The 129,969-nt window shown below is 45.0% G+C and overlaps 18 protein-coding genes, 2 long non-coding RNA genes and 4 other non-coding genes across 26 annotated transcripts; 18 read left to right on the plus strand and 6 right to left on the minus strand.

Annotated features, from left to right (window-relative positions):
* Positions 1–1,179: 1,179 nt before the first annotated feature.
* LOC112888369 (ATP-dependent Clp protease proteolytic subunit-related protein 2, chloroplastic) lies at positions 1,180–4,354 on the minus strand. The gene is made up of 9 exons (XM_025954573.1): positions 4,214–4,354; positions 4,078–4,124; positions 3,914–3,986; positions 3,004–3,124; positions 2,770–2,907; positions 2,384–2,500; positions 2,222–2,290; positions 2,040–2,135; positions 1,180–1,704 (listed from the first exon to the last, which is right to left on the minus strand). Exons 1-9 carry the CDS (start codon positions 4,291–4,293, stop codon positions 1,555–1,557), a joined length of 891 nt encoding a protein of 296 aa, XP_025810358.1. The 5' UTR covers positions 4,294–4,354; the 3' UTR covers positions 1,180–1,554.
* A 3,991-nt stretch (positions 4,355–8,345) lies between these two features.
* On the plus strand, positions 8,346–12,984 carry LOC112888422 (enolase 1). The gene is made up of 17 exons (XM_025954634.1): positions 8,346–8,509; positions 8,643–8,706; positions 9,749–9,813; positions 10,168–10,215; positions 10,313–10,399; positions 10,500–10,580; positions 10,660–10,761; positions 10,838–10,918; positions 11,010–11,084; positions 11,342–11,404; positions 11,484–11,564; positions 11,672–11,866; positions 11,949–11,999; positions 12,102–12,190; positions 12,268–12,319; positions 12,408–12,464; positions 12,603–12,984. The coding sequence occupies exons 1-17, from the start codon at positions 8,441–8,443 to the stop codon at positions 12,681–12,683; spliced, it is 1,341 nt and encodes a 446-aa protein (XP_025810419.1). The 5' UTR covers positions 8,346–8,440; the 3' UTR covers positions 12,684–12,984.
* On the plus strand, positions 8,358–20,431 carry LOC112888421 (enolase 1-like). 2 transcript variants are annotated; one of them, XM_025954632.1, is made up of 18 exons: positions 8,358–8,408; positions 15,488–15,588; positions 15,722–15,785; positions 17,180–17,244; positions 17,586–17,633; positions 17,723–17,809; positions 17,903–17,983; positions 18,064–18,165; positions 18,240–18,320; positions 18,401–18,475; positions 18,778–18,840; positions 18,913–18,993; positions 19,109–19,303; positions 19,386–19,436; positions 19,546–19,634; positions 19,721–19,772; positions 19,861–19,917; positions 20,034–20,431. In XM_025954632.1, exons 2-18 carry the CDS (start codon positions 15,520–15,522, stop codon positions 20,112–20,114), a joined length of 1,341 nt encoding a protein of 446 aa, XP_025810417.1. In that variant the 5' UTR covers positions 8,358–8,408; positions 15,488–15,519; the 3' UTR covers positions 20,115–20,431. The 2 variants fall into 2 exon arrangements, with proteins under 2 accessions (XP_025810417.1, XP_025810416.1); XM_025954631.1 differs by lacking the exons at positions 8,358–8,408; positions 15,488–15,588; positions 15,722–15,785 and adding an exon at positions 15,972–16,467.
* Positions 20,432–20,734: 303 nt separating this feature from the next.
* LOC112888434 (protein cornichon homolog 4) lies at positions 20,735–24,081 on the minus strand. Its single transcript, XM_025954645.1, has 4 exons — positions 23,769–24,081; positions 23,067–23,248; positions 21,311–21,433; positions 20,735–21,214 (listed from the first exon to the last, which is right to left on the minus strand). The coding sequence occupies exons 1-4, from the start codon at positions 24,063–24,065 to the stop codon at positions 21,178–21,180; spliced, it is 639 nt and encodes a 212-aa protein (XP_025810430.1). The 5' UTR covers positions 24,066–24,081; the 3' UTR covers positions 20,735–21,177.
* A 3,595-nt stretch (positions 24,082–27,676) lies between these two features.
* On the plus strand, positions 27,677–30,277 carry LOC112888546. Its single transcript, XM_025954771.1, has 4 exons — positions 27,677–29,130; positions 29,407–29,456; positions 29,552–29,595; positions 30,110–30,277. Exons 1-3 carry the CDS (start codon positions 27,777–27,779, stop codon positions 29,573–29,575), a joined length of 1,428 nt encoding a protein of 475 aa, XP_025810556.1. The 5' UTR covers positions 27,677–27,776; the 3' UTR covers positions 29,576–29,595; positions 30,110–30,277.
* Positions 30,278–30,479: 202 nt separating this feature from the next.
* On the minus strand, positions 30,480–31,463 carry LOC112888549 (uncharacterized protein At4g22758-like). Its single transcript, XM_025954775.1, has 2 exons — positions 30,888–31,463; positions 30,480–30,768 (listed from the first exon to the last, which is right to left on the minus strand). Exons 1-2 carry the CDS (start codon positions 31,246–31,248, stop codon positions 30,680–30,682), a joined length of 450 nt encoding a protein of 149 aa, XP_025810560.1. The 5' UTR covers positions 31,249–31,463; the 3' UTR covers positions 30,480–30,679.
* A 1,187-nt stretch (positions 31,464–32,650) lies between these two features.
* LOC112888547 (BUD13 homolog) lies at positions 32,651–36,893 on the plus strand. The gene is made up of 8 exons (XM_025954772.1): positions 32,651–33,169; positions 33,278–34,247; positions 34,334–34,398; positions 34,505–34,560; positions 35,076–35,179; positions 35,297–35,369; positions 35,468–35,648; positions 36,506–36,893. The coding sequence occupies exons 1-8, from the start codon at positions 32,929–32,931 to the stop codon at positions 36,589–36,591; spliced, it is 1,776 nt and encodes a 591-aa protein (XP_025810557.1). The 5' UTR covers positions 32,651–32,928; the 3' UTR covers positions 36,592–36,893.
* A 239-nt stretch (positions 36,894–37,132) lies between these two features.
* Positions 37,133–40,123, plus strand: LOC112888548 (hypersensitive-induced response protein 4). The gene is made up of 5 exons (XM_025954773.1): positions 37,133–37,507; positions 38,224–38,344; positions 38,426–38,517; positions 39,189–39,285; positions 39,504–40,123. Exons 1-5 carry the CDS (start codon positions 37,313–37,315, stop codon positions 39,863–39,865), a joined length of 867 nt encoding a protein of 288 aa, XP_025810558.1. The 5' UTR covers positions 37,133–37,312; the 3' UTR covers positions 39,866–40,123.
* Positions 40,124–41,443: 1,320 nt separating this feature from the next.
* Positions 41,444–47,647, plus strand: LOC112890644. Its single transcript, XM_025957496.1, has 6 exons — positions 41,444–41,569; positions 41,755–42,289; positions 42,564–42,778; positions 47,253–47,380; positions 47,475–47,512; positions 47,617–47,647. The coding sequence occupies exons 2-6, from the start codon at positions 42,114–42,116 to the stop codon at positions 47,645–47,647; spliced, it is 588 nt and encodes a 195-aa protein (XP_025813281.1). The 5' UTR covers positions 41,444–41,569; positions 41,755–42,113.
* A 1,213-nt stretch (positions 47,648–48,860) lies between these two features.
* On the plus strand, positions 48,861–55,735 carry LOC112890645 (probable protein transport Sec1b). Its single transcript, XM_025957497.1, has 21 exons — positions 48,861–48,980; positions 49,048–49,106; positions 49,422–49,503; positions 49,679–49,757; positions 49,875–49,925; positions 50,032–50,128; positions 50,224–50,256; positions 50,681–50,809; positions 51,234–51,419; positions 51,532–51,615; positions 51,695–51,790; positions 51,875–51,945; positions 52,438–52,532; positions 53,148–53,275; positions 53,371–53,466; positions 54,359–54,478; positions 54,586–54,663; positions 55,001–55,200; positions 55,323–55,416; positions 55,496–55,585; positions 55,700–55,735. Exons 1-21 carry the CDS (start codon positions 48,917–48,919, stop codon positions 55,733–55,735), a joined length of 1,968 nt encoding a protein of 655 aa, XP_025813282.1. The 5' UTR covers positions 48,861–48,916.
* Positions 55,736–61,504: 5,769 nt separating this feature from the next.
* Positions 61,505–65,717, plus strand: LOC112890189 (putative transferase At4g12130, mitochondrial). Its single transcript, XM_025957068.1, has 5 exons — positions 61,505–62,398; positions 63,758–64,011; positions 64,125–64,223; positions 64,895–65,053; positions 65,136–65,717. The coding sequence occupies exons 1-5, from the start codon at positions 61,923–61,925 to the stop codon at positions 65,378–65,380; spliced, it is 1,233 nt and encodes a 410-aa protein (XP_025812853.1). The 5' UTR covers positions 61,505–61,922; the 3' UTR covers positions 65,381–65,717.
* Positions 65,718–69,707: 3,990 nt separating this feature from the next.
* On the minus strand, positions 69,708–73,776 carry LOC112889584 (LRR receptor kinase BAK1-like). Its single transcript, XM_025956301.1, has 4 exons — positions 73,316–73,776; positions 71,694–71,954; positions 70,727–71,599; positions 69,708–70,633 (listed from the first exon to the last, which is right to left on the minus strand). The coding sequence occupies exons 1-4, from the start codon at positions 73,749–73,751 to the stop codon at positions 70,167–70,169; spliced, it is 2,037 nt and encodes a 678-aa protein (XP_025812086.1). The 5' UTR covers positions 73,752–73,776; the 3' UTR covers positions 69,708–70,166.
* A 2,396-nt stretch (positions 73,777–76,172) lies between these two features.
* Positions 76,173–77,573, minus strand: LOC112888500. Of its 2 annotated transcripts, none has more exons than XR_003227827.1 (4): positions 77,435–77,573; positions 77,280–77,348; positions 77,135–77,207; positions 76,173–76,384 (listed from the first exon to the last, which is right to left on the minus strand). It is a non-coding gene; the product is annotated as an uncharacterized LOC112888500 (long non-coding RNA). The 2 variants fall into 2 exon arrangements; XR_003227828.1 differs by having other exon boundaries at positions 77,275–77,348.
* Positions 77,574–78,581: 1,008 nt separating this feature from the next.
* LOC112890646 lies at positions 78,582–81,575 on the plus strand. Its single transcript, XM_025957498.1, has 7 exons — positions 78,582–78,942; positions 79,171–79,323; positions 80,039–80,219; positions 80,278–80,455; positions 81,075–81,205; positions 81,308–81,346; positions 81,451–81,575. The coding sequence occupies exons 1-7, from the start codon at positions 78,917–78,919 to the stop codon at positions 81,508–81,510; spliced, it is 768 nt and encodes a 255-aa protein (XP_025813283.1). The 5' UTR covers positions 78,582–78,916; the 3' UTR covers positions 81,511–81,575.
* Positions 81,576–85,197: 3,622 nt separating this feature from the next.
* LOC112888855 (translation initiation factor IF-2-like) lies at positions 85,198–88,574 on the plus strand. The gene is made up of 7 exons (XM_025955217.1): positions 85,198–85,924; positions 86,007–86,154; positions 86,372–86,461; positions 87,251–87,305; positions 87,386–87,508; positions 88,017–88,073; positions 88,174–88,574. Exons 1-7 carry the CDS (start codon positions 85,215–85,217, stop codon positions 88,302–88,304), a joined length of 1,314 nt encoding a protein of 437 aa, XP_025811002.1. The 5' UTR covers positions 85,198–85,214; the 3' UTR covers positions 88,305–88,574.
* Positions 88,575–89,773: 1,199 nt separating this feature from the next.
* LOC112888853 (transketolase, chloroplastic-like) lies at positions 89,774–93,072 on the plus strand. Its single transcript, XM_025955215.1, has 7 exons — positions 89,774–90,430; positions 90,606–90,696; positions 90,774–90,879; positions 90,965–91,247; positions 91,336–91,484; positions 91,568–91,721; positions 91,807–93,072. The coding sequence occupies exons 1-7, from the start codon at positions 89,888–89,890 to the stop codon at positions 92,761–92,763; spliced, it is 2,283 nt and encodes a 760-aa protein (XP_025811000.1). The 5' UTR covers positions 89,774–89,887; the 3' UTR covers positions 92,764–93,072.
* A 500-nt stretch (positions 93,073–93,572) lies between these two features.
* Positions 93,573–95,810, plus strand: LOC112888856 (40S ribosomal protein S20). Its single transcript, XM_025955219.1, has 3 exons — positions 93,573–93,800; positions 93,920–94,033; positions 95,358–95,810. The coding sequence occupies exons 1-3, from the start codon at positions 93,671–93,673 to the stop codon at positions 95,498–95,500; spliced, it is 387 nt and encodes a 128-aa protein (XP_025811004.1). The 5' UTR covers positions 93,573–93,670; the 3' UTR covers positions 95,501–95,810.
* Positions 94,172–94,259, plus strand: LOC112891275. Its single transcript, XR_003228496.1, has one exon. It is a non-coding gene; the product is annotated as a small nucleolar RNA SNORD36 (small nucleolar RNA).
* LOC112891276 lies at positions 94,400–94,484 on the plus strand. Its single transcript, XR_003228497.1, has one exon. It is a non-coding gene; the product is annotated as a small nucleolar RNA SNORD36 (small nucleolar RNA).
* On the plus strand, positions 94,774–94,850 carry LOC112891272. The gene has a single exon (XR_003228494.1). It is a non-coding gene; the product is annotated as a small nucleolar RNA SNORD36 (small nucleolar RNA).
* On the plus strand, positions 95,139–95,214 carry LOC112891274. The gene has a single exon (XR_003228495.1). It is a non-coding gene; the product is annotated as a small nucleolar RNA SNORD36 (small nucleolar RNA).
* Positions 95,811–96,181: 371 nt separating the features above from the next.
* LOC112888854 (3-phosphoshikimate 1-carboxyvinyltransferase 2-like) lies at positions 96,182–100,794 on the minus strand. Its single transcript, XM_025955216.1, has 8 exons — positions 100,207–100,794; positions 99,506–99,750; positions 99,266–99,419; positions 98,758–98,972; positions 97,369–97,486; positions 96,930–97,140; positions 96,739–96,800; positions 96,182–96,629 (listed from the first exon to the last, which is right to left on the minus strand). The coding sequence occupies exons 1-8, from the start codon at positions 100,507–100,509 to the stop codon at positions 96,411–96,413; spliced, it is 1,527 nt and encodes a 508-aa protein (XP_025811001.1). The 5' UTR covers positions 100,510–100,794; the 3' UTR covers positions 96,182–96,410.
* A 3,136-nt stretch (positions 100,795–103,930) lies between these two features.
* On the plus strand, positions 103,931–107,429 carry LOC112888851 (transketolase, chloroplastic). The gene is made up of 7 exons (XM_025955214.1): positions 103,931–104,498; positions 104,935–105,025; positions 105,119–105,224; positions 105,312–105,594; positions 105,677–105,825; positions 105,922–106,075; positions 106,158–107,429. Exons 1-7 carry the CDS (start codon positions 104,007–104,009, stop codon positions 107,112–107,114), a joined length of 2,232 nt encoding a protein of 743 aa, XP_025810999.1. The 5' UTR covers positions 103,931–104,006; the 3' UTR covers positions 107,115–107,429.
* Positions 107,430–122,719: 15,290 nt separating this feature from the next.
* On the plus strand, positions 122,720–123,693 carry LOC112890022. Its single transcript, XR_003228238.1, has 3 exons — positions 122,720–123,196; positions 123,297–123,328; positions 123,456–123,693. It is a non-coding gene; the product is annotated as an uncharacterized LOC112890022 (long non-coding RNA).
* Positions 123,694–129,969: the final 6,276 nt, after the last annotated feature.

The following is a 129,969-nucleotide window of genomic DNA, read 5'->3' on the forward strand; positions in this document are numbered from 1 at the left end:
GAGCCATCACTTTGCACTGCATGCATCCATCTCTCTCTCTCTCTCTCAGAATCTCTCTCAGAGAGAGAGAGAGAGAGAGGGGAGCTGTCTGCATGCAGGTAGTGCAGGCAGGAGTGGCTCAAGGCTGGTTCTTTCTTGCTTGTGTCTGTCTGCATATGATATGAATCATATGAGAGAGAGAGGGAGAGCATCAGTGCATGCATGCCCTGCAGGCCTCTTCTCTCAACCACTCTGATGAATGATGATGTTGACCGTCGCTGGAGCCCGCCTCCAAATGGCCTTTTTCTTTTCATGAAGTGTGCAAAGGTAAACCATGCATGCCTTGTTTATTGGCTAAACCTAAACTAAAAGCCCCCCTCCCTCTCTCCTGGGTTGCTTTCTTGAAGTTGGTGTGGCGAAAAGGCCCTACCTGGCTAACAAACTGTGCGCTTATCCGCTCCTGCGCTCCGGCCGGTCGGCTGCGCAGGCAGATCATCAGATGCGGACACGCACGGCCTCTGCGATTCAGCCGGGATCGAAGGCCAAGGGTTTTGTTTCTGTAAACCAAATCACACTTCTTTTGGGAATGGGACCCCAGGCCAGCAGCAGCTAGCTGCTCGTTACTTGCATGCAGGAACTGATGGTGCTGGATCGATGATTCCATCATCCCAATTCGAGTTCCAGTTCCAGTGCTCTACTGGAATGAGTTCGTGCGGTGATGCCGGAAACAGGGAGGCGGTGGGATGCCACTGTACCAATTTGGTGAGCGATGACCACGGCCAGGAGATGGAGTCGCTCATGTCTGTTGGACTGTCAATTCTTGAGTTGTTGCACACTCTCATCTGCAGTTTCGTCAACAGTATGTGGCATCGATCATATCTGTGCAACTTTGTCAAAACACAAGAGGAGTGGTGAGTGCATTTGGACTTGCAGGTAACATTCTTCGCCTACCAATCGGCATCCTTCTCGGGGCATCAGCTTCTTCTCTGAACTGAAGAAACATTCTGCACGTTCATGCACAGTTTGTAAGGTGGCCGGTCACCACCATTGAAAGCTACCTCTTCTCCCAGCAGTCGGTCACATTGACATGAAGATACAGCAAACATGGGCACCTGGTCTCATTATTGAAAGCTAACACACACAGCCTGGAAAAGGGCACTGCTTGTAACTGTATTCCCAATCCAAAACATGGGCACCTGATGGTACAGAAAAGTAGCGCACGATGCGCCTAGAGGCTAGTGCCCAGTAGTCTTTTTCTTTGCTCTGCAGCTCACTAAAAGATGATACAGGGAGTTAGCAAAAGCATACTAGGTACTGGCGAGCTGCAGATTCAGTGTAAGCTTTGTGGAAAATTTGGACAGTACATTTCTCTCCAAATAGAAGGTTCTCGCGAAAAAGTAGAGCGCATGCTGCGTCCATACATATAATGAAATGGAAGAATAGCTGCTACGTTCCACTTCAGCCAGCATGCCTGCTTATCTTGCTAACTAGTAAATCCTAGAGTTCCGTAAATTGAAGTTCGGGGTAGTGCAATCCAACACAGTACATAGATCTGATACAATAGCATAGCATATATTAGCCAAGTCCCAGATTTCGCATGTCCTTCCTTTGAGCAGTGGACCCCTCTTTCTTGATCCGAGAAGGCCTGACAATTCGGTCAATAACCCCGTATTCGAGAGCCCCTTCAGCGTCAAAGCGTTTCACCCTAGACAAGTCCTCATGAATCTGCAAAGGAGTAAATACTTGAGATGAATGGGACCCTTAGGACCGAAATTGCTGATACAATCGTATCAGACCACAAGTGAAAAGATTGTAAAATAAAATCATCTATGGGATATTCTCAAAAGAATCAGAATATGGTACAGTAGCATGTAACATAATATGGCATTATGAATCAGATTTTGGACTTCATTATGCAATACAAAAAAAACAGAGCAATGCAAACCATAATGCACCACCAACTTGTACATAACGCGACAAAAAACTTGTTTAAGCACACATAATTGAAAGGAGATAAATCAGAATTTAGAAAGAAGGTTCATGCAATCAGAACTCCTTGCCTTTTCGACCGAGTGACCTGTGTGCTCCGCGAGCTTGCCATACAGATAGTTCTTGATACGAATAAGCTCATTTGCTTCATTTTCAATATCATCAGCCTGAAGAGAAATATATAATAAATAATAGACTCTAAGATGCAGGCATCCAATATTAAACCAATTGGTCTTCTGTTAAGATCATAAACCTGGCCTCGAGCAGCTCCAGCAGGTGACTGAAGTGAAATCCGGCATAGGGGCATACCAGTACGTGAACCCTGGACAACACAGGAAGAACAGATATATGTATTATACTTGAGCATATTCAAGACCATAGGCTCCAAAAAGAAACCAATATTAATTAGTAATACCTTTTCACCAGCTGCAAGAATAAATCCTGCCAAGTTGAATGCAAATCCCAAGCAGTGTGTACCAATTGGACTCTTTAGGCTTAGCATGGTATCATAGAGTGCCATACACGGAGTAAGCTGCAAAACCAGGGATGAGTTCAGATTAGAATGTAGCATGAGTTGGTTTGAGGTAACCTCATTTTCATGGACTCTTTGATCAATTATTTTTAATACTTGAAACATAAAAGACCATGTACTTAGATTTTTTTTTCAAATTCTTGATGCTTGTGCTGCTTCCAAGTCACAGATTTATGGCCCCCAATTTTTTCTCCCAAAAAGAATAACAATAGTAACATAAAAGTAGACAACCCAACATAAGTCCAAGCATGATGTTGTAAGGTTCTTACATCTCCTCCTGGTCCATTAATGTATAGAAGAATCTTTTTTGTATTATCAATGCTGTCAAGGTACAGCATGCTTGCCAACACTTGGTTGCTGAATTCTTCATCTATATTGTCCCCAATGAAGATAATCCTTTCACGATACTGCACATGGAAAATTCAATTGTTATCCATGCACAGTGGGCAAACAGAATTACATCAGCTCAAGGGAGCATGTAACTAGGTGCTGTGAAGTATTACCAAAGCATTCCATATGTCAAGCCATTGCCAGGTTCCTTCACCAGGGGTTCTGTAAGGCACACGTGGAGTACCTATAGGCATCATCGAAATGCGGGCTCTGGTAGCCTTCTTGTTTGACAACCTATCAAAGGCAAATTAGTACACTCAAATGTCAACTGTGTCCAACAAACAACGCCAGAGTCATTCTGTTTTTCTTCAGCTACCTCAAGTGCCAACAAATATATCGGGTATCGCTTCTTATTAGAACAGTAAGATGGGGAAAAAATCCTTTGTTCTTTAACAGATGGATATCTCATCTTAAGTTGTAGATCTTCTGAATATCCATCGCTCAAATGAGACTTGAGAGGTCAGCCATGTCTACAGACTATGGTTACTTAATGTGATCGAAAGCACTGCTTGCAGACTAACATAGGTACTTGCATTTCCATGTAAACTGCCACAGCCAACAATGCACTGTTTTTCTTCAGCTACCTCTAGCACTAACAAATCTATGAGCATCACTGCTTATTAGAACAGCGAGATGAGGAGAATTTCTTTGGTCCTTATAACAGAAGGAATAGCTCATCCTAAGTTGTAGATCTTTTGAATATCCATCGGTCAAATGAGACTTCAAAGGTCAGCCATGTCTACGGACTAATGGTTACTTAATGTGATCAAAAGCACTGCTTGTATACTAATATAGGTACTTGTATTTCCATGTAAATTGCCACAGCCAACAATGCACTATGACCAGAATTACAGCTAACCGAAATGGAGCAACAACAAACTTGCCAATATGATAGTAACAGTACAACATCCTAATACCCTATCACGGCGTAAAATCTAATTTCTCAGAAACCTGGGCGACTGGGCGCGTGTCCCCAGCAAAGACGGATCACGTGTCAACGCATACGGATCGGTGCACACTCACCCGAGAGAGATCCTCCGGTTGACGGCGGTGTAGAACCCCGCGCTGACATTTGGGCACGACGACTCCGACGAACCTGCTCAGCATCCTCAACCGGAAAACCAAAAATCAAACACGGAAGATAAATCCAGCACAAATTCCAGCAAGTTTCGTCAGCTCCCGCTCACCTAGCTTGGTCTGCGCCCTGAGCCCGACGAAAACCCTGGTGCCCACGCTGCAAGAGGGGGGGGGGGGGGGGAACTGAGAAGTCAGTGGGGAAGAGTTTAGGGTTTGAGGGTCGCGGGACGGGACGAGACGGCCAACCTGAGAGAGGATGTCTGGTTAGCGGCGGCGCGGGCGTGGAAGCAGGAGGAGTTGGCCGGCGCCGCCGGTGACAGCGCCATTGAAGCGGGCGGCCGAGTGGTCGGGGGGAAAGGAAGTAGAACCCGGGGGGGAGTGTGTGACCGAGTGGATAACGGGGGACGAAGAGGCGTGCGCCTCGTGCATCAAGATTCGTGCATCACGCGATCCACGTTGATGGTTGGACGGATGAGATGAACTTGGGCTCATGACGGCGGCGAGCGGTGGCGGAGGTGCTGGCGCCGCCCGCCGTCGATCAGAGATGCCAGATGCGTAGATTCCCCGTCTTTGGTGAAAGCTCTCATATCAAACGAGTTTGATCGCTCTTCAGAGATTGAGAAGCACGCATTGAACTTGGAAAGTCCTTTGGTGCAACCGATGTTTGTTTTTGTCCATGTTCATGTAACTCTTATGCTCATGAATTATTAGCACACTCGATTCGTCCGCTGCTCCCATGCGTCAAGGTACTATCAGACTTGTTTTTATTCCTGATGGAGTATTTATTTTGCTTGGGTTGCCCTCAAGTTCTGTTATTTAAATGCAAGCATACCAGTGTAGCTCAGTGCTTCAGTTGCAATCACACCTGAAGTTCAGAATTTACTGTTCAAAAAAAAACTGCAAGTTGTGTTGCTGCATGTGATCCGTGGAACAATTCTGCGGTTGTGGGTACAGAAGAGTTGTGTGATCAAGTTTTATTTTTTTGCATAAAAATTAAAATACTTGTGTCAGAGTGCACCTATCTTTTAGGTCAAAAATTTTAATCCAAAAGCCAATATGGTAGATTGTACCTATGAAGTACAATCTTTCCGCAACATAACTTCTTACCGCATTTCTAGCATTTACCTAGAAAATAGTTTCAATCAAAATTGATTTCTAACATTTTAGCTAGAAAAATAGCTTCTATCTAAAAATAATCCTAATATCCCAATCCATCACCCAAGCAATCAAATCATCCCCATTCCAGTTTAGACAGCCATGTTATTAGATCTGGAGCAAGATGATCAAGAAATTTTAAATAGATTTGATCTATAGCAATATGTGTGGAGAATATTTTCTACGCACATTTATTTTTAGCAAGAATCGGCCTGACAAAGAATCAACAGAGAACAAGAAAAAAAAATCAACACCAAGTCACAAACAATCTGACAACAAACACAATCTGGAAATTGGAGCTTAGAATTTGAGGTGATGACTTAGAGCTCAGAATCGGACTGACAAAGAGGCAACACTTTTTGTCCATGATGCCTATGAGTCCATACGAGGCAACACTTTTTGTCCATGATGCCTATGAGTCCATGCTCGTATAGTTTCTATGCAACCAAAGAAAGAGAACATTTGGCCGCAGCAATACCCACCAGCCGCTGCCAGAATATACTGCTGTATTGCTGCTGGACGCAGGTTCGGGAGGAAGAGTTCGCCATCGCCTTTCTTGTGGCCCTGTCAGATCGGAGCAGGAGAGGCACTCCTCTTACCGGTGTGGGGTCCGACGAGAGCTGGTGTATCGCCTGGTGGTGACGCGTGTGGAGGTCCGCAACCATGGGCGACCCGTTTCGTTGACGCCAAACTTGCAGCTGCTGTCACGTCGCCACTGTTATGGTTGGATCTGGGGGCGGGGCTGTGCCTGTGTCGCCCTCGAGGCGAGCTCCAGCCACCCACTACTTGCCGTCGTCCACGCATGACCCGCCAGGGGAGCTCCACTGCGCCTGAACTGACGTGCAGCTCGCGGCGACAGCGCGTGTCTTGAGAGAGGGAGACTCGAGAGCCGGAGAGCGAGATTCAGGTGCGCTCATGACTCAAGAGAAAGAGGAGAGGGGAAAGCTGCCGGCGCGGGCTCCAGTGGACATATGGGCAGTAGCCAGCAGCTAGCGAGCGGCTGCCCGGCTGCTGTGAGTTCGGCGTTGCTGTGAACGCTCACGCTGTTAGCCTCTGCAAATGAATCCCCACCACTAAAAGGATTCATAGGAGGGATAAGCATCTGTTGAGCATATGCCCACGTGGGCACAGAGTCCACTTGCATTTTTGCCTCCCGGTGCGAGAATTTCAAGTCAGGCTTATAGTCATGGCTAGGTCTGGTTTCCGGGCTCGAGCTTGGATGCTGAATGTAGAGGGGTGTAAATTGGTGATCTTAGATGCACCTTCAACCATTTTTAATTCAAATATTTGTACTATATTTTTAAAATAGAATCTCAATTTGAAAAACTAGCACAAATATTTGAACTAAAAAAGGTTAGAGGTGCACCTAGCGTCACTAGTTTACACCCGGACCAGTAGGCCTTACATTCGCAGATTCGCACGAAGCACTAAAGCGCTTCGATTATTGCTCACCCCTTAAAAAACTTCCATTATTGTTCCATGAAAAGGTCCATGCCTTGTGAGAGTGCCATCTTGCATCATCATCATCATTTTAATCATGGTGCTTATAAAACTGCGAAGGCGAAGCCGAATTCGTCAAGTTGTCATGACTAAAACATTCAATTTTAAATGGTGGGCAGACTGGTAGTATTGGGCCACAAAACGAGCAGTGCTGCATGGGAGATTGGGAAAAAAAAAACAAGGGGAATTCCAGCGCGGAGATGCCTACGGAAAATGACCTGTGGTCAAGCAACGGTAACGGGAAAGGATCCTTAGCAAGGTGCCCAAAGGATTTTTGTCATATATGTGCCAGTTGATAATAATTTTCCCAACCATATTTGTGGACGAAAATTTACAAATTTTTGATGTCCCCAACTCGGAGTTCTTGTCGTATGTCGTTAATGGCTGATTTCCGGATCCAGTCTAGTGTCATGGGCCAAATGAGAGATGCCCATGAAAAATGACATACATGGCTGAATTCCGGATCCAGTCTAACGTCATGGGCCAAATGAGAGAGGCCCACGGAAAATGACCTGTGGTCAAGCAACTGTAACGGAAAAAGATCGTTCACAAGGTGCCCAAAGGATTTTTGTCATATATGTGCTAGCTGATAATAATTTTCCCAACCATATTTGTGGACAGCAATTTACGAGTTTTTGACGACCCCAACTCGAGTTCTTGTTGTACGTCGTTCATGGCTGAATTCCCAGATCTAGTCCAATGTCATGGGCCAAAATGGGATGGGTGCCAGGAGAAGTTGGTAATGGAGTCACAATCCATCAAACGCAGAAGAGGGGTGCATCTTTGTTCGAAAAAATTAATCATGCTCATAACTTCAGAATGATCTTGTAGACCTGTACGCATAAACCTTTTTCCCCCATGAAGCCGTCGATGGTGCCAAGGTGTCTGATTGTTTTCTAGGCAAAGGCAAAGGCAAAGGTGTCTGTGGCTTTGTGCATATGACAAAGATTAAAAAATCATCAAGCTCCTAGGTGAGCTCTTACTTTCTTGGACAGAGTTGCACGCTTGATTGGACCGGAATTTTTCTTTAGAACAAGTAACTTTCTTTAGAACCAGGTGGTCACCAAGGCGACGGTGCAAAATGCCACTTGTCCTTGTCCTTTTCCCGTGGGTACCTAACACGAACCTCTTTGATCGTCCTCTTGCGCCGTTAGTTAAACTTGGGAGCGCTTTTTCAAACAAGAAAAATTAGGAATTAAGGACCAGTTAAATCTACAATACTCAATGCATATGAACATATGATGATTTTGCATCAAGATGGTGGTACCACATATTATAGAAAAGGAGCACTTTTATTAGGAAAAAATATATCCGCATCCGACTTCGAATCTCTACCATGTAGGTGCATTTATATACATAATAGTACAGGAAATATTTTTGTTAACACGGATAGTAGAGTAACTTTTTCTCCTCTCAGCTTTACCCCAGGATTTAAGAAGGCTATCAGCAAGGAAAAACAATCATTATACGATAGTTCTAGTATGTTCTTAAGTACCAATTGAACTTGCACCATGGAACAAGAGATCGAATATGGTTCGATGCCGCTAAGCCCCCGTGGCCCCGTGGAAACCAATGGCGCGGGGAGCTTCACCTCCTCCAAGCAAATCCATTTGCGGACGCCGACGAGCGGGCCCCACCCGCTCACCTGGTCGAGACCTGGCGCCGCCAGATGCCCCCACCCCATCCCACCGCTGCCCTCTTCTACAAATGCCGCGCCCCCGACTCGAGTGGCGAGACAAAGCACGAACAGATCTAGACACAGCGAGAGGTCATTTTCCTTTTTGAGATAAGGAGGTAGCTTCGTCGCGGCTGGAGGAGATGGCGGTTACGATCGCGTCCGTGAAGGCGAGGCAGATCTTCGACAGCCGCGGCAACCCCACCGTCGAGGTACGTGGCGAAATCGATCGAGGGGGAAAGGGGGTTGTTCTGTGTCCGTTCTGCACGTCGCTGTGCGTGTGGTGATGTACTGAAGGTTTTTCGTCTGAATCTGGATCGATTTTGCTGTGACGGACGCGTGCAGGTGGACGTGGGCCTCAGCGACGGGAGTTTCGCCAGGGCGGCCGTGCCCAGTGGCGCATCCACTGGTATGTTTGTACGCGCGCGCGCGTGTCTTATCCACCCTGCATGAGACGAGATTTTTCAAGCGCTCTGTTCGTGCCCCGATGCTTGCATCGCTTGATCTGGCGTACGTGTCAAGGAATTTGAACGATGAATACGTGTCAAGGAATTTGAACGATGAAATTAGTCGATGCTCTGGTTGTGTGACGCCAATATTGTGCGTTTTGATTGGTTGCTTCAATCCTGTTGGTGTGTAGTCATTCGTCAGGTTCAATTGGCTAGGTATGGAGTTGTGCTTTTTTTTTAGCTACTAGATTGATTGGTACGTTCTAATCTCAAGTGTTGAGTTTGTTCTCCTCCACAATGGTCCGCTGTTGGGTGCCTATTTGGAACGATAGTATTTTTTACTATAGGAATTGAAAAAACTTCATATAGGATTTTTGTGTTCAGGCTTTGTAGAAACAACTTTGTTTCAAAGCAAAGCATAAAGTGTATAGGGAACATGTCAGCAGAGTCGTCTTCCATCATGACAGGGTGAACTGGTCTCCAAATTGCTTACCACGTGGATCTGTAAATGATACAGAAAGCAGCTTTGCCTTTCAACTTGTGTACTGGAATTTTAACAATACTGTAATTTTTTCAGATATTCAGTTATACTTCTCTGAACCTTACTTAAACTATCGAGTACAAGCATGGTTTTGTTTTCAAATGATGCAGAAAGGATGCAGTGAAGCTATTGAGACCTTTGCTGAAGTATTCTTGTCTTAAGAATCATGAAACAGACACATTAGTGATACCATGCCATGTTTGATCATTTGTTCATTTTGACATGTTAGCGAAAGGAAAATATTTTTCGTCCTAGATTTGGTGCAATGGTAATTCTAAATGTGCCTTTTCATTTTAAATGACCTTTATGCAGTATTCCAGATTGTGGTCTATGGCTCTACTCAAGCCACATTTTCTTTTCACCTTTTGGGAGTGCTGTCTGCTGTTGACTCAAATTCTACATGCCTTCTTTGAAATCTATATGCAGAATTTTAGCATTTTTTTTTGGAAAATTGACTTCAGGAATATATGAGGCGTTGGAGTTGAGGGATGGAGGATCTGACTATCTTGGCAAGGGTGTTCTTAAGGTTAGTTATAACCAACCATTTTTCCATTCAGTTTTGAGGGTTTATTCTAGCTGTATATGCCATGCACCATAGTCATTCATGAGTCCGATGGTCCTGGTTTAAGAAACTTTATATAACAGAAACTAACATGTGTATCCATCTTGTATTTGCGATAAAATTGATTCATGAAACCTATTTGAAGTCTATGCTTTCAGTACATAAGGAATAACTAAGCAGAATAAGTGTTAGTAGGTAGCTTGTGGCTTAAAATTTCTTCCCATAGTTAACCTGTATTATTGGTTGCAACCATTCTGTTTTTGATGGGTTGTTTTCTCTGTTAACATTGGATTAATAAGTCGTATTGCCTTTTGCTAGGCTGTGAACAATGTAAATAGCATCATTGGACCAGCAATTATTGGAAAGGTATGCATCTCAATTGTTAAGTAAGAATATTATATGATTTCATCGATGTAACACCCAAAACACATGATAGCTAGCTTACTGGTGAATTATGCTTCAGGACCCCACTGAGCAGGTTGACATTGACAACTTCATGGTCCAGCAGCTTGATGGAACCTCCAACGAATGGGGCTGGTGTAAACAAAAGGTATCATGGATTTGATACTTATGTTCCTAAATCCTAAACTTGGCTTGCATCTTGCACTGTTCGTACTGATTTCATCTGATGATGTCTTGCATATACAAAGCTTGGAGCAAATGCTATTCTCGCGGTGTCACTGGCAGTGTGCAAAGCTGGAGCTATGGTGAAGAAGATTCCTCTTTACCAGGTCAAATGTCACCACTCACCACCATGATTTATTATTATGTTAAATTTAGAGGGTGTACTGAAAGTTTACTTATTTGCAGCACATTGCAAACCTTGCTGGAAACAAAACTGTGGTGCTGCCTGTACCTGCTTTTAATGTGATCAATGGAGGATCACATGCTGGAAACAAGCTTGCCATGCAGGTAACATTGCTTGAGAAATGTGATTTTCTAAATACATGCTTCAACTATATTTTCTGAACGTTTAACTGTTGTACAGGAGTTCATGATCCTCCCAACTGGTGCCTCCTCATTCAAGGAGGCCATGAAGATGGGAGTTGAGGTGTATCACAACCTGAAGGTGAGCAACTTATGCATCTACTGACGTATAGTAAGTCTGGACCCTTGGAGTAGTATTCATAAACTCATAACGCTAATGCTCCTGTTTGCAGAGCATAATCAAGAAGAAGTATGGTCAAGACGCTACAAATGTTGGGGATGAAGGTGGCTTTGCACCTAACATTCAGGTAAATGCCTATATGCTTTTCTCCATGGCTGTCATAGGAAAGCACAACAATTAATACATATATTAACGCTTTAGAAATCTAGTGTATTTGAGCTGACCAGAAAGTAGAAAAGTCCATAATTCAAGATGGGGCAACGTTGAGGTTTTATGCAAGGAGGTTTCCTGTGATTTTTATATGTTTACACTAGGGTAATTACAAAATAATCATCAGCATCCATTCATCTAACGTCCAATTTCTATATCAACCAATGTATGCAGGAAAACAAAGAGGGCCTTGAACTGTTGAAGGCAGCTATAGAAAAGGCTGGCTACACTGGAAAGGTGCCTCCTCTCTTCTCTACTTACCTCATAATTCGACCTCTGTGTATCGTTGATTCAACCTATGACCTATCTATGGCAGGTGGTCATTGGAATGGATGTTGCTGCTTCTGAATTCTTCAGTGAGAAGGATAAGACTTATGATCTTAATTTCAAGGAGGAAGTAAGAATTGCAACTTCTTATTATGCTTTTATTTACTTCTGATTGCTGCTCTTTATGTTATCTATAGGCCTATGATAATATTTACATTAATTAACTGTCTTGGCCAGAACAACGATGGTTCAAACAAAATCTCAGGTGACAGCCTGAAAGATCTGTACAAATCCTTTGTTTCTGAGTACCCTATTGTGTCCATCGAAGACCCGTTTGATCAGGATGACTGGTCCACCTATGCCAAACTCACTGATGAGATTGGACAGCAAGTGCAGATTGTAGGAGATGATCTTCTTGTTACTAATCCCACCGTAAGTAACATTTTAGTGGGTTGATTTTTTTACTAATCCTTGCAACATACAAGTTTAAACATTACCTGCTTGACCTGTACAGAGGGTTGCCAAGGCCATCAGTGAGAAGACCTGCAATGCTCTTCTGCTGAAGGTAGAGAATCATTGCTCTTTGCTATTACACATCTTTTGCTGGGTATTGATTTTCCAGTATTGTTAGTGACTACTAACTAATGCAATAACTAAACGTTGACAGGTGAATCAAATCGGGTCTGTGACTGAGAGTATTGAGGCTGTTAGAATGTCCAAGCGTGCTGGATGGGGAGTGATGGCAAGCCACAGGAGGTAGGCGTTGCTGCATTTTGAAAGCTTAGTAGTCCCGTTTGATCTGTTTCACTTAACTATTTCATCTCTTTGTTCAGTGGTGAGACAGAGGATACCTTCATTGCTGACCTCTCGGTTGGCCTAGCTACGGTACTGCTGTCAACTAGCCTCGTAACATACGCATCAGATACTTCTGAATATCTTCACTCGTAACATCCTCTCCATGTATTGGTTTCAGGGTCAAATTAAGACAGGAGCCCCCTGCCGTTCTGAGCGCCTGGCCAAATACAACCAGGTAAGCACTTGCACACGCTTTCTTGGAAGTTCCTCTTAGTTACTGAAACTACGCAATTCATTTCCAAACCTGGTCATGTTTGCGGTTCTAAGTCTGTATTCTGAACAAACATCGGCATTGCCTGTTTCTCGATTGCAGCTGCTCAGGATCGAGGAAGAGCTTGGTGCTGCGGCTGTCTATGCCGGAGCAAAGTTCAGGGCACCAGTGGAGCCCTACTAGACCCTGCCTTCTTAGAACCTGAAGATGAGCATGTGTTCTGGTGGTGCGACTTGTTCGCTGCAGCATTTTAATACAAGTCTGTATCATTACAATAAGAGTATGTCCTCGTGTACCATGAGAGCTTGCTGTGTCATGTGCTTATGCCATATCACCAATGGCTGGACAAATCATACTAGTGGTGATTTTGTCGTGGAATTTTATATGGCTACGGTCTAACTTTTTCTGGTGGTTTTGATGAGTGACGATCTGCACTCGTAAAGTTTTTGCCCAAACGAAACTCTGAACAGTTTGGGTTGTGTCACCAAGTTGTATTTTGCTTTTTGCCGGATGTGAGCTTCTATACTCCGAAACCATTTCAGAATGGAATGTGATGCCGCCTCGCGCGGCCATGGCTTCAGCTTGTATTCACTGTTGGCGCACGAAAATCCAAATCTACGGTCGCTCGCTGGTTTCCATCTCAGCGAACGCTTCGACACGTCCCGAGCCCTGCTAGCGCGTGATGGTCTGACGGACGACGGGTCCACGTGCCGCGCACGTCGCACCCACCCCGCACCGCGGCAGCACGGACTTGGTTTTTTTCTTTTGTTTTTTATTTTTCTTTTTCCATTCAATTAGTTTTTTTGTCATAGTAACATTTTAACATTTGTACACATGTGGATCCTTTATGTGCATAATCTATATACATAAGTTGTCTAATAAAATTCTAGTCCAAGTTATAACAAAAGCTATATGTATAATTTATATCCGTCATAAAAATTGTGCTACAAAATTATTATGTAACAAGTTAGGAGGACGAAGTTATACGTATAAATCGGATGCTGTTTAGAAGTTGTATGTATAAGTTACACGTATAAGTTATATATCTTGAAAGTTATGCTAAAATCATAGTCCGTAAAAAAAATGTTAGCATCAAGGTATAAGTTATCATATTCTAAAAATAGAAAATGCGGGAATAAAAAATTTCCAAAAATAAAAAGTTCGATGTCATCGGAATCGCGCACGCCATCCAACCGCGGCAAGTTGACTACCAAATCAAGTCTAGAACCAGCTCCAAATCTAGAACACGCAAACGAGCTTCCAAAAAGACGACTGGACTAGGGATGACCATTGACATCAGGGACCGTTACCGTGGGAAGGCTACACAAAAATGAACCATCAAACAACTATAATTTATGCACAAATCTGGGGAACTTGCACTACTCCTTTGCCCCGTGAGAGCTGATGCCCAATCCAATTCAACAAATAGGAGTGCCGCGGCTCATGACACACACATGACGCGTGCCATGACAGCAGGAAGCTTCACCAGGCTGAACAAACTGCTCGGCACGGCATGCCGATCTTACTGTTGGAGGCACGATACACATGACGCATGCCAATCTTATAAAACTGCAAAGGCAAATTCGAATTCGTTATCAACTTATCACGACTAAACTACCGTTTCAAAAAATTTTAAATATGGTGGCATTATTGGCGTAACAAAAACAGGGCTGCCTTCGGAACCGGGAAAAAAAAACAAGGGGATCGGAATTCCAGTGCTGAGATACCCATAGACAGCGACTCCTCATCAACGACAATAGAAAAGGAAAGGTAGAAAGCCCAAAAGCATTTTGACATATATGTGCCTCTTGATAGTGATTTTTCTAGCCACATGCGGCTAGCATTTTTGAAAAAGTTTTGACAACCCCAACTCGAGTTCCTGTCGTACGTCTGTTCGCTGAATTCCAATGTCGCGGGCCAAATGGAACGAGTAACAAGAGAAACTAGAAAGGAAGTCGCCAGCCGTACCCACATAATATACACAAGAGTTGTGTATCTTTATTCGGAAATGATTAATCAAGCTGGGAACTCCATGATAATCTTGTGTGCATAAGCAATCTTTTCACTATAAAGTCATTGAAGGTGTCAGGTGTGTCTGGTTTCTAGACAAAGGTAGAGGTGTCGGTGGCTTTGTACAGCTGAGGAAGATTAAAGAAGTTTTCGTGCTCCTGGGTGAGCTGTTACTTTCCTCGACAGATTTGCACATTTGATTGGATTATAAATTTTATATGAAAGGAGTATATTTTTCTATAATGCACTAAAGCCAGATGGTGACCAAGGTGACGGATACAAAGTGCCACTTGGCCTACTCCTTTTCCCTTGCCTATCTAACACATGCCTTTCGATCATCCTTTCGTGCCATTAGTTTGCAATGCAATTTAAACTGCTTACAAGTTTAAAAAAATCTTAAGAATTAGGAATCTACAGTTAAATCTACAATATTCAATGCATATGAACATATGGTGATTACACGAAAAAGAAAACATATGATGATCGGCAACACGATGGTGCGTACCACACAAAATAATCATCAATATCGATATTATAAATGAGCATTTTTCTCAAATAAAAGTATATTTGCTTCATCAAGACTCTAATCGAATCATTAAAGGAGACGATGCGCTTTAGTGGTGTACCTTTTTCCCTCTCAAAAGGAAACAAAATAATTACAATAGTAAGTTCTTAATTTTTAACTTCAACACACCACCGTACTTGCACCGTGGAACAAGAAATCGAATATGCTTTCGATGCGCCAGCCCCCGTGGAAACCAATGGCGCCTCCGTGGAAACCTATGGCGCGGGGAGCTTCCCCTCCTCCAAGCAAATCCATGTGCGGACGCCGACGAGCGGGCCCCACCCGCCCCCATCCCACCGCTGCCCTCTTCTTCTTCTACAAATTGCCCGCCCGGCCGCCGCCCCCGACTAGAGTGGCGAGACAAAGCACGAGCAGATCTTTGAGAGCGCGAGAGGGCCATTTCCTTTTTGAGATAAGGAGGTAGCTTCGTCGCGGCGGGAGGAGATGGCGGTGACGATCGCGTCCGTGAAGGCGAGGCAGATCTTCGACAGCCGCGGCAACCCCACCGTCGAGGTACATGGCGAAGTCGATCGAGGGGGAAAGGGGCTTGTTCCGTGTCGGTTCTGCGCGTCGCTGTTCGTGTGGTGATGTGGTGGAGGTTTTCCGTCGGGGTCTGGACTGATTTCGCTGTCACCGATGCGTGCAGGTGGACGTGGTCCTCAGCGACGGCAGCTTCGCGAGGGGGGCCGTGCCCAGCGGCGCATCCACTGGTACGTGCACCCTGCATGGCACGAGATTTTTCGAGTGCTCAATCTCTTTGGCGCTGCGATGCTTGTAGATTACTTGATCTGGGGGTGTCATGGAATTTCGTGGTGAAATTATTCGATGCTGAACTTGCGGAGTCTGAACCCCTCCGCGTCGCTCCCAGCGACGGGAGGGGCCACCACCGCCCCGACCCAGAGCTCTCCGGCCGCCGCCGCCGCCGCCGCCGCCACCAGGTGCTGCGGCGGCGCTGAAGCCAGTCCCTGCCGCAGACCCTCTCTTGTCCCCTCCTCCTACCCCTTTTTACTCCCCCATTAAAGCTTTGCGCAGCTTCTGAACTCCGGCGACAAGCACCCGTGCGTGATGGCATTTGAGCTCGTCCCAACTCTCCCCGTCTAGATCCGACCTCCATGCTATCCTCTGCGCGCTGGAATCTGTCCGGGACGAGGAGAGGCGAGCAGATCAGGATCTGCATCTCAGCCAAGGCGTCGCGGCCTCCTCACTCGGGTCTCGCGGATCCGATGGCCAGTTGGGCGGCTTTGGGCATTGCGGGGCTGACACTTGCCCCAGGCCACGAGCCCGGGGACGTCGGACGGGCCGAGGCTGTCTACCTTTGGTTGTTGATATTCGTCAGGTTAAATTGGCTAGCGCTGGAGGTGTGCGTGGTTGTTTCGTTGCTAAATTTGATTGGTATGTTCTAATCGTAAGTGTTATTGAGTCTGTTCTACGCTGCTATGACCATCTGCTGGGAGTGTATTTGTAACGCTAGTATTTTTACTATAGAAATTGAAATACTTCCTGTAACATTTCTGTCTTCAGGCTTTAATAAAAAGCAACTTCCTTACAAAGTAGAGCCTAAAATTGTTTAGAAAGCATGCCAGCAGAATCATCACTGTCATGGCATGGTGAATGAAACAAAGACAGCTGCACCTTTTGAACACTACTAGAATGTTTTCCACATAATGTCATCTATTTATCCATTGATCTTAATTCAGCTATACCTTTCTGAGCCTTACTTCAATCCTCAAGAATAAGCATGATTTTGTATTCAAATAGTACAGAAATAATGCAGTGCCATTGAGACCATGGTTGAAGACTGAAGAGTACTTGTCTTATGGACCAAGAAACAGATTTATGTGTGATACCGTGCCATGTTTTATCATTCTGACATGCTAGCAATAGAGAAAAGCAAAGGATTTTTCATACTAGATAACTATTTTAATTCTAAATGTGTCATTTGATTCGAAATGACTTTTTGCAGTATGTCAGATTTTGCTCTAGCCACCCTTTTTTCACTTTTTGAAGAAGAGTGGCTTCCGGTGTTGATTCGAGTTCCACATGCCTTCTTTGACATCTATATGCAGAATTTTGACATTATTTATTTTTGGAAAATTTACCTCAGGAATATATGAGGCCTTGGAGTTGAGGGATGGAGGATCTGATTATCTTGGCAAGGGTGTTCTTAAGGTTAGTTGACCTGCAAATTTTTCCATTCAGTGAGTGTATTGTGTTATCTGTATATCTCATGTACCATGGTCATTCATGGATATGATGGTCCTTGTTTAAGAAACTTTTGATAGTAGAAACCAACATGTATATCCACATTGTATTTGCAATAAAATTGATTAGTGAAGCCCATTTGAAGTACTTTCAGTACAAGAGTAATCAGTTCAGTAAGTGTTACTTGGTAGCTTGTGAGTTAAAGTTTGTTTCCACAGTTGACCTGTATCAGTGGTAGCAACCATTGTTTTTTATGGGTTGTTTTCTCTGTTCAAATTGGACTAATAAATCGAATTGTCTTTTGCTAGGCTGTGGATAATGTGAATAGCATTATTGGGCCAGCAATTATTGGAAAGGTATGCATCTCAGTTCTCAAGTCAGATGATTTCATTAATGCGATGCACAAAACACATGATAGCTAGCTTACCGGTGAATTATGCTTCAGGACCCCACGGAGCAGGTTGACATTGACAACTTCATGGTCCAGCAGCTTGACGGAACCTCCAACGAATGGGGCTGGTGTAAACAAAAGGTATCATGGAGTTGATACTTATGTTCCTAAACTAAACTTGCATCTTGCACTGTTTGTACTGATTTCCTTTGATGTTGCTTTGAATCTACAAAGCTTGGAGCAAATGCTATTCTTGCCGTGTCACTAGCTGTGTGTAAAGCTGGGGCCATGGTGAAGAAGATTCCTCTTTACCAGGTCTGTCAATGTTACGACCATGATTTATATTATGTTTGTATGCACAAGTTAGAGGATTCTGAAAGTCTACATATTGGCAGCACATTGCAAATCTTGCTGGAAACAAAACTCTGGTGCTGCCTGTACCTGCTTTTAATGTGATTAATGGAGGATCGCATGCTGGAAACAAGCTTGCCATGCAGGTAGCTTAGCTTGAGCAATGTGATTTTCTGAATACATGCTTCAACTGTACTCTCTGAACATTTAACTGAAACAGGAGTTCATGATCCTCCCAACCGGTGCCTCCTCATTCAAGGAGGCCATGAAGATGGGAGTTGAGGTGTATCACAACCTGAAGGTGAGCAACTTATGCATTTTCTGATGTATCGTAGTTTGTACCCTTGGAGTGTGTAGTCAGAGTGTAGCTTCTGTACGCAGAGCATAATCAAGAAGAAGTATGGTCAAGATGCCACAAACGTTGGGGATGAAGGTGGCTTTGCACCTAACATTCAGGTAATGTCCATACGCCTTTCCCTGTTAGTACCATAGGCAGGCACAACATAGTACTTGTATTAATATTTTAGAAATCTTGTGTATTTAAGCCGACCATAAAATAGAACAGGCCATTATTTAAAATATGGCAAAATTGGGTTTTTGTGCAAGGACAATGGCAATAGGCTAATTGCTTTATGTTTCCTTTTCACAATAGGAACACTGTAATGTTTATATATTTACTCCAGGGTAATTAAAAAATTAATCATTAGCTAATACAAAATTAATTCCAAACCAATTGCTATACCAACCAATATATGCAGGAAAACAAAGAGGGCCTTGAACTGTTGAAGGCAGCTATAGAAAAGGCTGGCTACACTGGAAAGGTACTTCCTCTCTTCTCTACTTTGCTCACAATTCAACCTTTGTGTATTGTTAATCCAACTTATCTATGGCAGGTGGTCATTGGAATGGATGTTGCTGCTTCCGAATTCTTTAGTGACAAGGATAAGACGTATGATCTTAATTTCAAGGAGGATGTAAGAACTGCAACCTATTATGCTTTTATTTACTCAGAGCTATTCTTTATGTTATTGTACAGGCCTATGATAATAAATGACTATTTATATTAATGTATATTAATTTTGTGGCCAGAACAACGACGGTTCAAACAAAATTTCAGGTGACAGCCTGAAAGATCTGTACAAGTCCTTCGTTTCTGAGTACCCTATTGTCTCCATCGAAGACCCGTTTGATCAGGATGACTGGTCCACCTATGCCAAACTCACTGATGAGATTGGACAACAAGTGCAGATTGTAGGAGATGATCTTCTTGTTACTAATCCCACTGTGAGTAACACTTTAGTGCATCGATTTTCATACTAAACCTTGCAACATACAATTTTAAACATTATCTGCTTGACTTGAACAGAGGGTTGCCAAGGCCATCAATGAGAAGACCTGCAATGCTCTTCTGTTGAAGGTAGAATCATTGCTATATCTCTTGCAAATCTTTTCCTGGGCATCACGTTTTGTTGCCTATATTTTAGTGACATCGACTAATGTGGTAATTCCATCACTAACGGTGACAGGTGAATCAAATCGGCTCGGTGACCGAGAGTATTGAGGCTGTTAGAATGTCCAAGCGTGCTGGATGGGGAGTGATGGCAAGCCACAGGAGGTAGGCATTGCAGTGCTTTGTGCACTTTTGAAAGCTTAGTAGTCCCGTTTGATCTGTTTCACTTAACTATTGATCTCTTTGTTCAGTGGTGAGACAGAGGACACCTTCATTGCTGACCTCTCGGTTGGTCTGGCTACGGTACTGCTGTCAACTAGCCTAGTAACATACACATCAAATACTTCTGGATATCTTCATTCGTAACATTCTCTCCATGTATTGGTTTCAGGGTCAAATCAAGACAGGAGCCCCCTGCCGTTCTGAGCGTCTGGCCAAATACAACCAGGTGAGCACTTGCATACGGTTCTTGGAAGTTCCTCTTTGTCACTGAAATTACGTGATGCATTTCCAAACGTGGTCATGTTTGAACAAACATCGGCATTGCCTGTTTCTCGATTGCAGCTGCTCAGGATTGAGGAAGAGCTTGGTGCTGCGGCTGTGTATGCCGGAGCAAAGTTCAGGGCACCAGTGGAGCCCTACTAAACCCTGCCTTCTTAGAACCTGAAGATGAGCATGTGTTCTGGTGGTGCTACTAGTTCGCTGCAGCATTTTAGTGCGAGTCTGTATCATTACAATAAAGAGTAGGTTCTTGTGTACCATGAGAGCTTGCTGTGTCATTTGCTTATGCCAATGTCACCAATGGCTGGACGTAGTGGTGATTTTGTAGTGGAATTTTATATGGCTACCGTCTATCTGGAGGTTTGATGGCTGACGATCTCCCGTAATATTATTGTCCTAACTGAATTCTGAACATTTTGGGTTGACAATTGTCATCAAGATGGTTTTGGCTTTTTGCCGGATGTGAGCTTCTATGCTCCAAGACCTTACGCCAATCTTAATTTCATGCTACATTAGTAAAATTATTAACTTGCGAGGTTATTATGAAGAGAGAGAATGAGGTTATTGTCAAGTTTTCAATTTTAAAAACGATGCAATAAAACTGTGTAATGAGATTCGCCTCGCTCAGCTCAATAATGCCGTCGCCACGGATTCGGCGTATTCAGGCACGCCATGGAACAGCAGCAAGTCGACTGCCAAATCTCCAAGTCTAAACCAGCTCCAAATCTAGAATCAGCAAATGCGCTTCCAATAGACGACTAGACTAGGGATGGCAATGACATCAAATACCGATACCGAGGGATGGCTAAACAAAAATGAACCATCAAACATGAATACATGATGGCAGCCTTGTAGGGCTCCGCAAGACCGCAATTAGAAGAAAAAAAAAGACAACTCAAACTTATGCACAAATCTGTGGAACTTGCAGTACTCCTTTGCCCCGTGACAGCTGATGCACAATCCAACACAAATAGCGGGAGTGGCTCATGATACACATGACGCATGCTATGACAGCAGGAGCTTCACTAGGTTGAACAAACAGCTAGGCATGGCACGCCAATCTTACTGTTTGAGGCATGTTCTCTATTTGCCTCACTGAACCAGAAATGGGTAGCAGATATTCAGCCTGCCATGGGCATTCTTGTGCGGTGTTACCTAACTAAAGATTGCAAGACCGGAATGAGCTACCATATCAATTTTTTTCAGCCTATTCGTCCTCCTCCGACAATACACTCCAGATCATCCTGCAGAAAAACACACAAGTGGCAGTTAGTTTCTCATTTGCTAGCTGCAGACCTGCAGTAACTGTCAAGCAATAGAGTTAGCCGTAACATCCTTACCAGAACAAGGATAGGAATAGCAGAACGATGAGACTAACTATCTTAAAAAGACGGCGCTTCTTCTCACGACCAAGTTGATTAAATATTTCCGTCACATCTACTAAATGTTGCCGCCGCTGGTACCTGCAAAGGCCATAAACATATAAATTTATTCATTGCAAATGCTGAAAGGAAACTAGATTGTTGCTTGCTTCAAGTAGTTTAATAATAGGTTGATAATTACTGTATTAACAACCAGAAAAGTTTTTGAAAACTAGACAGGTTAGCAACCATACACAGCAAGGAGAAATTACAGCGACTATATCAAATGCTAATAATCATTGACATGGTACTCTCGCTTTTGTCGCAGTTGCTTTTTTCCCCACCTTTTCTGAGCCTTGGGGGAATGAAAAAGGAATCTTCTAGGCTTAACAAGTCTACCAAGGTAAGGTATAACCCAAAACAACCAGAAGCAGAAAGGTATCCAGCCAATTCCTAGTTATACTGCTAACTGATAAGGTTTAGCTTTAAACAGCAGCAATAGAAACCAATGGCATCAGTTTTGGAAAAAAATTCATCTCAGGTCTTTCACTCTTCTTTCTTTCTTCAACACTGAAACAACCAAAAAGACTAGGAATGTTTTGACCAATGTTTTAATGACACAATTAGAAGCCGTGTAACTACTCAAATGTTTAAAGTCCTGTGACAGCTACTTGCGGACATTCGCTGACAACATGTATACAACAGTGCAATAATTATCACTATCTATGTTCGGTTTTAAGCATAAGGTGATTTGGTTGAATAAAATTAGAAGTTAGCTGCATAAGTACATTCAAGTAACAACCAAGCTCATACAGCACATGTTAGCATAGACAGTGAAGGATGTAGGGGTGCAGACTGTGGCCTTAGGTTGGCTGCAAAAGAAATATTATTTTGTTCTCAGATGAGGTACTCTATTTTTTAGTTAGAATACAAATTATGCTTTTCTGCATGCTTACAGAGCATGATGCTTTTGCAAATATTCATGAATCATGATCCAATCCCATCGTGTGATATTTATAAGATGTTCATCGTAGGCATTTTAGATGTTCCTATACAAAATAAGATATATGGAATTGCCAACATCACAACCTCGTGTGTGCAATTTAAAGAAAACACAAATGTTGACAGTTCACTATATCACTCACTAAGCACAGCCATTGTAAGTTTAACAAAAACAGCATACAGGAGGCAAAGCACCTAACCAAAGAGAATAATTTATTAACTATGTAAAAAGGTCCCTACACTCATTAATTTTTTATGTTTCCTCCTCAGTGTTAATTGCTGATAAGATGCTGAATATGCATAAATTCAAGCCAGTTAGTGTGCATATATGAGTAGCAATTGGATTAGAAAACTATCAGCTACATACCCCCTGAATCATGTAATCATCTTCAGTATGTCGTGTGTAAAGTGCCGAGCATAGAGCTAGAAGAAGAAGACACCAGCCTATAACATATGATTGTTTCAAGCCAGGAATTTGTGACCCAATAGCACGAAAGCAGCTAAATCAGTTCTAAGCACCCATTTCCTCATTTTTCTTTTGGTTCTCTATGAGTATCCAGCACGGCAGATTTTCAAACTTGTGATTGTCTGTTTACTCTATCCATATTCGGTTGATAATTCAGGAACAATGTCTAATCAACACACTGCTAACCTCATGATTTTCACATTAGTTAAAGCCTGCAGGACCATATTAGTTGTTTCAAAAGTTAGTTATGAGACAAGCAGCACTTACAGAGTATAGTTGTAGTACACCATTGGGACAGAAAGCAAGAACATCGCCCAATGCCCGGATAAGAGGAACAATACGCTCAGAAGTGCTTGCAATACGAATTCTGGCATAATCACCTTATTTATCCGAGAGGATGAATCAAACGGGTTGATATAGTCAAACTCTAAATCTGCCAAGCACATCAGCTGCAAAGGAAAAAGTAAGAACAAAATTATCAAGAATTTCAGTGTCAGTATGCTTGTCAGTAAAAACACGAGGGAAAAAACATCCAAATTCCTCCAAAAGACAACATCTGCTAGGCTAGAAAGTCTATTAAGTGTGAGCCTTGTGTAGATTCCTATCAAAGGCCACAAACTGGCAATGTAAACTATACAAAACCAAAATATATACAATGCATCGGAGATCTCGAGGCTCGACACATATATCGCACATCAACCACCAACCAGGCAACCAGTTGGAACCATCACTAGAATCTAACATCGCGACCAAATCCTGATTGCTACTCTGCCAGCCAAATTGACAACTCAAAACCAAACATTCGGATTAGCTACTCGGTCCGACCCCTAAACCACTGAAAGTCCGACTGAAACGACATGCAAATCCGCAACGACGGCCGCCTCAATTTCGCGGGGGATCGGCCAGCGAAAGATCCTACGGGTGCCCGGGCACGGATACGGATTCGGGGCGCGGGGGAGCGGCGCTGACCTGGTAGATGACGAGCACGATGAGCGCGACGACGAGGAAGAACGCGGTGAGCCACACGAACACCATCTCCGCCTTCCCCCCTAACCGACCTGGCCCTCCAGGCGGCGCGGATGCCTCGCTCTCTCGCTTTGGGGAGGCGTCCGCGGAGCCCTGGCCGAGCACGGTGGCGCCGCTGCGGCCGCCGGAGAGGTGGAGGTGGTCGGGGTGCAGGCGGGGCGGTGAGCTGGAACGCGTGGGTGGGAGGCGAGCGGGTCGGTCGGTCAGATGCTCAGATGCGTACTTCGCGAGGGGTTGCATTGCAAACCTGCAAACAGTTCGCATTGACGGCACGTGACCGTGAACTGTAAAGAGACAGAGGATGCAATAATACAAGGGTAGTTTAGTCATAATTCTCTTTCAAAAGAAATTTAGTCCTAACAATCCCTTTGTTAGGAGCTGAACCGATCCGGCGCCACAAAGTAGACAAGGATGATGAACTTGGGAAATCGCGGGGGCAATTGATATGAGCATGGCTAGTCTGCCTTTCATGCTAAATTAGATCGTTTTGATAAATATAGATAAATTGTTTGGAAGACTCCCTCCAACACTGGCTTCGGCACTCCAGCGTCCTGTAGCGCAGAGCCGGAGGAGCCAAGGAAAAGCAGCTCCGACATCTTCTTCTACTATATAGGCAAATGTAGCGGGGAGCCAAAGCCCTTTCTTTATTACTACAGGGGTGTAAATAATAGCATGGGCCGGAGCTGCTCGCACGGAGCCGTGCCAAAGACTTCCTTATCTAGATGTCTAACAAAATCTATATATCTAGATTTGTTAAAATGATATACAATTTGGAACGGATTGAGTATTAAACAGCAGTATTAATCAATAATGTGATACATGTGCTCGTTGTAATAAAAGAATCAATATATTTTTTAAAAAAAAGAAAAATCATGCTTTGCTAATTCCACGGGGGATCGACTATTCCAGCATTTCAAAAATGGTCTTAGTCCAAGTCACACCAGCAACAATTTCAATCTCGCTAAGGAATGGAACGACAACAGCACGCTCTCGGTAGGCATCCCGCTCGATGAATCCAAATTCATTCCATATGGATGGTCAGGAACAAATTTGCAGAGTCAGTTAACATAAGTTAATCTATGAGAAAAACTATAAGTATCAAACAATTACATTCCGCTACATGGTATCATCATTGTACAAGCACAGTATGGCAATGTTTAATAATATAATATAATAATATTGTATGAATAGTAATCGAAGAGATCTCCTCCTTACAATATCATATAATTAGATCGAGAATTTGAAGCTCGGATAAATAACATCAACCCTCAAACAGGAGAGGGGAGGGCTGAAAATTGAGAAGAGCACCCATAAAAAATAAGCTTTGATACGGCAGATATCAGCAACAGATGTAATATACCGTGCTCCACCGCTCTTAGTGCTCCGCCAACGCCTCTTCACTGCCCTTAAAGAAAATACATAAACAAAAAACCACCATCATAATATTTAGAACTGCAAAAGATATGGTGTACATGTTATCATGATCAATATTCATACCTTAAAAAATAACCTTAGTCTGGCCACAAAAGCTTCCTCCTGCACAATAAAGGTAACAACTATAGTAAAAAAAAAGCAACAAAAATGGTAAAGAGTTATCATGAACAAAAGAAGGAACTAAAGGGTGTTTGGTTTGGAGAGATTTATTATAAACCCCACTAATAAGTTTCTAATAAGACTCTTTTTATCCAAACATGAAGCGTTATAGGTCAGACTTACATCCATAAGCCCCATAAGCACGTAAGCCCCTCCAATGGATGCTTATGGGGCTTATTTTCTTTGGACCCCACCAAAACATCCCCTCTTTCCTCTCACTACCCTTGTCTCCCTCAACTACAGGTGCATTAATGAGATGTAGAAAAGTCATTACCAACAACAAGAGGCTTTTTATAAGCCTCTACAACCAAACACCAATTTGGACTCATAATAAGCCCCTCCAAATCAAACATCCCATTAGGCAGCTTTTAGATATACAGTAGTACGTAGGATTCATCTAGTTGCATTGCAGGCCTTGTACGTGTACTATATACAGTATCAGTTCTATCTCAAACCTTGTTCATTCTTCAATTAAATCCAACCTTGAAGATGTTTTGAATGCTATGTAATAACCAACCAAGATCATGGCCTTAAGTCCAAACCCATTTTAATAGTATGACCAAAGCTAGCAAACGAGTGATGGTCTCAGCACAGAAGCGTGTGCAGCAGTGTGCATGTTTCTCGATCTACTGTGGTAGGAAAGGAAATATTATCAATTTATAAAGATTGAACAAGCAAACAGACGTTATTGGTAATATACAAATAGCAAAACGTAGTGTTAATGTCAAAACTCTAGAGTGCTTAAATACCTGGCGTGCTCGGAACATCCATCCTCGCTGAATGGCGTACCATAACCGTTAGGAAAGACAAAGTATAGTCTATCAGCGAGCCGCCCAAAACAAACCCAACCAAAACGACACAATGCTTGTAGTTCCAACTACGATCATATATTTCGTTGGGCTCTAGTCTGGCAAAATATCTGTCCACTCTGATAGCGCCCACCACAGGCCTCCCTCGGCGTGCACACCCTGTGACTCAGAGAGTTCCAGCCCATCATGAAGCCTCCGATTCTCTGAATCCAGAGGAATTGGACCTGAAAATAGACAGCAATTGAGGTATGGCAAACACAAGTTACGGATATCATTGAGTAATGGTATTAGATAAAACTATCACCGGTCTAAAAAAAGCATTAGCAAGGGATAGTCCATATAATATGTTACATAATGTCACAATGTCAATGGTAGACAGGAAAAAGGTAAAAGGCCATTTGCAATGCAAATAGTACTGTGTGATATGAAGAAAATTACAGCAGCTTGAAGGAAGAACCTAGAACTCAAACATATGCTCTGGAAACAATGCAATTACCCCTTAGGGAGGCATTTGACATCTAGGAATAGTTCAAAGTCTTAGACTGATTGATAGAAAAGAAGTTGTAGGTGGCCTTTTGACTGGCCCCTAGTCCCTAGAGAGTTGCGAACAATCTTTTTTGGTCTTTCTTTCAATCATGTATGGTATTCAAGGAACATATATAACACATCAATCGCATACTAATTTTGTGTTGGGTTGTTTACTTTATCAACTGAAAATGACTTGATTGACCGATGTTTATTTAATTTAATTCATCCAACTCCAAAATACTGCGGTATTAATGTTGGAATATAACAGCTTAGTAATAAGAAGCTACTGATCTGATGAAAATGTGAATATTTACAAAATTTGTATTAACTAAAACTATTAAACCTAAAAAGATGAAACATATGAACTTGAATCAGTGTGTATCATGCATCCTTCACAATAGAAACCTTGGTCCCCCATAAAAACAAATCTAGACTCAGCAGTCACAAGTAGATCAACTTTGGATGTGAACCTTCTAAAATTTAGTCTTACTACTCCCACTAAGTGTTACAAGAAAAAAATGTTAATAGTCATAAAATGCATGTTTTATTTTTACAGTCATCAGCCATGGCATATTTATGATGTTCTATCCGAAGTTGCAATAACTGGACATGTTAATAGTGGAACCTGAAACCTAAAAGAAATGTCCAATAGTATAGGTGCAGGCATCAAATGGACATGCCAACTAAGACTTGCAATAAAACTGAAAGGTCACTAGATAAAATTTGTCTTTCTTCAAAATGTCTTTATTGGTGTCAACATAGCACTTGCAACAATTACTAACACCTCAGTTTTGCATTTAGGAAATTTAAGCGTGTGCACCTACCAACTTTTCGTAATCAGCAATGAAACTGCTTGCTGAAAACCTGATATCGGTGGTCCTAGGAGGATTCTCTTGTGCTGCTTTCTTCAGTTTCTCCATGTCAGCTGCTGCACACACCGACTGAAATACACAAGTCGAAGAAACTAGGCCCGAAAAATTCGGCCCACACATAAAACGCCAGCAAGGCCCACAAAAGAAAGATGGTTTGCAGCCGCCTAGGGGTTTGTGGATCGGAATCGAAGACGAAGTCGAACAGGGAGGGAGAGGGGAGTCGGAGAGCCGGCGAGCGGAGCGATCCAATGGCAACGCCGTCCGTCCCGACGTTCATTCGGGAGCCGAAATTCTTGGTTGCCCCCGAGCTTCCCGAGATGGGGCCCCGATACCCGGAGTGGATCCTCCTCTCGACGCGCGCCTACATCTCCGACCGCGTCAACGCGGCGACCGTCGCTTGCAGCAACACCAGCGACGGCCACCCTATCCAGGTCTCTCTCTTCGCTGCTACCCCGCCCGCAGTATCCCACCTCTGCGTCCACTGCCCCGGCAGAGAGACCCACCAATTTAGCGACAACCCCGGGGTCATCTTCTCCCGGGACGATCTGATACTGCTCAATGTCTCCTTTGCCTGCGGCGACATGACCGACTTCTTCGTTTACAAGGCTGGCCCCAAGACCCCCTCGCTCGTCCGGATCGCAATTCCAGATCTCAGCATCTCAAGCTTCCTCAACACCGGGATCGTGTGCTGCGGCGCCGACCACTTCGCGGTGGCTGCTCTCATAGCAGACTACATGACTGACATGTTCGAGTTGTCCGTCTTCAATTCCAAGACTCGGGTGTGGGAGACCAGGCTGCTGCCGCTGGAGCCGTCGGAATCGCTTTGCCATCCTGCTGAGCTTAGCTTCTTCCCAAGCAAGGTGATCCCGCTGGAAGGTTCCCTCTTGGGATGGGTCGACCTGTGGAACGGTATCCTGCTGTGCGATATTCTTTCGGATAACCCCAAGCTCCACTACGTCCCAATGCCTAAGCCGATGCCAGGCAATGTGGCTCTTAAAGGAGAGGGCGAGCCAAAATGTTATAGAGATGTCATTGGCTGTGGGGACCTGATCAAGGTAGTTGAGGTGGACTACGAATATAATGGCACTGAAGTCGCCGATATCAACAGCTACGTACCTGAAGAATGGACACTTGTCACACTAACTCGAAGGCTTGATTCGAGGGAGTGGAAAAGAGGCCATGAGGTGAACATTGGGGATATAACAGTCTCTCAAGACTTTTATGGGCATACAGATGTGTTGCCTCGGTTCTGTGAGAATGGAACCCCATCCTTGAAGAAAATGCCACTCGGCTTCCCAACTTTGTGTGAATGGAACAACATGGTGTACTTTATGTGCAAGGTTAGCCTCATGGACTACAATGGTTGGGTGGTTGCTGTTGACATGAACTCAAACAAGTTGCAAGCAGTATCCAGTTTTTGTGGAGCGACCTTGCCTGGGTTCTCGACAGCATACTATCCAAGCTCGTTTACAAAGTATCTCAACAACAGCGGCGCGCGCCCAGGTATATATTGCTTCCAATTTGAATGATAATGATGGTTCACTTGCTTTCGCATTTTTGGAGTTTGGATGTATCATATAAGTGGGGTTAAATTTACCATAAATATGTTCATCATGTTAAGTTCGAATCATGTGCAAGGTGTGTTCAATTCGTACCACACGGAATGACAACTATCTGTTGAACAATGACCATAAAGTTTTTTTCTCTATCCTGTTAATTTGATATGTAACTGTACCTAAATAAGAACAAGCTTAAGTTTGCTTTTTTTTTTTCCTTCAGAAATTGAGCTAAATGCCCAAACCTCTGATGGTCTAGCAAGCACCGATACGGTATGTGTTCTCACTACAGAAAAGCCTTTCATTTTTCGCCTTTACATGTGGACTCTTTTGTTTGCACGTTATTACAATCATTCTTTTCCATACAGGAGGACTCCTCCGTCGATGATTAGACATTTCTGGATATCCCAAGGTACTTATTGCTTATACCATTCTAACTAGGGCATATGATGTTTTATCCATGTTTATTTTCCATGCCCGGCCCGTAGTGCTATGTAGTTCCTGCTTAGTTCCTGCAAAAAGGGCTGCATGCTTACAATGCAGAACAAAATGATGAAAGCTATAGTTTTGATAGTTCAAATACAAAATAGAAACAACTATTTCACAATGTAAATATATTGTCGTAATCTCTCAAGAAAAAGAAAGAAACAATGCTGTTGTGGACAATAGGGCAGCTTCCACTGTCCTTACAAAAGAGTCTTCAGTTCTTTGTCTTTTTGGTGTCTCTGTTCTTACTTTTCGCTGTTTTTCTCTTCCTGGCTGTGGGTCCTTGAATGTATTAAGTATTTCTATTTGGTGCTTAGTATGCTAGTTCTGATAGTTAAACTATTTCAGCATGTTCCTTTTTATTTTAGTTTTTCAATGACACTGTCTATTTTCCGTTTTTGATCATACCTTATACCTTCTGTTCACTTTTCTCTTTGCAGCCTAGCCTCGTAAGGGGGGAAGTGAAGAAACTTTCGTATGGCATGCTCTGATGGATGGATTGTGGCTTCAGTGGGACTTGGCCCCCTGTCTAAAAAGAAGTGAATGTGCATCTTTATTATAGCGAACGCTTTCCTTTGCATAAATATTTGCATGCTTGTTTTGTTTTACTAGCTGGTATTTTCATGTGAATCCATGATGGCGTTGTGAAAACTCGAGAGATCATTATCAGTTACGCGGCGCGTCGTACCGGCGACCTTGACTAGTAGGCGTAGCGAACCGCAGGTATCCGACCGCGCCGCCGATTAACTGGCCGTGGCCGCCGGCCATGCCATGACCGGCGCGTCTCGCATAGCAGGCGTCAGGTAAACAGAGGCCAGGAAGAAGAAGCAGCAGCTTGGGCGGGATCCACATGGGAACATAATCACATACCCACCCATTCTCTACAAATTTGAACTTTGAAAAGGAAAATCAAGGTGCCTCGCTCGATGTGGTTCAGGTTAACTTAACCTCTGCTGCTAGCTACTGTAACTTGCAATCTGCTACGGCGATGTGATGCTTGGTCGATCAAATCAAGCCCACGCAGCGGCTGGGGATCTCCGGGCGCAGAGGAAGAAGTTGCGAGACCCCAGATCCACGACCTTCTCCTCGGGACTCAAACCTGACAAAATCCCAAAGATCGATCAATGTTAGAATGCGAAGATTACTGATTCTGAATTCAGAACAAAGTTCTTCAGGGGAAAAAAAATCATATGACTAAGCTCGAGTTCGCGCACTCACTCTCGAGGGAGTACTTGGAGAAATGCAGCTCGAAGCCGTCGGCCGGGTCGCCGCCGCCCGCCGCGCCCCCGGGCTGGAGCGGCGGCCGGTGGCCCTCGCGCGCGTAGGCCGCGACGGCGGCGCGCACGAGGTCGGCCACGGTGGCGTCGGCGCCCAGCACGAGGTGCACGGGCCACAGGCTCCGGTCCACCGTCACGTTCACCAGCAGCCGCGTCAGCCGCCTGTCCGCCGCCGCCAGGCGTCGCGGCGCGGTGCGCTCCAGCAGGCGCGGGCAGTGCGGGTGATCCGCCGGCTCCCCGCCGCCGCCGCCTCGGTGCGCCGTCGGCGGCGCCAGCGCCTGCGTCGAGCCGCTCGCCGGCATGCCGGGCCGCTGGTCCTTCTAACCGTTGGTTGGAGACGGGAACGCGAGATCGATCTAGACGAACTGAGCGCGAACGTGCAGGTGCGGTGGTCCTGGTGCTGGTGGTGACTGGTGATGGTGGGCGCGGGAGGATATAGGAGGAGAAGATGCATGGCCGGGCCGGCACGGGGGAGATAGTTGGGTTGGCGCGGCTGATGGTTGGTTACGGTCGCCGTCTCGCCGGGTGACGCGGCTCCCGTATCCCGTCCACGTGGGCCGGCCGCCGGCGATCGGATACTCCCGTGTTCGTGGCCAATTGAGCCATGGATTCTACCACCACCACTACATGCCTCTGATGGCCTCATCGTGGCTTGGGGCGAGCCACGTGGCCGGCTCATTAACCAGCTCATCATCAGTAAAATTATTTTTTTTGGGAAGCAAAGACAATAAACTACTACATGTAATAATTCACGGTCGCTGATAGGTGGCTGCAAAATTGAAGAGCTGTTGCCATCGCAAAGGAGCCTGGACTCGGCGTCCGCGCGCGTGGAAGCTTCACGTGAGGGGAGGACGCGAATGCGACGCGCGACGGCGCGGCGCGGCGCGGGGTCGCCGGCCCGGGCCTGCCACGACGCTCGCCTAGCAGCGGTAGGCTCGTGTCCGCGTCACCGAGCGAGAGTTGGTTACCCGGGGGAGGCGCTGCCTGCCCGCCTACGGCGACGAGCTTGGCTGTCCGAGGAGGAGACGAGACGCCTGAACGAACTGATGAACCGGTCGCGTCGCGCTCGCGGCCGCGCCGAACGGGGCTACATGTCCACTTCCGCCTGCTCGGCGTGGCGGCGGTCCTGAGTTCTGATCGGATCAGGCGGGCGCAACGGAGTGGAGGCCGTCGCTTTTCGTTTCTCCCTCCGGCGGGCGGCGGGGTCGGGAGCATCCCGACTCCTCTCGAACCTGCCGTGGACTGACCCTGGGGGGTGTCGCGCCGCGGCCGAGGTCCAGACTCCAGAGCGGGGGAGGACGGCGAGGCTTCTTTCGCCCAGGAGCCGGGTCCGGGTCGCAGTTTGGCACAGAACGAGCACGGGAGGACACCCTGACACCACGCGCGGCCCACGTGCTGGCGCGCCGTGGCGACGTCGTGCACGGCAGCTGCTGTGCTGCTAGTCCTTGGCAAGTCCACGGTGACGCGCTCGACTGGATCTCGACAGCTCTCGACCTCAGAAAAAATTCTCATTTTAATCCAGAAAAAAGCCGAAATTTATACGGAAATGATTTGTGATGGGCCGAAAACCTGAAACCTACATCATCATCCTGGGTGGTGGTCGACTTGTGGTATACAAAGCCCATCACGGTCCGGCCCGTATATTCTTTTCCCTCTCAGCCGTCGATCGACCTTCTTCCCTTTCCATGTTAACGAAGCCGGCCCGGCCCAGGAGACGAGTCCACGCGCTCCCTCCGCCTCGAGAGCCTCTCGCATCTCTCCGACCCCGTCAGGCACCGCCGCACCGGTCGTCGCCGGCGCGAGGGACTTGCGCGGTGTGTCGCGCACGGCTGCTGCGGCAGGTGGGCGGAGCAGGATAGCGCCGGCCGCTCGGCTAACCAGCCACCACTTCGGGTAGGCAGCTGATTCACTCCCGTCTATTGGCTTTGCTTTCGGGGATTGGGGATCCGGCACCGCATCACCGGAAAGGGGGGCTGCCAACCATGGCGGCGAGGCATCCGCCGCCGTCGTCCGCCTCCGCTCCCGCTGGGGGGCTCTCCATGAAGGAGTACCTCAAGAGGTACCAGTCGAGCCCGGGCGCCGACGGGGACCAGAAGAAGGCGAAGAAGAAGACGAAGAAGAAGCCCAAGCCCGCAGCCGGTGGAGGCGGGGTGCTCATCGTCGACGAGGACCCCGTGTGGCAGAAGCCCGTGCAGGTGGAGGACGACGAGCCCGCGTCGTCAGGTAGGCTGCTCTTCCTGAGCCCCGAAACCCTAAATCGTAGTGCTAGTTCCGGTCTTCTGGATGGATTGGTGAGGGATCGTGAATTTGGGGTTGGGTTCGTTGTTGCAGGTGAAGACAAGCCCCTGGTGGATGAGGACATCGAGGTCAAGCGGATGCGCCGCCTGGAGGCAATACGCGCGGCGCGGCCGTACAACGCCATTGCTGAGGACGGCAGCGGGTGGGTCGCTGTGGCCGCCCCGGAGGAGCAGGCTGGTGGTTCGACCCGCCTCCGCAGGAACGACACGCCGTCGCCGGAGCGAGGAGGTGCTGGGAGCAAGGACATTTCTCCTCCGCGGCGGAGGCAGCGGCGTGACACACCCTCACCTAAGCCTGGCGATGCTGCTGGGAAGGACATGTCGCCACCGAGGCAGAGGCGGAGGCGCCAGGACACGCCATCCCCAAAGGGCAACGGTGCAGCTGATCAGGATGACATGTCACCACCACGGAAGTCTATGAGGCAACAAGACCCCTCGCCACTGAGGAGACGTGCTCGTAATGACTCTGAGGAGCCCCAGGACCTCGAACTGCCAAGGAGGCATGTGAAACATGATTCTGAGGAGCCTCGGGATATCTCACCACCACGAAGGCGTAGGCATGACTCAGAGGAGCCCCAGGACATGCCGCCACCACGGAGGCGAATGAGGCATGATTCTGAGGAGCCCCGGGACATGCCGCCACCACGAAGGCGTAGGCATGATTCAGAGGAGCCGCAAGACCTCTCTGTACCACGTCGAAGAGCACAGCATGACTTAGAGGAGCCCAAAGACATGTCCCCTCCTCGGCGACGGAGACGGCATGATTCAGAAGAGCCCAAAGACATGGCACCACAGAGGAGGAAGCACCAGGACTCTACAAAGGTGGATGATCTGTCGCCTCCAAGAAGGAGAAATATGGGGCAGAGTCCAGAAGATGGGGACATTTCACCACCAAGGAAGGGTAAGAAGGAAGGAGCCCAAAAACAGGCGAGGAAAGCTGGACTGATGACAGCAGAGGAAGTTAAAGAGGACATCAGAAAGATTAAGGAGGATGAGATGCTCAAGTGAGTGATGACTACACATCTATGAATAGAGATGTTTGCCCATTGATTGAAACTTGTTATATATTTATTTGCTGTTTTGTTATTAGGTTCGCAGCGCAGGATCCCTCATTGGTTGGGAAAGGTGCAAAGGCTGTATTCCGAGATAAGGAAGGTACGGCATATGCAGTATGCACAGCTTGTTCTGGTTATTTTGTTGTCTGTTTACCCATATAACCGTACTATGTTCTTGCGCTAACATTGTTTGTGATGTTTTCCAGGGAAACGGATAAGTGAAGAAGAGATGCGCAAGTCAAAGGAATCTGAAAAGCCGAAGGTAGATAGATATTCTTCTTGAACCTCTATTTTCTAGTCATCTGTGTCTGTATCTTCTGAAATATTCTGTGATGCATGGAATTTCCCATGTGGTTCTACCATAAGTATATAGATTAGGGAGCACAATTTTCCACATTTATCTGTCTTGAGTCTTGATATTGTGGTAAATTAGGACATATTTCTTGCATTTTGTTTTTTAAAAAAGTGAAACCTGTCATGAAACTTATCTTTCCTTCCACCAGTACCATAAAGAGCAATTGTTTCTAAGCACCGATTTTAAGCTGTTCATATGAGAGAGAATGTACAGTAGGATATCGAGTTACCTACTAAACAATATATTTGTGCAGCTTCCCCCACCTAGTACCTATAAATGTTACAGTCAGAACAGACTTGAAGCTTATTGCTGGCATTATGATAAATTTGTCCTCTCCCATACTAGTTGTAACTATGTCTAATCAAAAGCAAGTTCCTTGTTTTAGCTTTTAAAATGACCAATGTTGTACTCATCATGGGCAGGAAATACATATAGAATGGGGTAAAGGATTGGCACAGAAGCGAGAAGCTGAGGCTAGATTTAAAGAGCTTGAAGCTGAGAAGAGTAAACCATTTGCTCGAACAAGGTACTTGACAGATGTTGCCTATCTGTGTTTTTTTCCCTCATTTCTTTGTTTAATTAGGTGTGTATCTGTCTGAACTTCCCTTGCATGTATTTGACGGTTTGCTGATTCTCCTTGTAGGGATGACCCTGAGCTTGACTCTATGCTAAAAAACAGAATCCGATGGGGTGATCCTATGGCTCACCTTGTCAAGGTAACTGCGATTTGATTGGAGTGGCTTGGTCGAACCTGTTGAACACCATTTGTCTATTTCTTCTGGACAATTGCTGATATTGTGCTAATTTATTGCAGCGGAAAGATCCAGAATTTCTCCTTGAAGACTTTGGAGACGATGAAAAGATGAAAGAATCTGGTTTCATAGTTCCCCAAAATATACCTAGTTACAGTTGGCTGAAACGTGGAGTAGATCCCCCTCCAAATCGTTATGGCATAAAGCCTGGGCGTCACTGGGATGGTGTGGATCGCAGTAATGGTATGTACCTTACAATTTGACTACCAATTTTAGCTTATAACCTCATGTCCTCATGCAGCATGCAAGTAGCAAAAGGTTTACCTAAGTTTGAATTTGTGATATCAATACCTTCCTGCTTAGAGTCATCTATCACATATGCAGGCTGGTATCAGTGTATCACTAATCAGAGCACAACCATAGTCTGGGCTGCTTCACTTCACTTTTCTGTTGAGCCTTTCTTAATGTTCCTTTTAAGAGATTGTAGCAAATTAGTCAATTTACAAGAGCATAGCAATAGCTGAAACTTCATCATTTTAACCTGCCCAACTAGTCATATGTGCTAGGTGTCTGTTACCTCACACAATTAATATGTTTGTTCATTTGCATATCTTGTGGGTTTATTTATCAGCAAACTTTCTTGTATGATCGCATCCATGAGTTTTGTTGACCTTGGCAGAACATGGCAATATGTCCATCAACTAACTACATGCCCATATAAGAAACATGTGGTTTTGAGCTTTAACACAAAATCTGTGAAATTCTGTACGAGCGCTAATGTCAATGAAGTTATTAACTTGAGAGCTCTTTTCTGTCATTGAGAGAATATTAAATTTCAAACAAGATATGTTTGCCTGCATGGGTTGTTTAAACTGGGTTTGGTTGTTAACGAATAGATGAACATGTTTGGAGAGGAGAGGACCTCTGAAAATATTTGCTTTCTGTTTTTCCGTTGTATGCTAATCTTCACGTTCAATAGGCCACAGCTTAGTTTGGGGATTTGCACAGCATATCTTGTGTGTATTTTAAAATTGCTGACCTTCGGGCTAATTTGGCATGCACCTGGCACAAGTTCTAAATTTATTCCCATTTCTTTCCAGGATTTGAGAAGGACATGTTCAAGCTAAAGAACGAGAAGCAAGCAATGGAGCAAGAGGCCTATCTTTGGTCTGTATCAGATATGTGAGCCCATCTGCTGTTCCAGGACTACTTGTGGTCTAAAAGGAAGAACCGAAGGCTACTCTTCAAACGATTTTTTACAGAAAAATGACAGCACTGGTGGATGCTGTACAGCTGGAGTAGCTCTAATATTTTGCTGATAGCTCAATGAGGCAGCATTTTTTATACCTGTATTTGTTGAAACTTGTTACTCATACCTTTTTGTTGCCCTTCACATTTTGTAATATAGACGACCGTGCTGCAAAGACGCGGTTTTTGGACAAGTACAAAAGATGAGATTTCACTGCTACTTTCTGCTTTCGATGTGAATAGTTTGTCTTGGCAGTTGTCTCTGTTTTGAATCTTGGAAGATTTGGAGTCTCTGAGTCCGCATTTGTCTTATCAATATGGAACCAGGAAACCGCAGGGTCATTACCCAGTTCGTCACGCTAAGTCCGTGACATCGATCAAGATCAATATTCTGTTCCCTTTTGGTTTTTGATCGGAAACGTCCTGCCGTTTTGACCGAACCGCTGTCCACAAGTCCGGTCGCGATTTTTATTTATCGACGCGGCAGTCAGATCGCGCCGCGTAATCGCATATAGCCCAAGCAAACCTTCGTTCGAGTTGGAGACTCGCAAGCGGAGAACAGAGGGGACACGCAGGCAAGGGCGGTGCCGCCAGCGCGAGATCGAGGGATTCCCCCGCCGACGCGACGCCGTTAGAGGGCGGCGCCGAGGGAACTCGAGATGGTGAGCGCGTTCTTCGTGTTCTGCGGGTGCGTGGACCAGGCGAGCGTGGCGGTGGTGGAGAGGTGGGGGCGCTTCTTCCGCCTCGCCGAGCCGGGCCTCCACTTCTTCAACCCCTTCGCCGGGGAGTGCGTCGCGGGGTCCCTCACCACCCGCGTGCAGTCCCTCGACGTCCGCGTCGAGACCAAGACCAAGGTTTGCCGGTTCTTCCCCCCGTCTGTTCTGTTCTAGGCTGTGTAGCTCCCCTCCCCAATCCTGATCACGCGCCGTGTTGCTAGATAGATTTGGTCTTGGTCCCGTCTGTTCCAGTCCGATTACCTGTGTTAGACCTGTTGAAATTGATCAAGCGCGGCGCGGGGGGTTCAGTCCTGGAATTCACCTGTGCTCGGCGAAGAATTTGCCCAGCTGTGTCCGGTTCCCATCAGTACTTGTGCTAGATTGTCGGTTTAGTTTTTGGGATCGTATGAAATTGCATCATGCTGTGGACTGGGGGTATCCTTTTGGTTGCAGAACTCCAGGTCCAGGATACGGTTATGCTTTACCGTGCAAAGGGAATTGGAATCACTTTACATGGTCTGTGGAGTAGTGGTAGCCTGTTCTCCCTGTAGATTAGTGGGGGACTCTGGGATATTGGAAGAACATCATTGATGACATTATCCGACAAGTGAAATTTGAGTTTCTGTGTAGTAAAATTTGTGAGCTGTGGAGTAACTGATCCGGAAGCTGCAGTTGTTCTGCAGTGACACGGATTCAACCCACTCCTTTTTCGTGCTAGATTTGGAAGTGTGGCTGTAACAACAATAAATCACATATGCCAACCATGTGTCAGGTAGTTGAAGTGAAATACTAAATAGTTTTCTATGGTACTTGTTTCTTGTTGAAATAATTGGTGGCATGCTTTTCCTTTGCAGGATAATGTCTTCGTCCAGCTGATTTGCACAATTCAATATCGTGTTGTCAAGGAAAACGCTGACGATGCATTCTATGAGTTGCAGAATCCCCAACAGCAAATTCAGGCCTACGTCTTTGATGGTGAATTATTAATACTGACCTAGTTATTTTGTACCGTTTCTCAGTATAAGCTCACGCTTTTATTTTTTCTTGATAAAATAGTTGTTCGGGCCATAGTTCCAAGAATGAATTTGGATGATCTTTTCGAGCAAAAGAATGATGTGGCAAAAGCTGTTCTGGAGGAGCTTGAAAAGGTAATTTAAAGGCCAGTTTTTACCGGTAGTCTGTGATTGCCTCAAAATTATTGATTCACACATACTAGTGCAGTGACACATCTGACCTTGTTTTTGTTTCACCTGTTGCATGTATTGCTCATTCATGGTGCATAGTTTCATGTATTCAGTACATTCTGCTTATACTCTGCTTTTAATTAGCAATCTGTTCTCTGACCACCCTATCATAGTCTTTATCAGTTTGCCCCTTTGTATTCTCACAGTTTGCTTTGGTTCAGTACATCCTAATCATGCTATTTTGTTGCCTCTGGCCCACTTTATTTTCAGTATGGGTTTAACATGTCTATTAAAAGGAATGCCATCCCGATTTGAAACATATAAGCGTCGGATAGGTCCGTAATACAATTTGATGGAATTTGGTCGTGTGACAAGCACTGCATTGATATTTAGATAAGTGACATGCTTAATGATTTTGAACACTATGCTTGTTTCTGATAAAATCGGAACCTTATTTGGTTGATATTCACCCCATATTTTATTGGATTTGTACTGTTTAGTTTCTCCCAAAACCTTGTTTCCTCTGCATCATTTAATGTTAAGTATTTGAGGTTAACCAATGTTCTACCTTTTTCTTGGACGCAGTGTCTATTCTGTCGTTCTTCACATATAAATAAATTCTTGTTGCTGTTCAGGTGATGGGAGATTATGGTTACAGCATTGAGCACATTCTCATGGTTGATATCATTCCTGATGCTGCTGTGCGCAAAGCAATGAATGAGATAAATGCAGGTATTGTGCCGTTTTTCTACATGCAGAACTGCTTCCAGGTTATACAGCTTGTGAAATGTTAACTGAACTCTGTTTATGAAGTTAAAACATAATGTTGCTTTTGTATGCTATCCTTTTATAGACATGCTTCCTTTTAGTTTTCATCTAATGTCTGGCTTTAAGTAGCATTTTCAACCATTTGCATATGTGCTCAGTTAACTGATTAACTCCTATTGCAGCCCAAAGGCTTCAGCTGGCAAGCGTCTACAAAGGAGAAGCAGAGAAGATTCTGTTGGTGAAGAAGGCGGAGGCAGAAGCAGAGGCAAAATATCTCTCTGGTGTCGGCATTGCCAAGCAGCGGCAAGCTATAACTGACGGCCTCAGGGAGAACATCCTGAACTTCTCGCACTCGGTGTCGGGCACCAGCGCCAAGGAAGTCATGGACCTGATCATGGTCACGCAGTACTTTGACACCATCAAGGAGCTCGGGGAAGGCTCGAAGAACACCACGGTGTTTATCCCCCATGGCCCGGGCCACGTGAGGGACATCAGCGAGCAGATCCGGGACGGCATGATGCAGGCCTCGAGCAGCAACGTGTAGACCACTTGTTCACGTGGGCACACACGGCTCTGGAGACGCCTCAGCTCGGGATGAGCCTCGAGCTAATCTGTTTATAGTATTAGGTTATTAGTGGTAAATAACGAGTGCTAGGACTTTCGGCTTGGCATCTGGAGTTGTATGCGGTCCTAAAACTAGCATGAGATAATGTACGGGCCGTACGCGTTTTTGCATGCTCTTTTAGCTACAAGTTATACAGTGATCTGCCCTTTTAGATAATGTAAAGCGCTTGAGTTGATACGTGGGTGTGCATTTTTGTCTGTGCAGAATACAAGTGAACTGGAGCATTATGATGGTTGCAAAATCTCTCTCCTGTAATCTTGCATGTTTGTTGCTGGCAAAGGCACAGAAGAGACTTTCAAGATTTTGTCGTGCCACTGGATGGCCTGTTTGTCTCGCTGCAGCAGATTGCTGGCTGTGCTCACCAGTAGCAGAGCTGGGACCAGATTACGCAAAAAGTGCAAAACGCTGCAGATGCAAGAGGAGGCATCTTCTTCTCGTATGGGGTTGTTCCATTCTCATCACAGAACCGAGGCAACACATCTGTACGCCCATAAAAGTCTTGAGAGGCTGTTACATCCCCAATGTCGAGCTCATGGCCTCTTTCCCACTCGCTCAAATCAAGCCTCCGAGTCAGTGTGACAAGTGTCCATTCTTCGGGTATGTATGTAGCTGCTGGGTATCGGTGACTACAGTGGCACTATATTTGTAGTCCACCTCGACTACCTTGATCAGGTCTCCACAGCCAGTGACATTTCTACAACATGTTGGCTCGCCCCCCTCGTCTTCAAGACCCTCATTGCCTAGCATCGGCGTAGGCATTGGGATATGTACTGGAGCTTGGGGTTCTCGGAGAGAACATCGCACAGCAGGATGCCCCTCCACAGATCGACCCATCCCAGGAGAAGACAACCCCGGGGTTGTCGCTGAACTGGTGGCTCTCTCTGCCGGGGCAGTGGACGCAGAGGTGGGAGACGGCGGCTGGGGTGGCGGCGAAGAGGGAGACCTGGACGAGGTGGCCGTCGCTGGTGTGGCTGCGAGCGGCGGTCGCCGCGTTGACGCGGTCGGAGATGTAGGCGCTCCTCGCGAGGAAGATCCACTCCGGGCAGCGGGGCCCCGTCTCGGGGAGCTCGGGGGCAACGAAGGATGCCGCGTCCCCCATGGCCGTGATTCGGGATGGACGGCGTTGCAATTGATGAGATCTGGGTCTCGTGCTGGCCTCTGTCTACCTGACGCCTCCTGGCTGGTGGCTCGCGCGCGAGTACGAGGCGCCGCGGCCGGCGGCTTCCGCCACGATGGCGACCGCCGTCGTCGCGCACCGGCGCGTCGTCTGCCTCGAGGTTTGACTTGAGTCGTGGCAGCCCTTTTCCCCTATTGGGCTGGCAGGTACCAAATGGCCGGCCCATAAGCAGCGCGGCGTGGACGGGGCTGGGCTGGACAACGAGACCCAGTCGCACACCAAACGATCCAAGCGCGACACGAGAAGGATCCGTGCGGTCCAGCCCAAATTAAAACTTTCGGCCTCGAGGTTTCCAGGGCTGCGCGACGCTAGTCGATTCACGCGCGTTTCCCGGCCACCGGCGGCGAGATCAAGCAAGCATCTTCTCTTCTCATCAGCAAAGAAGAGGATCCAGTGCGAGGATCATTGCGAGAGAAATTCACCAGTTTCTAATCATCAATGTCAGTGTGAGTGCCTGGCCTCCCTACCTAATGTCTTTTCAGCAGCACGAGGATCAGAGGTCCGGCCGGAATCGCCGCCATGCATTGATGCAGATTTCTTTTGAGGAGGTTCATGCAGATTTCTGGAACGCGGATCTCGTAAGGCCCTCTGCAGTCTATACCGATCGATTATTTCCCCCATCTTCATCCAGGTTGACGAACTTGCGGCCGCTGTTGCCGACTCTGCATCCGCGCTGACTCTGCAAGAGGCGGACGCTCCATCCTCGTCGGGGCAGGAGGAGGAGTTGCTCCCATCATCGGAAATCACTTCCAGTCCAGGGACACTGCCGCCGCATAGCACCACCGATGGATCCTCGAGCTCCTTCCCATCCAGCGAGGAGGAGCTTGCGGCAGGTGCTGCCGGGTCTACATCGTCTGAACAATTGAGCGCTGCCAGTCCAAGTAGTGTGCTGCGTTTGCATGCCACGGCTGAGGAGTCTTCAACATCGGCTTCATTTGTCGGGCCTTCCATTCTGTTGTCTACACCTCGAATTGGTACCAGGACTTTTACATGAGGACGGATCGGAAGGGATATCTCCACATGTATCCTGATCTGGGCGGACCGTTTGGAAGCTTCCAGGAAGCTGAAGCTGCTATCAACCGCTATCTCGACGAACGGCGGCTCCTAGAAATGTACAACTTCTACACTCTGCTCTACCTTCATCTCTCCATTGCAAGCATTGGTCAGTAATAAATAATAGGAAAAACCTATGCATCTCTCCGTACTATACTCTGTGTTTCTAGTAAAGTGCTAATCATGTAGAATGCTCTGATGTGAATTAGATGCCAGAAGCCATCTGAAGATCCTCGTGTGGAGTGGCTTATTAAACAAGCTCTTTACTATCCCGATGGCACGCCAAAGAGAGACCCCAATGCACCATCGAAGAATTCCAAGGATCACATGCGTCACTTGGTTAAAGCTTTATCGGACCAGTATAATGATCATCACAATCTTTGCAAGGTTCAACCCCCACCCCTCCTTTCACCCAACACATGAACTCAAAGATTTTGTGAGCTGGGACTGGGTGTATGAGAACGCTAAGACTTACTATCATTTTAACTTCACAACGAAGGCGAACAAAGCTGATGACGTCAATCTATTCTTTGCTGAAGTGATGTGGATAAAAATTGGTTATGCGGTCACCTGTTGTTGCGTGATCACACCTAATGATCATGGTATTCCATACTTTTATTCCACATTAACTTCGCGATTCACATGGTATTGGCCGGTATGAATAATATTACATGGTTGCACACTTTTGCATCTCATTACAAGACACCTCTTGAATATGTACAAGCTTACTGCAACAGGATGTTGCGATACAATTCGTGGCTTTCGCTAACTGGAACTTACCTGTTGATGTAGTTGTGAATTTGTAGCAGAGTGTTGGATATGATCTCCAGTTGTCTAATATATAGTATTACTACTTTGTTTGTCCTATATGATCATCAGGGCCGTCCCGGGGAAATTCGAGGCCATGTACGAAACTAAAAAATGAGGCCTACTAGTCTAGAAAAAATAAGGCCAAATGTATGATATAACGTAGTATGTAGTACATCGCAATAAGATATATCAAAAATGGTACCTATGTTGTATAATCTTCACTGTTATTGCCTATTTGAGTATTTGTGTTGTCACGGAGAGCTCCCTCAACTTCAACATTATTTTCTAGATGATCTATAGGATCATTGTCAGGCGTTGGATTATCAGATGACTCTTGTCACCGTTTTGTAATAAACCTATCCATAGCTCCTTGCTGAGATTGGATTAATTTCTCTATTCTTTGTTTTTTCTTACGCTTTTGCGAACCCGATTCAAATTTTCTAGAATGATTTGTAGAAGACATGGCTTCAATCTTTGAACACTATTCCTGTAGGTGTAGGTGTCTAGATGAAAAGATCAAAAGAACAACATTTAGAGATCGACCCACTACTCATTATGAATGAATTGAAAAAAATGAATGATTAATATTACCTTCAGCCTTCAGGGCCTCAGCACCTCGCTCGCTGTTGCCGTCAGGTCGTCACTCTCGGTCGCTTGCGAATTCGTGATATGCGGCCGGCGGCTGAGGGAATCAAGGCGATGGCGGCGGACGTGGAGACCTAACTGATGGGAATTGGGATAGACAATTGCCGATCGGGAACTGTCCAGTGGCCGGTCGAAGTCATTTTCTATTGGGCTAGTTCGCTGCCATGTGAAGCGTCCCCCCCATCAGGGAAGACTTAAAAGTGATGCTTTATCAGTCCCAGGAGGCTGATAACACTTTTATTACATCAGATGGTACATCACCGTACAACTCTACGCGGTAATGGGTAGTGAAGCGCCACTATCATGAGGATTACAACTAAAACCCACACTACTACACTAGCTACGAAAAGAGGGTCATCAGAGTCTTGTGCCATGCGGAACTCTAGCGGTGGCCCTAACCACAGGCAAGACTGGGTGCAGGATGAAACCCTACTCGACGTCTTCGGGGAGGTAGTGTGGGTCTTCTGCTGTAAAAAGTAAGAATGGGGTGAGTACAAACGTACTCAGCAAGTCCAATCTCTCCCCAGGGGGGGCATAACAGAAATCAATGCACAGGACAGTCCAAGGATAAAGTTAGGGTTCATTTGCGGAAAACTCGGTTGTATGCAAAGGTCCGTTTAAAGAAAATATTTTTCAAAACCAGTTTTTAAGTACCAAGGAGCACATAATGTTGATCCACACGGGATCCAAGTTTTAAGCTGCTACCGGACTCTCCGTCCGCCGTAGCACACGGCATAACTGCTGGACACTTTCCAAATAACCCACACCAGTCCAACCATTCCCAGAGAGAAACTCTAGTTATGTGACCACACCATAACTTGCCCAATACCGTGGGCACGGCTATTCGAATAGATTTTAACTCTGCAGAGATGTGCAACTTTACCCACAGGTGTACCACAGCACGATCACCTTAGTATCGGTGCAGATCCCAACAAAGCCATTATCCACCTTAGCTAGACCTGACTAGCCACCACGGGATCCATCAAGGGGTCATTCGACCTATCTCCGAGGTTTAACCGGGGCATAAGTCACACAGAGCTTATCCCTTCTCCTTGATCACCCGTTGCTCTCAGCTCTCCTGATGGCTATCAGACTAACTAGTGGGATTTATGCTAAGCCGTTGCCCATACAACGGTCAAGTGGTTTGCACGACAGGAAGCTAGGTGAGATGACACATCAACTCGGTCCTTAGGGGTGACAAGATGGATATCTCCCGTCCTTGCCCAACTACACAGGTACGAGCACACCAACGGCAACTCGCACAGAAACGCCATCCATCCTGTCTAACTCATCTTTCAAAACCATATTTTATCTCTTCCCACACACACACTCACACTTTTGTTTATAAAACAGGTAGTCAAGGAATAGTCATCACAAAACAAGGGATGGTTATCACAAAACAAGGGTGGCTATCCTACCATGTATTCTCAAGCAAAACCATGTATTTTTATAAAACAGGCCAACGGGTTGTGTTCATAAAAACTAGGACAGAAACATGCATCAAAGGGCGGGATTGAACTTGCCATCTTCAAATCCTTCTGGAAGGTCCTGATCGAAGCACTGTCCTTCGAGTTTGGGGTCGCGAAACTGGTCCTCGTTCGCTTGCTCACAGACGGATTCTCCCTCGTTCACACCGTGTTCTACGACGCATACAAACAAGCACACAATCAAGCGAATGAACTAGAAGCTTTTATCATTGCGCTCGAATCGGAAACAATTGAGTTATAAAGATAGGAGCAATATTCCTGGGCGGTTTCCTAATGACACGACCAGAACTATGCTAGAAAGGGCATGGTAAAGTTTCAGGTTGATCGGAGGGTGTTTGGCGCATGAAATAACGAGTTAAAGAGGGGTTCAGGGGTTGAACACGGGTCCAGGGGCTCATTTGAAAATAGATATGTAGTAGAAGGGTCTTGGTTGTAAATTCAAAAAAAAATTTGGGGCATGTTAGAAAGGTGTAGGGGTTTATTTGATATTAGGTTTACATGACGGGGGTTGTTTTCCTAAATAACTAGGAGCAGAAGGGTTAGCAGTTAAAAGTGGCACAAGGGGGGGTTCTTTTGGGGAAAAGAGATAGGACCAGAGGTTTTTTTTTGGCAAACTGCCACCTTCTTCCTCCTCTCCCCACGGGAAACAGAGGGGGAGATACCGGGCGGCAGCGGCGGTCAGTTCGGCCGGCCCGAGCCCCGGCGGTGGTCGTAGAGGGGGGGGGGAAGAAGGAGGAAGGCGAGGGGGTTTGATTCCCGGCCTTACCTCGGGCCGGGGCGGCATGAGGATGCGGGGCGACGAAAGCGGGCGGCAGCGGTCTCGGGAGCTCGGCGGGGCGGCGCTGGGGTCTCAGAGAGGGAGCTAGGAGCGGTGGTGGAGACTGTGGGGGAGATGAGCTGCGCGAGGGGCCGATTTATAGGGGAGTAAGGTGGTGGGAAGGAGGGGGACCGAGCGGTGGCGGCCGGCGGGCAGTGCGGGGCGCCATTAATGGCGCTCCAGCTGCTTGCGGCCGTCGTGGAGCGGCGTGCGGGCGGCGGGGTCGGCATAGGGTAGGCGGCGTTGTGCGGCTTGTCAACGGGGGGTGCGGCGAGTAGTGCCGCTCGCGTCACGCGTGGGCGCGCACAGGTGTGGTCGGCGGCAAAGGCAGGGCGCGCATGTGGCCCTGCGGGAGCCCGGGCGCCGAGGCGGCGAGCGGGATGCGGCGCGCGGCCGTCCTGTCGACGAGCGGCGCGGCGGGTGGTGCGGCACGCGGTGCACGCGGGACGAGCGCGTGCTCGCGCGGCACGGTAGAGAACGGCAAGCGGCGCGGCGGGGCGTGCGCGAGGGAAGGGGGCGACGTGGCTCGGAAGCCGGAGGCCGGGCAGCGCGGCCGTGTGGCGTTCGGGAGCAGAGGAAGGAGAGAGGAGAAGGGAGGAGAAGGGAGGAGGAGGGAAAAGGAAGGAAAAAGAAAAGGGAGGGAAAGAAAAGGAAAAAGAAAAGGGGAGGAAAAGAAAAGAGAAGGAGAAAGAAAGGAAAATGGGGAAAAAGAAAAGGAAAAGAAGAAATGGTGGAAGGAAAAAGGGGAAAGAGAGAAAGGGAGAAAAAAAGGGGGTGACGCGCGCTGGCGATATTCGCGGCGGCGACCGCGGCTGGTCGGCCACGCGCGCGCGACGTTCGCACGCTGCGGGAGGAGAAAGGGGGGGCGTGACAGCGGTCGGATTCGGGTGTCGGTTCGGGGTTCCGGGGAATTAGGGCTTCGACAAAAAGGTTTCTGAAAAAGATATTTTTAGCGTATGATTTTTTTGGTAAATTTTTCCGGGATGTCACACCATGTCTTGCTAATGGCTCAAAGGCCAATGCTGCTGCTGAGTGCTGTGTGTATCTATCTATGTATAAAGTACTCTATGCTTGGAGGCACATAGGATTTGGAGGCCCTGCGCGGTCGCTCTTCCTGCACATGCCCAGGGACGGCCTTGATGATCATTAATCTTCTGCTTTATGTTTTTGTTCTACCTTAAAACCAGCTTGTGCACAAGACTGTGGTAATAAGCATACAATTTTCAGTACCTCCAATCGCCAATCTATTGTTCAAATATGTTTATGTATGGTTTGTTATCTGACTGTTAGATGACAATACCTGCTTTCCTTTTGAAGGTTGTTGCTATGGTTGCACTAGTACTAAGCAGAAGATTATACACCCAAATAATAATCGTGCATACATTGGAGGGCATGTGTGGGGAAATATGCCATTTGGAGGTGATGACTCTAGTGATGATGAGGATGTATGGTGATTTAGTTCCTTTTTCGTTCATGATAACTCTACCATTTTGCTGCTTTCTTTCTTTCTTTACTATAGTTGTTTCCTTTATTGTGCAGGATGAGGCTTTTGTGGCCAGACTAAGGTTTTTTTTAAGGTATGGATATTGATTACGATAACATGTACACCATATCTTTTGCAGTTCGGAATATTATGATGCTGTTTTTTCTTTAATATTTTCTTGTTATGTCTTTTCTTTAGGGGCAGTGAAGAGGCGTTGGCGGACAATTAAGAGCAGTGGAGCATGTTGTATTACATCTGTTACCGATAGCGCCGTGTCAAAGTTTAATCTTTATGGGTGCTCGTCTCAGTTTTTAGCCCTCCCTCTGCTGTGTGAGGGTTGTTTTTGTTTATTTGAGTCTCAAATTCTCGATCCAATTATATGATACTGTAATAAGGCGGAAGATCTCTCTTCTGTTACCATTTAGATAATATTATTATATTATTAAACAATGTCATACTATGCATGCACAATGATGATACCAGGTAACGGAATGTAATTGCTTAATACTTGTGGTTTTCCTTATGGATTAACTCATTTTAATTGATTATAAATTTGTTGTTCCTGGCCGCCGATATGGAATGAGTTGGGATTGCTGCTCCCCAAACAGGGAGCGCGCGTGGACTTGTCTGCTGGGCCGGGCATACTTGGCTATCTTGGAAAGGGAAGAAGGACGGTCGGCGGCTGAGAGGGGAAAGAACATATGGGCCGGACCGTGATGGGCTTTGTATACCACCACACCACCTAGGATGATGACGTAGATTTCAGGTTTTCGGCCCATCGCACACCCAGAATGAAGTCGAGCGCGTCACCGTGGACTTGCCAGTGCAGCAGCTGCCGTGCATGACGGTGGAGCCTGCGTATAAGTTTTGACACGACGGGAGCCGTTTGGGATGCAGGGAGAGAAGAACACGCAAGTATGCACGCGAAAGATTCACAGTCGTGTAGTGCGCCTACGACGTGCATGCGACCAAGCTGCCGCTCCCTCCGATCCCCCGACGTCGTGTGCCCATGGCGTCCTCGCTCCAGCGTCCAGCCAGCCTATCCTCTGGGCATCGTCGCCCTCCTCTCCTCCTCCCCAACGGGGATCGCGGCGGGCCCCACGCGTCGCCTGCTCCCTCCTCCCTCCCCACCCCGCGCGGGCATGCGCGCACGCACCTATCAAGCACCCACTGCGCTCGTCGCCATTCCCGGCCGGCCGGCTAAATCAGGATATAGGCTAGTGCGGGAGCGACAAGAGGCTAAATCAGGATATAGGATCGAGCTCGCACGTGCAGGCGATGCAGCGGGTGCGCGTGTTAGTTGGAGGGGTGGCACGAATATCGCCAGACCGTTGAGTGCGTGGACACGCCGTGTGCGCGAGCGCGTCGCGCGGGCACGACGTCGCGCATGCAGCGGCCATGGCGTGGGAGTCGTGGGGCATGGAGGTGAGGGAGCTGCTGCTGCTGCTGCTGGTGCGGAGGTCGTCGATCGGATCGGTTCGGAGCCGTCGGCGGCGAGATGTCGATGGACTTCGGCGCCCCGGCGGATGACCCCAAGGTCTTCCGCAACATCTGCCGCGACCGTACGTCCTCTGAACCGGCTCTTCGATGGCCGCCTCCCACAATCTCAATCTGCTTTGCGTCCTGCAGGGATACTGAAGGACTTGCTGAAGCCGGACAAGGATAAGGAGACCAAGAGCTCCTGGAAGGTACTTTTGATGTTTGTGCACAGCTGCTTGATTTACGCATACTCTGCTCATCCCCTGCTTACTGCCAATCTGTTCAGTCTGCACCATGTATGTTTCGGTCGAGAAGCCAATCATCACATCATAATTAGCTATTCACAATGCTGTTCCTTTTTTTTTTAACGCAACAAGCATGGATCTTCCCCCAAATTATGTGATTATCCTGGCACGTTTGCTATGGAAGTACCCCGATCAGTCTGAGCACTACTAATTAGTTGCGGTGGTTATCAGGATAAGAAGGGGAATTGATTGTGTGCTATAAATTTGTCACATTTGCAGGTTCTTATAATGGATAAGTTTACAGTGAAGATCATGGGTTATGCTTGCAAGATGGCGGAAATTACCGATGCGGGGATTTCGTGTAAGTTTCCCAGACCTGGATGCATGATCATCTAGGAGAAAGTAAATGGGTGGTTGTTACCATCTTCTTCTGACTGCGTTTCCTCAAAGACACCTGTTTTTGGTCAATAACACTTGGGCAGAGCTGATCGGTTGAAGGAGTTTATGTATAGTAATCTTACTGCCATATCCTGCAGTGGTCGAAGATCTGTTCAAGAGAAGGGAGCCGATGCCTTCAATGGATGCAATCTACTTTCTGCAGCCACTGAAAGAAAAGTAATTTTCAGTAGGCGCTGCTATGCCCCATGGCAGCATCCACTTTACCATGTAGCACAATAAATATGTAATTCATCTTAAGCTCTCTTCTTAATGCACATTTCCTGCAATCTGCAGTGTCATAATGCTTCTCTCCGATATGTCTGGGAGATGTCCACTGTACAGGAAGTACGTTGAGCTGCCACCTCCACTTTGTAGCTAGAATTTCATTTCCAAAAGCTTCAGATGTAATAAATTTTGAGTAACACGCTGATGATTTCACTTCAAACGCTAGGGCATACATCTTCTTTAGTTCACCGATTCCTAAGGAGCTGGTATCTTACATAAAGAATGACAGCAGTGTAATACCACGGATTGGTGCACTAAGAGAGGTAGGTTATTTCGCAATGTATCTATCTTTCATTGTTTTGAGCTATGGCACAAGTTCTTCTAATAAATTCTAATGTTGTGATTCAATTGGTTGCAGATGAATTTGGAATTCTTTACTATTGACATGCAGGTATTCAGCTTTCAATCTACATCATTTCACATGAATTCTGAGACTAATATATGAAAGTACCATATGCTCACTTTATTATTTTCTCTCTTTCTGGTCGGTGTCAGCTACAAACATTCAATAAAAATAATTAACAGCATAGTGTTTTGATCCTTTATAGGCTATATAGGAAGCAAGCAAAGGCTGACACCAAACCATTGTTGTCGTTGGTTTTGTTACACAGATGCACTTGCATTATGAAAGAATTAAATGGTTTTAAAATTTCCTAGTATGGTGGAAATATTCATGATTTTCTTAAGTGAAAAGCATAGGAAATCCATTCCAGTAAACATGCTGGATGCCCTTGTATTTTCATGCCTTTGTCTCCTGCTCTCTGTCTATGATACGATGATCACTATACTACTAACTTTATCTGTTATATATGCAGGGCTTCGTAACTGACCATGATTCGGCGCTGAATGATTTATATGGCCCAAGTGAACAGAATTCCAAAACGTTCAACGATACTATAAGCACGACGGCTACTCGCATCGCGACCACATTTGCATCATTGAAAGTACGTTAGTGAACTCCATTTGTTACAATCTATTCATGCCCACTGATAATTAGTAGAAAATTCCTCTTTTAGAAAGGAGGGAGTGGTATTGTAGATGTTAATATATTTGCACAGAAAATTTCTCTTTTAGTGAACAGAATACATTTGCATTTGTTTGGTATTGTAGATGTTAATATATTTTTCTATAAACTTGGTCAAAATTAGAGAAGTTTGACTTAGTGCAAAACTAAAATTTCTTACATTTTAGAAAGGAGGGAGTGGTCTACAATGCTAACTTTAGATTTCCTTGATTTATGACTATCTCCTATCTTAATTAGCAACAGAGGCAACTAGACCTTTAGCTCTACTACGCTATTTTATGAATAAATAGCCTTATTATTCCCCTTTTTTATTAAACACGAAAGCTGATTTAAGTACTTTGCAGGAATTTCCATGTGTGCGGTATCGGGCCCCAAAAGGAGATGCTTCCGCAACTACTAAATTTGACATGGTTCCAAAGTGGCTTGCTACTGCTGTTTGGGATATTGTGTCAAAATATAAATCAACAATTCCTGAATTTCCCCAGAAGGAGACATGTGAACTGCTCATTGTTGACAGGCCTATAGATCAGGTGCTAAAGCATAACCTGTTATTCATCTTAAAAGTATAGTAAAGATCGTCAATATAGCAAACCTCGTCAATATATTCATAACAGCTTACAACAATTTCATATGACTGCAAAGATAGCACCTGTTATTCACGAATGGACCTATGATGCAATGTGCCATGATCTACTTGAAATGGATGGTACCAAATACATATACGAGGTAATTGTAATATCATATTAGTAACGATCTACTAATTCTCTTTAGTTTCCTTATTCTTAATGTTATTTTCTGTTGGAAGGTATCAAAGGCAGGTTCAGAACCTGAACAGAAGGAGGCTGTATTGGAGGATCATGATCCTTTTTGGCTTGAGCTTCGCCATGCTCACATAGCTGATGTGAGTCTTATGTGTTATATTGGTGCATTTTGATCGCTTAACTATATTTTGGTGTATTATTCCTAACACTAATTAAAATGCTAGGCTAGCGAGAGATTGTACGAAAAGATGAATAATTTTGTTTCCAAGAATAAAGCAGCACAACTACATTCAAGGTGCATAACCTTTCTCAATTTCGGATGTAATTGTGAGTGATTTTTTTGGGCATGGTGTATCCTAGTACAGTATTTCATAAGAATGCCTCAATTTTTTTTTGTTACTGCTGCTATTTATGGTTTTTAGTTATAGTGCTATTTACACTTCTGGGCTGCTGATGTTAGTCATATTCTATCTCAACTTTTGAGTACCCCTTGTGCTGGATATTTATCTGCGGCACAATTATTCAAACGTCAAATATGACCATATGCATCTCAGTAGCATATAGCATTCTTTTGAACAAGTGATTTTATTTGGATTTAATGCTGCAAGGCAAGTGATACAGAAACACCTATAGTTTAAGTTAAACTGTAGCTTTAGTTTGTATTATATATAAAAGGTCTATCACTAGGTATTGGCACAAAATTTGCTTCTGATGCCAGACCATAAAATGCATAATATTTCCAAATTCTTGCATTAGAAATGATAGTGGTGTTTCCATTTTCAACTAGAGATGGTGGTGAAATCTCAACAAGGGATCTGCAGAAAATCGTTCAAGCTTTGCCGCAATATAGTGATCAAGTTGAGAAATTGACACTACATATAGAGATAGATGGTTGCTCTCAAAGAATATCTGCCCTGTATGCTTTCTGTTCTGATGTTTAATCTTTTATCTTTACAAGTCATCACTTACCATTTCCTATATTTATAAATTTAAGGGAATCAGGAACTTAACTTTCATACAGATGCAAGAACAAAATTATATTAGCACTAAAACAAATTATATTATCTTATGGTACATAATTATAAAGGGGCGCCAAAAGATGGTTCATCGCTCCTGATGGAATCTATTGCAGCCACGGTAGAAAATAAATTATTTAACATGGTAAGAAATGTCATTATCGTCCTTTCCACATTTACATGTTTTACCCACATAGGTAAGCATTGAATATAGTTCAAAGCAAGCAGTTGTCGTTTAAAGGCATTTGTTTTCACCTTAATGCATGTTTTCCATATTTAGTTTATGCATCATATGGCCCAGTGCCTTGCATTTGAACAACATCCTTTTGGAACATTGCAGGAGAGTTGTGTCATTTCATTTATAGAAGAAATAAAGTTTGTTAGGTTACAGGCCCTAACTGCTACTTTGAACAACAACCTTTGTTGTATTTACCTCTAATTTCAATTGATGAGTACTAAAACTTCGATTGGTCTCCTTTTCAGATTGCTGGGAAAATTAATAGGTTTATCAGGGAGTATGGGCTCCGTGACATTGGGCAGCTAGAGCAGGATCTGGTTTTTGGAGATGCAGGAGCGAAGGAGGTGATCAGCATCCTTAGGTCAAAGCAGGTTTGTTCAGAAAGAGAAACGAAAAACAGGCTTGCTGCTAAGTCCCTTTCAGTTTGATTTTGTTCTTTGCTTGACATGCTTGTTCTACTATCAAGGATATGAGTCCAGAAAACAAATTGAGGTTGCTGATAATATATGCAATTGTATATCCAGAAAAGTTTGAAGGTGACAAAGGGGAAAAGTTGATGCAGGTATTTCACATAATTTTTTTACTGCTTATGAGCTATTGATTATATAAATAGTGCACGCCTTATTCAAGATGCAAAGATATACAATGACATTGGAGTAAACCTCGATTTGCTCTCACTAATTATGAGTATTGGAATTTAGGGCATATTAATAGGGACCAGATATTTAGAATGTGTCCTATATGTGATATCTTATCCTAGTTGCTAAATCCTACATAATTCCCATATGCCTCTCTCTCAGATTAGTACTTATCAATGCAAAAGCAACTTGTGCTTAAAATTATCATGTGGTTATTCACACTACAGATTTCAGACTAAGCTAATATCAACTCTTGATTATTTATAGGGAATAATAAAATTGTAATGTGCATTGCTTCTGCATAGGAGTAAATGTATAAATTAAGACCACTACTTGGCAATAACTAAAGGTACCATGACACCATTTTTTGTGTGTGAGGTAGAAAATGCTCATGCAACTATTTTGACTACCTGATGATGCGAAAGCTTGGACATAAATCCAGCTCAGTAATAGTCTTAAAATAAGTTTAATCCATCTCTGAAGGAGGTTAAAGCTAGTAAAGAGTAGCTTTTACATCTTGTAATTGGGCACTTGCATCCCAGTTCATCTAAAATACTTTTGCCTTATTAGCCATCTATTATGCTACCTGCGAAAAAATCCAATGCCCAGATTGAGTCATTGAGATAAGTCTGGGCTGTATAGACTGAGATTGTTAACGTCATCTTGCATTACAGAAGAAGCTAAAGATTATTCTGTCATTTGGATCTTTGTTAACAAACTTTATAGAATAGCATCTACATTCTTTGTTGACAAATTTTCATGTTATGTTATTTGTTCTATAGCTATATGACAGCGAGCTAATTTATTGATATTCAGCTAGCAAAGCTTCCACATGATGATATGGATGTAATAAAGTGTTTAAGATACTTGGAAGGTGTAGATACAAAAAAGTCATCAAGGACCGGTACTTTCTCTCTAAAATTTGATGCGCAAAAGGTGAGCTCATGATTTTCTCTCCATATAGAGATGAAAGTCATGACTTTGTACGAAATAACTTTCTACAATCTTCCCCTGTATTCACATGTTTCTAATTTTTATTCCAGAAGAAAAATGCTGCCAGGGTAGAAAAACAGGATGGGGAGGAAACATGGGCGTTATCACGATTTTTCCCACTTATTGAGGCATGTTCTTACTGACCTTCCCTTGTCTTCAACAAATATTACCTTGTGTGAGAATCATATGACGTTCCAACATCAAGATTGACATGCATGCAGTTATATTTTGTTGTATAGTCCTGACTGAAGAGAGTATCTCCTTAGGTTTTTGCGGTCAAGAATTACTCACCATTAACCAAATAAAATTACTATTTAAATTTATGATTAAGTATGTTGCCTTTATCCTTCAGAAATTTTCTTAAGTGCATGTATATTTTTTTCTACATTCAATTTTTTTCTTCTGAATTTCGTTACATGTTGAATTATCTGTTGTAACAGTTGGAGTTCCATGATTTATTAACAGGAGCTAATTGAGAAGCTGAGCAAAGGTGAATTACCTCTGAAAGAATACCCATCTATGGGTGAGCCAAGTTCTGCTCCTCAAGGTGCCACTCAAACAGCATCAACGGCAGGACCACCACAAAACCCACAGCCAATGTCTATGAGGTCAAGGCGGACACCACAATGGGCTAAGTCTCGGACCTCTGGCGATTCTCAATCAAGGTAGTGATTAAACATAATTTTCCGTCTGGACCTCTTGGGCCTTATGAATTTCGAGTAACACACCTACTTCAGTGGGTTCCAAGCTTTGGCTACTTCCTTATCATAAAAAATTGGATTGGCAGTGATTCTTCAGTCTTGAGACACTCATCAGGTGAATTCAAGAGGCTAGGCAACCGGATTTTCGTCTTCATGATTGGTGGAGCCACTAGATCTGAAGTACGTTGTGTCTTTACTACAAAATAGTAATTTCGATTTCTGTTGTGCATATATCTCATTTCACACTCCAATGGATCAGTTGCGCACGGTGCACAAGCTTACAATGAAAATGAAGCGCGAAATCGTTTTGGGCTCATCTAGCATCGATGACCCTCCGCAGTTTATTTCGGTAAAAACTCGATCTGCCTTAAGGGTTCCCATTTTCTTTTTCATCAATTCTTTCCCACTGGGGATTGCTGAAAGTCAGCCTGCTATGTTCATGCAACGACTCTCCCACGTGCAGAAGCTGAAGTCGATAGGTAGCGCCGCTAACAAGTAGTTTGCATACCGAGCGATGGAATGAACTCTCGCCTTATAGTACTCGATATAAGGTACATTCTCTTCTTATTGGTTCGATCCTTTTTACTCAGTCCGGAGTATATTAATTCGTTTGCTTTTGCAGCTTACAGCAGACATACTTGCCAATGAACAGTTTCACATTTTATCAGGTTGATGCTGTCAATTGTCACCAATGACTGATGTCTGTCGAACTGATCACACGTTATTCTTCTTTATTTTCGAATTGAGGAAGTGAGCTGGCATATTAGGTTGTAAAATAAGAGACATGTGTAAAACATTTTGTCCCCTTTTTGGTGCTGTTATTGACGAACAGATTAATAGAAAAATTGATACGATCGTTTTGCCAAAAAACTGTTTATGAATCTAGATTGATGTTTGTATGGTAATACAGACCAAATTATTGCATATATAGATCTGAAACGAGGTTTGGTTATGGTGAATCTAGCGGGACATGAAACATTGCCATGACCATTAGGCCACTCCTAGTGGTAGTGTCAAGAATTTTTTATCAGCATTAAGTCCAGAACATATCAACAATTTTGCTGACGTGATAGGTAATTAAAGAGGAGAGACGGGAGAAGCATTTTATCATCATGACACGCTGCGGCCCCAGTTACCAAGCCAGATGACACGCGATGAAACTCGCATTGAGCCCGTCGTCATTTCATCGCTGGATCCGTTGTGCTTTTGCTCCACCACCTCCCCCACCCTCCCCCGCTCGATCCGCTCTGGCACATTTGCTCCGGCGGCGAGCAGAAACGCCTGCGGCAGCGCCGCCGAGCGGCATGGCCGCGTTCGGGCCAAACCGAGAGACGAGGAGAGCACGAGCATTAGCAGCTCACCAGCGATCCATATTTATGGTTGGATGATGAGAATAATGGTCGGAGGTAGGAGTTCGACGGTGAGGGGCGGAGGTAGTGGCAATGGTGGCTCAGGGGAAAAAGTGGGGAAGCAGGGAGGTGGGATGGTGCCGGAGGTACCAATGGTGGGGAGATTGGGTGGTCAGTTGTACCAGTTGTACCAGGGAGAAGAAGAAAAAGAAAGATTGAGAGAAAGGAATCAGAGAGAGTAGAGCTGGGCCGATTTGGTTTGAGTGGCAAAATAAGTAGTTTTGGAATTTTCAGCACTCAAAGTTTTCAAATAGGCGATGTTTGAACTAAGGATTTGAATTTTTTTATTAAGCAACCATGGTCACAAATGATACATTTGACATACTAAACATTATTTGAGCATAAAATTTATATCTTCTATCTTTGTGCCCTTTTATTAAAAAAATAAATACCAACATGCACATGCAACATGCTAACGATATGTTTTATGGATGATTAGCGTCTGATGATTTTTCTAATACTACATGTAGCCATTTCCAAATATACGACTCTCTTTTAATATCGTACGAATATTGAAGTTAATTGTCACCATGTTCTAGAATATTGTTTAATTTAGACACTATTAAAAAATGGTACATAGTTCATATGGCACATTTGCGTCATTGAACAACTAAATGCTACTGTTTTATTCTAGTGTCAAAGTGACGTGGCAGACTTATGGATGCGCAGGAATTATCCAAAATGGCTTGCGTGATGGCACGGCAACACCTTTGCATGGCTCGTGCACCTCCTCTGCTCCCACTTCGATGTCGAACACATGCAACCGATCGTCGACCGAGCTCATCCAGTAGACCAGTACACGGTGTTCGGCAGCAACCCAAACTCGGTGCCCGGACACCACCCTCCAAAGCAACTGCCGGAGCCTGCCAGAATAGCCCGATCGCCGATGCTCTCCACCCTGACATGCTCTTGCCTCGCGAAGTCCATCCTGTAGACGCCGACGTCGGCGACGGCGGTGAAGTCGATGCCATGGCGGAACACGTACACCGTGTGGAGGTCGCCGCCGATCTCAACAATATACGTGGCCGCCGCCGCCATCAAGCCGCCCTCAGGGACACGGGCCGCACCATTTTCATCGGCACGGTGCTGAGCTCCGGCAGCCCGGCCGGGGAGAAGCCGATCACGCCGCACTGGGTCGACGAGTGGGGATAGTAGAACCTGCCCTGGCACGACGCGAGGCGGTTCACGGTGCGCTTGCACCACGCGTTCCCCTCCGGCACCCGGATGCTGGCGCTGCCCAGGTCGTACGCATGCCTGGTCCACGCCGTGCCGCCGGCCTGGCAGTACCACAGGATGGTGCTCTGCGGCGGCTCGGCGAGTAGCACCGTGCATCGTCCGCCGGCGGCCGTGCATGGGTCGCCGGACCGCGCGCAGACGGACCGCAAGGGCGGCGGCAGCGCGATCCGGTCGGCGGCGGTCCCCGGAGCGCGCGGCGGGTTCCACAGGAACGTGGCCGCGGTCGCCGGGTCCGACGCGAGCATGCCCAGCCGTGCGACGTGGGCCAGCTCCGCTTGCCCCGCAGCTCCTCAATCTCGCACGCGCGGTGCGCGCCGTCGGAGATGCTGAAAAGCGTCGTGCGCTGCTGCTCGCCGTCGTAGTCGAAGACGAGGCATGGCAAGGTGGGCGCCGGTATCACCGCCGCCGCCATGAGTGCGCCTGCCTCGAGGTTGATTATATTGGTGTCGACGACGACGTCGCCATGTGCACGGGGGGGGGGGGGGGGGGGGGGGGGGCTGGCTATGTATGGGCCGTTTTCTAAGCGGTGCGAGCTTAGTCCGAGATCAACACGGATACAATGTTAAGTGTAATTTATTAACAAATAATAATCGAATCCTAACAGGGCCAATCAGTTTTTTCGGATCACGCTCGCCTCCGCGCCTCCTCCGGGCCGCCGCCGCCTGCGCCTGCGCCTGCAGGGCGCCCCTTCAAGTGCCGCTGCGCCCAGGACGCCTCCTCCACGGGCCGCCGCCTCGCCAAGGCACGTGGTTGCCCAGCCACCGTGCACAGGAGGCCGCAGCAGGAAGCCAAGTACACTGGGCGGCGCGGGCGCACGAGCAATCCCGCCAGGCCGATTGAATGGCCGCCGGTGTGGTGTGCATGTCCGTCGTCGTTGGCACCAGCACGCTATAGCTCATCGTCGCGCCGTTAGGCCTTCCAGTTAAAACCATCTCCAGCATGGCCTACGTCCATTGCTCAGGTCTGTAAGACATTATAATTTCGTCAGTTGATTAAATTTGATTGATGAGATCATTTCTGGCTGCCTTCAAAGGAGTAATAATGTTTGAGCACTGAATTTCTATTTGCTCGAGACCATCATGCAAGACCTCCCAGACAGACAAGCTTATGCTTTGGAATATACGTAGTAGTTTGCCATCAAATCACCTCCACTCCATTGCGTGAAATGTACTGCTGAGAAATATTATTCACTGTTATATTGGATTGTTCAGGAAAGATACAAAAGCTCCAATATGCACTCTTCCAGTAACGTATATCTGAAGAACCTAGAAGACATTAATGGAACAGGCTAGGTAGCTATCCTGAAAGGTTTACATACTTCCAATCAAGGATTTCTTTCAGCTGCACAACATTTAACAAATAACAAAAAAAGTTACCTGACAGCCCTGAACAAAGTTACATATCTCTATCTCTATGTATGATTCATGCACCAAAAGAGAGCAAAGGAGCGTGGCCATGTCGCCGGTCATTCCCGGCCGTCGGATCTGCCACTCGGACGGCTGAGATCGTGCGAGTCCCGGTCACTTCGCAAAAAAGTCCTCGGACTTTAGAGAAATCAACCTACAGACTGGCCTCCTTTCTTAGGTAATTTTATGAAAAAGCCAACAACTTTTCTCAAAATCAACCCACAGTCCAACCTTTCCGGTTCAGGGAGATTTGCAAAGAAAACCTTAAGTTTTTTCCTCGCAACTGGCGGCGAGCACCCACCCCTTCTCCAGCCCGCTCCCACCCACCGGCGTAACGCGGCGCGTCCCTGCGCTGGCCCATCCTCCGCCCCTCCACCTGCGTGCAGCACGGCGCTTCGTCGGCGGCCCCGCCCCTCCGCCCTTCTGCCTCCCCTCGTGGTGCAGCCGCCGCCGGCGGCGGCCACTTGCCGGCCTCGAGGTCAATGACGAGGAGCGGGGGGGTTGGGAGGAGAGAGAGGAGGAGAGGCGCCCCTTTACTTCTTCGTAGCGCCGGCGCAGCAGCCGCGTCGCCCCTCTGCACCGGCCCATCACTCCTTGGCTCCTCCGCCCCTCCCTCTACTCGTATCCCGTTGGTCCGGAGCTTCACGAGGGGGCAGAAGAGGAGACGACAGCGGGCGATTGCCGCAGGCAGATTCCAATTTCACGGCATGTACATTCAAACATGAATCGGTATTCGTTTAATGTTGAATTTCATCAATCAATTTCATCTACATCCTGGTTTTTCTTATTACTTTCACTGGCCTAGTGCATTTAACAGTTGACTTTCTTCGCTATTGTGTCCAGTAGCCGTGTAGAATCAAAATTCCTACATCATATTCTTTTGTATTGAAGCTTATAAGGAAACATTTGTGAGTTTGGTCTCAGCATGGATGACAGTTGGAGGACAAATTATGATAATTGAAGAGTAAGCTTTGAATGAATTAGAGAATGCTGTGTTCATGCTTCCATGACATCGAATGACCAATATGGATTCCAGAAATGGTTTAATATATTATAGGGTAAAATGTTACTTTGTGAATTTGCGTGCATGCCTGACAACAAGTATGGTTTACACATGAGCATCTTTTCTGAGTGCGCACCCTTGGAGCCTTGCTTCCTTCTTGATTAGTTTTCTAGGTGCTTAGCAGCAGTTACTGGTTCAGAGGTCTGCCTAGCAAACAAGATTCAATAATGGAAATCATGTTTAAGCTCTAAAGCCTGAAATTATGTTGGGAGTTTTCTGTTGTAATTCTGAATGTGTTAAGATTTTCTACACGTGGTTTGTCAAGATAGTTCTTTGCAAATCATGTTGATCCATCGAGATCTCATTTTATTGTCTGCCTTCTAATCTTCAGTTCCGCACCGGTTGGTGCACTGCAGGTAACCGTAGCTCCAGCGGACGTGACCGGCGATCTGCGTGGGGCTGGGCGCTTCCCGGAACAGAGCAAGGCCGTGATCCGAGGCGCAATGGGAAGCCGAAATCACGGGTCATTCCAATCTCCTGAAGAGAGTTATCTTGTGGACGTAGATAAATAAACAGGTGGTTTGTGGAAAGCTGCAAGGTTCAGGTCCAAGTACGTCGAGCGCCTGTCATGCTGTTGTCTGAATGTATCGATACGTTGAAACCCCTGTCGAGGAGTTTCTGTAGTTGTGCAGTGCCTTCTGGTCTGTGAAACATTTTGGCTCGTCGAGCCTTGCTGTAAAAGCGTCGTGTATATCGCAAACCTGATTATATGTTTCGGTGTTTGCTCTGTTCTGTTGTTCTTGTTCCGGACGCCGAAGGATGTGAGCTTGTTCTTTTTCCGGATGCCGTGTTCGGAAAACGGGAACTTTGGGATTCCGCTTCTGGCACTGTTCTTGTTCCGGAAGTGTCAGTCGTCGGAGAACCATGTGGAATCGGCCGAAACGGATTGATGATCGGCCCATCAGCAAGGAAAAAAGAACGCAACTACGCAGTCTTCTCGGCCCTGGCTTTGGCTGATTAGCAGCACCACGCAGGCTCTTCCCAAATGACAAGATGCCAGTTGCCGGCTGATCGACGCAGCCCGCGCCGCCGCCGCCTTTCGGGGCTCGTCGCGGCGTCCGACTCCGGCAGCTGGGCCACGCAGCAGCCGTTGTGCCTCGAAGCCGGAAATGCTTTATGCCCACCGCCAGATACCAAACGTGTCACCCGTCCCGGATCGTTCGTGAACAGCGCACCGTCACCACCTCTCCCCCACCGCCAGCATCCGCCTCGCGCCGCTTGGCCGCCACACGGCACCGGCCGCCAAGTTCCGAGCTTTTGTTTAGTTACCCTCGCCGGCCGTGATCTCTCGTCGTCGTCGACACCACGACTCCACGAGGCCTTCGCCTTTCCCTCTACCCACCTACACGGCCACGCGGACCCGGCAAACCCCTGCCACCCGCCACGTCTCTCCCCACGCGTACCCCTCTCACCTCTTCCTCTCTCCGCAGCCCGGCTCCCCCGCGCCGCCCGCCGCTTGCCAACTGCCACCGTCACCTCCCCCGCCGCGCCCCACCCCGCAAAACCCCTCGATTTCCACCAAAAGCCATCCAAAACCCAAGCCAAGCGTCCAGCTCCTCTCCGTTCCCAGCCATGCCGCCGCTCGCGCGCCGCCTCGCCGCGAGCCTCCTCCGCTCGCGCGGCGGCCGCGCGCTCCACACGGGCCCGCCGTCCGACCCGGCCGTGCTGGCGTGCCGCCTGGCGTCCCGCGCCGTGGTCCGCTTCGCGGGGCCCGAGGCGGCGCGCTTCCTCCACTCGCTGCTCACCAACGACCTCCTCTCCGCCTTCGCCGCGGGGGGCGCCTCGTCGCCGCAGCGGTACGCGCCCACGCCCAACGCCCCCGCGCGGGGGCCCGCGGGGCCCGCCTACGCCGCGCTGCTCACGCCGCAGGGCAGGTTCCTCTACGACCTCTTCCTCTACCGGACCCCGCCGCGGTCGCAGATGCTCGACCGCACCGGGTCGGCGCCGGAGACGGGGGAGAAACCTGCGCAGGAGGAGGGGGAGCCTGCGGAGGTGCTCGCCGATGTCGACGCCGCGGAGGTCGACGAGCTCGTCGCTTGCTTCAAGAGGTGATTGGCTGCCGAAATTGTTGCTCAATGCTCAGTACATGGTATAATATTATTTCAGTCGGAGACCTGTAAAAATCTGTTAGGAGGATCTTGTAATCGAACGCGACCAAAAAGTAAACAGTTGTACATTAATTTTGGATTTTTGGGGCTAATCAGCGCAAAAGGGTGTTCTTTTAGACAAAACAGTAGGCTTAGTGATTCTTAGGAGTTTGCTGGATGATTTAGTTTCACGTTGGAAATATGGATGACATATACATGTTTCAATGCTGTTGGGAGTCCAATTGAGTGTTGCAACTTTCTGCTGAAAATGAATTGATGTATTGCAACTTGAACTTTCAATACATTATCGCTTATTGACATTGTAGACATAATTGGAATTTATTGCCAAATCTGCCACCTCTTTGTACACCTTAGCTGTTATGTCCTTCAACTTGAACAATTTTGCTGATGTGATGATGAAGAGTGCCTAGGCCCAGTCTTTGCATCAACTTTGGTCCATTCCCTGCAGCAGGGAATTAACTCTACTGCTTCTGTTAGCGACATTGTTGCGACCTTGTAAACGTTAGCGTGTTCTCTGCTTCTGTTACTAGATCATGCTAATTTCAGGCTTTATTTTGTTAGACACCTGAATGTTGTGATGCATGTTTGTGCCCCGTACTTGTACTATACAACCTATGGATCAGTACAAATCAATGTGTGTTGGACCTAGCTCTTGTTCAGTAAGGAACTGTAGTTACAGAGTGCTCTTGTAGTCTTTAATAAAGCAGCTTCCCTGGGAATAATTATGGTTGTTATAGGTTATTATGTTGAGAGTAAGATCAATTAATCAGCTTATGTGGGAAATTCTAGCCAAAACAGTCCACTTAGTTATTTTTTGGTGTTTTCTTAGATAATTTGGTTCCAGTTTGAAGTTAAATTGTGCACTTAAGTTTGGATGCACACTCTTTTCGACATTTTAGTGTCATAGTTTGGAGTCTAATTGTGTAGCAAAACTTTTAGTGCCAAAATTCTTGAAGATCAGAATCAGCTCACTGCCAAGCTTGTGGATCGTTAAGCGTCTCACTGTTGAGAATATAGACTGTAGTTGGAGATTTTTGTGTCAAGTAGGAACCTTAATGATGAATTGCTCTCATTCCCTAAGCAGCTTATGTTGAACTTAGTGTCTGTTAGGTTACTACGGTGAGCTGTAGTTTGAGAACATGGAATTTTCACAGCTTGTTGTAGCTGAAAGATCCATAACACTGCATTGCTTTACAGCTTTACCCTACATTGGGGAACCAATCTATCTATCTATCCGTATTTGACCTTTTTCCGATGAATTTCATGTCTTGTGACCTGGTAACCTTATCCTGTTTTCAGATATCGGTTGAGATCCAAGGTTGAAATAGATAATGTAAGTGAGAATTTTGCATGTTGGCAAAGGTTTGGACGGAATGTGGTGCATACTGAACCATCTACTCAAGAACCTGAGGCTCAATCAATTGGATGGGGACAAGGTATTGACCATGCTGGTGAGTCAGCTGCACAAGGGAATGGTCATGGTTGGCAATGGCTCAAAGATCCTCGGTTAGACTACCTTGGTTACAGAGGAATTTTTCCAGCCGACACTATACGTAAGTAACTTTTTTCCTTGGTATTATTTCCTAAAGCTTCTCTGATATAAATGTCCAATATTTGACATCAATAATGACAGATTTGAACACTTGACCTGTTTTTGTATTCACAGCACCACTGGTTGAGTCTGACAAAGAAGCGGATGAACGACATTATCAGCTTTGGCGGATAGAGAATGGAATTGCAGAAGGTTCAACTGAGATCCCAAAAGGTAAGATTCTTTTTCGAGCAGGTGGTTCATGGGTCATAACTATGCAATGTTATCATAGTTTCTATTTGATAATTTGACGTCGATAGGTATCACATTTTTCTGCTTCCCTAGAATTTTGGCACATTTCTGGAAGGTTCAGCTCCTGAATAATTTGTTCATCTCATGTTAGACAAAGTTAGCATATCTGTTTTCTTAGTCACACATCACCCAACAGTTTCCTTTATCTCTAATTTGTATTTTGACCAGAAGCTGCTCCAAGTTCACTTACAATTGAGTTTGATTAATTTGTTTCTAAATTATAACTGCAGTATGAATGAAACGTAGACGTTAAAAAAGGTAATGTCTCAGTAATACAAAAGGCTTGCAATCTCAGTTGCTAACGTTGGTACCATACATGATATGTGTTCACTGAAACAACTTCATTAGAGTTGATAAAACATTAACGGGCCAGTGGTGTCAGTTTTGTGGTTTTTTCTGGAGGTCTGTAAAAGCTAGCGTAGAGGTTTAGAGTACCTTCCAGCTTTCCCGGTTCCCATGTTTTGAAAGCTCTATAGAATATGAATGGCCTTATCATTTTGGAAATTGTCCAGCTATTGGGCAACATGGTTTTCCTGACAAGATGGCTTAGGTTGCCCCTTCCTTTTTCATGAAGCTGTCCTCTTGTGATTCAGGTGAAGCAATCCCACTGGAGTACAATCTTGCTGCCTTGAACGCGATTTCATTTGAGAAGGGTTGCTACATTGGGCAAGAGCTTATTGCACGGACACACCACCGTGGTGTCATTCGGAAGCGCCTTATGCCAATGAAGTTTGTTGATGAAAAGGGCGAAGGTATAAAATACTTTTCGTGGTAAATAACACAGCGTATCACCATTTTGTTGCTGGATGCTAATTCTGCAACCTGTGATATCAGAACTCGACCAGGCTGTGGCTCCAGGTTCAGAAGTTGTGAACGAAGCTTCAGGCAAGAAAATCGGTACAGTAAACACTGCCCTGGGCTCCCGCGGAATGGGCCTGTTGAGACTTGAAGAGGCACTGAAACAAGGATCGTTCCTTTGCATCAGCGATAACAAGGGCGTCAGGGTTCAGCCGATCAAACCGGACTGGTGGCCAGCTGAGTGGACGCAGATGGTTGACCAGCAGAGTGCAGTTGCCTGAGAGCAAGAGCCGTGAGAAGTGAACTTAAGCCAAAACTTCCAGCGAAGCTCATGGGAGCTACAGGTGGAGTTCTGCCGTCAGGTGGTGTTGAAGACTGGCAGTACACATAGCTAACAGTTTCAGTTTTAGGCAAGCCCTCCGGTGTATCAAGGCAGAGCCTGTTTTCCTCCTCTCTGCCTGCGCTTCACTTGGGCGTCGATCAGAATAAGCGACTTAGCATGTGACTCGAGCATGTTTTGTATTCGAATAAGTTCCTCTGTTGCCAGCAATAAGACTGATCTTGTACAACATTTTTTCTTGGACAGTCAGAACTCAGCACAGATTTGTTGATCTCGCTTGTAAACTGTAAAGCATTTCGTGTTCGTGGTTGCCTCAAACACTGTTGTACGCACACGAGGTGTGTGATGGAATCACGGAAGGAGATAGCCTGCTGTTTCAACGCTCGCTCAGGTTGCGTTTCACGTCAAAGAGAAATTTGTCATTTAGAAGTATTAAATAAAGTCTAACTACAAAACTAATTGCAGAACCCCAGGTCTAATTCGCGAGACGAATCTAATGAGGTATATTAGTCCATGATTAACGGATGATTACTGTAGCATCACTGTGGCAAATTATGAATTAATTAGGCTCATTAAATTTGTCTCGCGAATTAGCACCCATCTGTGCAAAAGGTTTTATAAACAGATTTTATTTAATACTTCTAAATAGCAAGATTCTCTTTGATGTGACGGGTCTAAACTTTAGAGAGGAGCAAACGAACACGCCCTCAAGCTTTGAGCCTTTGACATGGACTGGACCACACAGGCACACTGGGCAGCCAGCCAGCCAGCCCAGGCACCCTCTAGTGCGATGGGTACAAGCAAGCTGTGATCCCCTGCTCTGCTGCAAAAGACACGAGCCATTGCCCGTCATCTTATGAGTCTTGACCACGGAGGCGTGCACGACGCCCTGGTCCTTGGATTCCCTGTGACCTTATGGCCCCTCTCGCAGGCCACCGTCAGCAAGACCAAATGGAATAGAACGGAATGGCGTTGCACAATCCAAACCGTGCCGCTGCAAACTACCACAGCAGACGGACGCTCAGGCGCTGCAGGTAGAGCTCGCCGCGGAGCAGAGCAAATTTTGTACAGTTCGTAGACGACTGGTTGCTGCCCTTCTGCGGATAGCAAACGACGTCTGATACTAGTACCAGGAAAGATGAACAGTGTCCTGCCGATTGTTCAGGACTTCAGGCTGTGCAAATTACCATTCCACCCTCGTCTCTGCAAACAACCTTTGTTCTTGCAAAGCTCCAAATGCGGATAAGATTCGATTCAGAAGGGCTAAAAAGACTCTCTCATAGGCTGTAGGCTGTGGCCTGGCCTGCAGGGTTTAGGATACATCACCCCCCCGAAAGCTAAAGAGGGACCATGTGCACACGTGACAGGAAAAGCAGTAGCCTACTCACCGGGAACCATCAAAAGCCTGAAAATTTTATTCAGGCTAGGCTAGCAATCTGATCTTGCCCTCAGCCCGCTCCCCAAGAACAGCACACTTTATGGAGATTGTTACTGTATCAGAGTTGCAGATCGCTCTACAACGGCGAAGCGTTCAGCTCCAGCACAAGACATAGACAAGAAGCTTGCCAGGAAACTTCTCACGGTATCAGTTGCATGTGGTGGTTCGTGTTTATGTTCAGCAAAGCTAGATAAAAGCGGCTTAAGCCCAGCTTTATCATCAGAATTACTAAACCGCTGTCTCGTTGCCATCGATCGGCGTTCAAGTCCTTGTTCTTTTTGGGCGCATTGGCATGGAGATCCTGACTGTTTTAGTTGCAGAGGGAACGCAGACACGCTGACACCCAACGGTTTGGATTTCGTATTCGAATTCAAACTGAGCCGAGGCATTCATGCTGCCTGAAGTTTGCTGAACCACCCACCCAACGGCACGCTGGGGGAGTCGTCCAGGCTGCTCAAGCTTTCCGAGGACCAACACCCAAGGTCCCGAGCAAGCAGCGGTGGCAGGACCGCAGGAGTCAGGAGAGCTGTAGCGGATGCCTCCACAGGAGGGTTCAGGAGACCGAGAGGCGAGGCGAGGAGATGGGTGAGGAGCCGTCCGTCACAGTGCCCGGTGCAGTGCAGGGTGCAGAGTCAATGCTGCTCCCAGCCACGGGAATGGCAGACGGCCGAGACTCCACCGAGCAAGCACGCACGAGACGAGAGCTTTATTTCTGACGGAACGCCCGATGCGGTTGCAGAGTGCCGCCTTGCCTTTGGTTGGGGCATGCTACACGACACTGACAAAAGGATGGGTCTGAATTTGCTTGCCTGTTGTCTCGATCGAATACCCAGGTCCATCCCCAGCTTGAATCCATGTCCATGAGACCTGGAGACCTAAATTTTGTTTTCTCAGTGTTGGTTAAACTTGACTGATCTGATTCATGTTATTGAGTTCAAAATTGGCTAAAACTTAAGGACCTAGAAGTAATTTACGAAATTTGTTTTATCTGATGCGAAATTTGATTTGGACACAACATTTGGGGAGAAAAAAACTGTAGCACTAGTCTTCACTGGAGTCAGGCTGTGTTTAGCTCGGCAGGCGTAAAGGTAAAAAAAAAAATTAAAGGAATCTTACCAATTTGAAGTATTAAATAAAATCTATTTACAAAACTTTTTATATGGATGGGTTGTAAATCGCGAGACGAATCTAATGATGCTAATTAATTCATAATTAAGCAATAATTAGCGGATGGTTACTGTAGCATCACTGTTGCAAATCGTGGATTAAGTAGTTTCATTAGATTCGTCTCGCGATTTACAGCCCATGCATGCAAAATGTTTTGTAAATAGATTTCATTTAGTACTTCAAATTAGTAAGATTTTTTTGAAAATTTTGCTTTTACGGTTTTTTTGCGTTTACAGGTGGAAACTAAACAGTGCCTCCGTCTGCATTGCAATAGCCTTGCTTGCAAGGTGCTGTCTTGTCTGTGCAGACAGACAGAGAGAGAGCGAGCGGGAACAGAGGCGCCGAGTGAAAGACGCGACACTGCAGCAGAGGTCTGGTCAGAACAGAAGCATTGGGGCGAGGACGCTGCACGCTCTTTGACCCTCCTCGTGTGGCTCCCGGCTCCCCCACGCATTTCAAATGCCAATGCTCTCGTAGTCTCGTTGCATCATTGCAAGCAGGAGAGCAGACAACCAAGGAGAAAGAAAAGCAAACACGCGACTGAAACTACTGATCCCTTTCAAGGCAAACAAAAAAAAAGTTTCCCAACTCCGATTAGCTCCGGTAATGACAGTAGTAGCAATGCTGTAGCGATCGGTTTGTCTCGTGCTGATAGCCGGGCAGACAAGATCATGGCATAATGGCGCCGTGATTAAATGCGAGGCCTGCTTGGTGACTGCGCCCGCCTTCATATCATGGGTGGCGCTTCGGCTTTCCTTCTCTCTGTTTCTTTTTTGCTGGGCTGCGTGGTTTGCTTTTGTTCTTGACCGGCGTAAACAAACCCTACCGCCGCGTTTCCCGACGGACGGACAGATTCTGATGCCACCGCGGCTTTTGCTCGTGCGCGCAGTGCGCTCATGGACAACCGAACAAGAACACTGTGGTGACAGATTGATAACATGAGATTTGCTTTTCTTTTCCAAGTCTCTCCCACATTTTTCCCCCTTTCAGTAGAATAATGCAGGAACCTATTATGTTTTTCACGTTTTATGGAGTGACCTGCACTGAAAATTTGAAGTTTTATCTACTTGGAAGTTTGGGATTTCAGCAACTTTCTTCACTTTTGGCAGTGTTGGCAAGGGGGTCAAACTGCACTGATGTTTCTGGAATGGAGTGAGGTGTCAGGTATCCAACCATGGACATGTTCTCCGTGCTTTGCTTTGTCAAACTGGCAAATATCTTGTGACAGTAGTAAGTTTTATTTTTGGTTGACAAAAAAAAATGAGTGGGAGAGTACTGAAAGTCTGGAAAATGTGAGTGTGAGACACAGGACAAAACAGTGTCCAAGGCCAACGGTAGGGGCTCAGTTCGGTATGGAGGGAGCAGAAAGGACAGCATGCTCACGCATTTGCCATTCTCGTGCATCCTGTACGAAATCCAGAGCAATCTGACTGTTAGACGTGTCCTTTTTCGTGCAGAGATTCAAATTCGAAGTTGAATTTTAAGTTATTTGGTCTGCTGTACGTTTCTGCTATGAGCAGTAATGCTGTTGTGTTGCCACTTCCACTGATAGCGGCAGTCTTCATCTACTAGTATTTTAAGCAGAGGGAGCATCAATGTCGACATCATCTTAGTTTAGCAACAATAGGAGGCATGTGTTCATATTTAACAAATTACATGCCTCGGTTAAGACCTCCCAATTGTTTTCATTCAAAATGCGTCCAATTAGGGATGCTTCTCGGGAATTTGTTACAAAAACTAGAATTTGTAACAAAAACTAACAAAATACAATAGAGCGCGTCAACCGGTCAATGCGAGGAGAGCCAGTGCAAAGTTGACCAAAAGTCACATTAGGAATGCTCTGAATCTGCTACATTCACGGCATTCAGATCCTAATACACACTAATAATCTAGCATAAGCTACAGAGATCATGACGTACTGAGATCAGTAGACGAAACACTACACTAACCAATACTCAATAGCATGTCAGTGGCAACTGGATCATTACCCTGTCATCACATCAGTAAGCTACTTAGCTACTACCAACCCAAAAGGCCTCACAAGGCCGAACATGCTCCCAAAATACATCTCCAACCTGAGATTCCGACTAGCTGGGTTCAGAACCTCAGCAGCAACTCACACTCAGTGGCTGAGCTGCTGAACCACAGCCTCCATGGTCGGCCGCTGGCTCGGCGCTTCGCTAGTGCAGTACGCAGCAACTGCAGCGAGCCTCGCTACCTCAGTCCTCGAGAAGACACCGTTGAGGTTTCCATCAACCACATTGTCCAGATCGCTGACAGCTGCAGCACCAACCTTCAGCTGAGAGACATCCCTCTTCCCTGTGATGATCTGGAGGACCACGATCCCAAACGCAAAGACGTCGCTCTTGTCAGTGAATCGGCCTGTGGTGGCATACTCAGGGGCGAGGTACCCCATTGCAGCGCTGGCCTTCAGGGTTGAGAAAATGACGTCATCTGCGAGGAGCTTGTGCAGTCCTGGGACTGACAACCGCGGGGAAAAGTTGTGGTCAAGAAGGATCTTTTCGGCCGATATGTTCTGGTGGACAACTGGTGGCTTGCTGCTCTTCTTGCTGTGAAGGTACTCAATTCCTGCAAATATGCAACCAGATCAAGGAGTTAGAACACTGATAGATCAATCTTAGCTGGCATGGGAGTAGGAAAAGATGGTAGCATGGTAAATACCTTTTGCAATGCCTTTGACGATTGAAACTCTTGTAGTCCAATCAAGAACACTAGGACTGGAAGCATCCTTAACATCTAGATACTGTGACAAGCAGCCATTAACCATTAAGTCATAGACAAGGAAGCATTCCCCTCTCCCCCTGGAGCAGCAGAACCCCCTCAGGCTAACAAGATTATCATGCCGAAGAAGGGTGAGCATCTTCAGACCACGCAAAAAATCCGACTCCTCTTGCTTGCAGCTTGTCTTGTTGAGGCTCTTGACAGCAACAACTGACCCATCCCGAAGGATTCCTCTGTATGTCGCAGCAAAGCCACTCTTGCCTAGCAAGTTCGCATCGGAGAAGTACTGCGTCGCACATTCTACCTCCTCTAAGTTGAATCTAAAGCTATCACCAACTTCACCAGATGATCCAACACCCCCACCTGACAATGGGTCCCAACTGTTCGAGTACTCAACACTAATCAAAGGAGAGGCACTCCTTCTGCAGGCTTCCTTCTGCTGGAAATGGTCAGTGCTGAGCCTGCTATCAGAAACCTCCAGTGAGCTCCCAATCTTTTGTTTCTGCCTACGATACCAAGAGAATGCAAATAACCCACAAAATGCAGCACCAATAACCACTGCAACAACAGCAACAATAAGAACTCCTTCAGATCCATTTGCGGACTTTGAGCAGTGAGAGCCTGAGCAGCTTTCTGGATTCGCCGATTGAGGCACTTCCCGTGTCTTGACAGTACCATCTGGTCCAAAAGGCTCAGGCTTGCTGGGTTTCAGGCCATCCTCTGAAGAAGGGCAAAGCTCTAGCAAACTGAAGCCAACTCCACAAAGGCCTTTGTTATTCGTATACTGGAAACCACCATTTAATCTTCTCAGTCCTAGCATCCAACACAGAATTGGAGCGGTTAATATTATGAAGACTTAAAACTAAGGTTTAGAAAGATTAAAGTCTTAAAAAGAGGAGCATATTACCAGCAGGAACACTCCCAGAAAGGGTGTTATTGCGAATATCAAAGACCTCAAGCAATGGAACCTCAGCTATCTTCGATGGGACTGAGCCAAACAGGTTGTTGAAGCTCAAATCAAGCCGTCTCAGCTGCGTTAGCTCACCAAGGGTTGCCGGAATGGCTCCGGTAAGCTGATTGGACTGCATTGCGAGCACAGACAACTTATTCAGGTTGCCCAACTGGGGAGGTATGCTGCCTGTCAACTGATTGTAACCCAGCTGCAACACTGCAAAAGGGTGAGAGAGTTATGTAAGTTGATTTATTTCTTCTATTGCAGATCAGCATTTTGATGCCCAAGGGCTAGAAATCATCTGCTGGTATGAACTTTGATGAGACTATAACCTGGGGGCGTATGCAGCTATGCTATGAACTGTACTAGCAAGAAATGCATGTGCAAGTTGATATAAAGCCTGTGGCAGCAAATAATATTTGAGCGTTGGCCACTTGGGATACAGACACTACAAATTCTGCAAACTACCAAAGCATGAACAGAAGGGAGACATATCGACATAGGTGGGGAAGCCCTAATCATTGAATTTGTATCCACATGTAATAGAGTAGTTCGGATTTCAGAAAGAGCCCAAAGATTGCATACAAAGAGCTGAATTTAAATCAAGTCAAATCAAAGAAATTCCTTCTGGCTCGCTGGCAAAAGTTTTGTATCGCAGCGAAAGATCAGAGCTGTAGTTGCCCCAAACAAATCCTTAGAAGCAAAAGACACGCCTCGAACAGAAAAAAAAAACAAGTGCTAATTGTTTCAATTCCAAGAGGCTCCTCTCACATATGCATGTGCAAGACAGACAAATCAAATAATATAAGCACCTGACAACAGCACTCTGGTCCAACGGAAGACCCGGAATAGAAACGCAAATACAGAGAGTTGTTGATCTAGCAGTAAACTAATGGCCCATTTCAAAAATTAACCGTTGTAGTACTAGACTACTAGTTGTGGCCGACGTCTACCAAGCCCGTGCAGTAGCCTGGGAGTTTTGCATTGATGGACCAACTGTTCTTCGCGCTTTCTGTTTACAAAAATCTCAGACTCCACAGTAGCAGAAGAGGAGTAAATGCTCCAAACCAACCCAATGAATATAGAAAGACACTTGTAAAGAAGTCCCCATCCTATGCCAAAATCCCGCTACAAACCGACGAAAAATGAATCCCTTTCACCATTGAAGACGAAGCCTTTGTACCAAAACGAGGAGAGAACGGTCCTGGCTAGTACATTGGTTCTTGAACCGTTGAAAATGGAGCTCCACCCCATCTTGTGTTTAAACTTTAAAGGTGAACTTTGGTTTGAGAATCCTCAAAGAAAAGCAAGGGATCAAGCATGAAAGCCCCCAAAAGGGTTTCTGTAACTAGGCAAAAGGCGACATATCCCCTTTCTGAAGCTCACATGGAAGAGAACATTTTCCTCCCCAATGTTGACATCCAAAATGCAGTACTGAATCCAGGAAAAAAAAACTAAACCAAGCTCAAAATACAGCACTGAATCCAGGAAAAATAAACAATCAAGCAGCTGTCCTTTCTTGAACTTTTCATCACCCAGGAAACAAAGGCAAAAAGCATGGAAGCAGAAAACCCCACCTTGGAGGTTGACCATGGCGGCAATCTCCACGGGCACGGGCCCGGTGAGATGGTTCAGGTCGAGGTACAGGTCCGTGAGCTCGGACAGCTTCCCAATCTCCCGCGGTATGGGGCCCTTGATGCCGTTGTAGTGCAGGTACAGCCCCTGGAGGCGCCGGAGCCCGGCGACCGCAGGCGGCAGGCTGCCGGCGAGCCCGCGGCCCTGCAGCGAGACGGCCGTGACGCGGCCGGCGGGGTCGCAGGTGACGCCGACGAATGAGCCGCCGCAAGGGTCGCCGGCGGGGTTCCAGGAGCCCAGGACCCGGCCGGCAGGGTCAAGTGCCCGCCGGAGCGCCGCGAGCGCGCGGGCGTCCTCCGCGTTGCGCGCCGAGGCGGCGGAGAGGAGCATGAGCAGGCTCAGGAGGGGGAGGGTGAAGCGGAGGAGCGACGCCGCCATCGGAAGAAGAGGGAGCGAGGCGAGAGTGAAGTGGGGAGCGAGGGAGCTGAGCGGCCGCCACGGTGGCGTGTTGTATAGTGGAGTGGGAGCCCAGGTTCCTGGGCTGTCGAGCCGAGAAAGATTTTGTACATGAATCGATCCGGAATTGTGGCCGAAATTGTTGGGTGCGTGGCCCGACCTAGGCCCATTCAGGACTGAAGTGAGCCTGTTTAGATTCCAGAACTGATCACATGTAAATATGAACTGTTCGAGCCGCGAACCTTTATCAATCCGTCGGGCAATCAGCAACCAAGCGATCATATGCTTACAATTAGATTCTGTGTATGGCAAAATTTTTGGATTTAAAATTATATGATACCATATTTAGTGAATTTTTTTACTATATATCAAAATGGTCTATACCAATGATTTTAAAATTTGTACTATATATATATGTACTTGGAAAATTTGATAATATGAATGCCAAGCTTTCCACCGTGATACACGTAAATCTAGCTCTTATCTATATACTGCCTAGAAAGAAGGTACAACGAGTTTCAGGTGTCCGAACGATTTGATGGCAACGTCGATCCTCACAATATATATAGACCCACAAAATTATTGAAAAAATAATAGATGCAAGCACTGGTAGTGTTGACAAACATGATAGCAATAGCAGCATTTAACATATATATATATATATATATATATATATATATATATATATATATATTATCGATACTGTATGAGCACACTCGGTGCAACAGCTAGGAGCATGCATGCATGCATGTCACAGTTTACAGCTGGTAGTGTTCACACGCGGATCAGTACATATATAGTATCCATGAGCGCAGCCAGTAAGCGGCAGCTTATTCATATGAAATACAGTAGTAGCCGTATATAATCTTGTAAATATATATATATATGTATATATATTGCATGCACCTGCAGTATATATAGCATGCATGAACGACTGTTACTGGTTGTTGCATTCGAAGTCGAGGGAGCTGCTCCGGCCAAGGCTACGGAGAACCTGAGTGGCCAAGGTAGTGAGGATCTGATCAGTAGCGCCTGTGATCCCGGTGGCAGGAACGAGGCGATCGCAGATGCACTCGCCGACCTCGCGCGTGCTCAGCTCATCAAGCATCTCCTGCAGGGGCTCGGGGACCATCAGCGGCTGACCCTGGACGGCTCTGACGATTACCGCATCGAGCTGGTCGGCGGGGGGGCACCCCGGCTCCTCCTCCTCCTCCTCCGGCGGCGGCGTCTGGGCCAGAGCGGAAGCCACCGCGAACAGGAGAAGCGTGGCGAGGAACAGGGCGGCGGCGGCGGACGATTTGGAGGCCATTTCCGTAGCTGCTTAGCTTGCTGATAGAAGAAGAAGAGGTTGCTAGGCTCGGTAGATCACTCTAGCTCCACCCTGCTGTGTGCCTTGAAGCTATCGATCGACCATGGCGAGCTACTTATAGGCGCGCGCTCGATGATCCCGTGCTCTAGGCTCAACTCAATACATCCTGGAGCACGTGTTGTGGCATTAATAAGGCAAATTCGAATTATCTCAACCATTGCGGCAGAGGGACGTGCTATTTGTAAGACTTTGGATAATTGTGGACATTTGGACTTGCTGATATAAAGACTTTGTTAGCTGCAGAAATGCCCATGCATACAAGAAATGCTGTGCAGCATACCGTGTGCATCTTAAGTGTACTGGATAGGCGAGATGCTCTAGAGATTTTGTAGCCAGGGAGTCGCCGCCTATGGTGGTGCGGTACTACTACGTCTATACGACTTTGAGAAGGCCGTACCCTTCTTTCAAATGGTGTAATAAGGGCAGCAACGAGGACGATGACGACCATAAGCATAGTGCAAAAGGCCAAGGTAACGTGGAAAATGGTTTCTTTTTGTTGCATGGCTCTTGGTCCACAGCAAGATCTTGACAGCTGATAAACATGGGGTGCAAAAAAGATTGGCTTTCTGCCCTTTCGGTGATCAGGAACAGGAGACTGCTGTACATCTGTCCCCACTGTTACTTTGCTCAAAAGGTCTGTGGATGATGGTTCATAATTGGGTGCAATCAGTTCGAATTCCATCAATTCATAGCCCAAGAACAGCAGCTGAAATCAAATTAAATGGAGCTTCAGCGTATTTCCACCAGCATGGAAATGGCGCGTCCAACGAATGTATAGCCATGGTCTGTGCAGCTGTGATGTCCGTAAACAACTCCGGTGTATTTCATTTGCCATCTGGGAAAAGAAGTCACCAGTATGCTGCTTACAATCATTTTTCAGCAGATATGTGAAATTAATAGCCAAATAAACTTAGTGAGTAACACGCGTTAGATACATCAGCGGAGAGAACAAAAACAAACTGCTACCATCAGGACACATAAAAAGAAACAGTCGGTGGAAAATTGCTTCGCACTGAGAGGTCAACATTCTCGCACATTGCTTGTTGAGCAGCGGTCAAAGTAAAGATAGCTGATGAAATGAAGAGCAAGAACAAAAACAAGACGATCTGATCTAAATGAGGGCTTTGACGCCAGCTTGTTGCATCTCAGACAGCCCCCAAACTGGGTAGTATGATTCTTCTTCCGGCACCTCTTCACTGTACAAAAGTTGCGTAGCCCACGAATAAAAGACGGTTTGAATGGTATCCTGGAACATTTACACCAGAAAATAGAATTAGTACTTGTCACAAATGTCAACTACAATGTAACCTGCCGACTAATATGAGTGTATCATCATTCCTGGAGAGTCCAACTAAACTATTTATGAGGTCCATGAAATCTTCTTTTCACTCATATATATATATATATATATATATATATATATATATATATATATATATATATATATCATGGTATTTTTCATCAGTTCAATGTTAAAAACTTGAGCTATTCATATGAACCAACATGAACATCTAACGGCCTGCTGTGCAAAAAACCCACCATGCGGTACCATTCAGTTTCGAGTGAAATTGCCCTCGTCGAGTCAATGTGGAAAATTTTCATTTTGAATACTAGCTACATTGTTTGCAGAACAAGCAATAACTAGTTATCCAAACTCAGGCGGAGTGTTTGAGATATCGCTTTGGTTGTGTACCTGATTGCCAGAAAGTTTATAAATGGGCATAAACTCATTTTGACCGTGCATATATCATATATTATAATGTTCATGACCATGAAATTGATATGATATGGAAGTGCTTTCAAACATGAAGCCAGTGGTACCAAAAATTTTATGGTATAATCTAGAAATCTTTAGACTATGTTGGTCAAAGATTAAGAAGTTTAAATATTAGGTTGCATGAGCACCTTACAAAAGGAAAAGGATCAGCCCGTCTCATTAGGACAATCAGCAATCATGCTAGTTCAACGGATGAGAGAATTTCTCCTTAGGGGTTACCTTTGAATATGCAGTGGCAACAGGATTCATCATTTCTTGAACATCAGCAACAAAATAATATAGAGCAAAGGACCTGTGCAAAAAATGGTGAAACATAATTCAGCAACCTCCTGGGTCTCTCAAAGTTAAGTTACATGCACCTTACGGGTCTTATTGCCGAATTTCCCTGGATGCCACAGAAGCTGTGGTTTCTTCAAGCAAAGATTCGTTCAAACTACAAGGAAAAGAACAACGGAAAATCAACAGGATGTCAGACGCAGAAAATTAATTGATCTGCATATGCAAGAAAGAGATTTGCACCTGCCAGTATGGTTGTAAGTATGGACCTGCCAGAGGCCGTACAACCCTTGTGTTCTTCGTAGTTACTGCCTTCCAGATGCTGAAGTCAATTTTTATTCGGATCACATCTGACATTTGGATACCAATTAGGGAGACTAAACATAAGCTAATTGTAAAACCAATTGCATAAATGCAGATTAATTCACGAGATGAATCTATTTAATCCATCATTAGCACATATTTACTGTAGCACAACATTGTCCAATTATGGACTAATTAGGTTTAATGGATTCGTCTCGCGAATTAGCCTCCATTTATATAGTGGGTTTTGTAATTAACTTATATTTAATACTTCTAATTAGTGTCCAAACATTCGATGTGACGGGAGTAAAGTTTAGTCCTGAGAAATCAAACGTACCCTTATTTAACCTGTGAAACTTGATGCCACCCAAGCACTGAAACGAAAGAAGGGCAATAAGGTGCTGAGGGCTGAGGCAACGATTTCAGACAGCTCGGGACTGTAGTTGCTAATTGAAGCTGTCAGCTGACTGCAGCCAACATGTAACAAGTTCAGGGTGTTGTTTAATGTTCAGAAGAAAGATGCCATCAAAATTTTCCTAGGAAAAACAGAAAGGGAAAAGAAAGAAAAGGGCACAATAGGCAGCTCTATAGCGTGTTCTAGTCGTTGCAACTTTCAATATTTTTTTACTCTTTCATGTGCTTCCATGGATCTACTGGCTACCAACTCTAGCATGAGCTGCTACCCATTGTTCTTGTAGGGCAGTATCATCTTGAATTGTTAATGGCTTACCCAACTTGTGGAATTAGCAGTATGCAATGCAAAAGATAAAAGTGTGCTGAATCCTAGAACTAAACGAGAAACCTGACAAAGAATAGATTTAAGATCTGATATCAGCTGTCTTTGGCGGTACAAAGGATTTGTATTCACACCTTCAGACATTAGATATGTTCTGCAAAAAGAGCAATACCAATATACCACGCTCAGTTGGCTCAGCATCATTTTCCATTGATACAATTAGTAGTGCAATGCAGATTTCACCAAAACGTAAGGTACAATTGCAGATTTGCATTCAGGATATGTATGAGTAGCAGCTTAGCAGGTTCTTCGGTAGAAACTAGAGTTTAGAGTAAAGATGGATACCTGGTGGTGAATGCGCTGCCGGTTGTTGCGGAGTGACGACGAGCGGGAGCGATCACCGGCACCGAGAGGAACACATGAGAGTACATTTTCCTTCCTTCGGCTCTTCCACAATTAGCTGAACTCCGATCCGGGGAGGCCCCTGTCCAACCAAACCCAGAGAAACCGCCACCTCTCGCTGGTCGCCGGCGACAGGCGGCGACATCAGCAATCTTCGTCCTCTCAGGAACAAGTGAGGATTTCCAGTGCGGCGGCCATATCAAAATTGACCAGTTGAACATGGAGGAGCTCGGTCACAACAAGGCTATGCAAGTCTGTCGCCTCCCAATCTAGTCTTTCTGAAGATGATACATGTGCCGGCAAATATTTGGTCTGTAGTGAATTCCTGCTTAATCTTCCATTCTTCCTTGCTTGATATTGCTCGATGATCGTAAGGTCTCTGTAGTTAGTTTTATAGTGCCAATATGTTAGAAGGTCCTGTAATCAGGGTATTTTTAGGGATTTTTGTGGCTAGAATTTATTTATGAAATTTCTAGATTCTATTTACTTGCTCGATGATCATAAGGTCTCTGTACTTATTGAGGATTTTCCCCTTCAGGTATGAGAAGCTTGTGGCAGGTGTTGCAGAGTCTGCATCTGCATTAACACTGCAGGAGCCAGATGTTTCGTACTCTGGGGTGTTGCTTGACTATACATCATCAGAAGAATCTACTACTGACAGCGATGACGACTCTGCACAATCAGCTTCATCGTTTGGGTCTAAAATTTTTTTACGGCGGCTGCCGAAGTGGTATCAGGTGTATTTCATTAGAATTGACCGCTCGGGATATTTTCGCATGTACCCTGCTCTGGCTGGACCAGTTCAGAGTTTAGATCAGGCTGACTCTGCTATCAATCATCATCTTGCCAAACTGGAGCGCCCATCAATGTAAAATTTCTTTATGCACTTCTCTCACTCATTTCTCCATTTTATGCACTTCCAGTATTAAAGTAAAATCCGCTTAATTGATTAATTTCTTCTCGTGGCATCATGTACATTGATCTTGCAGTCTTTCTTTTAGAGCATGAATCACAAATAGAACCATTAATGCCCTTAATTCTGGGGTATAGAAACAGCATACATTTATTTTTGCAGTCCTATTCAATAGCATGAAGTTAGCATAATAATAGGATCATGTTTGAACAACACGTAGCTAGTAAAACAATATTTTGTTCTCTTGTTACCTTATAGGTATGGAAATAGCACATGTCAGTTTCTCTTGTTTATATGTTCCAAAGGTAATTCTTTTTAATTGCTCCATCCTCCATGAGCTATGCTATATAAGCGCACCTTAATTTTTTTTATCATCCCTGTTTAACGACCTTCTCCTGAAACCATTTACACAATACCCGTTGCTTAAATATATTTCCCATCCTTGCTGTCAAAATCACACTACTGATAATGTTGAGTGCTTTGTCCGAATTAGGTTCCTGGAGAAAGATAATTATTCTATTGTGGATAGGTTGATACATGAGCATAACTATTATCCTGATGGCATGCCAAAGAGAGGTCCCAAGTCACAAAGAAGAACGAATCCTAATGAGGAACAACACCATTTGGTTCAAGCTTTATTGGACCAGTATAATGATGACAACAATCTTTTCGGGGTTTGCCCTCTCCCTCCCTCCCTCTTATGCAATGATTCAATGTTTTTTTTTGTTTTAGAATCGTGCGCATGCTCTCGAAAGTCTTTTGAGGCATGAATATGAGAAGAATAAGTGGTACTATCATTTCAATTTCACAACAAAGACTGGGAATCTATTCTTTGCTGAAGTGTCACAAAGGCAAGGAGAACGTGCTTGGAAGGTCAACTGTTGCTGCATCGTTGATTGTAACGAAAATGGTATTATCTACCCCCAACTGAAATAATAAAACTTCTACTTGTGTTGTAGTTGTTCTATTAAATTTTTATTTCAAGTATTATTGTCTGGACGAATAGTTCGTGTACGTCTTCCATGTTTAAGCTGAATACATATTTTCTATGAATTAAATCTTCTGTCATGTAAGGTTGTAAATTTGTTGCTCAATGTAGGGTATAATGCCAAATGATTTATTGCACTGGAATTTCAGATTGATTGACCATGAATTTATGTTTGAGTGCATCCTGTCATTCATATATCATGACCATTTTACACTCGTGTAATATCTTGAACTTCTTCATGCATAGAATTGTGTACTCATTACATATAGACAATTTGTTGTTCTTTTACCTTTATCCGCTTGACTAGTATTAAAGTGTGTTTGTGCACGGGTGGTGATTTGGTAGTTTGGTGATTTGGTGCTTACTGTTTTATCCAATGAATTTGTGAATTTGTTGCTGAATGTAGGATATGATCAGCAATTACTATGCAGTCATGCCAGTTTGTTTGCCCATTATGTTGATTCTCGGCTGTTATTAGCATCTCCTGTGCATAGTTGGTGATTTAGGTGATAAGTGACAAATGAATCCTTTCTTCTTGAAGGCCAGTGCAATGGTTATAGAAACAATGGAGGTCCTGATATGAATCACCCCAATAATACTGATGCATATACTGCTGGTCTCTTGGATGGCTATTTGCCGTTCGGTGATGGTGAACTAAGTGGCTTTGATGATGTATGATGAATCATTTTCCTATTTTTGTTCATGACGAGCATTTAACACTTTTTTTACTTCTTTGCTAACTATATGTGTGTTTTCCCCCTTATTATTGTACAGTTGGAAGCTGAGGCTGCTAGGCTAAGGGTTGTGTTCAAGGTATACTTGTAAAACAATGTTTTTGTACTTTCCTGTTTGACACATGTTTGAAGAAACAACTGTACAAGGCCAACGGATATATTTTGCTTCTGTGTTTTCTTTAGGGTCTCGATGATCCAGATGCTACGAAGAGACTCCGTCTTCGAGCCATGCAACAACAGTGAAGGACTAGTATGAGATCAACAGTGAAGGCCATGTAACAGCAGTTTTTCTAGAAACAGGTGACGAGATCAACTATCATCTCATATAGCCTTTCAAGTTTCAACCGTCAGTCGTGGATTTTTAAAAAGCTGGTGAAACATTCGCTACGAGATTGTTCCAGATAAATTGGAGGCAATACTGTTGTAATAACGGTGTATTGCAATCTGGGTGTTTGCTTAAGTTTCGTGCCATAAAATCTGGGTGTATCACTTATTGAATTCCTTGAACTCCCAACTTCATCTCAATTCTTACCATAAAAAAAACTTCATCTCAATTCTCAAATAACAAATAAGAGGCCTTCCCTAATACTGCAAGTCAGATATCGTTTAGAATGTAGGTGTCATCATTTGTCATGGATAAAAGAGAGGAAAACATGACTGCAAAACGCTAACCTAATTGTCAGTTGCGTTCTCTTGATCTCTTCTTGACTCCTTGTTGTCCTTGTATACACATGCAACTATTAATTAAGAGAAATAAGAGACAACCTTTGAAATAGTTCGTTGAATAAATTAGTTTTGGGATGGTCTAAGGAGACAATGAAATAGTACTAGCGTATCCTCACATGTTGTGGCTATTGAATATTTGGCTCAGATTGATTACAAAGCTATTGACCACCTTTGTGCTCCTTGGCTTGTTTGGCTCGTGTGCAGCTCACAAATGGGCTTAGAGCTTGGCTCGATCTTTAAACAAATGAGCTAAAGGAAGTGCATGATTAGGAAGGCTCTTGTCACCTTAGTCATTTTGGTGATTTGGCTAGTATGGAAAGAAAGGAATAGTTGCATTTTTCAGAGAACAAACTTGTCTGATCTGGTTTTAAAGATGGATGTGGCTAATTTATGATTGGACGTATTATAAACTGTCCGTACAGCCATGGATACACATTAGAATATCGCATGCATGTGAGGGGTGGAGAGAGAGAAACAAAAAGATGAACGATGTGAGCGTATGCATGCATATGTGAGGAGAAGAAAGAGAATAGATAGACGTGTGCATGCACATAATTAAAAAAAGACTGTAGTTTCAAAATCGAGCATCCAAATCAAAATCCGGTGATACAGTTGCACTCGTTTCAATAAGAGCTTCAAAACAAAATCTCACACCACTACATTTTGAAGATATTTTTTTCGTGTGAGAAAATATTTTTAGTGCATTCTAATTTGCTTATGAATTTTGTTATCACTTTACAAAATGTTGCTTGACTCGTCTGAGTTTAGTTAAGTAAATATTGATGGTGATGTTTAGAAGATAATTGGACTATGTGATTAGAGGATGATGACAAACAATTGTGTTGAGGTAGGTGTTAATTGCATGATCAGTGATATGCAACTTCAGCAAGTCAATTGAGCATTTTTACTATTTATGATGCTATTTTTCTGAAAGATATCTAGATCTCTTAGTGGGTCTTGGTGTTAGATGATAAAGCACATATATATTTAATCGTGTTATCAAGCATGTGTGCAGGTGCTAAGGATGAATAAGCAAAGCATATTACGAATCATGACCCCTCAAAAAGTAAATGAAAAGTGGTGTTTCAAATTTACTTAAAGATTAGATTTTATTTTAAAATTGAGTACAGGAACACCGTACTATCAAGACATACTTTGATCTACAGGTGTTGACATGGCAGTTGTGCTTAAGAGAATCTACAAAAACTATGAGAATCAAACCAACCATTATAAATAGCTTTCTTGTGAAATCCACTGCTAAACCCGGAGTGTCCGGATCCTGGTCCGGAATGTCCGGACAGAGACATCCGGAGTATTCGGTCATATATTCGGAGTCTTTGGGTAATTGTTCTTCGTCCGTTAATTTCTCCGAGTCCAAAGTGTCTGGACCCCAGTGTCCGGAGTATCCGGACATGTACCCAGACTATCCGAGTATCCTTTCGCCAATTGCTATTTTTCTGTGGGAAGGGGTATAAATATCCCTCATACCCCTTCACTTATTTACTCTCTTGCTCACTTCGACCAGAAACGCCCACAAGCTAAAGAAGAGCTCTCTCACTCCCCCTTTCTTCATTCTTGAGTGATTTTCTTTGGGGATTCAAGTAAGATTGTTGCAAAAGCAAAGATTTGTGCGAGTGAGCCTCCATTCCATCTTTTGAGCACATCATCCTCGTCTAGCCGGTGGATTCAAGTTTGCTATTCTTGGAGCTTCAAGCTCCTAGACGGCTAGGCGTCGCTCGTAAGTGCTCAAGCAAGTTGTGAGCACCATGGGAAGTTTGTAATCGTCAACCACGGAAAGTTCATAATCGTCATTCCTCTCGAAGGAACATTTAGTAAATGACCTTAGGTTTGAGCATTGCTCTCACCCTTGGGAGAGGAGCATAGGGGTTCTTGAGCACCGTCTATTGAATCCTTCCTCAACAGAGATGTAGCTCCTTTGGGAGTGAATTTCGTGAAACAAGTTCTATCTCTCTTTTGTGCTCCTTAATTGTTTTATTAGTTATTTGCCTGTGAGACTAATTTTCCAGGGTTTGAGGTCGATCTACTATTATACAAGTCTCTAGAGCAAGACAACTGGCGAGAAACGCTCCAAAAGTATCACTAGCTCTTCTAAATTTACTCGATCTAAATTACAGCATCGATATCTTTATTTTTGTGTAAATTGTTTCATACCCGGATAGTCCGGATACTATCTCCAAAAACTCCGGACACAAAGCCCGAAGTATCCGAACATATATTCGGAGTATCCGGACATCTGTGTTACTGTTTAAAGTATTTTAAGTTTCAGATTAGCCTATTCACCCATCCCTTCTAGATATCTTGAGGTCCTTTCACGTATTGATTCAAAACTTTCTTTCACATATTAATTTTTTACATACTGTAGTAAAAAATTAATCATAATACTTTAAAGAAAGTTTTGAATCAATACTTTAACCATTTAAAAAGCAGAGTCGTTCAACGCACATGTAGCAATTAATGTGAAGCTATAGATCTGAATTAGGTGCAAGAAGCAAAATGAACTTCTTTTTCATAGAGAGGCTGATACAATACCATCTTTTCTACCCGGATGACACCCCAAAGAAAGGTGATGTGACATTGTCGAAAGCGCCATTTGGTTTAAACTTTACTTAACCGGTATAGATGAAAATCTTTTTGAGGTTTTCACAGCCCTCGCCATTGACGCCTCGTCGCCGGCGTCACCATCAGGACACACCGGTGTTCTGCATCTTCTGCCTGGCCAACCATGGTCGGGGTTCCGCTGGATTGGTATGTCGTGTTCTACATCGGGATGGATCGTGAGGGTTCTTTCCGCATGCGCCCTGATTTGGGTGGACTGTATCAGATCACAGGATGCTGAAGATGCTAGCGACCGCCACATCGTCGATGTACAGTACTGTTCAGCAACATAAGGTTTCTAGACTTTGTTCGAGTTCTTTTTTCCTCAATTGCAAGCACATACAATTGATAGGTAAACTGATTTTTACATCCGTTAGTTTCAGCATTTTATGATAAGCCTTTCATACAAGTAAACTGATTTTACATTTACAGTTATTTCATAGCTTGAGACAGCGGTGACCAAATTTTTTTTACAGTTATTTACGAGTTCCTCTGCAATACTGATTGCATACACATTATTGCTCTTTTTATGCTACTGCTGATCAAATTTCACACACACAAATTTTTTTCAGGGGAATTTCACACACACAAATAGTCAAATCGTTATGGTCTGGCCTTTGGGCCTGTCATCCGGCCCAACCGCAATCCTCGTCTCCAAGGGCCGCGGCCCGGCCACGCGCCTCGTCGACCGGATCGCTCCCGCACCGCACGCGTCTACCGGCTCCGACGAGCAGCCCCAGCTCATGAGGGCACTCGCGGCCGCCGCCTCGCCCCCTCTCCGCGCCCTGCTCCTCCTCCTCTCCCCCCGCCTCACTCCTCCAATCCCGCGCCCCCGGTTCATCATGAATCCTTCTTCGTCCTCCTCATCTGGCGGCTACCACTCCAGGGGCGCCGCCGTCGCTTCCCAGCAGTCGCGCGGCGATGGCGGCAGGAGGCGCGGCGGTGGCGGGCGGGGACGGTGCGGCGGCGGAGACGGGAGCTACCGCGCCGACTCCCTTGGTTCGTCGTCGTCCTCCTCTGCCGGATACCACTCCATGGTCGCCGCCTTTGATTCCCTGCAGCTGCGCGGCGGTGGCGGCAGGAGGCCCGGCGGAGGCGGCGTCTGTCGGGGAGGGCGCGGCGGCGGGGACGGGAGCGACCGCATTGACGCCCTTGGTTCGTCGCCCTCCTCCCCCTCTGCCGGCTACCACTCCAGGGCCGACGCCTTCGCTTCCCCGCAGCCGCGCGGCGGCGGGGGCAGGAGGCGCGGCGGCGGGCGGGGAGGGCGCGGCGACGGAGACGGGAGGGACCGCATCGACGCCCTTGGCCGCCTTCTGTAACGCTTGACCCCGATGCACCCTCCGTTGCTGCTGCGTCGTGGGGGCGCCGGTCCGTTAACTGGCTGCTCTTGGTTGCAGGTCGAAGGTGCTGCGCCACATGGCGGCGGAGCTGGGCCTGGACATGAGGCCGGACGGCTACGTGCGGGTCCGCGACCTTCTCAGGCTCAACCTGCAGTCCTTCGCCAACGTGCCACTCAAGTGCCACACGGTGGACGAAATCAGGGAGGTAATTGTCATGCTCAAATATATGCTGCTGAAGACTGAGGAGTAGGGGGGCTCGCTAGGTTCTTAGACCTGATAGGTGTTTCATATTGCTAGCTTGCTTCATGAAACTTGCACCGGCGAATGCTAATGCCCTTTAAACTTCATTACACTATAAATTTCTGTTGTGAATTGTGAGTGGCATTTAATCTGATGAGAAATTGTTGCCTTTTGGAATGTAGGCTGTCAGGCGGGATAACAAGCAGAGGTTTAGTCTGTTGGAGGAAGATGGTGAGCTGCTGATTCGGGCGAACCAGGGGCACACAGTAACTGTATGTTCTCTGTCAGAAATTTCCTGCACTGATATTGAAGATGTTTCCTTAAGCAGCATGTATTTCCTGTGATTGTTTACTTTCTCTTAAATGTCGCTTCTGATTCATATATAAAACTATAAGAAAGAAGTGGTACCTGCTTCTGTAGTTGTGTTCCAATTTGTTCATGTCACTGCTCTTTGTAGGCTTACTGCACAAGTTTAAGATGGAAAGTTTTTTCACAATAATACATCCAGTCCAGTTCTATGATGCTTAATGGTCGTTCATCTATTTCTTACTAGTTAATATATAATGAGATCATGATAATGCTTGCTAACATGAATTTCCTGGACTAATACAAGGAAGATTCCATTCACATTTTATCTCTGATGGTTTTTTGTATATGCTTAGTCAAAATTTACACCATACCACATGGATTTTTATGTTTGCATACTTTTGATCTCACCAATGCTACTATTCTTGCTTTTGGATGCAGTTAATGTCGGCAAATATTTTTAGTGTTCCCCTCATCACCATATCTCCTTAAGAGTGTTTATTTAGTATTGTCAATTGTGGCATGCTGTACTACTTTAATTTTCTCATCATCAAGACATCAAGTGAATTGTGTAAATGGACTACCACATCAACCAGCTTAACGAAAAGAGATTATCAAGTGTCTAAAGTTTCAGGCTTTGTGGTGTATTTGTATGGTCAGAATCACTATGCACTAGTTCGATCAACTTGTGAATGGCAACTGGAGTGGTTGTTCCAGTTTTCTTACTAATCCTGCAAACCTCTTGGCTCTTGCAGACTGTTACTTCAGAGAGTTTGCTGAAGCCCATTTTGTCAGCTGATGAAGTGTCAGGTATGTAAAAAAGGGCTCACTTTCACAATTGCTCCCTAATAATGGAATCAGGTGTTTATGCTAATTTCTTTCATCTGCAGTCTGTGTGCATGGAACTTACCGAAAAAAACTTGGCTTGATCTTGCAATCTGGCCTAAATCGTATGGCAAGGTTACATGTACATTTCTCAAGTGGATTACCATCAGATGGAGAAGTAATTAGTGGTATGCTTTGCTCGTTTCTGAAACACATTAGTAATGAATATGTTCTTGTGGAAAAGTCAAGCTTCTCAGGGTGGACTGGTTAGAGCGTTGAACTTCGGGAGTCGTTGAAACTCCCGTCCCGACCTGGGTCCAAAACTCTGCACCTTCTTAGAACAAAACCTGGGAGAGTCTCCCCCTCTGGTCAAGGTCTTTTTTAGTGTGTTCTTGTGGAAAACGGTAGCACCAACTCTAGATTCTTTGCAAAAGAATTATACCCTAAACATGCCAGATCATCATGATTCTTTTTAAACAAAAACAAGATTATCTAAAAATTTCTGCTGTAATACATATCTATTGTTCCATTAGTTAGCTATGCTATGCAAAAGACTCTGCATGCCATCAATCATGTCTATTGTTCCTTTAGTTGGGGGCTTTTCTTGACTTCTATGGTTGCATTTTTTTTATAGTACGTTTTAATGTCTGGTCTGTTGCTATCTTCACAAAAAAATTGTTTATTTTGCATGTTCAGGTATGCGGCAGAATGTTAACGTTCTAATACATTTGGACGTCAGGAAGTCACTTAATGGTATGCTGTGCCTGTGCTGCTTGAAAATAGGTCCAAACTTATTTCGGTTTCTTTTATTTTCTGACTAGAGGCTGATCTGAGTACTAAATTTGTTGCACAGATGGAATGAAGCTCTACATTTCAGACAACAATGTGATCTTGACTGAAGGTTTTGATGGCGTTGTCCCTGTGAAATACTTTGAGAAAATCGAAACATGGCCAGGACGAGCACCGATACCGTTTGAAAGATGAAGAGGCCACAGTAGCAACTGATGTAGTTTTTATATGGCTTCTTTTCACATGCTAAAAATACCAAAACCTCTTGTATCTTTTTTAGTTACATTAGCTGGTGTTTGTTTTGCCATGCCATTTTGGTACAGCTCAACTCTGTAAGCTGTGCCATCCAGCATCTGTAAAATACGTGCCATGATACAGATTCTTGTACATATTGCGTCGTGTGCACTGCCTCTACACAGGAATGTATTCATTGGGATATTATCCAATATCCATTTGAACGCCAAAGTGAGACAAATTTGAGTGGAGGATTGAAGGAAAGCATGGGTGGTTTCTGATTCTGGAGTCTGAACCAATGTCGGTCACGGTCCGGATGCTCTCGCAACTAATGTTGGGCCAGACCGGAATCTTGTGGGCCGCTTACTTCAAGCCCCAAATTTGGCCCGCTTAGCCTAAATATCCGGGCCGGGCTGCCCGTGAACAACTTTTACGTCTTCATTTCTCTCTCTTTCCCGTTCACTCGTCCTTTTCCTCTGGAATCGCAAGCACGTGACACGTCCCACCCTGAGCTGCTCCGGCCGATTCGACCTCGCCGGCCGGCGGCTGAAGATCAAGGGCTCGCCGAGAATGGTGGCCTTGGCCCCCGGGGCTGAAGGCGAGCCCGTAGAACCGCGGCGAACAAGCGCGGAGGAGAGGTAGGCCTTGTCGCTTCCTTGTGCATTGGGTATCCTAGGGTTCGGTGTGCTACTCTTTTATTTTATTTACTTGTGAGAAAACCAACTCTTGTGTAGCTGGGTCATCAGTTCTTGTAGCGTGTGGTTTGCGATATTTAGTTTATGCGGACCGAAGGACTTCAGCTTACTATATCATTTAAGCATCAGTTGCGGTTGGTTAGCAAAGCAACATCAATGGTGGGTTAGCTAATTGGAGTTCAACTCATCCGTTGCATATTGGAAGAGCCGTCACTACCTTGTACCTTTTTTCATTTTTATATTCGAGGAAGACATAGGCATAGTGAGTTAGTTATATGGAACCCCATGAATTAGTTTGCCGTATATTACGCCTATGTAAACTATTGCTGCGCATGCACCATCCAGGCCTGCGTTGTAAACCAAACTATTTTCTCTTCTTAATACAAAGATAAGTAGCTCTCCTGCGTATTCTTGAAAAAAATATCAAACCACATGTCATGAACTTAGATGGTCTCACGCACCGTTGACACAAGTTGCAACATCACTCTAAATGGCAGTCATCTCTCAGAGCTGTACCCTCTTCCTGCACCGATTTCAAGCCCTGAATCTAGGCTCTAGCATCTACAATTTCACCTGGTTTTCCATCCATAATCCTCTAACCGGCTAACCACGTTAAGCAAATCAAGCAGCAATAGTGGTACCAGCATCAGAACTTCCAACATCAAGACTGAACGTAACCAAAGCCGAACAAATGAACAATCAAATAGAGCGAAAGCAATCCGAATCTGATCAATCACTTAGTAATGATGATGATTTATATAATCATGGCCCTGTACAGGTGTACCATATTCTCAGAAAACTTTATTACCAGCGGGTCCTTGCCCCAAGATCCTATTTATTTGAACGAAAATGCACCCTCACATCTCACTCTTCCCACCTCAGCATCTTCTTCCTCTCTATGAGCACACATCACGCCATGGCTGCGCGCTCTATCACTGGTGTACATGCCACCATTGGTACACGCTCTTTCTCTATGCCTACAGGCGGTGCACCTATGCAGGTTCCCATGAGACATGTCGAGTTCCTCGCCTCATGTCACTAGGCAGCTGCAGCATTCACTCCTCACATGTGGCCTCCTTGAGTTTCAAACACATCATACGCGCCACCACCATCGAGGTGCCTGAGGGGGAGGCTGCCACTGGCCAGCTGCTTGAGAAGTCGGTGAACATGATCTGCTTCCTTGCCATCGATGCTGTGGAGAAGGCCAACTCTGGCCCTGTGGGGATGCCCATGGGGTGCGCTCCTATGGGCCACATCCTCTACGATGAAGTGATGCGGTACAACCCCAAAAACCCCTGCTGGTTTAACCGTGACCGCTTCGTCCTCTCCTCTGGCCATGGGTGCATGCTTCAGTATGCCCTGCTCCACCTGGCCGGCTACAACAGCGTCAATGTGAGGCCCTTTGTTTTTTTCTGTTTACCATTTAAGGTTATTAGGACACTTAGTTGGAAACCCAGGCTTTGAACTATAGACTCGTCACTCTTGTTTTCTTGTTCAAAGCATTAGTTTAGTTTAGCGGCCAGGACAAAAATGCTAGGTGTTTACTATGGATGATCTGTTTCTGCAGGAACAGGACTTGAAACATTTCAGTCAATGGGGAAGCAGGACTCCAGGCCATCCTGAAAACTTTGTGACTCCTGGAGTTGAAGTTACCACTGGTCTGTTCATTTTGAGTCATAACTTAGCTAGCTGTAATGTCAAACAAGTTGTGGTTTCCAATTTGGTTGTTCTGCAGGACGTCTTGGTCAGGGTATTGCCAATGCAGTTGGGTTGGCACTCGCTGAGAAACACCTGGCTGCCCGCTTCAATAAGCCTGACATTGAAATTGTCGACCACTACACGTATTGGTTTCGTTGCGATTGCTCGTGTTTTCCTTTTAGTTTGTGTGATGCAGTTCTGGTAACATGATTCATGAATTTTGTACAGATATGTTATCCTGGGAGATGGCTGTCAAATGGAGGGTATCTCCAATGAAGTTTGCTCATTGGCTGGACATTGGGGTCTTGGCAAGCTGGTTGCTTTCTATGATGACAACCACATATCAGTTGATGGAGATATAGAGATCGCATTCACAGAAGATGTGAGTGCCCGCTTTGAGGCTCTCGGGTGGCACACACTCTGGATTAAGAATGGAAACACTGGCTATGATGACCTCCGTGAAGCCATTAAGGAAGCAAAGGCTGTAACTGACAAGCCTACATTAGTCAAAGTTAGTTAGTTTTTTTTACTATCACTGTATTGTTTTTCTGTTATTTCTGTAGATAAATTATGACTTATCCAATATTTACTCCTTCTAGGTGACCACAACAATCGGTTTTGGATCTCCCAACAAGGCCAACTCATACAGGGCACATAAAAGTGCATTGGGCACCAAAGAGGTTGAAGCAACCAGGCAGAACCTTGGATGGCCCTATGAACCGTTCTTTGTGCCTGAGGATGTCAAGTGGTCTGTCAACCATTTGTTCTAGTTTCTAAAGGAGGCAATGAAAATCCATAGCCCTCAATGATTCCTTGCATGGACTATTTCAGCCACTGGAGCCGCCACGTGCCTCGAGGTGCTGCGCTTGAGGTTGATTGGGATGCTAAGTTTGCGGAGTATGAAAAGAAGTACCCAGAGGATGCAGCAACCTTGAAGAGTATCATCTCAGGGGAGTTGCCTCCTGGCTGGGCTGATGTCCTTCCTGTAAGTTTATTACCATATCTACTCCTCATATTAGAGCTGATATGTAGATGATGACTTTCTAATGTTAGATAGCTTGATCATCCAGAAATACACTCCAGAGGGCCCAGAAGCTGCCACCAGGAATCTTTCTCAGCAGTGCTTGAATGCACTTGCTGAAGTACTGCCTTGTTTTCTTGGAGGTTGTGCTGATGTTGCATCTTCTAGCATGACATTGATTAAGACGTTTGGCAACTTCCAAAAGGATACACCTGAGGAGCGCAACGTCTGCTTCGGAGTCAGGGAGCATGGAATGGGTGGCATTTGCAATGGCATGGCTCTGCACATCCCAGGCCTTATTCCATATTGTGCTACTTATTTTGTTTTTTCAGATTACATGAGAGCTGCCATGAGGATCTCAGCCTTGTCTGAAGCTGGAGTTATCTATATTATGACCCATGACTCTATTGGTGTGGGAGAAAATGGCCCAACGCATCAGCCCATTGAGCACTTGATGAACTTCCGAACAATGCCCAACATATTGATGCTCCATCCTGCAGATGGCAATGCGACTGCTGGGGCTTACAAAGTCGCGGTCCTCAACAGGAAGAGGCCATCTGTTCTTGCTCTCTCCAGGCAAAAGCTCCCTCACCTACCTGATACCTCGGTTGAGGGTGTTGAGAAGGGTGGGTACATCATCTCCGACAACTCAACTGGGAACAAGCCGGACATAATTGTGTTGAGTACCGGTTCTGAACTGCAGATTGCTGCCAAGGCTGCCGATGAGTTGAGGAAGGAGGGGAAGAGTGTCCGTGTTGTGTCACTTGTTTCCTGGGAACTTTTTGAGGAACAATCGGATGAATACAAGGAGAGTGTTCTCCCAGAGTCTGTAACCGCAGGAATCAGCATTGAAGCAGGGTGTACTCTTGGATGGCAGAAGTACGTTGGGGCTAAGGGCAAGATTATTGGCATCGACAGATTCGGTGCAAGTGCTCCCAGTGGAAAGATCTTCAAGGAGTATGGCATCACTGTGGAGAGCATCAACACAGCTAGCAGGAGGTTATAAGCTTACACTTTTTTTCCCTTTCGAGATCATCAATGCCAACTGTAAAGAAGCACTATAATTGAGGTTTTATGCAGAAAGTTTTAATAAAGGAAAGAGAGGATTGTTTTTTTGCTTGTTTGAGTAAGAGAGGTATTCAAGGCCTATAATAAACTTTGCCTCTTCTGTTTTGGTCTGTTTTGTTCAGTCATTCTTGGATAATTCCTGGAGTTTAGCATGAATAAATTGGGTCCATGTTCTGCTAAACACCTGCGATTATGCAATGATGTGCCATAGTTTTTGTATTTTTGCTGTTCTTTTTGTTTCTATTTTCTATTCTCTTGCTGAACTAGCTTGAGTTTGTTCCTTTTCCTCGTTTATCCTGCGTTGAACCGTAGCCATCAGGTGAAAAAGCACCAAATCTGCTGCGTGTAACTGGAAATCTCATAGTTCCAACATCCGTTGAAAACAAATTTCGTCTATTTTTGTGGGGTCTGTTTGTATGGTCATGAGAATGAGCTGTTATTTTTTCCAAAAGGAAATCAAATTTGAACGCCCAAAATGAAAAAAAGAATCGAAGGAAGGTTTGATGGGATGGCCGGTTTCTGATTCTGAACTCTGAAGTCTGAACACTGAACTTGACTAGTGGTCCGGTCCGGTCCACTTCGGTCGGGTCCGGACGCTCATTCGCGGACCCACTGTCATCGGCACACAGACACCCGCTTAGCGAGCGAGCTCCGATCCAACGGCCAGATCTCCTTTCGATAACATCCAACGGCTACGCTGGTCTCTCCTCCACCTCCCGCCTCTACATAAACCCCAACACCGCGGGCTCCTCAAAACCTAGCACTCCCCGCCGCCACCTCCCCTCCGGCTTCCTCGAGGCGAAACCCTAGCGACCGGCCTCCTCTCCGTTTCACCCCACTCAGACATGGCGGCGGCGGACGTGGCGTACGCGCCGCCGATGAAGTCCGGCAAGGCGGGGTTCGAGGGGACGCTGGAGCCGCAGCACAGGATCCGCATCACCCTCTCCTCCAGGAGCGTCAAGAACCTCGAGAAAGGTATGATCGCCCGCAGTTCCGTCTCCGTTTCCGGGAGGACGGATGGGTTTCATTTCCTTTGTTCCTGCGGCATTGGGTTCGATCGAGCTGACACGTGACCCTTGCGGTGGTATGGGCAGTCTGCGGCGATCTGGTGAAGGGTGCCAAGGGTAAGCTGCTGAGGTTGAAGGGCCCCGTCCGGATGCCCACCAAGGTGCTCCACATCACCACCAGGAAGTCTCCATGTGGCGAAGGTGACTTCTCCTTCCCTTCTACTAACCGCCTCACGTTCTTAGTTTGCTTTTGCTTGGTTATTGTGCTTGTCTTCGCAGTTCCCGCTATAATGTACTAGCATTTGTTCCATATTTAGAGCTGTCAGCTGCGATGATGTGCTGCAGATGATGTTAAAAGTTACATCGACTGAGATCTTTTTTGGGTCTCTGATGTCTAAAAAATCGAGCTTTTTAAAACTGATGCTTAGCATATCATCGCAGTACATTTATCATTTTGATATGTGGAAATTTAGTGTATTGATGCAGCATGATGATGTTTGTTTAAGAACTGATTTTTATTTTCTTTTGAAAGAAAGACCTGATTTTTATATTGTGTAACGAAAGGACGAGCATGTGATGTTAACAAGGAGATGCTTCTGAGATATTACATCACTGAAGTCTCTAAAACCGAGCTTTTTAAAACTGATGCTTGGCTTGTTATTGTGTCAAAGTTGTGTAGAGGGCATTCTGGTTGTTGCATGGGTTCAACGGAACGTAAATGCTTGTTATTTTATAGTGATAGCTGCTGCCCCTTAGTGCCCCTCCACAGTCTAAGAACCTCAGATATTATGTCAACAATATTCTCACTTTGAAGTGCTATGGTTCAATTTCAGTTACAAATTTGAATATTTAGGTACATGTAGTTTCCTTTAGGGGTGTCATTCTTGTTCATCTAATTTAGTTTTGAGCTTTTCATACTCATTGTCATTAATGATGGGCTTGCCAAATGATGCAAAACAAATTATTGCTGAGATTTCTTTGAGGACTTACAAAATCGAGCTTTTTAAAACTGATGGCTGGCCCATCTAATGTTTTTTTGTTATTTGGTGAAACATTTTCCTTTCAGTAGTTTTTGCCATTCACAGTGACTTATTTCAGGTGTAGTCTTTGGGATGTTCTATTGGTAGTCCAGGAAGTTGTGCAACATTATTTGCATGAGTTTTGGGGTTTGTGTTTTTGGTCTATCATTCTGTTACATTGAATGGCACTCAGATTGTAGTTTGTGAAAACATTTGGTATTTTGAAGCTTTGAGTTATGTCATGTTCATGTGATGATGATGATTTTGTTTGTAACTGTAGATGTGCTGAGCAGATGATGATGACATATCTTTATACTGATACATTTGATGTCTCAAAATCGAGCTTTTTAAAACTGATGCCCAGCCTCTTATGAGTTCATCCTTTACTTGCAATTCGTGATATTAATCTCATGATATTATCCTTGTTGAAACTTGTTCGTCATGCAATTTATCCTCAGTTCTGCCTTCATTTTGTTATGAATATTAATTATTTGAATCTATTTTAGGCACCAACACCTGGGACCGTTTTGAGATGAGGATTCACAAGAGGGTGATTGATCTTGTCAGCACACCAGATGTGGTCAAGCAGATCACCTCCATCACCATTGAGCCTGGTGTGGAGGTCGAGGTGACAATCAGTGACGCGTAATGTGGTAGCCAGCATCTTATTGTTTCAAAGGATTGGAAATGCAACTGAACAGGATGTTTTGAGAGTTTCTAGCGTGAGAAAACTCAGTCTAGCAGAGGAATTCCCTCCTAATCGATAGTTTATTCACATCAGAATTGTTAAGCCCATCGAGGTTTTGCGGCATGCTAGTCTGTTTTGGTGGATGTTATGCATGAGTGGAATACTTGAATGATTACTGAATGCTCCTAATGGGTTTTCATATTATTAATCTGTTGTTTTCTTGCCTTCTGTCCAGTCTGTTTTTACAGATAAATCCAATTGACTTTCATCAGATGTTAATACATGCATGAATGGAATTGTTGGATGCTAATTGGTGGACTGATTGTTGGATGCTAATGGGTTTTCATATCATAGATCTGCTTCTTATCAATATTTCCTTGCCTTATGTCCTGTCTGTTTTAACAGATGAATCCATTTGATTTTCACCAGATACTACTAGATGAATGGTTAACTGAGTTTGGTGCTGGCAATCTGTTAAACAGACTGCTGCAATTACCATGCGCCTCGCTATGTAATTCTCTGCCGTCGATCACCTTGTTCACAGGCAAACGGCTGCCGAGTACCGGCGATCAGCGCCGTGTCACTGCGGTTGCATGCACGCTTCGCCGGCCAACCGCCCTATGTTGTTTTGGGGAGATTATAGACAGTTAACCACGGAAACGTAATTTATTCTTATTCTAATGATCCACTCTGGAAACGAACCTTAGTGTACAATACATCTCGAGACTTTTTCCATAGAAAAATGCTACAAGCTAATATTACAGACTCAAAACTTATCTCGTGAAAGAGAAAACGAACAGGAAAAGAAAAATGTATTTTCTCAGCAAATCCCTAGCAACATCACTTCAATCCGGCTACCGTAGAATCGCACTCAGTTCTTGACAAATGTGCTCAGAACATCGAAGTAGTTAGGGAAGGTCTTGCGGGTGCACCCGGGGTCCCTGATCGTGACAGGCACCTCGGCGCAGGCCGCGAGGGAGAAGGCCATGGCCATCCTGTGGTCGTCGTAGGTGTCGATTGCCGTTATGTTCAGCTTCTCCGGTGGCGTTATGATGCAGTAGTCCGGACCTTCCTCAACTGATGCACCGAGCTGGCAAAATGAAACAGCAGGTGAAGAGCTGAAGATATAACTCCAGCAGAAAAGCACGAGAGGTCCAACTGGCAATAATAGAGAAGAAAAGCTTGTGTAGCATGTTTACCTTAGTTAGCTCAGTCCGGATCGCAACCATCCTCTCGGTCTCCTTCACTCTCCAGGAAGCCACTGACGAAGAACAATAGTTTAGTAGAGAGCAGAAGAAACCATCTCTTATGTGCTACATAAAACAGTTAATAGAGCAGGAGTATGTTGCTACATAAAACAGGCATGCTGTTAGGGTTGATAATGTCTTACCATCTCTAATAGCAGTTGGGCCATCAGCAAATAGAGCAACCACAGCAAGAGTCATGGCAACATCAGGCATTTTGTTCATGTTGACATCAATGGCTTTAAGGTGTTTCCTCCCAAAAGGCTCCCGCGGTGGACCAGTAACAGTTACACTTGTCTCGGTCCATGTAACCTTCGCTCCCATCATCTCCAGTACCTCAGCAAATTTAACATCACCCTGCAATATTGAGCATATTAGTAAGAGTGGCAACAACATATTGCGCCCAGTAACAAGATGGACTGTTTGGTTTAGCTTGTTTTCATGAATATTCACTCACTGAAGCATGTCAATTTGGCAATGGCAGATGAATTGGAATTTTGGATATGGCATATAGTGACTATATATATGGTTCATGCCAAACCAAAAAGGGTTTTAAAAAAAGTTAGGCTTATATCAAAGTTTTACCTGCAGACTGGTGGTGCCACACCCTTCAACAGTCACAGTCCCTCCAGTAATTGCAGCACCAGCCAAGAAATAGCTTGCACTTGAGGCATCACCTTCCACATATGCATTTTTAGGGGACCTGACAATTGCAGGGCAAAAACAAGTTTAGTTTAGGGACCCACTGATAAACTTTTCATGAAGTTTGAACTAACTATTTGAGTACATAAGACTAAGTGTATTTGGTAGAAACATAAATAAGTATCCTGACAGACAATAATGAAGAAGTTTCACATCATAAAAGGGGGATGACCATTTGACCAAACTAATAAAGTACCTTTTCCTGGGGAAAAAAATCATTCATGCCAAGCAGATATGAATCCTCTAGCTACCTAGATTACTTCTTGTAAGCCAAGTTATAAAAATGGATGCTACTTCTGCTGCTATCATGTCTACGCAATTATCACCTGTGCAATGCACCTTAGGCTGCGTTTGGATGTAGATATTGGAGCTTGGAATTCAGAATTAGCATAGGCAGCTGTGAATCCCGACTGTTTGGATGTCCTGGAATTCGGAATTGGAAATCGAGCTCAATACCAACCGGTATTCATCCCACCCTCATCCCCCACCCTCAATACCGAGCTGGACCCCTCTGTATTTTGCTGGCATTCACTTTTTCCCGTCCTCTCGCGTCTCCCTCATCACCCTCGCCCTCCCTCCGCTGACAGGCCGGCGAGCCGCGCCACCCTCCCCTCATTTCGCCGGCGGGCTGGCGAACCGCGCTGCTCTCCCCTCCCTCCACCGGCGGGCCGCGCCGCGTCCCCTACCTCACTCCGCCGGCGGGCCTCGCCGCGCCATCCCTGTGCTCCTTGGACGGCGGATCTTGATGACTCCGTGGCAAGGCTCCTCTTCGCCGCCGAGCTGGGGCCCCTCCCCTCTATCCATGGTTGCAGCAGGAGCTCCGACGGTGAAGTTGCTCCATGGTCGAGAGGTGTGGACGGGAGAGAGAGGATAGATGAGCAAATTCCAATTTTTCCTTTTGCACTGAATTGAATTTGATTGTGTTTTCCGATTCCAAAAGAGAATGCAATAGCCATCCAAACAATATAATTTGAATTGTGGCCCATTTCATACCATGGCTGAATTGGTATTGAACCCAATTCAATGCCAAGCCCTCCAATATCGACATCCAAACGCATCCTTAGATATAATAGACCGACCAAGAAAGTTTTCCTTTAATTATTCCAGTCGGTTTCCATGACTCCAATAGACTGGTCTAATGATTAAATAATTTACAGAGCCAATATCAACATTTTTTTCTGCAATGATTATATCTCCAGTTTATGTGTTGATACATCAGTGATTGGTTGGACATACTGAAACTAGAATGAGTGAAAAGCCTATAAAACTTACTTGTACTTTTGACCTCCCTTGATGTAGAACCTGTCCCAGCTATCAGAATGCTCTGCTTTCACGCCAAAACGCTCCATCAATCTCAATGTCATTTCAACATAGGGAATGGAGATTAGCTTATCAATGATTTCAATCTCCACGTCCCCAAGAGCTAAAGGAGCAGCCATCAACAAGGCACTCAAGTATTGACTGCTGATGGAGCCTGACAGCTTAACCTGTAGAGCATAACACATTTGTAAGAGCTAATTCATGATGTCACATAATGTTAGACTAGAGAACAGGCAATACCCCAGAAAAGGGGAACTAAGTTGCTAAACACATGCCAAGTACGACTTGATTGGGCTTAATCCAAGTATAGCTTGCTGGTTATGGATGACTGTTTGTAGGTTAGTTTGTGGTGTAAAGTTAATTCATATCTATATCTATGCTTTATTGTCAAATGCATTGGCTTGAAAAAGGAGTTCAGCCATCTGCAGGAGAATTTAGCATGTGGGACTTGATAACAAACCTTGCCGCCAGGTAGCCCTCCAATTCCCTTGATACGAACAGGTGGGCAGTCAGTGCCAAGGAAACAATCAACATCCGCACCCAGTTGTTTCAATCCGACAACCAAGTCGCCAATGGGTCTCTCCCTCATTCTCGGTACCCCATCAAGGACATAACTGAAGTTCAAAAAATTTGCACCATAACTCACCAGATATACCAATGGATCCCCTACATATTTCAACAAGCTTTAAAAAACACGTACGTTGCATTTCCACCAGCAGCAGTCACAGCTGCTGTCAATGGCCGCATTGCAGTTCCAGCGTTCCCCAGGAAGAGCTGCACTTCCTCTTTGGCATCCTTCTCAACTGGGAACTTGCCTCCACAGCCAGCAACTACAGCCCTTTTGGCAGCTTTGTCCGCCTCAACAGAGAGCCCGAGGGCCTTCAAGGCCCCGAGCATGTAGTGGACATCCTCGCTATCCAACAGGTTATCAACCACTGTCGTCCCCTGATCAAGGGTAAAGGAGCACATTTATAAACAAGAACATATTCATTATTATTATTCGCAAATTAACAATGCTAGCTTTTGCGATCATATTTTTCAACAACAATGTAAAGGACCGTCGATGCTTCATCATCTATCATGACAGCAGTATTAAGATCAACCTTTGAGGGCTGGTCTTTTTCTATCCAAATTTCATAGCAGAGTGCATCAGACACCAGGACAGATCATGCCATCCCAACCATTAGTCTTTACGCAGAGTAATGGCTACTAAAGGAACCAGCGAACTACAGAGTGACTGGATCGACTACACACGTAATTCGTAGTAATTGAGAAGTCGAACATTTTTCAGCAGCAGGACAGACAAGCTGCCATCACCTAACCCCCTGGAAATTCTCATCCCCACACCCACCAGTTCCAATCCACCCCAATGGAGACGGGGAAGGCTTGCTGGCTCCTCACCTCGGACAGCGCGGAGAGCAGGAGGATCCGGTTGGAGAGCGACTTGGACCCCGGCAGCTTCACGGTGCCGGAGATCTCCCGGATGGGCTGCAGCACGATCTCCTCCGCGCCGGCCTTCGCCGGGGCGGCCGCCGCCGCCGCCGCCGCCGCGACCGCCCCGCGCCCGCGCATCCGCAGCCCGGATGCTGCGGCGGCGTGGCGCGCGGGCGGGCGCGCGGAGCCCGGGCGGTGGCGGCGCGAGAGAGACCCCGGGGCGGGGGCGGCGAGGTCGAGCGAGACGGTGGCCGCGGCCCTGGCCGCCATTGCCGGGGCGGGGTGGTGGGTTGGTGGCGGGGCGCGTAAGGGAGGGTTGGTCTGGCTCGGCCGCGGTTGGTGGCGTGGACTCGACGCGGGTGGGGCGGAGGGAGGGAGGAAGAAATAGGGAGGAGGGCCGGTGCCGGTGAGCGTGCGCCGTTCCGCCACCAACCACCGCGACACGAACGCGACGGGTGGGCGCGGATCGATCGGAGTAGTAGGTGGACGCACCGGATCGGATCGGAATCCAGTACGGCACTGGTGTACCCCTCCACTCCGACGGCTTCGAGCTCACCCATTCATCGTCTTCCCCGGTTAAAGAATGTGATGAACGTGCCAACGTTTGGTGGTTTAAACTTCAATGTGGTGCCTACAGCGGTAGGACCATCTCTAGTAACGACGATGGCTTTTTTATTTTTCAAGCCCTTTTTTTACCTTCCCCATGTGTGTTTTGCCTCTCGTGCTCATTTAATCTTCCCAGTACTATCCAGCACATTTTCATAAAAATAGAGTGTGTATTGTCGTGGTAAAAAAATGATGAAGTATTCGGAATGGATATTTAAAGATGAGATGTACTTACAAAAAATCTCAAATTTCACTTTGCATCTTTTGATGACATCTAGCCAAAAAATACTAGTTAGTTGATAAAGACACAACGGACGGCCGGAGTAACGAGAGGCGAACCACGTAGCAACCAATATATTCACGCATAATGTAACCATCGACGACTTATGTGCCCTCTTCAGAATGTAGGATTGGAGTCGGGGGATCTTGCAACCCTATATGAACTCCACAGAGTTTTTAGATGCAAACGTATGAGCTTGAAAGAAGAAGATAGAAGCAGAGTAAAGTTTTTATGGATCCAAGTGTGCGTTGGGGGGCCGGAGGTGTTAATCGCATTGAAAAGTATACCTATGGTTTATTTTGTTCAAAAAGACCCAGATCGTGCAGCACTGTCCCAATTCAGTCGCACCAACCAACTCGTGAGTAGTTCGCTATGGCCCATCTGGTGCTACAAGTGCTACGTGCACCGCTGACGTGGCGGCCTTTGACAGGTGTCGACGTGCACCTGCATAGACGAAGTCGAGCACCAACTACACCGAGCCGGTGCAGTTGCGACACTGACTCGGTGGCCCTACCTCATGCTGGAGCAAGTTTTTTTTTAGGAAGAAGTGTGGGTGCTGCTGTAGTGGTGATGGGCCCGGTATGGACAACAAACTCCGTCCGCACTCCTACTACCGAAGCAGAATCGGCTCGGCCCGGGTTGAGGATGGGCTCTGGGCCCACGACAGGTACGAAGGCCCGGCCTCACAGTCCACACGCAGCTCCCTTTCGACGGGAGACGACACGACACGCAGATGCCTGAAGCCTCAAGGCATCGTCGTCATCCAGTGCCACACGCAAGCACCAGCCTTTAATCCTTTGACCAGAGCTCGATCACGACCATTTACCATGTGAAAATCAATTGTCGTCGTCTTGGTTGCTAATTGAACACGTCCGTGATCTTTTTCTTAAAAAAGAAGAAGGCAAGAGCGCTGCCATATCAAGTAAGGAGGAGAGAAAGTTCAGGTCTTACAAATAGACGTCCATGATCCGCATCCATCAATCGGCTAAACGCCTCAATCCAGCTGTCATCGCTGGAGGCGGTAATGGATCATAATTTTAGCATTCTTTTTATAATTCAACCTGATCTTCATATATTTTTTAATTTAAAATTATATTATATTAAAGTTCGTAAGATTATGTAAACTAAAATTTAAATTTTTACTCAACCTGGTCACCACGCTGCTTAGCAAGCAGGGCTCAGCAGGAGACGCCAACTGAAACAAGTAAACCGCCGGCCGGTTGCAGGTCACCCACGCCTCCCCGGCCTCCGTCGAGGAGGCCCCCTTCCTTTGGGAACCTGAAGGGCTGGCTGACGAACTGGACTGATGGGGAGTCAAAGGATGCTTCAGGGTCAGGCAACAGGCGTGCTGCCCTTGGTCTCTTGACTGCCGCAGCAGCCAGGGTTCATCACATCGGCTTGATGCGATGCATCCGCAATAGTGGCTGGTGGCACCTTGATGGTATAAAAAATAATGGCGAAACCTCGTGCCCTGATCCTACCAGCTAGTGGTGTTCTCGCCGGAAAAAGAACGGGTCACTTCTTATAAAGGTCACTGATACTCTCTCTCTCTCTCTCTCTCTCTCTCTCGAGATGTGCTACTCTTTAATTTGCCCCCTGTTTCGTCAGAAAAAAAACTTTGCCAGTTTCCTTTCAAAAAAGAAAAAAAAAACCTTTGCCAGTGATGGATAACAGGTGAGTGGCCGGAGCGGGCGTCACGCCGGCGGCGGAGGGCGGCGCCGGGCGACGGCGAGATGAGTGGCGATGCAGGTCTGAAAGATGACGCGCGCGGTGTCCCCATGCGTACGTTCTGATTCCAATTCATAGATTCCGCCTAGTTCTGAACTTGTTCACTTTGTGGATCATCTTGAAGCTGCAGACCACCAGATCGAATGAATGAATCATGAATTTCGAGAAAAAAATACAGAGAATGAATCCTGAAAATCACAAAAAGTGCTGTTTCTTCGTTGAGGATAAAGGGCTAGATAGAATCATCCTGCTCCTGCTGCTGAAACTGACGAATTTTTTAATCAGGCACGTCGCCGTCAGGCTGGGAATGACACCAGAAAACAACTGTGACGGCGACGACCCCAACCTGCACAAAGAGCCAACCTCTCCGTTTTTTTCTATATTTCATCAGAAAAGATGGGGCCTAATGGCCTAGGCATCGATGTCAGCTCACATCGATGATTTTGTGCAAAATCAGTGAGTAATCACTGTTATGCACTGTTGATCCATGGAGCTGTTCGTCGGCTGGCTCCGCCCCTGTCACCGGGCCAATGGAAAAAGGTGGCTGGATTTCCTACCCTCTTCCGATGGCCGCGATCTCTCGCCTGCCCTGATCCACGGCCACCGACGGCCCCCTCATCCACCAACCCACCCCACCAGAAATGCTCCCTGTGCACACGGTCCGTGGACGCGACGCGAGCTTGATCAGAGCTAGCCATGGATCTTGCCTATGTTTAATAGATCAAGTAGTTTATCCCAGAAAAACTATTTTCACATTGTGAATGTTTGCTTTTCAATGTCGTGGGAGCAACTGAGCAAAGCAAGCATAGCACTTTTCGTCAAATTCTTGACTTATGTAATGAAATGATGAAAACAAGCATATGCTTCTTCCAACAATACACTAAAAAAAATTCTGCGTTTGCTGACTAAAGATACCTTCTACCAACCCTTAGCAGCCAATGGCGGCCTCAGACTGATGCCATTGGTCGGTGCATGGACCATGTCCACGGAGTGCTCTGTAGCCGCCTCGGCTGCTGCCTTCTTGGTACCAACGAGTCCCCCAAAACGCACCCCGGAGTCTATACATAACCCCTCCCATCACCCCCGACACCGCAGCCTCGCCAACTCCGCCTCTCCCCGGCACGCACGCGCACACCCCCAGAGCCGACCAACCATGGCCGCGCACTCCGTCGCCGCCGCGCACGCCACCATCGCCGCGCGCGCGGGCCCCGCGCCTGGCGCCGCGGCGTCGGCCCCGGCCGAGCGCCTCGGCTTCCGCCGCCTCAGCTCGCTCGCCGGCCGCGGCCTGCGCTCCCCGGCGCCGGCCGGCCGCGCGCCCACCGCGGCCGCGTCCCGCCGGCAGCGCGTCGTGCGCGCCGCCGCCGTCGAGACGCTCGAGGGCAAGGCCGCCACCGGCGAGCTGCTCGAGAAGTCGGTCAACACGATCCGGTTCCTGGCCATCGACGCCGTCGAGAAGGCCAACTCCGGCCACCCGGGGCTCCCCATGGGATGCGCGCCCATGGGACACATCCTCTACGACGAGGTCATGCGCTACAACCCCAAGAACCCCTACTGGTTCAACCGCGACCGCTTCGTCCTCTCCGCCGGCCATGGCTGCATGCTCCAGTACGCCCTGCTCCACCTCGCCGGATACGACAGCGTCAAGGTGAGGCAGCTGATGCACCTCTCGTTTCCTTTTTCCGTGTTTGCATCTGGGTTAGTTGGAGCAGCGAAATCGGGAGTAGGTTCGTCTGTAAAGTTTGGATCTTGTTGGGTAAAATACTCCATGGAAAGGTTGGATCTTGACTGCTATCTTTCGCTGGCGACTTCGTATTTTTCCTAGAAAAAGGCTGTGCCTTTGTCCAGCTGTAGGAATTCAAGTTTCCTAGGAAGACTAGTTGGAAACTCAGACGTTCCACCGTGGACCAATCATCACTCATGTTTAGCTGACCAAAACTGTACTGTAATTCACCTGGACTGAGCTGCTTAGAGTTTTGACATGGATCATTTACAATTACATCTCCTCTGATGCAATTGATTTTTTTATCATTTACAATTACATCTCCTCTGATGCAATTGATTTTTTTTAACTGCCTCTGCAGGAGGAGGACTTGAAGCAATTCAGGCAATGGGGAAGCAGGACTCCTGGTCACCCCGAGAACTTTGAGACTCCAGGAGTTGAAGTCACCACTGGTCTGTTCATCTTTACTAAGAACACACTTGTTGTAACCTGCCCTGCTGTAATATGAAACTGAAAATTTCAGTTTTTATTTGTTTTTCCTGCAGGACCCCTTGGTCAGGGTGTTGCCAATGCTGTTGGGTTGGCACTTGCCGAGAAGCACCTGGCTGCTCGCTTCAACAAGCCTGACAGTGAGATTGTAGACCACTACACGTAATAATTCTATTGTGAATGTGTCACGTTTTGCTTTTGATTTGTGTGGGGGCAGTTTTGGTTACATGTTTCCTCAATTTTGTGCAGGTATGTTATTTTGGGAGATGGTTGCCAAATGGAGGGTATTGCCAATGAAGCTTGCTCCTTGGCTGGACATTGGGGTCTTGGCAAGCTGATTGCTTTCTACGATGACAACCACATTTCCATTGATGGAGATACAGAGATCGCGTTCACAGAGGATGTGAGCACCCGTTTTGAGGCTCTTGGGTGGCATACAATCTGGGTTAAGAATGGAAACAATGGCTATGATGACATCCGTGCAGCCATTAAAGAAGCAAAGGCAGTTACTGACAAGCCTACCTTAATCAAGGTTGGTTTCTTTGGTATCTACAATCTTTATATTTAGTTTTCTGTAGGTTTTATCACATTTGTCTAATTTGTACTCTTTGTAGGTGACTACCACAATCGGTTTTGGATCTCCAAACAAGGCCAACTCATACAGCGTTCACGGAAGTGCATTGGGCAGCAAAGAGGTCGAAGCAACCAGGCAGAACCTTGGATGGCCCTACGAGCCATTCTTTGTGCCGGAGGATGTCAAGAGGTTTGTCTCTTATTTGTGCTAGTATTCTAGTGATCTGAATGAGATGATGAACTGCATGGCACTCACCCTACGGTTTCTTTGAATGGATTACTGAAGCCACTGGAGCCGCCACACGGCGGAAGGTGCTGCACTTGAGGCTGAATGGAATGCTAAGTTTGCAGAGTACGAGAAGAAGTACACAGAGGATGCAGCAACCTTGAAAAGTATCATCTCAGGGGAGCTCCCTACTGGCTGGGCTGATGCTCTTCCTGTAAGCATACATATATACTTGCAATACTACAGCTGATATGTAGAGGATTAAACTCTAATGGTAGATTATTGTTTTTTTCTAGAAATACACTCCAGAGATCCCAGCAGATGCCACCAGGAACCTCTCCCAACAGTGCTTGAACGCACTTGCTAAAGTTGTGCCTGGTCTTATTGGAGGTAGTGCTGATCTTGCGTCTTCCAACATGACACTGCTTAAGATGTATGGTGACTTCCAGAAGGATACGCCTGAGGAGCGCAATGTCCGCTTTGGAGTCAGAGAGCACGGAATGGGCGCCATTTGCAATGGCATTGCTCTGCACAGCCCAGGGTTTGTTCCATACTGTGCTACTTTCTTTGTCTTCACCGATTACATGAGAGGTGCCATGAGGATCTCAGCTTTGTCTGAAGCTGGAGTTATCTATGTTATGACCCATGACTCTATTGGTCTCGGAGAAGATGGTCCAACCCATCAGCCCGTTGAGCACTTGGTGAGTTTCCGCGCAATGCCTAACATATTGATGCTCCGTCCTGCTGATGGTAATGAGACCGCCGGAGCATACAAAGTTGCAGTTCTCAACAGGAAGAGGCCATCTATCCTCGCTCTCTCCAGGCAAAAGCTTCCTAACCTGCCTGGTACCTCAATTGAGGGTGTTGAGAAAGGTGGATATATCATCTCTGACAACTCAACCGGCAACAAGCCTGACCTCATTGTATTGAGTACCGGCTCTGAACTGGAGATTGCTGCCAAGGCTGCTGATGAGTTGAGGAAGGAGGGGAAGACTGTCCGTGTTGTGTCATTCGTTTCCTGGGAGCTTTTTGACGAGCAGTCAGATGAATACAAGGAGAGCGTTCTCCCTGCGGCTGTTTCCGCAAGGATCAGCATTGAGGCAGGGTCTACTCTCGGATGGCAGAAGTACATCGGAGCTCAGGGCAAGGCCATTGGCATCGACAAATTCGGTGCAAGTGCTCCTGCTGGAAAGATCTACCAGGAGTATGGCATCACTGTGGAGAGCGTCCTCGCAGCAGCCAAGAGCTTTTAAGAGTCAAACAGTCTTGAATTTTTGCCACCATTGATGCCAAAGGAACACTATACCTTGAAGTCTTGTGCCCAAAGCTTGGAATAATGGAGGGAGCGGAAGGATGCCCACATTTAGAGCGTGAGTGGTATTTTAGGCCTGTAATAAACAATGCCTTTTCCATTTACGTTGGTTTTGTTTGGCGACCCTTAGACGTTTTATGAAGGTGAGCCTAATTTAATTGGGTGCTGGTTTTGGTAACATTGGCAATGAACTGATGAAGTAGTCTTGCATCGATGTTTCATTCTTTGCAAGATCGTCTTAAAAGGTCTTTTGTCACACTGTGCCTTCTTAGTTCTTGCATTTTTCTTTTACTCTACGGTTCCTATTGACTCTTATCATTGCAATGAACATGGTGTTTGTTGAACTTCATGTGATCTACCTTTTTCCCTGATTTGTATTGAATTCTAATGTCTCGAGCATCTGAATCTGATGGTCTGTTGCAATAAAGAAGTAAACAAAATAAGTAGTACCAATGCAGTTACTTCAGCAATTGCTAGCTGTCTGCTATCAGGACATCTCAGTTCAAGCTCCGATCTGAATGTTGCTTGGCTGTGGGCTCATCTGAAACATGTGAACATCAGGACACCGGACGCTATCTCTGCAACCATCTTTGTGTGCCCTCCATGCTCTTGCCTGCTGAGTGGAGGCGATTGTGCACGGCGGCTACCCGGTGCCGGTACGGCTAGGAAGGATGAGCTCCCACCACTGCTTTCTGTCATGTGATCCGACTCTAGGCCGTCAGAAATGCTTGTGAACTGAAACCGGAGACGGGCTATCCATATTGTTGTCGCTATCCATATTGTCCTCTTCTTTAAGGTGTTTGGAGCCTCAGGAGTTAGGACGACAGGATGTGAGCGTCTCAGGTCGCTGCCCTTGCCCTTTTTTTTTTCTTACATGGCTGCACTTGGTGTGGTTGGTGCCGATGGTGATGGATCGGCAGTTCTTACTTGGCTGCGTTTGGTGTGGTTGGTGCTGATGGGCGATGCTGATGGATTGGGAGGGGATCGGGAGGACAGGATGTGAGCGTCTCAGGTTGCTGTCCTTGCCTTTTTTTTTTCTTACTTGGCTGCGTTTGGGGTGGCTGATGCCGACGGTGATGGATTGGCAGGTGATGGGTGCCAAGATTCTGTACCCCCCGTGCACGGTGTCTGGTGAGAGCTTGAGTTCAGTTCCACTATATTCCAATTGAGGAATTTAAAAAACACAAACAATCAAACAGATCTATGCATCAATACTAACACCATGCACCATGTTTCACTTACAAATTTAGAGGTTCAAACTTCATTACTTATCGCATCACATAGCACAAGAGGCACTAGATAGCACAAATAAATAGAAGATAAAGTGGTTGATGAACACACCATACTCCGCCAACCATCACCCCTGGTTTACGGCACCATCTCTCAACCTTCTTATTTGTCACTGGATGTCTGGATCTATCCTCATAGTGAAAGCGGCGTGACAAGGGCAATAACGGCCTGCAATAGTTACATCCTGCTATCTACGGCATGCTACCTTGTAGTCACTTCCTGATGCCTTCTAAACCTACACGAAGTCTCATCGAATGTAATGAATATCTGCTCTCTCTACTCACTTGAGCAACTGGCACCTGTTTAAGAAAACGGGGCTCCAAAGGAACCAAATGCCTATGATGGGTAATGTGGACGTTTCCATGCTTTCATTGCTGCATCTCATTGCCTTTATATTGAGCCTGTGTGTCCTTTAACTCCACTGAAAATACATTGTGTTTTTTTACTTGTTCTTGTGTGATTTCTAAATAAAGATGTAGAAGAAGAAGCAATTGTAATGGATCTCGATGTACAATTTCAGTTCAATATAATTAGTTTGGCTCTTCATCATATTTCAATGGTTGATGTGCTATAACAGTAGAATGTATAAAAAATAAAACATAGTGTATTGTGGTAAATTTATGAGCAAAACAGAGTGAAGAATAAGGTGGAAATGTTCTCTAAGCTGTCAAATTAATAGGGAAACTAATGAGAACTTCCACATAGGATAGACCTGCCATGGTGAGCAACTTTCCCCACCATTGAAGAACCTCCAAAAAGATTTATTCCCTATGATTTCTTAGCAAAATGGTAGGGCAAGTTGTCTTTTCTATCAATTTTTTTCATGCGAAAATTACTAGCGAAACATGTTCCTCCTGCTTTTTTCTCTTTTCCTAGGAATTTGAGCTGTAGGGAAAATGGTGATTCTAGTAGCGCACTTAAGCAACATGTGTTTTGCTATCTTTAGAACTGCCCAATTATGCATGAAGGCTTATTACCATGATCGAGATGCTACTGTGGATCTCATGTGGCAGTCGTCGCCCTTCCTTTTCCTCCATGCCCTTGAGAAATAGATCGAGATGCCTATGATGACAAAATCAAGTGAGGTTGATTCCCAACACCTTCTAAGCCTATACAATGTCTCATTCAAACTCAGTGCGAGTGAATGTCTATTCCATATCTCTATCTGTCTGAGGAATTGGCGTCGCTCGCTCATTAAGAAAGGCTTGGAAAGGAACCTGATGCTTATGGTGGCATTGTGGATGTGGTGGTTGCCCTTTCGTTTATGCATCTCAGTTGCCTTATACTGGCCTCTGTGTGTCCTCGGGCTTTAACTCAACGCATCTAAATAGGCACCAACTCCTGTAAACAAAAGGAAAACAAACGAAGATCGAAAACTACACTTTATACCACGTGCTGGGGTTGCTCAAAATAAATCACTCTGGCTAACTTCAAGTTTGTAAAGAGTACACCTAGGGATAGAATACTCGGGTAGGATTTGTATTTGATGTCTCTCCAGTGAACCAGCTGTTTGCGCCAAATACAGTTTAGCAATGTGTTCCACGTGCTATTCTACTGTAAGAGCTGCAGTCTTGCAGGGAATTGAAGTCTGTTATCAGAAACTTGAAAGAGAAGAAGAAGCATAGATGCATCTTGCAGAGTGAAGGACTTCCGGACGCCTTGTAGTCATTTCATACTCGGGGTGCAATGCAATGTGATCTCTACTACTACTAGTTGAATACCGAATTCCCGATCAGCTTCATCTAGCTATCCTAGTATTCCTAGCAACTGGCTCAAGAAGGTCTGGCCATCGGTATCAACACATGTATAACTGGTGCCCTTTTCAGTTTTCACCAATCAAACAGGAGAGTGAGGAAGCACCAAGAGCAGGGGCACCGTGGTAGGGCGTCGCAAGGTGCCGATTTGAAAATCCTGGCAAAGAGCACGACCACAGTCAATTCCCGACGCCTTCTAATCCTACACCTACATGCAAAGAAGCATTGGTTAAGCCTGAATGAATAAGCTCATGTGGTGGATATGAAGGTGCTTCGTCGCTGCCGTAGCTCGCCATTGCCCTGTTATATTGGCACAGTAGCTAGACTAGGAGGACATCTGAATTCTGAATGTGCATTAAGTTCACTCAGACCAGCTGGTTGGTGGACCCGAGTGAAGCTGCACCTAATAGTGCATAGAGTTCAGGACATGAACATGCATGTCTGTCCTGCTGATCTGACTACCGCAGTTGATGCACTAAAAGCTGAAATCACGTTGAGATTGGAACCCGAGTATGCACTGAACAGAATCCTTTATTTTTACAATAATCTGATCTTAGTTGCACGAATTGATCCACATTTGAGCATATCTTGTCAGAGCCATTGCGGTGGATGCTGATTGCCTTTTTCTTCTTTTTATATTGTCATCACTGATTTTTTTTCGGGGTATTATTTCCTACTCTGGTGTTGGCGATGAAGAGCTATAGCATCGTGCAGGCTTAGTTTGTTGTGCTTATCAGTTAGAGACCTAGAGTCGCCCATGCTTCTCTCTGTTTTTTTTTTCAGAAGGACAGCAATATTTCATCATCGGATTTTCTTGTTCTCACACCTTGGGTTAGAGTAAAGCAGCACCATGATGCTGAACTGAAGATGCAGATGCGTGTTTCGAAAAAGAAGAAGATGCAGATGCGGACCAAGGGATGAGGAAGACGAGTTCACAGAGCGATTCAAACCAGCAGCAGAAGAAGCAAGCGGGCCAAGAGCCCAACAAGCAAGTCTTCGGTGACATCTTATTTTGCATGCCTGGTGATTGATTTATTGTTAACGCGATTAGACTTTGTTTTGATCAATCCAAAACCGTGCTCGGGCATTAAGTTAATGCCGTGAAAAAATTATTTGGTTAATTCCCTACGGTTTTTGCTTAATCAGGAAATTAGGGTTTAATTAATTCTTGCAACTATCTGATAGTCCTCTTGTTTATTTTTCATATCTCGAGTTCTAGACCTCCGATTGACGTGATTCCAGCTGGGTTTGTTTCATAATTTCATATGCTATTTTCTATCCAAGTTTCACGTTTTTAGAAGTTGCTATCTAGGAGATACACACATCTATCTACTATATTAATAAGAAAGTGTTAAAAGAAGCCACCACATTAATCTAAAAATTCACATGTTAATCTAAAAAAAGAAGGGTTTACAGCATTGGATTTTATGAAGATCTAACAATCTAGACTGAGTCTATATCAAACACGATTGATAAATATAATTATATAATTTCGTAATTATAAAAAAAGAAATTTAGGACTTGACCAAGAGTCCTATCCCAATATTATTAGTATATAGCTAAATTTGTAATTAAAAAAATAAGGAAATTGAGTCCTAGCCAAATATGATTAGTAAATAGTTAAATTTGAAAATAATAAAATAATAAAATTTAGAATTAATCAAAATTGGATTTTATTTATATTGATAAAGAAGTGTTAAAAAAGCCACCACATTCATCGAGAGGATCTACAAAATTCTCACGTTAATAAAAAAAAGAAGGATTTACACCGTTGAATTTTATAAAGATTTAACGGTCTAGACTAACTTTTTTCTTTTTTGAGGACACGATCACTCAAAGAATCCCTATCAAACACGATTGATCAATATAATTATATAATTCCGAATTAAAAAAATAAGAAAGTAGGACTTGAGTAGGAGTCCTATCCACATACTATTAGTATATAGCTAAATTTGGAATTAAAGAAATAAGGAAATTGAGTCCTAGTGAAATGTGATTAGTAAATAGTTATATTTGAAATTAAAAAATAAGACTATTTAGACTTAATCAAAATTGAATTTTATGGATATCTGACGGTCTAGACTAACTCAAAAGGTCCATATCAAATACGATTGATAAATATAGTTATATAGTTTTGGAATTAAAAAATAAGAAAGATAGGACTTGATTAGGAGCCCTAGCCGAATATGATTAGTAAATAGCTAAATTTAGAATTAGAAAAAAATAAAATTGAGTCCTGCCAGATATGATTAATAAATATCTAAATTTAAAATTAAAAAATAAGAAAAATCTAGACTTACCAAAAAGTTCATATCGAATATAGTTATTAAATAAAATTCAGAATTAAATAAATAAAAATTAGCACTTGAGAAAAGAGTACTGCCATTATAAATAATTAAATTTTGAATTTAGAACATGAGAAAATTAATAGTTGATCAAGTAATAAAAATTTATAATTTGATTTCTATTGAGTTTGGAAAGCCAACTAAGGATGTAAATAGCCCATGTAGAATAGGATTATCTAAGCCTACGTTAAGAAATATGACTTGAAATTGCCACACTAATAAAAAATGATAGACAATATAGACTTTTTTGATAATCTATTGGTTTAAATCAATTCAAAGAGTTTTTTAATACAATTAATATGTAGTTCAACTTGAAATTAAAACAATAAAAATTATGTAGGATTATATATGAATTTGGAGGGAAATAGAAAATACTAAATATCTAAATTATAACAAAAAAATAATAAAAATGTACTTATATTTTGAAACAAATTACTTACATAAAGAGCATAGGTCCCAAAATTTATCATACTACTATCACTATGGGTACATGCTTTTCATAAATAGTTAACCACTGATAATTGTGCAAATGACCATGAATTGTTTGGATCAGTTTGTTAGGGTTTCTTCAACGGATAAAAATAGAATGGCTTCATACAAGAAGCCCACGTAAAAGCCCCAAAACAATTTATATTATGGAGGAGAGAAAAATTAGCTTCAGCGACTTCTCCTCCCACCCCAAGCACTAAAGTGTTCTTGGAATTACCACATTACCGCTATGAAAATATTTTGCTAAATGTTCAGATCCACAAAAAAAGTTACTTCACCATTGAAGCCAAAACTAAAACTATTTTAGAAGGACCCAAAGTCCTACTAAATAGATAGGTTGTGTTGCGGTCTATATTTAGTCTATGTTATTCTTAACTGAAAGATAATATGCAATTAGGGAGCTTGATGATAACCATAATGAAAAGCATTTGAGTGATCATGGAGAAGCACAAAGCACAACTTAATAATAATAACTTATAAGGAACAACTATGATCAAAAGAATGGAGAGTAAAAAATATCAAAAAGTGTCAGACTCCGAAAGAGTGATAATGACCATAGAGAAAACAATGGATTGGCCGTGAAGAAGTATAACCACATAGTAGCATAGAGAGAATAAATGCACAATCAGCAAATTTAGGCTTGAAAGCAATGAGAGTTGCTACATCTTCGGAAGTGGAACAAAAACTAGCATACAAAAGATTAGAAGCACAACAATGATAGGACGACGGTACAATCATGTCATAGTCGTAACATGATATTAGCTGGGTCATAAGGTTGAGTACCACCCCTAATATGGTCACAGAGGCATGGTGATCACCTCTAGCGACAATGAGAAGTAGCAAGATGGATCTAAAATATTTAGGAGAGAAAAAAATGATAGATGATGCAATCACATGTTACGCTGATGTGATCTATAACGAAGAATCATGGAAGTCGATGTTTGACATTCGTGGTCATCCATAGAAAGCTGATGGAAGTGTTTGAAAAGAGAAAAAATACGCACCATCTGATATTAGGGAAAATAAGCATGAGAGAGAAGCACAAAGCATAAGGCTATACTTTATTAGCTGCAATAGTGAATATGTAGACCGAATTCGCGGCACGTGTTGAAAAAAAGATGCATCAATCATAAGATATTATGGGAGCATGCATGTATGGGATTATAGATACCGGGGATTGAAGAACAGAGAAAAGAAAAGAGATTATGTGTTTCTATTTTATATATTGAACTACTCATCTAGATCTTCTCTGAAAATGTGAGGATAATTTTCCATGCTAATGATGAAACTCTCAAGAAAAAAGTTGTATCGTCAGTCAAAAAATAGAAAAATATATTTGTATATAAGATATTACATTTCTCATGAATTCATGTTCCAAAAATACTACATGTGTTCCAAAAAATATGAAATATGAGAAATAAGGCATAGATAATACCTCAATTTAGACCATCTGAAAATAATTATAATAACATCATTTGGAAAAATTATTTGCTTCTATTTTTACGTTAAAATATATAGAATGAAAAGACTAGCTACCCTTGCGCGGGACACCTTGCTAGTTTTAGTAGACAAATAGAGTTTGTGTTCAGGGTGAAAAAGTTTCAACTGGATTTTGTGCTATCATTCACCCCCTCCTCCGATAACTAGATTAGAAGGTTTTGATCCTACAAATACAAACACAAGAGGAGAGGAATCACATCCTCAAGCATAGGAAGTCATGGTTCACCTCAAGCCCATTTGACTGCTTCCGAGCTGCATAGAAGGTTGTCCTCAGAATGACAAAAAGAGACTAGGTTGAATGGTAGAGATTGATGTGGACTGATGAAGAGTAGAACAAGGTTAATTCCGATGCCTTCTAAGCCTACATAAAGTCTCATCAAATGCAACATAAGTGCGATCTCTATCTTGCGAATATAGGCTGCTATCTCGATCTGCATAAGGAATTTGTACCAATTGTCGAGCCTGATGATGCTTACGATGAGCATTGTGATTGTGGTGGTGCTCTCTTGTGGACAGGGGACAGAACTACCTCTTTAATAATATATTCTTCCTTCAGCGCTCCCCTCCTTTTCATGTGTTCATACTCTTGTTGCTACATCCCGTTGCCTTTTATATCGGCCACGACCACCTCAACAAAACTGAAAGGGAAAAAAAATGAAAATGAGAGCTCAAATTATGGTGAAGTTAAATTTGGAGTCAGTCGAGTCCAAGTATTGAAGATACCATATGCTTTGCACGTGCTGACTGCTAGCTGAACACAAACTGAGATTGCTCTGCATAAGAGCGTGATGACCACATGCAACTGCCCAAGAAGATCGTTCAAGCATGCGAGCTTGGATTCGGATACAAGCAGCAAGCTGTTCTCTACCTTGGCCTTTGCTGTGTCTGTGCAAGCATGCAGGGCAATCTGAGCATACCCACCCTGATAAACTGAAATTGTTAAGGGTACGCAGAGGAATAGAATATAATCAGGAACAATTCAATTGTTGTTCTCTGGTCAATTTTGTTTATCGCTTCATGTTAGTTAAGTAGGATGTACACGGAGAAATTGATCAAGAGACAGCAGCTGCGTGCAGTTGGTCATGTAGCCAGGAACCGGCCGGGCATGCTCAAACCGTGCCGCTCCTGCTGTCCTGCAAGAAACCTCCAAAGAAAGTTCTGCGTTGCTCCCCTAGCAAGACGAAGCCAATGAAGTCGATTCCCGATGCCTTCTAGGCCTACGCAGTGCTTTCATCCGGATGCAATGCGAGTGCAATGTCTACGACATGAGCATCAGCTATCTCTATCCACATGAGCAATTAGCACACGGTCTGAAAATGGGGCTTCGAACAATGTTGTTTTTATATTTTTTAGGTAAAGAAAAATGTTTCAACTTTTGGCATCATGATGCGTAGAGCCACTGTCACATTGTTACATCATCCAAAATTTCAAAGTTTGAATGGGATAAAATAAAAAAATGCAGGCTATATATTACATCAAACACATATTATTTGCAATGCATCTGAACAAGTATTAGCTCGATAAAAGAAGGAAAAATAAAAGGAGAACTGAACTTACACTAAAACCAAAACTCAAGTAGTCAAGTACAAATATTGCAGATTTTGTGTTTGATGTGTTTAATTTCTCGTGATTTGCACAAAATATAATTCAGAATTAGCCAAATACGCAAGAAAGCCTCAAGCCTGTCCCTACTTCTCTCCATCAAAGACATGGTAAACTTCCACCAAGGTAGGATGTCACTGAAAAGATCAGTCCCAGTGCCTCCTAATCATACGTACATGATAATTCATACATAATTAAAGGGCAATATATAGTATCCAATTTACTGTCTAATTAGTGGGAAATTATATTGGCAGGGGGTGGGGGATGGCCCACCTTAGTCTGCACTAAGCTCTGCCCTAATCTCTAGTACTCCTTATGCTTTAAATTGTAGGTCGTTTTGGCAAATCTAAATATATATTTTTTTGCTAGGAATCATTTATCTAGATGCATAGTAAAATCTACGTATCTAGATTTACCAAAACGATCTACAATTTGGAATAGAGGGAGTATACAGCATGGGAGATCGGAAACAATTCTTGGTTACACACTGGTTCATTTGTGGGCTGCGCTGCACATATGACTGGCCTCGAAAACAATTCAATGGAGGAGGCTTAGGAAACAAAAGGTCCAGGAACCATTTCCGACGCCTACTAATCCTATAAAAAAGAAGGCTTGTAATGGACCTGATGTGTAAGGTGAGCACTGTGTACCCAAGAAAGCGTCTCACCTTTGCCTTATTTATAATCAGCCAGTGTGGTTGTGTGCCTAGGGCATGTGAAAGTCATGATTGTCACCAGATGGTAGTTGATTGCGGATAAAGATGACAAGCCACATGCACCTAGCACTACATTGACTGAAGTTGAAAACTCCACTTCACTGAAGCCTTGGTCCCGCTGAAGCTGAAACTCGGAGTCAGAGTAGCTCCGTTGCTGAGATGAATTGCTCTGCGTGACTATGGACAGGTGCCAGTACAGAGCACTGAAATTACGCATAAGTTTGAGTCATTCAAGTGCAAATATGGTAGATACAAAGCGACTCGTAGGGCGCTGCATGCTGAAGAGAAAATGCTCTGCTGGCAAAATAAAAATTTGTAGGAGTATGTACACACGGGTGACACATTATTAATTAACTCGATGTTCTTCCAGTGATCCAGTCATAATTTTCACATGAATAGGATTCAACAATTAGTTTCGCATGCTATAATTCTACCTCTAGAATTTGTCCAATCACTCCGGAAATCCTGTCACGGCTACTCCTCGCAAACCTGCGCGAATGCATAATGTGCTGATAGATCATTCCTGATGCCTTCTAATCCTCTCCTAGCTACATGTTACATCATTTGTGCGCAATGTTATTCTTATTTGTTGAGTGTCCATCCACGAGAGGAAATGGCCTAATTAAGGAGGGGTTTCATCATTAACACAAATGAGTGAGAGGAATTAAGTAGTAACCCAACAAGAGCAGGACACCCTCGTAGGTTACAAACGCCAATTTGAAGATGGATAGATGGTAGAGATTTACAGCATCATCCTGAAGCTGTAGGCCAATCAGATGAAGATTTATAGGAAGATGCATTGCCCGTGTAATAAGTTCCTAAATCCTGATGCCTTCTAATCCTACGCAATAAACCCGGCCCTGATGCCACTTGAGCTGAATATCTTCTGCGCACGAGTATTTGTCATGTTGTCCTCTTCCCCAATAGGAATATGATACTGATCAATAAGGTGGAGGAGGCTTGGAATGGACGTGATGCATAAGGTGATCAGTACTGTTGGATGCGAAGGATCTTCATGGAATCGTTGTTGCCTCGCCCTTGCCTTTATATAGCACCATGCGTTGCGTGCCAAAAGGGCATGTCAATGAGCATCATCAGATTAAATTACCAAGTGAAGCTAGCCACTAGTGCACACTTGCCAAACTCCACCACACTTGATGCCGATGTGACCGTAGTTAATCCTGCTGAAGCTGGAACTTGGTCTGACCAATCAGCTGGACGGAAGCACTGATTTGTTCGTCGCCTGGTTTCGTGAGACAAAGTCGTTCGTTGCTTTTGTTAGATTCATAGCCAATAAAAGTTTTGGCAATTGCACAGTCCGACCTTACATATATCTAAGGACGCATAACCAAGACCCCAGCAGACTCATTCTTGTGCTTTCTGAAACTTGATGAATCTGAAACTGGCCAGGGACTAGAGTTGTTTGAGAACTGCAGGCGCAGCACGCTCGTGCAGTCGTGCTGGTTGTTGAAGATGAATTGCTCCGCGCGACCGCGTCTGCACACACGTGCAAGTGCTCCAGTCCTTCCGCGCCGCGCATGATAGAAACAGAAAACCTGAACACAAGCTACAATTCCACAATTACAAGTCCATACCTAGTTTTTAAAATAAAAGACTATTTGTAAGAAAAGGGAAATTTACTAACATGATAGTCTGGTTTTCAACCTGACCTACAACGCTGGATATGGAAGACCATTCAACTATTAAAATCGGATAAATTTAGTCATGTCAGACGATTTTCTATTTTTTTAAAATAGAAAAAAATCTAGTGTGACCTAGAAAATTCAAAACTAACTCATTTTAAACTAAAAAAATGAAACTAGTATCGATAATTTTCTAAAAAGTGTCACCTATCTATTACCGCTCTATTTAAAGTTATTTGGATTTTGTTTATTAAGAAATAATGTGTGTGACTACAAGAACAAACTAGATCCAAATAATTGACAAGTAGAGTAGAAAAATATTGGTACTAGTTTCATAATTTTATAATCTAAAGTAAACTATTTATGAATTTTTAAAGTTAAACTAGATTTTTTTTAATTTTCATAAAAATGCAGAACCATCTTTGGAAGCACCAAGAACTAGATTTTCCCGGTTCCAATAGTTGAATGGCCTCAGGTATCCGATTCACAGTTGAAAGTTGAAAATCACTGGCTAGGACAAAATCTCACAGCAGCGCTGCAACGGATCCGTCAACTCGTAGTAGTGTTGTAGTGCCATGTAGATGTTGGAGGCCAGGTAGCCAGTGCTTAGCAGTTGTAGCTGCTTTCCTGATGCTTCATATTCACATCGTGGTGCATCTCTTTATTTCATGCTGTATTTTCACTCCCGTTTTGGTGAACCATGGACCTTGATGTACAAACATATTCGATGTAGGATCGATGGGGTGGTATATGGTGGATGAAAGGTTCAAAGAGTCGATCCTGATAGGCGAAGTTAGAACAGCATGCTTATGCGTAAAGATCTATTTTCTCCACTACCACCAGTGAAGGTTGCTAGAGATTTATATTTATATGCATCGATTGATCGTCGAGCACTGCCATAAATTGAACCATTGAGTACAGTGCGATTCAGATTGAATGCCATAAGGTTTAAAGCACTTGGTCGCTCATGATCTGCTGCAGAGTGCGTACTCCTTAGTCTTTACTTCACCTGATTGGATCGGACCCTGAATTTTGAAGAAAGTTGTTTCTTAAAAAAAACCAAAATTGCACTCAGAAATGGAGCTACTCTTTTCCGAAATTGCATTCAGAAAATGAGCACTGCCATAGATTTTGAAGCTTTCTGTTACAACTGAAACCAGCCATGCATCTTGCAAACACCGACACCTGCAAGGAAATCAAATGCTGCATCCCATTACGGGTTCTTCAGAATTTCACATACAGCAAGCACACAAAAGCGAAACAGGGAAGATGCAATGTCGCTTGTTGCGCCGATGAGCAGCAGGTGCTGTTCACCCTTGAACGCGGCGCACGTCCTCTGACCACGTCGTTCGCGCCCAAGAACGCACGAGCCATGCTTGATGCAACGATCTGAAGCCGTGGGCGTGGCCTAAAACAGAGCTCATCCTCGTTTCGAAAAGGATCAAGTCTCACTATTTGCAGAGCCGACAACGTTTTCCTTGTCATGTCGTTCCAAACACTTGCTCATGTTTCTCTGTTTTCTCACTTCATTGTTTTGCCTGACCTACATGAAGGGACGGAGTAACAAAGGTGGGTTAACGGGTGACATGTTCATATCCTTTTCTGAACGGAAACTAAATGGAACCAGGCTAATGTTCCACGATTTCATTCGAGTCGTTTGGGCCCCGGCCCGGCTACAGTACCGATGATGGATGGATGGATGGATGGTGGCAGATCGGTCACGCCAAAGCAGGCGGCGTGCCGTCGATGGAAGAAACGACTTGATGGCCATTGGTCGGCGATGAACGTGGAGACATGGACAATTTAAAGGCGCAGGACATGTTTGTGTAGAGAACAGGCAGGTGTTTGATTTTTGTCTGGATCGACTTGTGAGTTTGGTGGGTGATTTGCTCTGTAGCCACACAGTCTCTTTGGTTCTCTCTCGTTGTCTGCAAATGTCTACAGGACCATCACATCTACTCATTCGATCAAGTAAGTGTATACAGATTGACATGTGGAGGCACAGTCGTACAGATTTCGATTGCCTTGGTACATTTCTTTTTGTTACTTATTGGCCAACTTGCAACTAAGCTTACATCAGGAATACACCGCTGTCAAACTAAAAGTGGGACCAAATAAATACAATAATTAATCCATGTGTGTAGTGTCCCCGACCTCCAGCAAGCTGTATGTGAGCTATAGTGATCGCATTCCCGTGTGTGATGTGTCTATCATCGATTCATTGCACCTTTGGTTCATTCGTCTCTCATTACCTCCCCGTGTCTAGATGGTCACCACATGCATGAGGTGATAAGCATGTTGGGTGCAGAGGGCGAACTGGAATACACAGCAGCCGGCCGGACTTGTTGCCTGTCTAGTTGTATGTGTGGGGGTGGTTTGGGGGGGGGGGGGGGGGGGGGGGGGGGGCGTGATCCATTCGCGTGTCCTTATTGGATGGACGCGGACCATGCATATTGCCACACGTTAACGTTCTAGTGCATGTCCTTATTGGATCAGCTCGACAGCTTTAGCACTCTGCACTTATCAAGTAGCAAAAGCTTGGCCTAACCTTTCACTGAAACAGGTGTGAGTGTGATATAATATTGAGACACAAGAGAGGCTTTCACGAGTTAATTCACTAGTTAGCATCCAAGAACTAACTGCTCATCATATCATATATATGTAATTGTCGTGCACTGTATCAGGAAACCATATTCGTGACGGCTCTAAAAGTACATTGGTGACGGCGTATCAGTGATGCGGTCCCCGCGTCACCATTGTGTTAATAGTGATGTGGTTTTAACAACACTTGTCACCAGTGAGTGTTAATGGTAACGCGGTTTTGAAAAAACACGTCACCATTGATACTAACAAGTGACGCGCTTGGCCAAAACCGTGTCACCGATATGGTGCATATCAGTGACACCTTTTTTTACAGCCGTCACTAATGACTGTTGGCCATTTAAAAAAAATACAGGTTCGGAGACAATATAGGTTGAGAAACAGGCCACACACAGCCACAAATTAAACAGCCAAAACAGGTCTCACAAAACCAGAACATGCAGAACATTACATGTTCACATACAACCATGTTTTAGAAACAATATAGGTTCACAAACAGCTAGAACATGCAGATCTCACACAGGTTCAGAATCCAGTCTCACAGGTTCATAAAAAATACGAACTTAGTGCACTAGCAGCTTGTTTAGTCCACAGAAGATGGATTGGAACAATGGAACTCTCCTTCTTGTTGATGACTTGGGACAATAAGAAGCTGGCGATGTCTTCCCTAATGTGTGATAGCTCACTTTCTTCAAGGGGATCGGTGGGCACTTCAAACTCCTGCATGTTAGGGGAACAGAAACACCACCAATCAGGATGACCTCTTGTAACATTTCAGTTTTGGATACAGAGAACCAAAAAAGGATTTGGTGCTGCAGGAGGTGCAGCTTTTCTGAATACAATAGCAGCTATTTATGGTCTAGATGCAAACTGAGACTTTAGCGATCCTACTAAGACTAGGGCTCTATCCATAAAGAGATACTGACTCAATCTAAAGGATAAGACTTTGAGCACTGAACAAGCTGCAACCGTTGGATTGCGTTTGAATGTCGGATACGGGGCCGCAAGTTAAAGCCGTGACTTGCTGAAGGCAAGTCACCGAATCCGGCTCCGCCGTGCAGGCCCGGCCGACGGGTCCCAGGCGGAGCCTCACCGCGCTTGCCGCCGTGGCGCCACGTGACGCAGATCTCGCATCGCGGCCAGCGCCTGCCGCCGCTTCTCCCGCGCGTGGGCGGTGCTCGCCGCGCCTACCGCCGCTCGCATCGCTGCTCCGGTTCCTAGCGCAGACTGGTATCCACCATGTGGATCAGACTGGTAGTCGGGGCGCGTGTCTGATCGGCCGTGAGTTCGGAAATCTCCGGTTGACGGTAGAATCAGGAAAAAATCGCTCCTCATCCGCCGCACGGCCGTCAGCCCCCGTCACTGAGGTGCATCTCCTCCGCTCGGCCATCGCCGTGACGCGCAGTCTGGGTTTCGACCCTGCTCCCCCCTCCTCCGCCTCACCCCCTCTCGAGCTTCTGATTTTAACATCTCCGACGATGTTTTCTCTCTATCTGAACGGATCAATCTTGGTCTTGGGGCGTTCGATTTGTAGCGCTCCTACGCTAGATGTATGGTGGTTACTGGTTAGGGTTTTGGTAATGGGGATTGTTTCTTTCCAGGTTTGATGTATTTCTATCCATTGTCAATTTTGTCTTCTCTTACCAAGTCGAATTGATTACTGACCTTTTCCCTCGTGATTGATTTTGTTCTTCTCCATTCTGGTCCTGCGGGCAAAATATGGGTTTTCCTTTTCTTCCCCTTTTTTCTATTGCTGCTGCTGCCAAGATTTCTTGATGCAGGTCAGGTCAGATTCTTGTGCCACCACACTAGCGTCCTTCTTGCAGTGACATGTTCGCTTGTTCTCCACTGAGATTGAACATCTTTGGTGAGTGGTGCTCCACCAAGTCATCCTTTTCATTCTGGACTTGGTCATCTTGCAAGAGACTTTTGACTGCCTAGATACAATTACACATATTTGACAAGATGTCAGGGCCATTGAACACTTGAAGTCCTTTAACTTCTGAGTACAGCTGCAAACAATGACACTGAGCACTCTTAAGTACAGCTCCGATTACACAAATAATCTCGATGACTACGACTTGGTAGGTACAAAGAAATATGTCAATTCATCATGTCCTATTCCTACTTAAGCTGCGCATTATTTCTGCTGCTATGTTGACCTTACAAATTTGTTATTTGCAGACTCTGACCGTGAGCCCAGAGAATGGAATTAGGTACCTAAACACAATGACTCCATTTTCCTACATGGATAATAATAGGTTTTTACCCCCACGAATAACTTTGCACCACTGTAACAGGCTAACAGCATAGCTAACCTCTCCTCTTAAACATGCCTCCCAGGTCAGCTATCAATTAACAATCATTGGACTGAAGGGATATCTTTATGCAGCGCTAATCTTATAAAGCATTCTCCACCTTTATGCAGCGCTCATCCTATAGCAATTTTCACCATGCTCTATAAGAAGCCTGAAGACTGCCTTTTAGTTAATGATGTTGTCAACTACTTCTCAATGTATCTATTGTAATTACCTGTCTGTTGGAACTCAACTACCATCGAACTTAATAATCTTTTAAATCAGACTTAGAAGTCCACCCTTACTTATCTAACATATTATTTCCATCAATTCGCTGTCCGTTTTGTACTACGCCTTATACAACATATTTCTCAAAAACCGTGCAATAATATGCGCGCATGGGCGCGCGCTAACCACTAGTCAACCTGCTATTAGATCTAGAACAGGCCTAACATGGTGTAACATGACAAATGCGTGACAAGGATTTATCCAATATCAAGGAATATGATCTACTTCGGAATATGATTTTTTTTATTGCTACAACCGATTTACCCAATATCAAGGATGTAGGATTGGAAGAAGAGAATTGGGGATCGAAGAAGCACAGAGGAAGAACGAAGAAGAACAGAGCCATGACGAGCAGAGGAATCCTTTTACTTGGAAGTAAAGTTGAATAGTTCATACAAGATAATCCTCTCCCTCTTGGTCTCCAGTATACGAACTTGATTACATTGGCTACTGGCCCTGTTCAGTCGTGCAAGCACAAGCAACCCATTCTTCTGGGTCGGTGACGCATTGAACTTTCCTGCACTTTGTCAACTTTGCGGCTGATTCTCAGCAACACATGCATCCTCCTGTCCTTTGTGACTCCGTCAACTGTTGTTCAATGTGATTGCATATAAATGTGTTGAATCTCTTTATGGACTTCAAGTTAGCAGGGACGTCAGCAGGGATATTACGCAAGTCATTGGAAAGGTTCGAAAAGAATGGCGGATCATTTTTGTTGCTATTGGTAGCCAGAGTATATTCATGTAGAAGAATATCAGCAACGCACTTGAAGTCTTTGGTCATAGTATCATGATCCAAACCTGGAGAAGGTTCCTTTAGAACGTGATATTCATGACGCCCATGTACAGTAGGCACAACCAGGTCCGTCACCTGGAAATTTCCAGCCAAAGTGAGCCTCCTCTTGTGCATTGTTAGCACAAAATCAACAAACCCTTGGAAAAGGTTACATCCCTCTGCTGTGCACAGTAGATAACGGGTACTGACAGGTTCCAGCAGTCTAATCTCCTGCAGGGTGCATCACCCGTCTGGCAGGCTCTTTGTGCCAAACGACTCCAGCTGCTTTCCTGATGTCTCCTATACCCTGTTACTTCTACGCACCTTCTTGATCTTCGGTTCATCTCTCATGCTTCTCATTGTCTCTTCCCTATCTATGGGGCTTTGCTGCCCATTCAAGTGAAGCCGGAGCAGTATATATAGATGTGTTGAGGATATTAATTTCCTTGACACATGCCATGGTTGGTGGTGTATGTGTTTGTATGTACTTTTTTTGAGCATTAGTACACACAATTTCTACCTTATGACATAGACGGGAAGAGTCACAGCAACCGAGCAGTGGTTTTGTACGTGAACCAAATGTTTTAAACACATCTACAATGGCTTCTATCATGAGACATAGTACCTAGAAGTTTTAGTGGAAGTCAGCTCTGCACACAGAACTCTATTACTCTAATGCTACCTATGTGTCTCGGCCGAGCAATACTTCCAATCCTTAATTAAACTTTTCAGTTATGTGTGTTATTGTTCTGTTACACGTTGAGCAGCAGCAGTAGAGTTAGAAAGAGCCGATGTCCGTTAGTGTCGACAAATCGTAGTCGCAAGCTATGGCTTCATGCTAAACGAGCCCATGTCGGTTTGACCACACCAACCGGCAAAACCGCCTCCCTGACTGCTGCAGGCCCGCTTACGTGTTGAAGGTGTTGGGATGCAAAGCTCGGCTCAAAGTTCCAGCTTCATGGTTCCTACTGCTTTCCTCATGTTTCCCATACATCTCGTTCTTTGGTTCGCTTACCATTTTCCCCCATCTATGGGGCTTGCTGCCGATTCAAGTGAAGCTGAGCAGTATATATATGATGGGAGATGCCCCATTGACTCATTTATAGTTGGTGGCATATGGACATGTACAAGTATTTTCAAGCATTAGTACACAATCTTTCTTGTACAACTTCGAGATGGGAGCAGCTGGTAGAGTCTCTCACTGACCGGAGAGGCTATCACTGAATGGGAGCTGATGCATTGTCTGGAAGCTCAACAACAATTGGTGCTGAAGCTGTGGACGATGTCCATTTTTCATAAATACGTTGGTTTATGATGATATTCCTCTAGCCGGCAATAACGCAATGTAATTAAAACAGTGTTCACTGATTTCCTACTTAAAAAAACTAAGCTACGTGGGAAACTTTGGTATTGGTTTTGTGCAGCCGTAGAATGGACACTCACATTCACTAATTCCTAATAATGACGCCTCAGTTTATTGAGCATGAAAATAAATTGGATTTTCATTTTCTAATAATTGTGAATGCATTTTGTCAAACGTCGAATGGATCATTTCTTTGATGATCATACTTGAACTTTGCATCGCTTTAGAAATATAAAATATCTCTTTTGTTCTTTTGTTTACTCTACACAACCTGAAATGTTTTTATAAAATAGAGGTAGGGCGCGCAACGTGCACCGAATGTTCTAGTTCCTATGTATACATCTCATTCTTTGGTTCGCGTCTCATTGCCTTCCCTATCTATGGGACTTGTTCAAGTGAAGCTAGAGCAGTATATATTGATATATCAGGGGATGTGTCATTGACACAAGTCATGGTTGGTGGCATATTGGCAACTCTTTTGTAACATTAATACACACACAATCTTTCATGTACAACTTCAAGAGGAGAGTATCCAAAGCAATTGACCAGTACTATTAGCACATGATAGGAGATTATTGGATGGCTTTCTTTAGTAGGTTGCCTCTGCTTTCTTTCTTTATTTTGAACGGACAGTAAAAACCTTATCGAATTTTTATTAGATGAAAAATAACTGGTTACAACTGTTGCCCGCGAGAATAGGAAAAATAAAAAGAGAAAAACCAACTCAAATCAATCAGCTGTTGCGGTACGCCTCTGCAATGAGAAATTATTTCACCTGGAGCTCCTCCTTTTCTTGGTGCCAAGAATATTGGGTGCTCAGAATTCCGTAGTACCGAGAGCTTCCAGCACTAAAAACGCTTGCATGAGAGGACGATATACGTGGTTTTTTTTCTTTTTTCTTTCTTTCGAAATTGCAGGTACTTGTCGTTCTAGGATCGGAAGGATTTGCAATACATATCAAGATGTGGTCAGCCTCATCGTCTACTCCGATCCTACCTGACGAAAACATCGGCAACTGCTTCTCTACTAACAATACCCTTGCTCAACCGACAAAATGATCAAAGATGTTCTAGAAATAGGAACGTGGCTAGGACTTGAGTACCACATGGCAGTTGGTTCCGAACCATGAGTTTCGGCTGCTTTCCTCATGTCGCCTATTCTTTAGCTCATTTCGCGCTGTCTTGACCTCTGCGGGGCTCTTGCTGCCTAGTTAGGTGAAGAAAGTTGGAGTGGTTTGTATAGATATGATGGTTGCTAGTGTATTTTCGAATACTAGAGTATGTACTCACAGTATTTCCCCAAGGACTTGGCTTCTGAGCACCCAATGGTCTTGGGTACTGGAAATGAAGGCTGATAATAGATATCAATGGGGCTCCAATATTACAACAATATTGCCCATGCCAGGAACATCTGTGATCTGCCTTGACATATAATATTTTCTAACATGCCATGATTGGTGGTGCATTATTGACATGTTACACATGCACACCCAGTGCAAATTTCTAGCTTCCCAGTCCCCACTGCTGCATAGTATGTGCTTTGCTGTGTTTGGCAATTCAAAGGTCAGCAATAGACATGGGCAGTCAACTTCGTTTTCTTAAACAGAGGCATAGTTCAACCTCTAATCTTACTGTATTATTACTAAGTAGTGGTTCATTTTAGGCCTTACATGTTGATGCTCACGAAATACGCTCGAAAAAATATAAATCATAAAAATGATTGAAAAAATATGGCCATCAATGAGTTCTCTTTCTAAAAGGTTATTCACTTCAACCACTATAAAAACAGTAAAGTAACCTCTAAATGCATACTTAAGATACACATATCTACCATTACGAAAAATAATATAAAGGAACCACTAAATCTTCATAACGCAATCTCACACTACATGCTAACACCTAATAATACTCCTACTTCATAATAGTAGCCAGTAGGTAGATCACTTTAGCTTGAGGATCGAGTCTTCTCTGCAGTAACATTAATGCAAAGGGACTCGTCCCACTGGCGAGTGGGTCTGACTGTGCTTGGGTCCGTGCGCTAATGAGAGTGAGTGCCTCACTAATACTGCACATGAACGGTTTCCAGCTTCTGAGTGGGGCACTGTTGTCTCCCAACTAAGATGAATCATGACGATCGCCTCGTGGAAGCACATAAGCTGAGCAGATGTTCCCGAGATGGGTGAACAGGCCGTACTATTCGAGTTGAAAGATCAAAAGTGAATCAGCTCTTGGGGAAAAAGGTAAAGGGAAGCAAGATATTAACACGATGGCTTGGTCAGTTTGGCCAGACCAGCCGGCCGGGAACAGCTGCAGCGGTGCGCGCATTCAGAAGCGATCACAGATTTTTCTCGCTTTTCTTCAGTCTCTCCACCCCACCACGATAACGATGGCTAGATGGTGGTGACCCGTGAGGCTGTGATGGCGGTGGATGTCATGATGGTGAAGCGCTCATTGGCCCGTCTCCATGAGACCATGATTCAGTCGAGATGTCCAGTTCTCAGACAGTGCCGGCAATGCAGGGAACTGCACGACGCTACAGCGATGACCCTATACCTCACTTGTTGCAGTTGCAGGTCACCGATGATGGATGGCGTGCAACCACCGATCCTGACCCCTACTACTCCAACCCGGCAGGTATCAACATCCCGGCCGGTCTTTCAAAAAAAAAAGATACCAAAATATTTCCATCTGAATGTATTCGTTCGTTCATTCAGAATCAAAAGATTGTTGTACTACTGGTATATAAAAAAAAAAGCCTTGGACCAACACACCACGAGGATGCAACTGTAGCAGCTGCATGAGATCGAGGGATGCTGGAACGCCATGCATGTGCAGAGACCAACATCTCCAAGTTCATAATATTCTTGTTGTCAGCAGATTTGCTAATCGTTCAGAGTTGATATCCTCCCCACCAAACAAGAATCATTGTTAGCTCATTTCGTTAGAATCAGGTCTAATTAAGAAGAGAGCATCAGAACTGGAGCGATGCGGATTCATTTCTTGTTACAGTGAACGTGTTAGAAACTGCACCAGGGATCTGGGGATAACACAGTGCTGGCAAATGGGGGAAAAATACGAGTCTAGCGTACAGAAGCCCAAGTGCCAACCAACAGTGATGACCAATGTTCTATTTTCCTTCATTCCGGCCAGGAATTAAGTACCAAATTGAAGCTGGTTCCCACCTTAAGAGTTTCGGCTTCTTTCCTCATGTTTCCGATTTCTATTCGTGTATTGTTTGTTGTATTGTATCTCGATCTTGAGTTCATTTTGAGCCCATTTGGGATATACCCGCTTCAATTGTTTTGCCCAAACCGATGTGTTGTGGCGTGAAGCAGTTTGGCATAAAGACAAAAATGAATCTGAAAGTAGAAGCTGAATGAAGCTAGTTTTTTTTTCTCTTCACCGGTTTGACTTCACCGGTGGAACCGTTTTGGAAGAAATCTTTTCCATGTAGTCTCTTCTTATTGCTCCTTGTCTAACTGGGTTTGTATACTCAGGAATTAACTGGGTTTGCGTACTCAGGTGAGGACATATACTACAGCTCATGAACATTAGTTAATTAGTTTGGTAGGTTCAGTTATATCGAGGCTAATATATAATAATAACTGGAAAAGGTGTCCCTACCTTTGCCTCATCTGCCTTGCTCTAAGGTATTCGGATTAAGAACAATCCAGACATGTCCTGATCTTGATCGCCTCGTGCACGTACAGAAATAGAGCAGATAAAATTTTGGCTAAATAATTTGATCTCTACACTCGGATTTATAATACAACACTAAGGCAAGTATATTGTTAGCAACAGGTAGTGGGGGTAGAAGAGAAGCAGGGAATTTGGGGGTACAAGCAAGAACAAGAAGGGAATTGGAGAGATCAGGAACAGCACGCGGACTGTTTCATTGGGGAACAGAGTGATTGTTCATACATGAATGAGTCCTCTCTCTCCTCTCCAATATGCATCACCCATATCACAATGCAATCGACTTCATCATCTGACCCTACGGCAATATCGGCAACTAACTGCTGCTCTGTTACCGACTAGGCTGATTTGGATTTTGGATGTTCTATTTTGACGCTGTGTCTAGGATTTCAGTATCACATCGCAGCCCGATCGAAGCCCCAAGTTTCCTCTACTTTCCC

The sequence above is a fragment of the Panicum hallii genome, chromosome 4 (genome assembly GCF_002211085.1).
Source record: "Panicum hallii strain FIL2 chromosome 4, PHallii_v3.1, whole genome shotgun sequence".
Classification (NCBI taxonomy): domain Eukaryota; kingdom Viridiplantae; phylum Streptophyta; class Magnoliopsida; order Poales; family Poaceae; genus Panicum; species Panicum hallii.

Bases quoted from the DNA above. Each gene is read 5' to 3' on its own strand.
- LOC112888369 (XM_025954573.1), bottom strand. From the start codon at position 4,293: ATGGCGCTGTCACCGGCGGCGCCGGCCAACTCCTCCTGCTTCCACGCC. The intron at 3,987-4,077 runs GTGAGCGGGAGC...GATGCTGAGCAG, and splicing joins CAGGGCGCAGACCAAGCTAG to GTTCGTCGGAGTCGTCGTGC. The intron at 1,705-2,039 runs GCAAGGAGTTCT...ACTCCTTTGCAG, and splicing joins CAGGTCACTCGGTCGAAAAG to ATTCATGAGGACTTGTCTAG.
- LOC112888422 (XM_025954634.1), top strand. From the start codon at position 8,441: ATGGCGGTTACGATCGCGTCCGTGAAGGCGAGGCAGATCTTCGACAGC. The intron at 11,565-11,671 runs GTAAGAATTGCA...TGTCTTGGCCAG, and splicing joins ATCTTAATTTCAAGGAGGAA to AACAACGATGGTTCAAACAA. The intron at 12,000-12,101 runs GTAGAGAATCAT...AAACGTTGACAG, and splicing joins GCAATGCTCTTCTGCTGAAG to GTGAATCAAATCGGGTCTGT.
- LOC112888421 (XM_025954631.1), top strand. From the start codon at position 16,188: ATGCTATCCTCTGCGCGCTGGAATCTGTCCGGGACGAGGAGAGGCGAG. The intron at 17,245-17,585 runs GTTAGTTGACCT...GTCTTTTGCTAG, and splicing joins TTGGCAAGGGTGTTCTTAAG to GCTGTGGATAATGTGAATAG. The intron at 17,984-18,063 runs GTCTGTCAATGT...ACATATTGGCAG, and splicing joins AGAAGATTCCTCTTTACCAG to CACATTGCAAATCTTGCTGG.
- LOC112888434 (XM_025954645.1), bottom strand. From the start codon at position 24,065: ATGCAACCCCTCGCGAAGTACGCATCTGAGCATCTGACCGACCGACCC. The intron at 21,434-23,066 runs GTAAGTGCTGCT...TGGCCTTTGCAG, and splicing joins GTGTACTACAACTATACTCT to GTACCAGCGGCGGCAACATT. The intron at 21,215-21,310 runs GTAAGGATGTTA...GTTTTTCTGCAG, and splicing joins CTATTCCTATCCTTGTTCTG to GATGATCTGGAGTGTATTGT.
- LOC112888546 (XM_025954771.1), top strand. From the start codon at position 27,777: ATGGTTTGCAGCCGCCTAGGGGTTTGTGGATCGGAATCGAAGACGAAG. The intron at 29,131-29,406 runs GTATATATTGCT...TTTTTCCTTCAG, and splicing joins CAACAGCGGCGCGCGCCCAG to AAATTGAGCTAAATGCCCAA. The intron at 29,457-29,551 runs GTATGTGTTCTC...TTTTCCATACAG, and splicing joins GTCTAGCAAGCACCGATACG to GAGGACTCCTCCGTCGATGA.
- LOC112888549 (XM_025954775.1), bottom strand. From the start codon at position 31,248: ATGCCGGCGAGCGGCTCGACGCAGGCGCTGGCGCCGCCGACGGCGCAC. The intron at 30,769-30,887 runs GTGAGTGCGCGA...GGATTTTGTCAG, and splicing joins CTCCAAGTACTCCCTCGAGA to GTTTGAGTCCCGAGGAGAAG.
- LOC112888547 (XM_025954772.1), top strand. From the start codon at position 32,929: ATGGCGGCGAGGCATCCGCCGCCGTCGTCCGCCTCCGCTCCCGCTGGG. The intron at 34,399-34,504 runs GTACGGCATATG...GATGTTTTCCAG, and splicing joins TGTATTCCGAGATAAGGAAG to GGAAACGGATAAGTGAAGAA. The intron at 35,370-35,467 runs GTAACTGCGATT...AATTTATTGCAG, and splicing joins CTATGGCTCACCTTGTCAAG to CGGAAAGATCCAGAATTTCT.
- LOC112888548 (XM_025954773.1), top strand. From the start codon at position 37,313: ATGGTGAGCGCGTTCTTCGTGTTCTGCGGGTGCGTGGACCAGGCGAGC. The intron at 38,518-39,188 runs GTAATTTAAAGG...GTTGCTGTTCAG, and splicing joins TTCTGGAGGAGCTTGAAAAG to GTGATGGGAGATTATGGTTA. The intron at 39,286-39,503 runs GTATTGTGCCGT...CTCCTATTGCAG, and splicing joins AATGAATGAGATAAATGCAG to CCCAAAGGCTTCAGCTGGCA.
- LOC112890644 (XM_025957496.1), top strand. From the start codon at position 42,114: ATGAGGACGGATCGGAAGGGATATCTCCACATGTATCCTGATCTGGGC. The intron at 47,381-47,474 runs GTATGGTGATTT...TTTATTGTGCAG, and splicing joins ACTCTAGTGATGATGAGGAT to GATGAGGCTTTTGTGGCCAG. The intron at 47,513-47,616 runs GTATGGATATTG...TCTTTTCTTTAG, and splicing joins AGACTAAGGTTTTTTTTAAG to GGGCAGTGAAGAGGCGTTGG.
- LOC112890645 (XM_025957497.1), top strand. From the start codon at position 48,917: ATGTCGATGGACTTCGGCGCCCCGGCGGATGACCCCAAGGTCTTCCGC. The intron at 50,810-51,233 runs GTACGTTAGTGA...AGTACTTTGCAG, and splicing joins CCACATTTGCATCATTGAAA to GAATTTCCATGTGTGCGGTA. The intron at 55,417-55,495 runs GTACGTTGTGTC...CCAATGGATCAG, and splicing joins GTGGAGCCACTAGATCTGAA to TTGCGCACGGTGCACAAGCT.
- LOC112890189 (XM_025957068.1), top strand. From the start codon at position 61,923: ATGCCGCCGCTCGCGCGCCGCCTCGCCGCGAGCCTCCTCCGCTCGCGC. The intron at 64,012-64,124 runs GTAAGTAACTTT...TTGTATTCACAG, and splicing joins TTTTCCAGCCGACACTATAC to CACCACTGGTTGAGTCTGAC. The intron at 65,054-65,135 runs GTATAAAATACT...CTGTGATATCAG, and splicing joins TGTTGATGAAAAGGGCGAAG to AACTCGACCAGGCTGTGGCT.
- LOC112889584 (XM_025956301.1), bottom strand. From the start codon at position 73,751: ATGGCGGCGTCGCTCCTCCGCTTCACCCTCCCCCTCCTGAGCCTGCTC. The intron at 71,955-73,315 runs GTGGGGTTTTCT...ACCCTTTTGCAG, and splicing joins CGCCATGGTCAACCTCCAAG to TGTTGCAGCTGGGTTACAAT. The intron at 71,600-71,693 runs GTAATATGCTCC...GTTGGATGCTAG, and splicing joins TTCTGGGAGTGTTCCTGCTG to GACTGAGAAGATTAAATGGT.
- LOC112890646 (XM_025957498.1), top strand. From the start codon at position 78,917: ATGATACATGTGCCGGCAAATATTTG. The intron at 80,220-80,277 runs GTTTGCCCTCTC...TTTTTGTTTTAG, and splicing joins ATGACAACAATCTTTTCGGG to AATCGTGCGCATGCTCTCGA. The intron at 81,206-81,307 runs GTATGATGAATC...ATTATTGTACAG, and splicing joins AACTAAGTGGCTTTGATGAT to TTGGAAGCTGAGGCTGCTAG.
- LOC112888855 (XM_025955217.1), top strand. From the start codon at position 85,215: ATGGTCTGGCCTTTGGGCCTGTCATCCGGCCCAACCGCAATCCTCGTC. The intron at 86,155-86,371 runs GTAATTGTCATG...TTTGGAATGTAG, and splicing joins CGGTGGACGAAATCAGGGAG to GCTGTCAGGCGGGATAACAA. The intron at 88,074-88,173 runs GTATGCTGTGCC...TTTGTTGCACAG, and splicing joins CGTCAGGAAGTCACTTAATG to ATGGAATGAAGCTCTACATT.
- LOC112888853 (XM_025955215.1), top strand. From the start codon at position 89,888: ATGCACCCTCACATCTCACTCTTCCCACCTCAGCATCTTCTTCCTCTC. The intron at 90,697-90,773 runs GTCTGTTCATTT...GTTGTTCTGCAG, and splicing joins TGGAGTTGAAGTTACCACTG to GACGTCTTGGTCAGGGTATT. The intron at 91,248-91,335 runs GTTAGTTAGTTT...TACTCCTTCTAG, and splicing joins ACAAGCCTACATTAGTCAAA to GTGACCACAACAATCGGTTT.
- LOC112888856 (XM_025955219.1), top strand. From the start codon at position 93,671: ATGGCGGCGGCGGACGTGGCGTACGCGCCGCCGATGAAGTCCGGCAAG. The intron at 93,801-93,919 runs GTATGATCGCCC...TGGTATGGGCAG, and splicing joins CGTCAAGAACCTCGAGAAAG to TCTGCGGCGATCTGGTGAAG. The intron at 94,034-95,357 runs GTGACTTCTCCT...AATCTATTTTAG, and splicing joins GAAGTCTCCATGTGGCGAAG to GCACCAACACCTGGGACCGT.
- LOC112888854 (XM_025955216.1), bottom strand. From the start codon at position 100,509: ATGGCGGCCAGGGCCGCGGCCACCGTCTCGCTCGACCTCGCCGCCCCC. The intron at 99,420-99,505 runs GTACGTGTTTTT...TTTGAACTTCAG, and splicing joins GCTGCTGGTGGAAATGCAAC to TTATGTCCTTGATGGGGTAC. The intron at 97,141-97,368 runs GTAAAACTTTGA...TCAATATTGCAG, and splicing joins GTGGCACCACCAGTCTGCAG to GGTGATGTTAAATTTGCTGA.
- LOC112888851 (XM_025955214.1), top strand. From the start codon at position 104,007: ATGGCCGCGCACTCCGTCGCCGCCGCGCACGCCACCATCGCCGCGCGC. The intron at 104,499-104,934 runs GTGAGGCAGCTG...CTGCCTCTGCAG, and splicing joins CCGGATACGACAGCGTCAAG to GAGGAGGACTTGAAGCAATT. The intron at 105,026-105,118 runs GTCTGTTCATCT...TTTTTCCTGCAG, and splicing joins AGGAGTTGAAGTCACCACTG to GACCCCTTGGTCAGGGTGTT.